Source organism: Nipponia nippon, unplaced genomic scaffold, assembly GCF_047370975.1.
Source record: "Nipponia nippon isolate SJK-2023a ecotype South Korea unplaced genomic scaffold, ASM4737097v1 scaffold_26, whole genome shotgun sequence".
Lineage (NCBI taxonomy): Eukaryota > Metazoa > Chordata > Aves > Pelecaniformes > Threskiornithidae > Nipponia > Nipponia nippon.
In genome coordinates, this window is record NW_028262343.1 from 1,333,360 (window position 1) to 1,477,538 (window position 144,179).

Here is a 144,179-nt window from a genome sequence, read left to right on the forward strand (position 1 = left end):
ACATCCTCATTAACCACCACCCCACTTAGTCTATGGACCACTCCTGTAAAATGTCCATAAACATCCACAAATGTCCACATAATGTTCACTGAGTTCATTTAGTCCATGACTTTAGGCTCCATCTGTGATGGTGGTCGCTCAGGACAGGAGAGGTGGTGTGTTGCGTGGAGTTACTGGGCACCAAAGCCAGCTCAGGTTGGGTCACTGCTGCACTTGCACTGCTTCTTGTAAGGCTTCTCCTCCATTGGTTCAGGTGGTTCCTGCTATGGTAATTCCTATAACATGCAACTCAAATCCTGGGTTACAACAATTTAAAGGTATTTCCATTACAGTCTCCACCCCTGGCCCCTTTGGACCAGACCATTGGGTTTAACACTGCAATGGACTCCTCCCCTTGCCCCTGCTCCAGCTTGGACTTATCCACAGACTGTAGTCCCTTAGGGGTTTACCTGCTCCAAGTGAAGCCTTCTCTATGAGCCACAGTGTTTCCAGGGGTATACCTTCTGCTAAATATACCTATTTATCCACAGCCACAGTCACTTAGAGGTGCACCTGTTCCAGCATGGCCTTCTCCATGGGCCACAATGCTTTCAGAGATATACCTGTTCCAGCATGGCCTTGCCTGCAGCCACAGTCTCTTCAGAAGTAAACTTGCTTCACCATGGCCTTACACATGGCCACACGCTTTGAGGTGCTCCAGCATGACCTCATGCACAGTCATCGATGCTTCAAGGTGTACCTGCTGCAGCACGGACTTATCCACAGCCACAGATGCTTTGAGGTGTACCTTCTCCAGTGTGGACTTATCCTTGGGCCACAATCCCTTCAAGAGGTATACCTGCTGCAGCACAGACATAACCATGGCCACAGACGCTTTGAGACATACCTGCTCTGGCATGGGCTTATCCACGGCCACAGATGCTTCAGGGTGTCCTGCTCCTGCATGGACTCATCCACAGGTCACACACAGCCCCTTTGACTCGAGTTCACACTGGAGTTCCAGCCTGTCCAGTACAGCACCTTGTCACCTTGTACCATCCTCTGGGAAGAAGCCTGCCTCTGAAGCTAATCTTCTCTCTGCAGTGCTCTAGGGATTTTGCAGTCAACACAAAATTTACTGCTGTTCTATCTTCACCACTGGTTTATGTTCAGTCAGCTTCTTAGTCTACTCAGGGGGACAAGAGGGGCTTTTTAGCCCCAGCTTTTATAGGTTCTTCCCCAGTTGCAGAACTCAACAGCATTCCCACTAGGACTCTTAAGCTATCTAGAAAAATGTGGTGGGTTGATCCGGCTACTTGCTCACCCCTACCGCAGCAGGATGGGGGAGAGAACTGGAAAGGTAAAAGCAAGAAAACTCATGGACCGAGATAAAGACAGTTAATAGGTAAAATAAAGCTGTGCACACAAAGAAAAATAAGGAATTTATTCACTACTTCCCATCAGCAGGCAGGGCCTCAACACACTAACAACAAAAACAAATGCCATAACCCGCCCCTTCATCGTTCTTTCCCTGAGCTTTCAGTGCTGAGCACAAGGTCATATGGTGTGATGGGTTTGACCCTGGCTGGATGCCAGGTGACCACCAAAGCTGCTCTCTCACTCCCCCTCCTCAGCTGGACAGGGGAGAGAAAATATAACAAAAGGCTCCTGGGTCAAGATAAGGACAGGGAGAGATCACTCAGCAGTTACCGTCATGGGCAAAACAGATTTGCCTCGGCGAAATTAATTTAATTTATTACCAATCAAATCAGAGTAGAATAATGAGAAATAAAAACTAAATCTTAAAACACCTTCCTTCCACCCCTCCCTTCTTCCCAGGATCAGCTTCACTCCGGATTTTCTCTGCCTCCTACCTCTGAGCAGCACAGGGGGACAGGGAATGGGGGTTGCGGTCAGTTCATTACGTTGTTTCTGCCACTCCTTCCTCCTCACATTCTTCCCCTGCTCCAGTGTGGGGTCCCTCCCACGGCAGACAGTCCTCCACAAACTTCTCCAATGTGAGTCCTTCCCATGGGCTGCAGTTCTTCACAAAATGCTCCAGCATGGGTCCTTTTCACGGGGTGCAGTCCTTCAGGAACAGACTGCTCCAGCGTGGGTCCCCCATGGGGTCACAAGTCCTGCCAGCAAACCTGCTCCAGCATGGGCTCCTCTCTCCACAGGTCCACAGGTCCTGCCAGGAGCCTGCTCCAGCACAGGCTTCCCACAGGGTCACAGCCTCCTTCAAGGCACATCCACCTGCTCTGGTGTGGGATCCTCCACAGGCTGCAGGTGGTTATCTGCTCCACCATTAACCTCCATGGGCTGCAAGGGGACAGCCTGCCTCACCATGGTCTTCACCACAGGCTGCAGGGGAATCTCTGCTCTGGCGCCTGGAGCACCTCCTCCCCCTCCTTCTTCACTGACCTTGCTGTCTGCAGAGTTGTTCCTCTCACATATTCTCACTCCTCTCTCTTCCAGCTGCTGCTGTGCAGCAGTTTTCCCCACCTTCTTAAGTATGTCATCACAGAGGTGCTACCGCCATTGATGATTGGCTCAGCTTTGGCCAGTGGCAGGTCTGTCTTGGAGCCGGCTGGCATTGGCTCTATCTGACATAGGGGAAGCTTCTAGCAGCTTCTCACAGAAGCCACCCCTTTAGTCCCCCAATACCAAAACCTTGCCAAGCCATGCAAACCCAATACATATGGTATGGAATAACCCTTTAGTCAGTCTGGGTCAGCTCTCCCAGCTGTATCCCTGCTCCTCCACCTGTATGCCCACAAGTCTATGGGGCCAGATGGGATCCACCCGAGGGTACTGAGGGAGCTGGCGGAGGAGCTTGCCAAGCCATTCTCCATCATTTATATCAGCAGTCCTGGTCAACCGGGGAGGTCCCAGATGACTGGAAGTTAGCTAATGTGACACCCATCTACAAGAAGGGCCGGAAGGAGGTTCCAGGGACCTACAGGCCTGTCAGCCTGACCTCAGTGCAAGGGAAGGTCATGGAGCAGATCATCTTGGGTGCCATTACGCGGCACGTGCAGGACAACAGGGGGATCAGGCTCAGCCAGCATGGGTTTATGAAAGGGAGGTCCTGCTTCACTAACCTGGTCTCCTTCTATGACAAGGTGACCCACTTAGTGGATGAGGGGAAGGCTGTGGATGTTGTCTACTTGGACTTTAGTAAGGCCTTTGACACAGTCTCCCACAGCATTCTCCTGGAGAAGCTGGCTGCTCACAGCTTGGATAAGTGCACTCTCTGCTGGGTTAAAAACTGGCTGGATGGCCGAGCCCAGAGAGTGGTGGTGAATGGAGTCAAATCCAGTTGGCGGTCAGTCACGAGTGGTGTTCCCCAGGGCTCAGTATTGGGGCCAGTCCTGTTCAATATCTTCATTGATGATCTGGATGAGGGGACTGAGTGCACCCTCAGTAAGTTTGCAGATGACACCAAGTTGGGTGGAAGTGTCGATCTGCTGGAGGGCAGGAAGGCCCTACAGAGGGACCTGGACAGGCTGGATCGATGGGCCAAGGCCAACTATATGAGATTCAACAAGGCTAAGTGCTGGGTCCTGCACTTGGGTCACAACAACCCCATGCAACGCTACAGGCTTGGGGAGGAGTGGCTGGAGAGCTGCCTGTCAGAAAAGGACCTGGGGGTGTTGGTTGACAGCCGCCTGAACATGAGCCAGCAGTGTGCTCAGGTGGCCAAGAAGGCCAATGGCATCCTGGCTTGTATCAAAAATAGTGTGGCCAGCAGGACCAGGGAGGTGATTGTCCCCTTGTACTCAGCACTGGTGAGGCCGCACCTCGAGTACTGTGTTCAGTTTTGGGCCCCTCACTACAAGAAGGCCATTGAGGTGCTGGAGCATGTCCAAAGAAGGGCAAGGAAGCTGGTGAAGGGTCTAGAGAAGCAGCTGAGGGAGCTGGGGGTGTTTAGTTTGGAGAAGAGGAGGCTGAGGGGAGACCTTATCGCTCTCTACAACTATGTGAAAGGAGGTTGTAGGGAGGTGGGTGTTGGTCTCTTCTCCTTAGTAACAAGTGATAGGACAAGAGGAAATGGCCTCAAGCTGCGCTAGGGGAAGTTTAGGTTGGATATTAGGAAAAACTTCTTTACCAAAAGGGTAGTCAGGCACTGGAACAGGCTGCCCAGGGAAGTGGTTGAGTCTCCATCCCTGGAGGTATTTAAAAGATGTGTAGATGTGGTGCTTGAGGACATGGTATAGTGATGGACTTGGCAGTGATAGGTTAACGGTTGGACTCGATGATCTTAAGGGTCTTTTCCAACCTTAAGAATTCTATGATTCTATTCTATGTGGGAAAAAGCACAAAAAGAAAACCTTGGTGCTACACAAACACTGCTCCAGAATAGCCAAAACACTGGTGTGTCATCAACACTGTTAGCCACAAATTCAAAACACAGCCCCATACAGATTGCTATGAAGAAAATTAAGTCCATCCCAGCCAGAGCCTGTACAAAAAAGAAAATCTAGATCTTGTCACCACTATCTGTTGAGATCCACAACAGCCAAATAAAGACCAGCTCTTCTGGAGAAATATTGTACAAGGTCAGTTCATTTTCATAAGCTATAACAAAAGGATAAAATAACCATGCCATAAAAATTATGCCAATGACCAGTCTCTCCTAGGACCACTGGGTGAAAGCCCAGACTTTGGCAAGACTAGCAAGCTCAGAGCAACACTAGTCACATAGGCCTGTAGCTTCTAGCTCCCCACCTAGCACCACAACACATTTTGCCAAATTGCTTCCCACTTACCCTGTAATGAAATACTGGTCTCCAAGAACAACTGGAAGGCAATTGCACAGTAAGTGTATGCTGTAGGCTGCATCATCAATCTAGATTCTCAGAAAAGTGTTCTTCCAAGAAGGCAGTCACCCTGCTGACAGAGATCTACATAAAGTTGCCCTGAAAACCTTCCTTCACCCTCAAAACGAGTGGGCAATGTTGCGACCCTCTTTTGCCCAGTACTGATTGCTCAATCAGTGTTTTGCCCATACCCAATCAAGCCCGCTTTATACACTGTGTACTGGTATAACTATACTGCCAAGGATAAAACTTTTTTTAAAAAGGTACTCAGACAAGCTTAGTACTGGTGTAAAAATACTTGCAGCAGCCCAGCTCGTTCTCCTTCTTTTATATGTGAGAGCCACCTTGCTCTGTATGAGCTGGCTCAGTTTAACAATAGTAAAATAGTTAAAATTAGTTCAACTTTTGGGAATATCAGCTGTAAAAGAGTGCTCCATTAGTGAAAAAAATGGGCAGGCCCATCAGGCACACTGAGAGACATCACTGCTAGCAGGGATTCTGGCTAAACAGACTTGCACTTTTTCAAGAATAATCTTGGCTTTCCCATAAGAAAATTGTTTCTGGGTAAGAACAGAATAGAATAGAACAGAATAGTTCAGTTGGAAGGGACCTATAACAATCATCTAGTCAAACTGCCTGACCACTTCAGGGATGACCAAAAGTTAAAGCATGTTATTAAGGGCATTGTCCAAATGCCTCTTAAACACCAACAGGCATGGGGCATCGACCACCTCTCTAGGAAGCCTGTTCCACTGTTTGACCACCCTCTCAGTAAAGAAATGTTTCCTAATGTCAAGTCTGAACCTCCCCTGGTGCAGCTTTGAACCATTCCCACGTGTCCTATCACTGGGTACCAGGGAGAAGACATAAGCACCTCCCTCTCCACTTACCCTCCTCAGGAAGCTGTAGAGAGCAATGAGGTTGCCCCTCAGCCTTCTTTTCTCCAAACTAGACAAACCCAGATTCCTTAGCCGCTCCTCATAGGACATTCCTTCCAGCCCTCTCACCAGCTTTGTTGCCTTCCTCTGGATGCATTCAAGGACCTTCACATCCTTCTTAAATTGTGGGGCCCGGAACTGCACACAATATTCATCTTGAGCCTGCTGTCAGCCAGCACCTCCAGATCCCTTTCTGCAGGGCTACTCTCCAGCCACTCCTCTCGCAATTTATACTTGTGCCCGGCATTATTCGCCGAGGTGAGCAGCTCCAGTGCCAGCACAATCTGCAGTGGAGCACTCTAGCACGGTGCACGGGGGGGGGGGGGTTCCTGAACCAGGGAAACCTCAGGGGGAGCTGAGAGAGCCGCCAGGAGTCTGCAGCTCGTACAACAGCGGCTGACGAGACCTGGGCGGGGCCAGGAGCAATGGCGGCCAAGACCCCACATGTATAAAAGAAGCCCCTAGGGAGTGTGGCGAACAGAGTGGGCAAACAGGGCATGGTGCATCAGCAAGAGCATGGCATGGCAGTTGGCGCAGGAAGGGCGTGCAGGAAGGGCGCTGAAGCTCTTCCAGCTCAACCAGGCAGCAATGGTATCCACCCAGCAGAAGGGCATGGCCTCTCTAAACTCTGCACCTGCCACAACTGATGTTGCTTCCCAGACAGAGCTCTGGTGGGAACATGCTGCCACGCAGGTGTCAGGCTGCAGGGTGTGCCCTACTCTTATGACAGTACCTGACAGCAGTAGTGAGCACACCTGTGGGAGGTGTGCCCAGGTAGAGGAACTCCTCAGCTTAGTAGCAGAGCTGCGGGAGGAGGTGAGTAGGCTGAGGAGTATCAGGGAGTTTGAGAGAGAGATAAACTACTGGAATCACACCCTACCTTCCCAGGGACAGGCCCGACAGGCAGACAGGACACATCATATGGAGGATTCCCTATCCTCTCTCCACCTGGCTGAACACGGTGACGTAAGGAATAGGGTGCAATGGCAACAAGTTCCTGCCAGCACAGCAGGCATGTCTCCTCTGTGACTGCCCCATCTTCCCAGGTGCCCTTACATAATAGGTATGAGGCTCTGCAAGCGGAACTGAACAATAACGAGGATGATGGTTCATCTAGGCTGGAGATGTCGCCAAGGTTAAGTCAGCCTACACCCTGCGTCAAAATTGCTTCCATAAAGAAAAAAAGATGGGTCATTGTCATAGGAGACTCTCTTCTGAGGGGAACAGAAGGCCCAATATGCCGACCGGACCCACTTCTTAGGGAAGTCTGCTGCCTCCCTGGGGCCCAGGTTAAAGATGTGAAGAGAAAACAAGCAGTAAAGACACAAGGGTTATTGATGTGTTAGAAACCACAGGAGCGCCTGAGAACGGTCACATAGGAATTAGGGCTTCTCCCCCAATAAAGGTGGCAGGAGCAATAGCCCAACTTAAGTGCATCTACATCAATGCACGCAGCATGGGCAACAAACAGGAGGAGCTGGAAGCCATCGCGCAGCAGGAAAACTATGACATAGTTGCCATCATGGAAACATGGTGGGATGACTCGCACAACTGGAGTGCTGCAATGGATGACTATAAACTCTTCAGAAGGGAAAGGCAAGGAAGGAGAGGTGGTGGAGTAGCCCTGTATGTTAGGGAATGTTTTGACTTTCTAGAGCTTGACGATGGTGATTAAAGGGTCTACTGTTTATGGGTAAGAATCAGGGGGAAGGCCAACAAGGCAGATATCATGGTGGGAGTCTCTTATAGACCACCCAACCAGGATGAAGAGGCAGATGAAATATTCTGTAAGCAGCTGGGAGAAGTCTCACGATTGCTAGCCCTTGTTCTTGTGGGGGAGTTCAACTTACCAGATGCCTGCTGGAAATACAACACAGCAGAGAGGAAACAGTCTAGGAGGTTCCTGGAGTGTGTGGAAGATGAAAACTTCCTGACACAGCTGGTGAGGGAGCCAGGTAGGGAAGGCGCCCTGCTGGACCTGTTGTTTGTGAACAGAGAAGGCCTGGTGGGTGATGTGATGGTTGGAGGCTGTCTTGGGCATAGCAGTCATGAACTGATAGTTTTCGATTCTTGGAGAAGTAAGGAGGGGGGTCAGCAGAACTGCTACCTTGGACTTTCAGAGGGCAGACTTTGTCCTGTTCAGGAGCCTGGTTGAGAGAGTCCCTTGGGAGGCAGTCCTGAAGGGCAAAGGAGTCCAGGAAGGCTGGATGTTCTTCAAGAAGGAAATCTTAAAGGCACAGGAGAAGGCCGTCCCCATGTGCCAAAAGACAAGCCGGTGGGGAAGAAGACTGGCCTGGCTGAACAGAGAGCTTTGGCTGGAACTCAGGAAAAAAAGGAGAGTTTACGACCTTTGGAAGAAGGGGCAGGCCACTCAGGAGGACTACGAAGATGTTGTGAGGCTATGCAGGGAGAAAATTAGGAGGGCCAAAGCCCAACTAGAACTTAATCTGGCTACTGCAGTTAAAGACAGTAAAAAATGTTTCTACAAATACGTTAGCAACAAGAGGAGGGCTAAGGAGAATCTCCATCCTTTATTGGATGCGGGGGGAAACATAGTGAAAAAGGATGAGGAAAAGGCTGAGGTACTTAATGCCCTCTTTGACTCAGTCTTTAATAGTCAGACCGATTGTTCTGGGGGTACCCAGCCCCCTGAGCTGGAAGACAGAGAAAGGGAGCAGAATGAAGCCCCCATAATCCAAGGGGAAATGGTTAGCGACCTGCTACACCACTTAGACCCACACAAGTCTATGGGGCCAGATGGGATCCACCCAAGGGTACCAAGGGAGCTGGCAGAAGTGCTCACCAAGCCACTTTCCATCATCTATCAGCAGTCCTGGCTAACCAGGGAGGTCCCAGTTGACTGGAAGTTAGCAAATGTGACGCCCATCTACAAGAAGGGCCGGAAGGAGGATCTGGGGAAGTACAGGCCTGTCAGCCTGACCTCGGTGCCAGGGAAGGTCATGCAGCAGATCATCCTGAGTGCCATCACAAGGCACGTAGAGGACAACCAGGGGATCAGGCCCAGTCAGCATGGGTTTATGAAAGGTGGGTCCTGCTTGACTAACCTGATCTCCTTCTATGAGAAGGTGACCTGCTTAGTGGATGAGGGAAAGGCTGTGGATGTTGTCTACCTGGACTTTAGTAAAGCCTTTGACACCATTTCCCACAGCATTCTCCTGGAGAAACTGACTGCTCATGGCTTGGACGGGCATATGCTTCGCTGGGTAAAAACTGGCTGGATGGCCAGGCCCAAAGAGTTGTGGTGAACGGAGTTAAATCCAGTTGGCGGCCGGTCACAAGTGGTGTTCCCCAGGGCTCAGTATTGGGACCGGTTCGGTTTAATATCTTTATCAATGATCTGGACGAGGGGATCGAGTGCACCCCCAATAAGTTTGCAGATGACACCAAGTTGGGCGGGAATGTTGATCTGCTGGAGGGTAGGAAGGCTCTACAGAGGGATCTGGACAGGCTGGATTGATGGGCTGAGGCCAGTTGTATGAGGTTCAACAAGGCTAAGTGCCGGGTCCTGCACTTGGATCACAACAACCCCATGCAATGCTACAGGCTTGGGGAGGAGTGGCTGGAGAGCTGCCTGGCAGAAAAGGACCTGGGGGTGGTGGTCGACAGATGGCTGAATATGAGCCAGCAGTGTGCCCAGGTGGCCAAGAAGGCCAATGGCATCCTGGCTTGTATCAAAAATAGTGTGGCCAGCAGGACCAGGGAGGTGATTGTCCCCTTGTACTCAGCACTGGTGAGGCCGCACCTCGAGTACTGTGTTCAGTTTTGGGCCCCTCACTACAAGAAGGACATCGAGGGGCTGGAACATGTCCAAAGAAGGGCAATGAAGCTGGTGAAGGGTCTAGAGAACAGGTCTTATGAGGAGTGGCTGAGGGAGCTGGGGTTGTTTAGTCTGGAGAAGAGGAGGCTGAGGGGAGACCTTATTGCTCTCTACAACTACCTGAAAGGAGGTTGTAGCGAGGTGGGTGTTGGTGTCTTTTCCCTAGTAACAAGTGATAGCACAAGAGGAAATGGCCTCAAGTTGCTCCAGGAGAGGTTTAGATTGGATATTAGGGAAAATTTCTTCACTGAAAGGGTTGTCAGGCACTGGAACAGGCTGCTCAGGGAAGGGGTTGATTCCCCGTCCCTGGAGGTATTTAAAAGATGTGTAGATGTGGCACTTAGGGACATGGTATAGTGATGGACTTGGCAGTGTTAGGTTAGCGGTTGGACTTGATGATCTTGAAGGTCTTTTCCAACCTAAATAATTCTGTGAATACTCCTTCCCAGGTGCAGAATCTGGCATTTGTTCTTTTTCCCCAAAATGAGGATTTGGACCCAAAGCCTGTGAGATTAGAAAAAAAATCTAAGTTTTAATAAAAAGGAAGAAAAAACTTTACATACCGTTTATACCTAACTGTCCCTCCCTACTGTTCATGCTATTTCAATGTGTAAACATGGCCGGATTGCACATTTCACCAGACATTTCCCTGCAGGAGCTCTGCAGGGAGGGCTCTGCTCTGTGCACTTGAAATGTTGTGATACAGAGCTGAGTTAAAGGCCTGACCCCGTGCATGCATCCAGTTTCCCTAACATAGGCAGATGTATAAGAAGGGATTTAAATAAAGTTGAACAGAACTTAGTTAGGTGGCTGGGAAGAATGTTTACCCTCCATTTCTATCTTTATTTCTCTCCATCTCCTCCATCTGTCTGACCAAATGTATTTTGTGTCTGCTGTGTCTTATCTTCAACAAGTGCAGAAAAAAGTTCTTTTTAAGATACCTTTAAGGTATGAAGGTGCACTCACTGTAGAGCCTCCAAGCCCAAGGTGCCAAGCAGCTCAGTAGCTTCAGGACTGTGTCATCGCTGCCTTTTACATGACTGGTGAGGGGATTTGGGGATGATCAGGACCGGGGGGAAGGAGGAAGTCACTTTTGCTCACCTATTTTGTCCAGTCCTACAGAGAGTTTTCCCAGTTTAGGGTAATGTTTGTTTTCTGCCTTCCACTACTGTGTAGCACCTCAGACTATGGGGCAAAACTACTTGAGGTAGCTACAACTGGGGAATTTCAAAGAATTTTCATTTCAAAACAGAAAGGTAGACACCCTCTTCTACCTTTTTTTCAAGCATCTGTAGTAATGCTACCATGCACCTCAGCTAAAAAGAAAAGATAATCTGTATCACCACAGTGGTGAAGTGAAGCCTTAGAAACTACCCCTTGTGAAATGCTAAAGTGCATTTTTGACTCATTTTTACTTTTCCTAGCTATCTTTCTCAATATATATTCTTTCATTCTAACTGCATTATGATCACGTTAACTAAAGCTGATCTGTATACAAGAAAAAAACTAATTTTTTCTCTTAGAAGCATAAGGAAGCTTTTAAAACATTACCAAAACCTTTTGTTGACTATTTTCTTCCTTTATTTCAACACAAGACTCTTCTCTACAATTGGAGAAGTATGTACAATGTGTACATACTATGGCAGCTACCTGGGGTGTGGTTCCAGCTTCAGCAACAGTCAGGCCCCTGCTGGATCATACTGTGCCCCTTAAGTCTTTCCAGTTCAACTGCATGGCTGTATTCCAAGCTAGCTCTGATATATCAGGTCTTTTAAACAAATTATTACTACGCTGGGAGAGTATGCTTATGCCATTTCTCATTTGCAGGCATTTGGCTTATACTAATATTTATATAATTTATTTGAGAGAGGCAAGGGACACCACCACTGTGTGGGGATACTGATAAAGGAAAGAAAGACATATTGTTTACTTTCCATGCAGCATGAAGGCTTGTTATAAAAACAGCTAAGGAAAAAATAAAAATAATTCCAGGTTTGGGAATTGCAATACCAAATTTAACTGGTACATACTGGACATTTCTGCCTCTTTTTCAAAACGGAGGCTTTTCCATCTAGAAATAAGGGTGCAAAACCTGCACTATTCAGATGAGAAACCTGTCAGGCTGGATTTCTGCCTTTCCAAATTGATGTCCAATTGCAATTCCCATTTCATCCCTGCTAACAACTTGTTATCCTACATAAGGAATAAACCAGGATATTCCTGACAGATTTTACACAAAATTTTACCGTTCATTGTGTAAGAAACCAGAGGGGAGGCACTGCACTGTAGATACAACTAAAGCAGTGACTGCTCCCGCCGCTCCAGCAGACCGACCGGCTCCAGTCCACAGCTCGACTAAAATAGCGGTTACTCCCACACGGCCGGTCCCGCCCGCCGGCTCCCCGCCCCGCTGCCGAGACCACTCGCGCTAAGGTGAGGCGTCCCCAACAGCTGCGCAGGGCTGCCCGCCGCCGGGACTCCACGCGGCCCTCAGCCCACCTGGGGCGGCCCCCGGCCCACCCACGACGGCACTCGGCCCACCCGTGGCGGCCCCCGACGGGAAGGCCGGCCTTCACCCCCCGCTCCCAGCCCGTCGGAGGCGCCTCGCACCTCACCGCCCCTCAGCGGGCAGGGCCCGTGCGGCACCGCCAGGCCGCAGGGTGGCGCTGCCTCCTACGGCGCGGCCGCGCCGCTCCCTCCACCGCTTGCTCTCAGCCCTCCGCTCTGGGCTGCGCGCAGCGGATCACGCTATGGAGGCGCCCCCTGTTACCATGATGCCCGTCACGGGCGGCACCATCGATAGGATGGAGTACCTGCTCCAAGGTAAGCGGCGGGTGGGCTGCGGGCCGGCAGGCAGCTCCCTCCCGCCGCCGAGGAGAGCGCCCAGCGGGCCGCAGGCCTGCCTGCCTGCCTGCCTGCCTGCCGCTGCGAGGCCGCCGCCTCGGCCACCGGCTGAAGGGCTGACCCTAGAGACCAGGGGTCTTCGGGCGACGGAAGGGAGTCGGACACAGGTGGTCTAAGCGGGGGGGGGGGGGGGGGGGGGGCGCTGTGATCGCCCGAGGGCACGCTGTGGAGAAAGCCCCAGTCACCCGGGAGGGGAGGGGGTAACTGAGGCGCTCTTTCTGCCCGCCGCAGGAAGCGTTTTGGATCAGAGCCTGGAGAGCCTGCTGCACTGGCTGCGCAGCCTGTGTGATAACATGGAGCCAGAGATCTTTCTGGACCACGAGATGGTTTTCCTCCTGAAGGGGCAGAAAGCCAGCCCCTTTGTGCTGCGGGCACAGCTGTCCATAGATAAAAGGGAAATGCCTTGGCATTTGCACTATCTGGGCCAGCCAGAAACAGGACAAGAACCATCATGCACTGGCATGCAACTGCGTAGACATCACTACTTCAGATGACTTGATGGACTTTCTGGTGGAGATGGGCTTCTGTATGGACCACTAGTATGTGGCCAAAGGGCATGTGTTCCGCAAGGGCATCACGAAGATTGTGGTGTACAAGATCTTTTGCATCCTAATACCAGGAAACACGGATAGCATTGAGCCACTCTCCCTCTCCTACCTTGTAGAGCTTAATGTGGTAGCGACAGCAGGACAGGATATAGTTTCTGATGACAAGAGGAACTTTGCTGAGCAACTAAAGCCTCTAGTGCACCTGGAAAAAATTGACCCCAAAAGGTTAATGTGATTGAAAAGCTGGGCAGTTAAGGCATTAGTTTTGTTAGTGTTTTTCTAAAATGCCTTTTGAGGGCAAATCAAAACAGGGAGAGGGGAATAAAGGACTACATATCAGTGTTTTGTCAGTTGCAATTAGTATTTTTTCCTTCACTTGTGGATGTGAATAAAAGTGGACACTTCTTTAAATTAATGCCATTTAAAACATCAATAAATGCTAATATTGGTAATTTTCCTCCTCCCGTTGGGGAAATATCTGTTAGAAAACATATTACCTAACAATCCAAAAACATCAGGCTTACTGGAATTCATTCTTCTGTGTACCCACATCTCAATACTGCTCTTTTTTTTTTTTTAAAGCACCATTCTTGTATCATACCTAGTAATCCTTTTTTCTTTTAAGTTGTACATGAAGTTAATATCCTTTACTGCAGGAGGTGTTGTTTAACACAAGCATAAAACCAGGAACTGTATACAGTATAAAAGAGCAAATATATACCTATTTACAATAGAACAGTAAAGTAATAGTATATGTAACAGGAACAACTAGGACACAAGATACCTTATAGTGGAATTGTTTGTGATATAACCAAAGTCAGAATTAGAAAACAATTTAGAATAGAATAAAATAGTTCCGTTAGAAGGGACCTACAATGATCATCTAGTCCAACTGCCTGACCACTTTAGGGCTGACCAAAAGTTAAAGCATTTTATTAAGGGCATTGTCCAAATGCCTCTTAAACACCAACAGGCATGGGGCATCGACCACCTCTCTAGGAAGCCTGTTCCACTGTTTGACCAACTTCTCACAGTAAAGAAATGCTTCCTAATGTCAAGTCTGAACCTCCCTTGATGCAGCTTTGAACTGTTCCCACGTGTCCTATCACTGGATACCAGGGAGAAGAGATCAGCACCTCCCTCTCCACTTCCCCTCCTCAGGAAGCTGTAGAGAGCAATGAGGTCTCCCCTCAGCCTCCTTTTCTCCAAACTAGACAAACCCAGATTCCTTAGCCGCTCCTCATAGGACATTCCTTCCAGCCCTCTCACCAGCTTTGTTGCCTTCCTCTGGATGCATTCAAGGACCTTCACATCTCTTAAATTGTGGGGCCCAGAACTGCACACGATACTCAAGGTGAGGCCACACGAACGCTAAATATAGCAGGATAATCATCACCTCTTTTGACCAGCTGTTTATACTGTGTTTGATGCACCCCAGGATGCGGTTTGCCCTCTTGGCTGCCAGGGCACACTGCTGACTCATCTTGAGCCTGCTGTCAACCAGCACCCCTAGGTCCCTTTCTGCAGGGCTGCTCTCCAGCCACTCCTCTCCCAATTTGTTTGACATCTGTTTGACATCAGATTTGACATCTGTTGGAGGGACAACACAGCAGGGCATAAGCAATACAGGAGGTTTCTGGAATGTTTTGATGATAACTAACTTCCTTCTCCAAGTGATAGAGGAGCCAACAAGGAAAGGTGCTATGCTGGATCTTGTTCTCACCAACAAGGAGGGGCTGGTGGGGAATGTGAAGCTCAAGGGCAGCCTTGGCTGCAGTGACCATGAAATGGTGGAGTTCAAGATCCTTAGGGCACCGAGGAGGGCGCATAGCAAGCTCACTGCCCTGAACTTCAGGAGAGCAGACTTTGGCCTCTTCAGGGATCTGCTTGGTAGAGTACCATGGGATAAAGCCCTGGAGGGAAGAGGGGCCCAAGCAAGCTGGTTAATATTCAAGGATCACCTCTTCCAAGCTCAGGAGTGATGCATCCCAACAAAGAGGAAGTCAGGTAAAAACGCCAGGAGGCCTGCGTGGATGAACAAGGAGCTCCTGGACAAACTCAAACTCAAAAAGGAAGCCTACAGAGGGTGGAAGCAAGGACAGGTAGCCTGGGAGGAATACAGAGATATTGTCTGAACAGCCAGGGATCAGGTTAGGAAAGCTAAAGTCCTGACAGAATTAAATCTGGCCAGGGATGTCAAGGGCAACAAGAAAAGCTTCTATGTCAGTGATAAAAGGAACACTAGGGAAAATGTGGGTCCTCTCCAGAAGGAAATGGGAGACCTGATTACCCGGGATATGGAGAAGGCTGAGGTACTCAGTGACTTTTTTGCCTCAGTCTTCACTGGCAAGTGCTCAAGCCACACCACCCAAGTCACAGAATGTAAAGGCAGGGACTGGGAGACTGAAGAACCACCCACTGTAGGAGAAGATCAGGTTTGAGACCATCTAAGTGTTGTAGAAGTCATTTTTTAGCTCAAATAAGGATCCAAAGGCCTGCTGAAGCCTTAAGACTGCAAGCTGTGAACTTTCACCTAGATACGCTGACCGTATGCTGAACTCTTACTTAGCTACATGAAGGAAGGCCCTGAAACCGGTGCAAACCAGGAAGATAAGGTAGCCGAAACCATCAGCAGAAGCTACAGCTAATCAAGATAAGAGAAGGAATGACCTGCCTGGAGACTGGGAAAGGATCCAATAAGGAACAAGAAGACCCCAGACCCAAATATTACTATTGGACCAAACCGTCGCATGAGGGGAGGGGAACTTAGACTGTAAGGGTATAATTGCCCAGGGATTTCTTTGTTCGGGGTCCCTCCCCAGAGGCACCCAGCTCGAGCTGCTCTTCACCGCTGTGCCACTCAATAAATTCACCTGGTGTACGTCATGTCAGAGACTCTGCTTTGGGGCAACCTAGGGTCAAGCCTGAAGGGAGAAGAAGCGCCTGAGGGTGAGTGTGTGTGTGAGCAAGGAGTTGGAAAGGGGCACCCGTCAGCTCAGTGGAGCTGCCCGCTGTGAAGGAACTCCGGTCCTAGCAGTCAAAGTCTCGGGTGGTGTGTGTGCGACTCCCTGGATGGTGTGTGAATGCTCGGGCGGTTGCTGCTCCCTTAACATAAGGAACCTGAAGGTGCACAACTCCATGGGACCTGATGAGATGCATCCGTGGGTCCTGAGGGAACTGGCGGATGAAGTTGCTAAGCCACTATCCATCATATTTGAGAAGTCGTGGCAGTTCGGTGAAGTTCCCACTGACTGGAAAAGGGAAAACATAACCCCCATTTTTAAAAAGGGAAAAAAGAAAGACCCAGGGAACTACAGGCCAGTCAGCCTCACCTCTGTGCCCAGCAAGATCATGGAGCAGATTCTCCTGGAAACTATGCTAAGGCCCATGGAAAATAAGGAGGTGATTGGTGACAGCCAACATGGCTTCACTAAGGGCAAATCGTGCCTAACAAATTTGGTGGCCTTCTATGACGGGGTTACAGTGTTGGTGGATAAGGGAAGAGCGACAGATGTCATCTACCTGGACTTGTGCAAAGCATTTGACACTGTCCCGCACAATATCCTTGTCTCTAAATTGGAGAGACATGGATTCGACGGATGGACCACTCGGTGGATAAGGAATTGGCTGGATGGTCGCACTCAGAGTGCTGCAGTCAACGGCTTGATGTCCAAGTGGAGATCAGTGCCGAGTGGCGTTCCTCAGGGGTCAGTATTGGGACTGGTACCGTTTAACATCATTGTTGGTGACATGGACAGCGGGACTGAGTGCAACCTCAGCAAGTTTGCCAATGACACCAAGCTGTGTGGTGCAGTCAACACGCTGGAGGGTAGGGATCCAGAGGGACCATGACAGGCTGGAGAGGTGGGCCCTTGCGAACCTCATGAAGTTCAACAAGGCCAAATGCAAGGTCCTGCATGTGGGTCGGGACAATCCCAAGCACAAATACAGCCTGGGCAGAGAATGGATTGAGAGCAGCCCTGAGGAGAAGGACTTGGGGGTGTTGGTTGATGAGAAACTCAACATGACCCGGCAATGTGCGCTTGCAGCCCAGAAAGCCAACCGTATCCTGGGCTGCATCAAAAGAAGCGTGACCAGCAGGTCGAAAGAGGTGATTCTCCCCCTCTACTCCTCTCTGGTGAGGCCCCACCTGGAGTACTGCGTCCAGCTCTGGGGCCCCCACATAAGAAGGACATGGACCTGTTGGAGCAAGTCCAGAGGAGGGCCACAAAGATGATCAGGGGGCTGGAACACCTCTCCTATGAGGACCGGCTGAGAGAGTTGGGGTTGTTCAGCCTGGAGAAGAGAAGGCTCCGGGGAGACCTTATAGCAGCCTTCCAGTACCTGAAGGGGGCCTACAAGAAAGCTGGAGATGGACTTTTCACAAGGGCGCATAGTGATAGGACAAGGGGGTAATGGCTTTAAACTGAAAGAGGGTAGATGTAGATTAGATATAAGGAAGAAGTTCTTCACCATGAGGGTAGTGAGTCACTGGAACAGGTTGCCCAGAGAAGTTGTGGATGCCCCATCCCTGGAAATGTTCAAGGCCAGGTTGGATGGGGCTTTGAGCAACCTGATCTAGTGGAAGGTGTCTCTGCCCACGGCAAGGGGGTTGGAACCAGATGATCTTTAAGGTCCCTTCCAACCCAAACCATTCTATGATTCTATGAATTTATATTTGTGCCTGGCATTACTCCATCCCAGGTGCAGAATCTGGCATTTGTTCTTGTTAAATTTCATCCCATTAATCATTGCCCAATGCTCCAATCTATCTATCTAGACCCCTCTTCAAGGCCTCTCGCCCCTCGAGAGAGTCAAAAGCACCTTACAGTTTGGTATCATCAGCAAATTTGCTAATTGTGGCAATTAATCACGGACTCTGTGTATGAGTTTAGGCGAAGACAAGCGAAGACAAGTGAAGAAGACACTTTATTTTTACAGTCTATCCCTTTTATAATATGATCTAGTGTTCACGAGCAAGCAAAACTTATTTCATTGGTTACTGTCTTGCGTCCACGCGTCTCTCTTCAGCATTACTTATTGGTTCTTCAAGTTGGTGCACGCGAATTCCTCTTTCAGGGATGTATCCAATCTCATCCTTATTTGTCTGCCTCTAAATTTCACAAACTTGTTTGTAACAAGCCTCAAGGCCACAGCTGTATTCCTGTGAACCTGTTTCTAACAAGCCTCAAGGGCACAGCTGCATCTCGTCAAAGTAAAACACTATCTCATTTATTTCCACAATTCCCCCTTTTTGTTTTTCTATCACAAAAGCTTGTTTAATCATATTCTATAGCATTTTCTATACCCAAGACACTAGACAAGAAACTATTATTATTATAGTGCAAAATATTAGTAACAAGAAAAAATATTTTGATTAGAGACATTATCCACCCGCCAATTCCCCATCTTGTTAGTAAGTGATTCAGCCAACCAAATCCATCACTGACTTGTAATTTGCTACCCCCCCTCCTTCAAATCTTTGATTGCTTTATGGATTAATTCGGAGTTATCTGATAAGTCATTCCCCATCAGTCTTCTCAGTGTCTTCTGCTGCTTGTTCCTGTTATCCGATGCAAGAGCCGGTCTTATGCACCTTGCAGGTACCCACTTAGGTCCTACATCTGTTGAGACACAAGCATACCCTCTGCCCCAGGTTAGTAGAGCAAAAGGACCTTCCCAATTACCTGTTTGTAGCGATTTTGTAAAAACTCAGGCCTTCTGTGGGGTGGCTGTTAAATCTTTTGATTGAAGAGACAGAAAATGAGAGATAATAACAGGAATATTATTTTCAGACATATTCAGGTAGTTTAACACATACACGGCTTTACTTAGTCTGTCTGCTGGAGTGGCTCCTGGCAGTCCCCCTTTTTGTTTTTGCAGGTTCAATTGTTTGCTTCAAGATTTTCCAGCCCGGATATTTCCAAGGCTCAGTTTTTTTGCACCTTTTCAGGGGCTATTTCAAGTCCATATCTGTTTAGAGCTCGTCGTATCTCTTTTTCTTACCTGTGGGCAATCTCTTTTTAAATGTCCAGTTTTTCCACAGAAGAAACATGATTTCTGTACTTTCACTGCGGTGGCAAAAGCTGTAGCTAATGTTTCCATATTATGGGACATTGACCCCACCTTCTGGGTAGCTTCTGTCATGTCCATTAAGGAGGGATTTTTTAGAGGCAAAAGCACTTTTTGTACAGTCCGTATTCACATTTTCAAAGGCTAATTTTAAGAGCAGGACCTCTCTTGCTTCTGCATTTTCGACTTGTTTTTCCAAAGCCTCTTTAAGGCGATCAAAGAGTGAGATATATCCCTCTCCTGTCCCTTGCTTTATTAATGTAAATGATTTTGTCACTCTTTCGACATCCGGCACTTTTAGTAATGCCTGTAAAGTAAGGTCTCTGCCTTGCGCTAATATCTCTGGTCGTAATTGTGCCTGTAACGTTGGGTGATTTAGCAGCGGATCCCCCATAAGCTGTGGGAGTCCTGCCCCTTGTAAAGGGTCGCCTTGTTGTCGCTGCATATTGATAATTGTGGCGTTTTGGCAGGCGGTACGCCAGGTGCTTTCAAAGATCACCTTTTGCGTTGGGGTCAATATAAGATTAGTAAGCGTGCATATATCAAATGGTACTATTTCATTTGTAAATATTCCCCATAGCAGAGATTGTGTAAAAGGAGAACCCAGTCCATGCGTGGCAACTGTTTGTCGTAGATCTTTTAAAACATTATAGCCAAAAGGTTCATGCTCATTGGGGACATTTGCATTGCTGCATATGATGGGACACGCTATCGCTGAACAAAAAGCTGTATCTCCCGCTTGCAACGCTTGGTGTCTAATCTTTTGCCACCTCATAGCAGCGGCTGACACCTCCCATTCCTCGGGCGGCAATTGATTATGGGTTTGTGGAGTATCGGCATTAGAAGCAGTAGAGAAAGGTGGTAAGAGTGCCGACGCAGCAGGGGCCGGGGGCGGGTGGGGAAGTGGAGGAGTACTGGTTGCCGGGATCTGAAGGTCTAGCGGAGGTGTTGAAGCCATAGGAGCAGGTGAAGGAGTAAACGGCGCAGAGGGTAGGGGCGGCGCGGGGGGGTGTGGAGGGTTGCGCAGCCTGAGCCCCCACTAACAGAGATATGTCGGAGGACGAACCCAATGTCGGTGTTTCTGGCGTGCCCTGCGGGGTTAGCTCCGGAGTGGTAGCAGAGGCTGCAGCCACCATAGCCTTTCGGTCTGACTCTAATTGTTCTAAAGAGTCTTTCAGTAAATGCCATGTCGTCAAAACACTTGTGGCATTACTGTCCCCCCTGGTGGCCGCTTCCCATAACACTTTTCCTGCCTCCTCCCAAGTCTCCACCTGGAACGCGGTCGCTGCGTTCGCTTGTTGCCCGTTTTTTCACAACCAAGTTAACAACAACCGAACCTTTCCTTCATCATAATTTATGCCCCTTTTTGCAAGGATTCGCAAAAATATACGCAAAATAGATTTTTCTTCCGAGGACATTTGCGCCCCCATTTTCCCATCCCCAGCAGCTCACCTCTTTTTCCCGAAGCGATTGATTGTCGACAAGCAGCTCTCTCTGGTCCGCTGCAGTAGAGTTCAGCTCTATGGTCCGCTGCAATAAAGTTCAGCTGGGCTTGCCACCGGCCGCTCTCTCGTCCGCGGTTCTTAGGACCGAATCACGTCATAGGACCGAATCACGTCGGGGTCACCATTTGTGGCAATTAATCACGGACTCCGCGTATGAGTTTAAGCGAAGACAAGCGAAGACGACACTTTATTTTTACAATCTATCCCTTTTATAATATGATCTAGTGTTCACAAGCAAGCAAAACTTATTTCATTGGTTACTGTCTTGCGTCCACGCGTCTCTCTTCAGCGTTACTTATTGGTTCTTCAGGTTGGTGCATGCGAATTCCTCTTTCAGGGATGTATCCAATCTCATCCTTATTTGTCTGCCTCTAAGTTTCACAAACTTGTTTGTAACAAGCCTCAAGGCCACAGCTGCATCTCGTCAAAGTAAAATACAATCATCATCTCATTTATTCCCACAGCTAATGGTGCATTCAACTCCTGCATCCAGATCATTGATAAATATATTGAACAGAACTGGCCCTAGAATTGAGCCCTGAGGAACACCGTGCTGGTGACCGGTTGCCAGCCAGCTGTAGCCTCATTCACTAGAACCCTTTGAGCTCTGCCCTTCAGCCAGTTCTTCACCCAGTGCACTGCATACCCGCTCAGCCCACAGTTGGACAACTTGTCCAGAAGGATGCTGTGAGGGACAGTATCAAAAACCTTACCAAAATCCAGAAAACCCACATCCACCACCTTCCCTTCACCCACTTTAGGCGGATGACCTCCGCTTTTTCTTCATCCCTATTAGTCAGGTGACCATCTTCAACAAGTATCAGTCCAATGTTTTCTTTAGACCTCCTCTTGCTATTAACATACTTAAAAAGCCTTTCTTGTTGTCTGACACAACACTGGCCAGTTTCAACTCTAGTTCAGCTTTGGCCTTTTGTGTCTTCTCCCTGCATATATGAACCACAGCTCTGTAATCTTCCTGCAAGGCCTGACTTTGCTTCCAGAGATCATACAATTTCTTTTTCCTCCTGAGTTCCAAGAGGAGTTCCCTATTCAGCCAAGCTGGTCTTCTGCCCCGCTTGCTTGACTTTCGACACAATGAGATTGCCTGCTCCTGCACTTTTAAAAGGTGGTTCTTAAAGACTGACCAGCACTTGTGGACTCCTAAGCCCTCAAAAGCAGATTCCCAGGGTACTCTGCTAAGTAGCTCCCTGAATAGCTTAGTTTGCGCTCTTGAAGTCCAGGGTAGCAATTTTTTTTCCTTTTTTTTGTAGTTATACAGACAGCTCCAGAAATGCTCAACCTCTCCTTACTGGAAAGTACATATTTTTAAAACAAACACAAGCATAACTTATGGGACCAAGAATGTGACTGTATCCTTTTTATTTTATTTTGGGATGATTTCTTTTTGCCAGCTAAAATAGCTGCATTCTTCAAGGGCAGGGCTTGCCTAAGGACTCTGTATTTGCTGCATTATATTTACCTGAGGCCTGATGCAGCTGAGCTTAAGGTAAGTTTTCTTTTTGTGCAAGTAATGCCTTCTGTAATTTCAAGCTGTTCCTCCAGTCTTGCGTACTTGTAAGGTTTCTACAACTTTATTGATTACTATATAAAAAGTAGAAATCCCTGCATAACAAATAAAGGTAGGATTGTTATTGATCCATTAGGCACCAGCTATTCCTGCTGTTAAGAAAGCTTGCTCTACGGAAGCTCATCTCAGTTCTTAAAAATTCTTCATAATTTAGAAAAAACAAGTTTATCCTCTGGCACACCTCAGTCCTGGATCTTCATTCTTCCCATGGAAATTTCCATAATGTTGTTAATTCTCTACAAACGGAGACAAAAGCTTAAATACAACTTTGGAAGTGCTCTGTGTTAAGACTATACTGTACGGGAACATCTTGTAACATGCCTCTGATATGCTAGCACAAAATGAGGTTTTTGATATATAAACTAATGTGGCATTCAAGTTTTCATCTCCATAACATCAGTAATACAAGCAAACTGCTTTCCTGTTAAATGTTTTCCATACATTATAGTATTGTATATAACTTTATACATGATCTAAAAGTTGGTTAAAAGGTAAATTGTTTTAAATAAGTTTCTCCAAAGCACTGAAAGTTAAAAATAACTACAAACCAGGATTTTTCTTCATAATTTTTAATAGTTTTCACTTTTCAATACTGGTTTAAGATTTGGATTGTAACATGGAAGAGCCAACTTATTTTAATTTTTTAAAACTTATCATTAGGATCATAAAGCTATTATAGAACAAACAGTTACACTCTACACACTCAAGGTACTAAAAAATATGATTCATGTTGTGAGTCTGTAGATGAACAATGGCAATTCAAATACAGAGTTATTTGTACAACTTGACAAAAATACAGGTGGTTAATCTGATTAGTTTAAGAAGAATCTGCACAACTTCAGATAAGCCAGCTCAGCCCAATTAAGTAAAAGGTAATTTTTTTTTTTCCAAAGTGCATCACATTTTTCACAGATAAATTTGTCAAAATAAGATGTTCAGGTTCTCAGACAGGATAACAATGACCATCTCTCATCCTCATTCCCAATACAAGTTCTACCAAGTCATTTCCTTCAGATCCAGTTCAGCAACATCCCAATTCTCCAAATGGACACAGATATTCCGAGAACAATATCTGATGGAGAAGATAGCTGTGTTCTCAGCCCTTCAAATTGGTTCAGCTTATAAAAACAGCCATTTTAGAGTCATGGGCTGCTTCTGCAAAGACCACAGCTGTATAAATACTACAGATCCATTGACAGGAAGAAGAGAACTCAGAATGCACAGATATGTGGCAGTGACTGGAAAGAGGGGTGGGCTCAAGAGACAGGGGAAATTTTATAAAACCATAAAAGGAAGATCCCTTCTGGAAGAAAAGACCTAATGGCTACTTGCTCACGGACAATCTGAGAGGCCGACAGAGAACTGCCTTTTTTCATTTGTTTTTAAAGAGGTCAATTAATACCCATTTCTCAATCTTGCATCTCCTTCTGTATTCTTTAAGAAGCCTCTTACAACTCTGATTGGGCAGGGCTAGCTGTAGTGAAGTACCAGTGCCTTTATCTAAAAGTAAAATATTCTTTACAAATAGTATCTGTAGTTTAATTTTATTTAAAGAATAAATTGCAAAAGTACATCACATTTAGTGCAAATGCAACTAATGATATAAGATTTATATACTGCTTTGTAAACTTTCCATACCTTTGTAAAATAAAGCCATTCAATTAAATTAATAAACAGTTACTTGCCTGTGTTCAGCAATTACCAGAAATTTATATTTTGGACTTTTTTTTTTTTTTTTACATTCCCATCAGTGGCTATGGTGGAATGAACCATTGCTTGGTTGACTGTAAAATGATGAAGTACGTTTGAGATAAGTTGGCTTTTTTTTAACATCACTATATAAAATGTTTACTAGTGATATAGTAAACATGTACAAATTTTCATCTTATTTGCCTTACTAGCATTAACATATAGGCACTTTTCTACATATTCAAATTAACAGCATAACTCTGTAATAAGGCATATTCCATGCACACCATGGAAAAAGGCAAATAAAAAGGGAAGAGTTATGGAGCATGAAATCTGCGTGCATGAGTAATCATGTGTTATGTATGATTCTCTATAGAGAAGATGAACAGATAAAGTAGTTTTTTCAACACTGTGCAGATCACATTTAATCATTCACCAAATATTCATTAAGTTACTATCTTTTATTTATTTTCAGGCACCTACCATACTATATCAAATAAAGACTTTCAGCTTTCTTTTGAAAAAAAAAATAAAATCTGAAACTTTTTTCTTGTGATACCCAGGTCAGTGAAACACCCAGCAGTCTCTGAAGATTTTCCAACTACAGGACATGGATAAAAGACCTCAAAGTCAGTACCAGTCTGCCAGAGTCCTCTCTTAATGAGCATCTCCAGAATCAAAGGCAGGCAAATATCTGACATTTAAATTCTCACAGCAACTAGAGGGAACTTTCCAATAAGAACTACACATCCTTATAGCTCTGATGGGTTTTTGATCAAGAGGCAAGTATCAGCGCAACTCATTTTCTACATGAACCTCATAGCATGGCTTTATTAAGATGAGGAAAACACGTGCAGGATCTGAAAATAATGTACTCATCCTCATTCTAGGCTGGGAATGTCCTATGTAGTCCAAACTACTTCAATAAATAAATATTATAGTGTACCTTCTCACAGCTTTGGGAAAGCCCCAGATATCATGCAAGAAAGCAGTCCACATATACCATGGACAGATGACTTCTAGCTTTCAGGCAGTCTCTTGCCCTCTCATACAGAATCTTCCTAGAAATTTCTGGATCATGTTTAATAACAAAAATTCTGTAGCACATATTACATAACTAAAAAATACAATAGAAATATAAAGATATCTGGGAAAAAATAAAGCTTTTCACACTCTTACTCCTTCAGAGCCAAAGATCTTCATAAGAGTAAGACAATAGAAAAGGCAAAGTCATAAGGATATTGACAGCCCTCAATTATTAACTGACATTTTATGTAACAAGATGATTCATTATAGAAACAAGCAGCAATGAACTATGATCATACAAAGCAAAACAAAACCTGCCAATAAGTCACTTACTTAGGCTTTACTGAACTCCCTCCCTCCCCCCCAAAATACCACATAGATTTTTGTGCATATAAAACACATAACAGTATGCTATATGTGCATTTGTCTTTTGTGCTTTTTAGACATGCACAAAAACTGCACGAATATCTTAGGAATGTTGACAGTGAAATTCTGCAAGTTGTTTAAAATTAAAGCAGTAACCCATGTTGGTGATTCAAAGTTGTACACGTTCTTTCTCTTCTAAAGCAAGCAAATAAAATAGCCATATAAATGTTATCAATACATCTATTTATAATTACACACTGATTCCGCAAGAAAATTTAGGAGAAAGCTAGTGTTAAATATTCAGCCTCATGGTGTTGCAACACTTCTTTACTTCAGTATACAAAGCCTAGAACTTCAGCCATAAAGACTGTAGATCCTTCGTTCCAGCATGGAGTGCTCTATGCATGGTCACTTCAACGTGGAATGCTCACTCAGTCTTGTTCTGATCACTGCAGGTAAGCAAAGACAAAATACAGTACTGAAAATTTTGACCACTAATAGAAAACAAGAACTTGTTAAACCCCTTAAATAGTATCAGCACTGCTATTATCACATTTGAACTGTTGGCTCATGACAGCCATGTTTTAAATGGTTCACTTACACTAGTTCTCTAACAATATACAATTAAAAATGTCAACAGGGCTACCTGTTACAGAAGGATCAAATTACTAAGACTTTTGGAGTCTGAAATAATAAATAGAACCTAAAAATAGAGGTAGCCTATGTCATGCATAGAAAAATGATAAAAACTCATTTTCAGATCATGCTCTAATAGTCAAGCTACCAAATGCTACTTTGTAGCTGGAATTCGGTGGTTTGACACTATAGTTATACGTAATGAAGTATATACGGCCAGAGTCTACACTAACAAAAATTAAGCAAAGCCTTACTTAGCACAAAGGCTTACGTCTGACAGATTCAGACATCCCCAAAAGTGATCGAGAAATTATTTTCTAATGTCACATCACCATTTAAACATTAAAATAATTTTAGATTAGCCCAATGACCTATACCATTAAAATACATCCATTAACTTCAGAAAGCATCTGTAAATCCCTTTTCTTTCTTAGGCTCATCAGAAAGAGTAAACATTTAAGTCACAGTCTTTTAAATACTCCAGTAATTGACACTGGTTTGTCAGAAAAGTTCCATTAATAAAAATCCTAGATCTAAACTATTCTGTCAATATAAAAGAATACTTTGATCTTCATAATATTCTATCAGATATGCAATTATAACTAGAATTTAAGATATCAAAATCTCATGAGGCTCTAGAGAAACTTCAGTATGTATTCTTTCCACAAGTGTAAAATGCCTGTGATAGCTGAGAAAAAAAATACTTAATCCTTTTATACTTCTACATAAATTAAACATGCATGCAAAAACTTGCAAGACGAACTAGTAAGTCTACAAAAACTAATGCTTGATAACTTGTGCAGCCCTTATTTTTCATGCTAATAATACACACGAATTACATGAATGTTCTAAAAAGTATATTGCATATATATATTAAAACTAAGCACTGAATTCATGTTAAGTATAAGACATTTCTAGATTGCATACTTCTGTTTGGCCTTAAATATTTAGAACAGTGAATCAAGAATAAAAAAATGAACGTATACCTGCTAATACTAGAATAAAATAGGCTTTCCTGCTGTTTTCTCTTGCACGTATGATGTAAAACGCTTTAAGAATTTTGGATATTCTCGTTTTGCCACTGCCCGTAACACTGATGCTGGTGCCCATCCTCCTGGGTTCACTAGAAGTAGACAGGAAGCCAGACACTGAAATACAGCAAATCTGCTAAAAGCTAGAAAAGAAAATTTAAGTTTGTATTCCTGCAACTCTTTCTGAAGTAACAGAAAAGAATAATCAGCAGAATTTACACCCTTACAGCTTGCATTTCAGCATTTTCTACTCTTAATACTCTAATTCAGTCCAGTTCTATGATGTCACTATTCAGAAAACATTAAACATGATGTGTTGTCTTTGGGGAACGCCCAAATGAAAGATTATATTCTTTAAGTACTTCCAAGAAACAACAGAAAAAGAGATTCAAGTTACTTCTTATTTCATAGAAAACAGAAGTCAGTCTTAACTTTTCAATAACTGCTGCATTTGCCTGCAGAATTGCTACATAGCCAATGTCTTACAAATTATTTTTAAAGCACTTTTTAAACAAAATTTGAACTGATTCTAAAATATGCTTAAATTCACAGGTCAAGTACTTTGCTGAAAAAGCTGCCACTTCCCATATAAGCACAGTTCAGAATTTGTCAATGAAAATGTATTTTTTAAATAATTGGGAAACTTCTAAACAGGAAACAAAGCAGCTTACCCCAGAGTTTAACATCATATAGTATTATTTGTACAGGATTTAATACAAGTTGCATCACTCCTATATGGCAAAGATTTACTGAACCCATTTATCAGACTTTAATAAGTCGCGTAATAGGTGGTCAAAAATAATAAGCACATGAGATACTCAAAGTGTTTTGTAGCTGCAGGAGAGGAGCTAATAGGTATGTGGTTCCAATACAATAATACACTGCTAAATACTGGGTACAGTAACAATACAGTTTGGCTTTGCTAACTTTGCAGTCAATACCAAACATTCTATCAGTTAAAAAAAATTAAAAATATGCAGACTAGATTATACAGCTTGCAAACATCCTCATACAAAATTTATTTGTCCCTTCTTAATACTGAGGGTAAGAACTGTATCTTTACTATCAGCAGCTTTTCAGCCTAACAAGATGAACTGGGGAAAAAAATTGACAGCAATACATGAATAAAAAATCAGACTATTACTGAAACTAATAGCTTATGCCAAGTCATCCCAGTTGCAGACATTTCTTCTGCCCACCCCCCTCCACTCCAAGGTTCTTTACTTAGGACTGAGCTACACATTACTTTCATTTATTCCTCCCAGAATGCCACACAATGAAAGATCCCATTCACTGATTGATGTAGCACATTAATTCGAGTCTTTTTGACCATGAAGACCACAAGTGTGATCCTATATATAAATTTAACAGAAAACTGCATCAACCTTTTTTTTGCCAGTATTCAGCTCCCCAGTATTAGCACATATCATGAATCTCATACTGAAAAATTTTAAGACTTACCATTAGCTACATATGTAATCTTGCACAGGATATTGTCCCTGCTTATTTCCTTGTTCCCCTCTGGTGGGCTTACTAATGTCTGACAAATCATAGCAATATTTATTTTGGCACGGACACAACGATTGTTCAGCTGCCAAAAAAAAAAAAAGAAACATTTGTAAGCTTCAAACTAAGTTTATTTCACCATACTTGACTGCTAACATTTTAATTTAGTATAAAGTCTAAGACACTCCAAAAGTTGTGTTTTGGGGAGTTTGCATTCTAGCACTACATGAATGTAACATGAATGTGAATTAAATAAAAGGTACATGGTGAATAAGGAAAGGGTTAAACTGAAATGCCTGAATCTCAGGTTTCTGTTTGCTTAATACAGTGAATTATTTCAATTATTGTGACAAGTAAGGAAATATCTAAAGAATAACTCATCAGCATTTACAAATATCAGTTAGTAACTTTTCCCTTGTAAGCAGGCAATGGCATAGCAATCAGCACAGAAATACTCCAAAGGAAACAATCATTGCTACTATCTGACAGAACCAAGGCAGAACTGTGTAAGCTGGAGGTTTAACAGATTCCATATCTACAGTTATACAAGCCTATTCCCATGTCTGACACTACTGAAGAGTTATTGATTTGATTCCATACAAAATAACCTCAATTCTTTAAAATGTTTTCACATCTCCAGAAATTTTGCTTCCATTTTTCTGCAACACCTTAGATCTGCCAACTCTTGAGATAAGGTAAGAAAGCTTTTGGCTCAGAATGCCTTCATGAGGTCGTTGTATCATCTGGTTTAAACAAACTGTATTTTTGCATACCTTCCCCCTCCTTACACTAGTATTGCAAGACCATCACCACATAATAGAAAAATGGTATCTTAAAAGCAGAACTTGATAGAATGAAAATAACACTTACAGGAGCACTGTCATGTTCCACAGAGAAATTGCACACAATCCATGTTTCAGGATCATTTTCACTGAATGCTGGTATCTTTCTGATGGCAGACAAATACAGCACATCCCTTTGAGAAGCCGGCCACACCCTCTGCAGAGAAACACCTGAATATAAGCTTTTCCAGTTTTGCAAATTAAGTACTTACTATCCTTAGATAAAGGAAAAAAAAAACAAACAAGGCAAAACAGGTCAGTCATGTTATTTAAGTAAAAAAGTTTCTTCAAGTTAGTAATTTCATGCAATTTTCAAAACTGAAACAGAACATAGGCGTTGTACAGATGTATATCAGGTTATATGGCTACACTTCATTTTAAAAAAATTAAAGCAAAAGTTTAAGGCCTTTGAAAGGCAGGGAGCCAAGCTGCAATGACTTTTTCAGTAGACAACCAGGAAGAGGCACTTCCCCTCCTGTTCTCTAAACCTCAGGTTTACATTTTAGTTAATACTTGTAAGTTACAAACTGAACTACTGGTTAAATATAAATAGATCCATCTACAGTTATTTATGTCTCCATAAATATGGAGAGAGAGAAAAAGAGAGCAAGAAATATTTATAACATTATTTCAAGAAGCTACTACTTTAGTGAGACAGATATGGTAAACTGGTATTATTTAAGAGAAAGTTTCAGAAGCAAAGTGTCTGATAAAATAAAGTAAAACTATACAGAAGCCATTTTCCTGACACTCAATAGGGGAAAAAAGTCTAGCTTTTACCACAACACTATACAGTTCACACAACTGCCTTATTCAAAAATCAGTCTGCTGTTACGGCAGTTTTAAGGTAACCACATTACTAGCAAAATTGTAAAATTCATAGATTTGTTTTAATATTTGAGTATACTAATACTTGGAATCATGCAAGGTTAAAGATGAATTTGTACACTTCATTCCCAGTTTTTTTGAACCTGTTAGGTTACAGTTATTGGGTTATAAGTCAAATGAACATTTTAGTAAAGCTACATCAGAACTGGTTGGGGTGAAAAACCATAATGAAGTTAAAAGAACAAATGTTGTACCAGCAATTATACCACCTCATAATGCAAATGCATGTCAACTAATCATGGTCAACAATAGCTTGCATTATTGCAACAAAACATATGATACAGTGGTATGGGTTTCTTCCTTGTAGTCAGTGTCAATTTATTGCTTCAGTTTGCTTTAGATGACCCTTGCCTTGCTGGCAGTAATATACTTAGAGATTAAAAACAGTCCTCATTTGTTATTACAAGCCCTATCAGACACATACACAACCAATTATACTATCAAGCCAAGTTTGAAAAATTGACAAAGTTGCAGTTTAATAGAGAACTTGTTCTGAACTGTTGTTTTGAACAGTATTTTAAGTTGTTAAGATGTTAAAGTATTTCAGAATAGATTAGAACACATATGTCCCAGACTGTCTCACTACGGTGTGTATACAGGTGAAGTGTTATTACCTTATGCATTTGGTAAATGATGATTGCATTATCAGATAAATTTTCCACAACATGGAAATTTTCAATTGTTGCTAAATAGAGGGGGGGAAAAAAAATCCATCAGTAAACAAGCACAGATATTAGGTCAATGCTATAAATAAAATGCTTGCTGATAAACATGCAAAGCTTAAGAACTGATTCCTTACTTTCCCAGTCATTACGAACATCGACATTCCAGAAGTAGTGGCAAACTTCATGCCCTGTTACCCCTTTAACGGCATGCGTTGCTTTCAAAGGATCTAAAACTATTCCATTCTCTTCCACCTCTCTTCTGTACACCTATGGCCAAATACAAAGAAATAAATGCAGAACAGAAATTGTCAAAACTGTTCATGTTTTAATTGTTTAAAGTTTCATCAGCTTTGATAAAAACTTACCTAGAAGACTAATACATGAATAAATTGCCATGTCAGTGTTCTCTGGTAACTACCAATGCAGATGTTCTTACGTGGCACTTCACATTAAAATACCAGTATTTTGAGAATCTCTACTCCAAAAATGATTAAGCTATCTTATTTATCACTATGCACAAGAATGCATACAAGCACAGTGGAGTAGCCAACAGTAACTTCCTACCATATAACATTTTCATACATTGAATTTACACACCATTTTGATACCAAGTTTTAAGTAGGAAAAAATGAGAAAGGAATCTGCAAAGACAAAGCTATTGCAAGAGTTGCATAAGATTTTGCATGAATAAATATATTAGAAGCTGCAGCTCTTGTGGACTCCAGTCCTAACTTAAACAATGCTATTCTCAGAGAGAAGTTTTAACAGCATAACTTGCTGAGTGATAGTATTCAAAGAGAATAAAAATATCTGTCTTCGCAGCATATCATCTTATATCAATTAAGCAAAAAACCAAATGCTTACCTTCATTTCTCCTTCTTCTACCACTAGCTGCCAATTGGCATCTCCTCCTACATCTTGCAAGGAATAGGTCATATGGTTTTGTACCATCTCTTCCACCTTTAAAGGAAAAAATACACATTTTAAAATCATTCCTTCCATCTTCTTGGGCAGGGGACTGTACAGTATTGGAAGCCACAAGTCAATACTTCAAATCTTGTGCAAGAGCTGAACTTGGACAACAGAGCCTTCTATCACAGGTTAACAAGAAGCAGATACTTCTGGCCTTCAGAAACAAAAGCCAAAATCTTGATTCAACTTCCAACTTCATTCTTTATGGGTACTTCCCTATCCTTCCTTTGCACCTCTAAACTGTCAAAACTCACTATTTCTACCTAAGACAGTTTTATTTCAGCATGTAGGAAATTACTTCAGGTATCTCCAAATAGAATTACAATGCATTGTAATTGAAAGCCAATATTCACTGAAGAGCATTTAAAAAGCTGAACAAAGAGGGGGAAGAGAGACACAGACAAGCTCTAAAACAGTGAATGCATATCAAAAGTCATATTGAAACAGCAGTGAAGGAAACAGTCATGAGCAAAGCATGCCTATTCTGTTTCATTGGCATCTTTGTACAGTTGTCAGCTAGAAAAACAGAACAGAAATGCTTACATTCCAAAAAAATGATGATGGAGAGACTTCACTATTATAAAATACTCATTTAAAAATTAGCTAGACAGTTGCATGCTTTTCTTAAAGGCCAAATATTTGATACATTTTTATCAAGCTATGTGAATACTTCATTTTTTTTGTTCCAAATAATGTGCATGAAAATGGGTGGTGGGACAGGAAATGGATTTTTATTTTAAATCTACAGTCTTATTCTATGTTTCTTTTGTGTCCACCCCCCCCCCCCATTTCCAAATCCCACTCTCCCCCAAATAAAAATAGAGACAAAAATATAAAGTATCCATTGCTGTGTAATGTTTACAAGTGCTGGAAACAATTTAATAACTTTTTCCACCTAAAAGGTAGGTGACTACTAAAACTCATCACAGCAAATAAGTCCATGTAATTGACACTATTTTCCTGAATTACTAGAAATACCTTTTTTAAAAAGGAAAAGCACTGCAAGCAAAGGTTAGTCAATTGACCAACATACAGATTAGTCTAAGAAGTGTACAATCACAAGATTAATAGCCTGAACCTATAAGTGGTTTTTGCACAACTTACTTACAAAAATATTTTATATGCACACTAGGCTTCATAACCTATAAAACATAACTGAGCAAGTAGTATAAGTATAAAGCAAAATTAAAGAATACTTAATGACCTTTTTCTGATATGATATAGAATTGAAAGATGTTATTTACTTTTAATTTAAAGCAATAATTTTGTTTGTACAACGTACTCTTTGGGCAATACACTTAAGACCAGGAAGAAAAAAAGTAATTGAATCAAGTCAAAATCCTCAAAGTACAACATAAAAATAAAATCCTTTCAATAGAAATTCTACTTTATCTTATTTTAACTATAGACTTCTCTACAGAAACACAAGTTATCAGTCCAATTTTGGGGGGGTTCTTTGATTATTTTTTTTTTTGTTATAATGAACTATAAACACCCACAAGATTTGTGTTTCTGCTTTTAGACAGGAAATCTTTTCCTGCCACTTACTAACAGGCTTCCTACAAAATATTCTTCTAATAATTTTTTTCCAGTGACACAATGACGGTACAATCCAAGCCAGGTAAGAATGTGGGCTATTTAAATATTCAATTTACTAGCTCTAGGTCACACTTCTTTCAGAAAGGAATCCTCGCCATGCTCCCAACCTTTACCTGCAACATCTTCAGGTCCCCATCTCTCTTCTCCCCTAGCTCCTAAACTATTAAGGACAAAGCTGGCCTTTATATGTTTGTTTTGTATTTTGCTGCTTTTTGCTTTATGCTAAATGCAGAGGGAGGAGGGGAATAGCAAAGAAAGAAGAGAATGAGGCATCCACAGGAGTGCAATCTAAACAGTTTAAGGCCTTTGGAATTGTTCAGCATTTAGCCCCCTGACTTCCTCTGAAAACTTGAAAGGCATTTTTAGTTTGGTTCTCTCCCTCTCTCTCCCAATAAAGTTTCATTCCTGCTAATACAACATCTTTCAGACAGCTTCCCCTTAATTTTGGGGAAGGAGAGGTATCATCATTGCAGCTTTCAGAGGAGAGTGAATGCTGTTTTTCGCTAACAAGCAATTACTTCTACTTGACCACGTAATTGCAGTGCCTACAACTGCCTTGTGCATGCTACCTGTCCAAACTGTGATCTACCTGCTGGTCACTGTCTGTCAGCCTGCACCTATTTCAGGTACCACATTAGTCACAGAGTCAAGATTCACAGCTTCTTTCACACTGGAAAGGCCACACTATTACCTCTGGGTTCCTGGCAGACTACAGGAATGGTCTGCAAAAATACTTGCAACCTCTATCCCATGCAACCTTGGCCTGAACATTAAGTAGGCAGTTCACTTAAAAGGCCCTCAGAACAGCTCAATCTATTTTAAAATCTGATAGTCCTTTAAAAGAGGAGAAAGTGATCTGCAAAACATCTGCAGCGTTTTAAGCCCACAACCTCCCACTCAACTGGCAGAGACAAATCAATGCCTTTCTGAAGGCACACTGAAGAACCAGCTCCTGTCAGAATACATGTTTACACTTCTCAATCTTAAAAACAAAGCTGCAAGTTTCTACTTGACCTTTTACTAATACCAAAATTCCCTTGGTATGAATGAAGTCTAGAAACAAGTCCCATTTATTCAGAATCAAGATATTAGTTTGCCTTTCCAAAAGCCAAATCCTCAGCCTGGGGAAAGAGGCCAATTTCCTATTAATAAGGTCCACAGCAGGTTGTCACCTAAAGGTGTGCTGCTTTTCTCTTCATGCTCTCAGTTGTCTTTCACCTGCTTGTTCACTAGCAATGAAGCTCCAGAGCAGGTGGACCGACTTACTGATCTGCCAAAAGTTTGTTCTAGGGAAAATATGGGGGAAGGAGGGGGCAGAGAGGAATAGGTTTCTTGTAAGTTAGCAAGATCATCCTTTCTGCAGTGAGTCAGTTAACTTGAAACCACATCCTAAGACACTGGGTAGTAGCTTCTACGTAGTATAATCCCTGCAGCTGCTGAAAAAGAGCAACACCTTGACCCCATAATCCAGTCCATTTGACCCTGATCTTTAACGTCAATTTGCATTATTGTGATAAGGACCTTGTCAACCTCAGATTTGTTTTTAAATGGTTAGGTTTTCAGCTACACTAGTGCTCTGATACTCAGGTTTACCATATGGATCCACAAATTTTATCACAGGTATAAGAGATGAAAATGAGAAGGTTCGCATATTTTAGTGACTATGAGTTTCCCTTACATTGAACTGGCCATGTACCCATAGCCTGATAGACAACCAATTCTATCTTTGGAATTAAACTTGCTTTCTATTACTTGATTTCCCCCCTCCTCCCAAACAAAACCAAACTTGAGTTACTAATGTGACTACTGGAGTACCAGTAGATGAGCCTATCAGTGTCATGCAATATGACCTGCATACTTTTTCCCCTTGCGAAAGTTCAAATTCCAGAAATTAACTGACTGCAATAGGTCGAGGCAAGTGTTGGGATTTCAGTCCAATAATTAAGTCCTTAAGTGTTAGGGTTCTGCTCACAAAGCTGGTGGTAAGGTCTGCAGGTAGTATGATTCCAGGCTCTGTTAATCAAAAGAAAATCCATTCCTTCTATTTGAAAAAGCAGGCTGTTTGCAGTGTTAGTTAATAATTAAAAAAACAAACAAACCCCAAAACAACAGATCCCAGAAGGAAGCCCCATATCCACAATCATATATGGACCACAGCAGAAGGAAACTAATGGCATGAATGCTATGTCTGAACAAATTTTTTTTGAGAATAAAGACCAAACACATGAACTCACTTATCTAATTCAACTCTAAACTACGATCTTCAGAGCAAGCACCTAGAGTAATTTTGTACATTACTGGAATATGTCGCTACGACTACATTCACATATTCAGGATGTCAGACATTTTCTGAAGGATAATTGAATATATTGGAACTCTTCAGTAAAAATTCTCATACCCACAATGTCATTTGTTAACAACATACTTTATGACCTTTCAGTAATAAAACTAGTTGTAGAGGTAAAAAATGATAATAGAGAACCTTAACATTTAGTATCTTAATGTCATTACAAGTGACAAACAAATTTTAAAGACAAAATTAAACCTTTGATTTAAAAGCAAGAAAAATTATTCAATTTGAAGCAAAGACCATCTCCAGCCCACACAAAACAGGTGTTATTTTATTATTTTTATTATAATCAGAAATGCAAAATTTTCAAGTTGTAGGCATTTTTATTAAAGCTACTGAAATCAATCCATCAGTTTCACAAGATTTGGGCCTCTGCACAAGTGATATGCATGCAAGCAGAACGTAAAAAGACAACCATTTAGTATAGGAATAGAGAACAACTTTTTTTTTTATCTCAACATACTAGTTTAAAGAAGGAAGTGATTTATGTAACAAAAAAAAACAGGTTCTAGAGAAGAGGATGAAATATGGCAAAGATATGCAACCCCCACTCTACACATTAATACAGTACCTGGGCGCTGAATCTGTGAACATCAGAGGGACTGACTAGATCAATGGAAGACATGGAGGAAGAGCGACTATAGGGCTACCAGAGACAGACAAAGAAAAAACCAAGTAATCAGAACAAAGGCACAACAGAGCATTCAGTACCAACTTGCAAGCACAAGATAATGAAGAAAAGGAAAACAAAAGCACCATAAGCAACAAGCACGGCAGTGAATGCTGATTTCATGCACATATTATGTATTATGCTCCCAGTGTAGCCCTAAGAAGAGCATTGTGTTTCCAGTAACACTAAAAAAAGTCAACTGATCCGAATACAAGAGACTGGATTTTTTAATTTTTTTTTAAATCAATTAAATGAATTTTGGTGAAGGTATCTTAAAAACACTAAGGTTAGCAAGTTGGGATTTTTTTTTCCTTTAATATCATCTCTAACTGACAAGCTTGATACAAGTCAAGAGTATTCTAAATAGATACTGAAATCAGTATTTTTTTGAGCCAAGACAGAAAACAGTCCTTCTCCAATTCCAGCTACTTCAATTGAAAATGAGTAAACCATTGAAAGTTATACTAGAAACACCTAAAAAAATAATAAAATAATAATAATAAAAAAACCAGTCTTACCTATCCATATAAAATATTATATAGAAATATAAGCCAGCCCATTATTCAGAGGAGATCATGAGAAATATCTTACCTTTTGGACAAATCTATGAGTCCCCACAGTAGAATATGCATCTCCAGAAGGTAAGGATGCTGGCCAGTGTAATCTGACCTTTTCACTTTGGGACTGCAACAAAATAGGTTTAATTATTGGTAGTCAGCTGCTACTGGGTGGACTATGAAACGGAGTGAGGCATCCTCAATCTATATAGTGGCTACAACAACTAACGCTTTCCATGACAGATATGAAGTTGTCATCCTGCTGGAGTTCTCAGGAAGTGAATGGGCCTGGAGACTGAATTACCCATTCATCTATACTTCAAGGCGCATTTCCAGGTTAAGCAAAATAGATTGGCAGCATTAAGGATGTTGCATCCATGTAGTAGTACAACAGTAACTCAAAACTTTTACTCTCCACTAAGAGACCCCAACATAGATAAACTCTGTTGGGTACTATAGTCCACTAGAAAGTCTTATAATTCTTAACCAAGTAATTGTATTCACTATATTCATAAGCCTAAACACTTTTAAGACAAAGGAGGCACCACTTTGTTATTCCCTCTCATTTTATACACTACTATATGTTCTCATATTCTATATATTTCATCACATGCATCTTATCCCTTTTTGATCCTTATCACTGAAGTGTATTCAAGAAACAAGTTAGAGAAATAGCAGAGCCTACACAATTTTTTTATAAAAACAAACACCAACAGAACTATGTCTTTCCTATTTCACATACTGCTACAGTCAAAAGAAACTTCAGAGCAATAATTAGGTTTTGAAAAATAGATGCAGTATTTGATATTCTTATTTGCACAGGGCATCAGTTACATATAAAGATAAGCTTTATACAGGACTAATACACTTATTTAGGAATTAGAAACCAGAGACATTCAATTAGCTTAACACTTATACTATCCTTTTCTATGCAAGCTGTGAAGTCACTTTCTCAAAATTAGTGTTAAGCAATGATATTTAACTGTACAAATATTAAGAAGTGAATTCCACTTATAAGTGTCAGTATAAAATATCTAGAGTTTCAGGACATGCACCCCAGGACTGAGTAAGTCACAGAAGTCTTCCATGAAGTGCCCATCATTAACACATTTTTCAAGTATCAATACCTGTTCTTCCATTTTATCCTGTCTATCGAGAGCAGCTTCAACAGCATCAAAGAATTCTTCTTCATTAATCAGACTATTAGGACCCTCCTAGAGCATAAGAAACAAAACTAGTTCAAAATTTTGGAGACACGAGAGCTCCACTTAAGTTTAATATTAGAAATAGATATTTATATATTATGCATATAACTGACAGAAGGAAATTTCTTCCATAGACCTCAAATATTTTCACCAATATTCTTAGATTACAATTAATCTGAAAACCCTACTTGTTAAAGGACGTTATTTCCTTTAACTACAATTTAGGGGTAGTTTTATAAACAAGCAAAAAAACAGGAAACTGAAGACTGAGTAACAGTGTCAATATGCTTTGACATCAGATTTAGGTTTTAATTAACATATATCTTCTCTTAAAAATGTTTACAGTGTGTCAGTAAAGTAAACATTAACATAATTGTATAGTTAGACTCCTTCCAAGTATTCCAGTGCCTTAGGGTAGATTTCAGCTATGTGCTCAAAGCACAACAAGACAAGACAAAATCCTAGGGATCACTATCGAAAATTCTTGGAAAGAACAGTTTAACAATAAACAGCAGGTAGAGTTGAGTCAACTATTAAAAACTTGTGTCCGCTAAGTAAAATGGTAATTTAAGAAAACTAGGTTTACTGCTTTTATTGTATTGTAAAACAAACTGGTCCAGCAAATTTCAAAAACCTACTTTACAACAGGGATATCTGGGAGAAGCAGCTGGGTTCATAACCAGGTAGACAAAGTCCAACTTCCTATCCATCTTTTTCTTTTACAGTGCCTCAGTCACAATGGAGAACCTAAGCTCAAGTATCTTTTAAATATTCCAACATATTTCTCAGGCTATGATTTATAAGTAGAAATCTGCTTGATTAACGTAAATGAAAGGGTCAAGTTCTTAAAAATTATCCAAACTGCATTATAGGTGCATTAGCTTACATTATTCTTCAGAAAGTAGTTTAAGAGCCTTAGAATTTGACTAAATAACCAAACAGAGGAGGAAGCTGCTAAAACATGCAATTTAACAGATGAAGCAGAACCTAAAATCATTGAATTTATCAACACATTTCAAGTGGCAGTGACAAATTAAAAAACAATTCAAGTTAAACTTCAGATTCTAGGACTGCCTTTGCAGTCAGGGTTTTCATATTTGCATTACATATCTATACAGCTGACTCATTAAAAAGTAAGAGTACAAAACTTGCATATGAACAGTATCAAATGTACAAGAAAAATAATAAAAAAGCAGAAATATCTGTAAGCAAAATGCTTTAGACAAAAGCAGAATAATCATAGAATCATAGAATCATAGAATGGCTTGGGCTGGAAGGGACCTTAAAGATCATCTAACTCCAGCCCCCCCTGCCATGGGCAGGGACATCTTTCACTAGATCAGGTTGCTCAGGGCCCCATCCAACCTGGCGTTGAACGCTGCCAGGGACGGGGCGTCCACAACCTCTCTGGGCAACCTGTTCCAGTGCCTCACCACTCTCTGAGTAAAGAATTTTTTCCTAACATCTAATCTAAATCTCCCCTCTTTCAGTTTGAAACCATTCCCCCTTGTCCTATCACTATCTGCCCTTATAAAGAGTCTCTCCCCCTCTTTTATATAAGCCCCTTTAAGTATTGGAAGGCTGCAATAAGGTCTCCCCGGAGCCTTCTCTTCTCCAGGCTGAACAAGCCCAACTCTCTCAGCCTGTCTTCATAGCAGAGGTGCTCCAGCCCTCTGATCATCTTAGTGGCCCTCCTCTGGATCCGTTCTAAAAGGTCCACATCTTTCTTATGTTGAGGGCTCCAGAGCTGGATGCAGTACTCTAGGTGGGGTCTCACGAGGGCAGAGTAGAGGGGCAGAATCACCTCCCTCGACCTGCTGGCCACACCTCTTCTGATGCAGCCCAGGATACAGTTGGCTTTCTGGGCTGCTAGTGCACATTGCTGGCTCATATCCAGCTTTTTGTCCGCCAGGACCCCCAAGTCTTCTCTGCGTGGCTGCTCTCAATGAGTTCTTCTCCCAGTCTGTACTCATGTCTGGGATTTCCTCGACCCAGGTGCAGGACCTTACACTTGGACTTGTTGAACCTCATTCAGTTCATATGGGCCCACTTCTCAAGCTTGTCCAGGTCCCCCTGCATGGCATCCCGTCCTTCAGGTGTGTCAACTGCACCGCTCAGCTCCGTGTCATCCGCAAACTTGCTGACGGTGCACTCGATGTCACTATGTCATTGATAAAGATATTGATAAGCACCGGTCCCAAGACAGAGCCCTGAGGGACACCACTCGTCACCAGTCTCCACCTGGACATAGAGCCACTGACCACAACTCTCTGAATGCGTCCATCCAGCCAATTTCTTATCCATCGAATAGTTCATCCTTCAAATCCATATCTCTCTAATTTAGAAATAAGGATGTCGTGTGGGACTGTGTCAAAGGCTTTACAGAAGTCTAGGTAGATGACATCGATCGGTCTTCTCTTATTGACTGTTGCAGTCACTCCATCATAGAAGGCCACCAGATTGGTCAGGCATGATTTGCCCTTAGTGAATCCGTGCTGGCTTACTCGGATCACCTGCTTGTCTTGCATGTGCCTTAACATTGCTTCCATGAGGATCCGTTCCATGATCTTCCCAGGCACAGAGGTGAGGCTCACCGGTCTGTAATTCCCCGGGTCCTCCTTCCTACTCTTTTTAAGAATAGAGGTGATGTTACTCTTTTTCCAGTCACTGGGGACCTCACCTGACCGCCATGACTTTTCAAATATGATGGAGAGTGGTCTTGCAACTACATCAGCCAGTTCCCTCAGGACCCTGGGATGTATGTCATCAGGTCCCATAGACTTCTGTTTGTTTAGTTTTATCAGGTGGTCTCGAACTTACAGTGGGAGGGCCTTCGCTCCCCCAGCCCTCTCCTAGAGGTTCCGGTACTTGGTAGGTGCAGGAAGCCTGGCTGCCAGTGAAGACTGAGATGAAGAACTTGTTGAGCACCTCAGCCTTCTCCATATCCGTTGTCACCAGTTCCCCATTCATGTTTATCAGAGGGGGGACACTGTCCTTGGCCTTTCTTTTCTGACTAATGTACTTATAAAACCCCTTTTTATTATTCTTCACATCCCTTGCCAATTTCTGTTCCATCTGTGCCTTGGCCTTCCTGATCCCATCCCTACATGTCCTAGCCATTTCCCTGTACTCTCCCCAGGCTACGTGTCCCTGCTTCCACTGGCTGTGCATTTCCTTCTTACGCCTTAGATTGAGGAGGAGGTCCTTGCTCAGCCACACCAGTTTCCTTCTTGCCCTGCCTGATTTCTTACATAGGGGGATGGAGAGCTCTTGCGCTCTAAGAAAAGTGTCCTTAAAGAGTTGCCAGCTCTGTTCCGTTCCTTTGTCCTTAAGGACAGTTTCCCAGGGGATCTCATCCACTAAATCTTTGAACAGCTGAAAGTTTGCTTTTCTAAGGTTCAGGGTCCTGACTTTGCTCTTTGCCAGGCCCATGTTTCTTGAGATCACGAACTGAACCAGGGCGTGGTTGCTACAGCCTAAACTACCTCCAATCTTCACCTCTTTAATGAGTTCCTCTGCATTGGTGAGTACCAGGTCCAGCAATGCTTCTTCTCTGGTTGGTTTGTCTAATGCCTGGACCAGAAAGTTATCTTCAGCAGACTCCAGGAGTCTCCTGGATTGCTTGCAGCCTGCTGTATCGCTTTCCCAGCAGATATCTGGGTGGTTGAAATTACCCATCAGGATGAGTGCCGGCAAGCACGATGCTTCCTGCATCTGAAGCAAGAAGGCCTCATCAACAGGCTCCTCTTGATCAGGCAGTCTATAGTAGACCCCAACCACAAGGTGACCTTTATTGGTCTGATCCTTAAGTTTTACCCACAAGCTCTCAACTAGCTCATGGTTGGTTCTCAGAGGCAGCTCTTCGGAGTCTATCCATACAGGGCAACACCCTCTCCCCTCCTTCCCAGTCTGTCTCTTCTGAATAGCTTGTAGTCTTCGATTGCTGTGTTCCAGTTGTGTGAATCATCCCACCATGTTTCTGTGACAGCAATCAGGTCATAGTTATCTGATTGCACCATGGTCTCCAACTCCTCTTGCTTGTTATCCATGCTGTGTGCATGTCCTGGTTTCAGCTGGGATAGAGTTAATTTTCTTCTTAGTAGCTGGTATAGGGCTGTGTTTTGGATTTAGGATGAGAATAATGTTGATAACACACTGATGTTTTAGTTGTTGCTAAGTAGTGCTTACACCAGTCAAGGACTTTTCAGCTTCCCATGCTCTGCCCGGCGCACAAGAAGTTGGGAGGGGGCACAGCCAGGACAGCTGACCCAGACTGGCCAAAGGGCTATTCCATACCGTATGATGTCATGCTCAGTATATAACTGGGGCGAGTTGGCCGGGGGGGAAGCAATCGCTGCTCGGGAACGGGCTGGGCATCAGTCAGTGGGTGGTGAGCAATTGCACAGTGTATCACTTGCTTTGTATATTATTATTGTATTATATTATTATTATTACTACTACTACTACCATTCTATTTCATTTTACTTCAATTATTAAACTGTTCTTATCTCAACCCATGAGTTTTCTGACTTTCACCCTTCCAGTTCTCTCGCTCACCCCACTGGGGGGGGAGTGAGCGAGCGGCTGTGTGGTGCATAGTTGCTGGCTGGGGTTAAACCAGGACAGTGCATTAGTGTAGAGGCACTTCAGCTGGGCTGCCAGCCTTGTCACCTTTTGGGAGGAGCCTTCACTAGTTCCTTTGGGATGATTTACAGGCGTTTCCCTGCTGCCTCCTGAGGTGTTCCCTCATTTTTCCCTGTTCCTCTGAAGTACATCCCCTCCCCCCGCTGAATCTAGTTTAAAGGAAAGGAAACCCGAGGTGAAGACAGACTTCTATTCTCAAAAAATTAAGGATTTAGATTCTTCATTCAGTTTCAGTTTCCAAGGCAGGATAAGAAAAGTGGCATGTACATGCTTGCACAGCCAAAGACCTTGATTTACACACACTCTCTCTCTCTCTCCTTTGAGAAACAAACCAATCTTTAAAAGCCTTAGCATTTTTAAAAATTTCAGAAGCAGAATTTGTACCTCGTAGTCTGGCCCTCCAAAGTGGGACTTTTTCTTCAGTTCTGTCACAGCATTTTTGTATGCTTCTTCAATTCTTCTCCTTTTCTCTGTCTCCTGTAAAATTACATGATCAATTTGATGCAGCAAGAATGAATTGGCTGATAATAGTCAGCATGCCAGTAAATGGAATGACCAGTATAGGGGTTTTTCCCAAGTAACAATTGCAAAGCTGCTGATTTTGATTTTATTTGCATGCATGCATTATATGTGCCCATATACATGCATATATAATACAAAGCTTGGGGAGCTAGCTACCTTGAGCATACCTTCTTTAAGTCATGTGGAAGAAACTAGATCAGCAAGCAAAATCTGATATCTAGTTTAAGCATAGCTATTCCTGGTTTGTTGAGGGTCAGACTTGGTATCTGACAGTTTATATAAACTCCTTGACACAGATGCTTGGGCAGTGATAACAAAGGGTGAAAAGTAAGACTGGTAGAAAGCTAACTTGTTGAATGGGGTGAGATACTAGTGAATCATAGCATGTAAGCTTGTATCTATAATTAGCTGGCATAGGATCCACGAGAATCATTTTGTGAACTCCATGCAGAGACTAACAACTCAAGATCATTCTCCCATAATAGGTGTGTGACTGTACTAGAGCCACTAATGATGTCTATGTCATTGTATATTTTGAATAAAGAAGTAGTAATGCTGGAATCAGATTAAGCCTAGTATTTCCTCTGCAAATTCTACATACTGCCAGATATTCCCAGAGAAAGCGCTATAAACACTTCTGAAATTCTTGCAGAATTCAGCTTTAGTACATAAGATGTTTCTCTGTTCCCTTTCGGCAACTGGACACCACACACTACTTCTTGCAGATATGAGTATAATTATTCAGCAACCCAATTTGAACTTTAATGATTTGGTGGAAAACCCTTAACAACACTGAAAGGCTGAGTTTACCAACTGTGAATTTGGTGGTAATGTTCACTCTGGAACACATACTTTCCAGTTTCTAAAGAAAAGTTTGAAAAGTAAAGCAACAGTTTTGATGCAAAACAACATAGCATAGTTTTCCACAGGAAAATTCTTAGGAAAAAAGCAGCACTTAGATGAAGACAGTATTGCCTTTATCTGTGAATGTAGGCTTTTCCCTTCCTGAAACTATCACAAACAGGCGATAACTGCTAACACTTAGGTTTCACAAAATTTTGCAAGTTTACCTATTTTGAAAGTAACTGGAGAGTCCTGAAGATGCATAAAGCATGACTTGAATGTAAGTCATTGAGAGAAAGCACAGAAGTTTTACCAGAACACTTGGAATGAAAAACAGAAAAAAACAAAACAAAAAAAAACCCCAAAACCAAAAAACAATTCCCCCCCCAATCCCCACACTTTCTGTACTTCAATCTGCAAATTAGTGATAATTCACATGTGTCAAAAGACAACTCTCCAAATCTGCCAGCTTCTCTTGGCAACAACATTAAATAAGGCAGAAATTGGGAAATTGTTTGATTGCACAGCAGAAAAATTACTGGTGTATTAAAACTCTGTAAAATTTAATGAGACATTTAAGTTACAATTGTGAAAGGTGAACAAAATAAACTACCCAAACATGTTGGGTATACCTGGAGGTATTTAAAAGACGGGTAGACGTGGTGCTTGAGGACATGGTTTAGTGGTGGACTTGGCAGTGATGGGTTAACAGTTGGACTCGATGATCTTAAGGGTCTTTTCCAACCTTAACGATTCTATGATTCTATGATTCTATGATTAAATTTAACATTCAGAAGATAAGTTTGCACATTAATACCAATTATTAAGACCAAATGAAACAAGAATAGAAAAATGTTGCTGCAGTCAAGACAAGAAAAGCACCATCACAAGGATTTTGTTGCAAATAAAACAATGGACCAAATACTAGAGATTAAATCCTTTCCCCGTTTATCCATTTTCTTTAAAAAAAGACTATTTTAAAAATACATTCAAGAGGCTCATACTGAAAAATATACTGCACTGGAAAAATAAAAAAGTCAAGCTCAAGATCTTAACAGCTAAGAATAAAAGGTCAAAAGCAAAGCTGTAAGTACAATTACCTTAGATAACATTACATGGTTTTGTATTAATTTTATTCTGGCTGTCTGACTGTTTTGGTAACAGAAACAAAACTAAATATAGAATTCTAAAATTACAATCACTAAGTGCACTTTTTAGCAGTCGACTCCTTCAAAATTAAAAGATGTTTTTATAATGATTTCTTGCTTTCAAAGGTTTAAAAATAAAGTTTCCAACTTTCAGAATGTAACTTAAAAACCTTTCATTTATTTAAAAAACAGGGTTTCTAGAGAAAGATATTCACTTCATAACACTGTATTCAAGTCAAATTGTAGTCAGCTGCAGATTCAACAAGTTCTGATGAACTTGAGCTTTTTAGTATTAGAAATATTTTAGGACAGCTATAATTTTGAAATATATTTGCTTCAAGTTCAGCAGACAAATCTCTCTTGCATCTTTAGGCTAAACTGGCCCTCTACAAGATGAAGGCTGCATAGTTTTGTGAAGTAGCAGGACTCTCACTAATCACATTTATGTTTTGCTGTCAAGTAAAACGTGGTTCTGAAGCTAGTGGAGTGAGGAGGCTGGAGAGGGAAGGAGAACAAGCTGGATTACAACGGTACTTACACTACTTGTAAAACACTCATTGCTTTTAGCCACTGACAGAGATCCTGTTCTTCCTGTGACAAACCTGCACAGCACAGAGCCTGCAGAGTTATTCTGCTGGTATACAAAGGACAAATTTGACACTGCACCTTTCAGTTCTTCTAGCTAGTCTTTTACAGACACTGGACAGACTTACAAGAGCTTTAAACCCCCCCCAGCTAGAGCAAACACAAATGGCTGCCCAATTTCATATAATTTTCCCCTCTAATCTCTCAAAGAAGATATTCTGAACTTTATCATCTCCCAATATTTACTTTGTTTTCAGAGCAGCGTAAGCATCTATGCAAGAAACCAAGAGTACAGAGATTAACATCATTCTCCTCCTACATCTATTTATCAGATGACAAGGCAATGGTTTTTTTGCTCAAGCCCATAGTTATAGAAGAGACTTTTACAGAGCCATGTTTAGCCACTAAAACAACAAGGTAAGAAAAACAACAAAAGAAGCCCTACAACTGAAGTGGAATAAATAGTGTTAGCAAAGGTCTGAATACAGTCAGCTACTGTCTTTAAATTCTTGTGCAGGGTGTAGGTGTCAAGGCGTTGGTTGTGGGGGGCTGCAGGAGTGGCCTCTGTGGGAGGCGGCCAGGGGCTGCCCTGTGTCAGACACAGCTGGTTCCAGCCAGCTCCAAAACAAACCCCCCACAGGACACAGCTGAGCCCATCCGCCACATGTGTGGCGCCTCTGTGAAAGGCTGCCCAGAACGGCTGTGCGGTCTCCAGCCTTGAAGACTTGAAACCAGACTTGATAAAGCCCTGAGCAACCCAGTCTGATCTCAAACTGTACTTCCTTTAAGCAGGAGGTTGGAGTAGAGACCTCTTGAGGTCTCTTCCAACCTGAATTACCCTATGATCCTATGAACAAGCTTCAAGTCTTAGGTCTGCTATAATTCCTCCAACTACCTAGATGAAACAATAATAAATTAAGTGTTGACAGAAGTTGCAATACAGTTAGATAGAACCAGGCCTTTGACATATGGACAAAGAAGAGCCAGGAGACAGGGGCAAGGATTCAAACGTGGATGCATTCTGTCTGAATGACTTCATTCTTTGAATTGTGTACCACTAACACATATGGAGTAAGACTTGAAGTGTGATATACACCATATGGAAACATGTTAAATTAAAAACAAGACAACAACGGCTAAATGACTATACAGGACACCAGCCAGTGATGGCAGGATTCTAGAAATCAAAGCCTGAAGTATAACCTAGCCATGCTTCTAGCACATCTCATCTGAAGAGAGAACACACTGACCCTTTTGAGTTGCTGTAGTGGTTGAGTACCATGAACTATCACTGCCATTAGAATAACAGATATTATAATACCACACACACCCCTAAAAAATTAACCAATTGGTATAAAACATGACTTAAATTAATCTCTTCAATCTCCTAAAGGTAAGTGAAATAATTGTATCTCAGACCTCTGAAGTTAGAACTGGTTGTTCTCCTCAGTACTGTAACCATCTCTTATAACTATTAAACATTTCAGAGATTTGCACATAATTTTGCAAGCATGGATAATTAGATCTCTTTATAGAAGGCTGCAAACAATACACTTATTACTGTAGAATACTATCAGGCTCTTTATAGATATAAAAAAAAAAAAAAAAAGTTCAGGAGCCTGGTTGAGAGAGTCCCTTGGGAGGCAGTCCTGAAGGGCAAAGGAGTCCAGGAAGGCTGGATGTTCTTCAAGAAGGAAATCTTAAAGGCACAGGACAGGCCGTCCCCATGTGCCAAAAGACAAGCCGGTGGGGAAGAAGACTGGCCTGGCTGAACAGAGAGCTTTGGCTGGAACTCAGGAAAAAAAGGAGAGTTTACGACCTTTGAAGAAGGGGCAGGCCACTCAGGAGGACTACAAGGATGTCGTGAGGTTATGCAAGGAGAAAATTAGGAGGGCCAAAGCCCAAATCGAACTTAATCTGGCTTCTGCTGTAAAAGACAATAAAAAATGTTTCTATAAATACATTAGCAACAAAAGGAGGGCTAAGGAGAATCTCCATCCTTTATTGGATGCGGGGGGAAACATAGTGAAAAAGGATGAGGAAAAGGCTGAGGTACTTAATGCCCTCTTTGACTCAGTCTTTAATAGTCAGACCGATTGTTCTGGGGGTACCCAGCCCCCTGAGCTGGAAGACAGAGAAAGGGAGCAGAATGAAGCCCCCATAATCCAAGGGGAAATGGTTAGTGACCTGCTACACCACTTAGACCCACACAAGTCTATGGGGCCAGATGGGATCCACCCAAGGGTACTGAGGGAGCTGGCAGAGGTGCTCACCAAGCCATTTTCCATCATCTATCAGCAGTCCTGGCTAACCGGGGAGGTCCCAGTTGACTGGAAATTAGCAAATGTGATGCCCATCTACAAGAAGGTTTGGAAGGAGGATCTGGGGAAGTACAGGCCTGTCAGCCTGACCTTGGTGCCAGGGAAGGTTATGGAGCAGATCATTTTGAGTGCCATCACAAGGCACGTACAGGACAACCAGAGTATCGGGCCTAGTCAGCATGGGTTTATGAAAGACAGGTCCTGCTTGACTAACCTGGTCTCCTTCTATGACAACGTGACCCACTTAGTGGATGAGGGGAAGGCTGTGGATGTTGTCTACCTGGACTTTAGTAAAGCCTTTGACACCGTTTCCCACAGCATTCTCCTGGAGAAACTGGTTGCTCATGGCCTGGACGAGTGTACTCTTCGCTGGGTAAAAATCTGGCTGGATGGCTGGGCCCAAAAAGTGGTGGTGAATGGAGTTAAATCCAGTTGGCGGCCGGTCATGAGTGGTGTTCCCCAGAGCTCAGTATTGGGGCCAGTTCTGTTTAGAATCTTTATCAATGATCTGGACGAGGGGATCAAGTGCACCCTCAGTAAGTTTGCAGATGACACCAAGTTGGGGCGAGAGTGTTGATCTGCTGGAGGGTAGGAAGGCCCTACAGAGGGATCTGGACAGGCTGGATCGATGGGCTGAGGCCAACTGTATGAGGGTATGGCTAAGTGCTGGGTCCTGCACTTGGGTCACAGCAACCCCATGCAGCACTACAGGCTTGGGGAGGAGTAGCTGGAGAGCTGCCTGGCAGAAAAGGACCTGGGGGTGTTGGTCGACAGCCGGCTGAACATGAGCCAACAGTGTGCTCAGGTGGCCAAGAGGGCCAATGGCATCCTGGCTTGTATCAGGAATAGTGTGGCCAGCAGGACCAGGGAAGTGATTGCCCCCTTGTACTCAGCACTGGTGAGGCCACACCTCGAATACTGTGTTCAGTTTTGGGCCCCTCACTACAAGAAGGACATCGAGGTGCTGGATCATGTCCAAAGAAGGGCAATGAGGCTGGTGAAGGGTCTAGAGAACAAGTCTTATGAGGAGCGGCTAAAGGAACTGGGGTTGTTTAGCCTGGAAGAGGCTGAGGGGAGATCTTATCGCTCTCTACAACTACCTGAAAGGAGGTTGTAGGGAGGTGGGGTTCAGTCTCTTCTCCGAAGTACCAAGTGAAAGGATGAGAGGAAACAGCCTCAAGTTGTGCCAGGAGAGGTTTAGATTGGATATTAGGAAAAATTTCTTCACCGAAAGAGTAGTCAGGCATTGGAACAGGCTGCCCAGGGAAGTGTTTGAGTCTCCATCCCTGGAGGTATTTAAAAGATGTGTAGATGTGGCACTTAGGGACATGGTTTAGTGGTGGACTTGGCAGTGCTAGGTTAACGGTTGGACCTGATGATCTTGAAGGTCTTTTCCAACCTAAAGGGTTCTATGATTCTAATATAGGAATACTATCTGAACAAGGGCAGGGAAAAGAAAGAATATGATGAATAATGCTACTGTATCACCAACAGTCAGGATGAGGTTTTAACATTTTATAGGAGTAATAAATAATGAAAGCACCTAAAATTAATAAATGCTGTACATAAAAATAAAAGCAATACCTGGAATTAAAAAGTTAAAACAGCTAATTTGAAATTTCAATTTCAAGCTAAAGAAACAATTTTTTCAACAAAAGTAAAAGGAAAATGATCTTACCTTATCTAGTCTTTTTTGCCAGCTTTCTTCACGTTTTACCATGAGTTCAATACAATGAGAGAGTGTAGCAAGGATTCCAGCAGTAGTTGCCTTGAAAGTTATAGCTTCTCCTTTAAAGTCTATGCCATTAATTCCTTTGGGTGTCACATGTGGAAACACTAAAAACAAATATGAATCATTCACTGATAGCTGCCTTTAACTCAAACAAGCATTTTACATGTATGCTTTATATTATAACTGTCTGAAGAAAATAGACTGGCTAGAAAGTTAATTTAAAAATAAAAATCTAAAGTGCTAATAATTTTCAGCTATCCACAGGAAAGAGATTCAAAAGGAGGAACACATTCCTTCAGCTTCATCTTGCTATACCGTATTTCAAGTCTGCTTGTAATGCTGTATTACTCTGCACTCTGCAAATCATGTGGGTGGAGGCAGTGGGAATACTTTGTAACAATAGCAGTTTGACAGCTTGAAGTGGGGCCTGATTAACACAGAGCAACCTTAAAACATATCTGATACAGCACTAAGAAAGGAACAATTTCAAAATACAATCAAACCCAAACGGTAACATTTCAAGGTTGCTTTAAGCAGGTAATTATAGATTTAAAAACCTCAACATAAAAAGGTAGGATATAAAAGTATCAAATGTGTTGAATTACCCAGTACTGTGGGGTTTTGCAGTTCCAACAACTATTTCATGCTGTCAACCAGGCCATCTGTTGCTAAGGTTGTTTAAACAAGTCACTTGAAATGTGTGACAAAAAAGTACCTATTCTATGTCAAACTCGTATGTAGGCTGACAGAATAACAAATCAAACACTACACATTAATGTCAGAAAATATTAGAAAGCAGAAGTAGCACCCATGTTGAAGCTGACTGAGCCCAGCAAGTTAAAGTAACTCCTGCTATGCCATGGGGCAAGTTAATGACTTATCACCCAGTGATTGCCCCTTTGTACTTGGCACTGGTGAGGCCACACCTCGAGTACTGTGTTCAGTTTTGGGTCCCTCACTACAAGAAGGACATCGAGGTGCTGGAGCGCGTCCAAAGAAGAGCAATGAAGCTGGTGAAGGGTCTAGAGCACAAGTCTTATGAGGAACGGCTGAGGGAGCTGGGGTTGTTTAGTCTGGAGAAGAGGAGGCTGAGAGGAGACCTTATCACTCTCTACAACTATGTGAAAGGAGGTTGTAGCAAGGTGGGGGTTGGTCTCTTCTCCCTAGTAACAAGTGATAGGACGAGAGGAAATGGCCTCAAGCTGCGCCAGGGGAAGTTTAGGTTGGATATTAGGAAAAACTTCTTCACTGAAAGGGTTGTCAAGCATTGGAACAGGCAGCCCAGGGAAGTGGTTGAGTCACCAACCCTGGAGGTATTTAAAAGATGGGTAGATGTAGTGGTTAGGGACATGGTTTAGTGGTGGACTTGGCAGTGCTAGGTTAACCGTTGCACTCAATGATCTTAAAGGTCTTTTCCAACCTAAATGATTCTATGATTCTCAGCTACAGTTAAAAAGATTGTTCCAGTCTTTCCAGGACTGGATAGAGACTTCAAGAAGGGAACTTGAGAAACCAAAGAATCTTAACAGCTCCTCTGAAGCAAAGCTTCAGGAAAGGGTAAAGTTAAATAAATCTTTCATTATCAATTAGCCGGAGTAGTTTTCTGCTCAATACACAGCATGGGTGTCTCAACCTGAGACACCTACTTCTCCCACTGCATCACTTACGACTTATGATTCCACTTTAGGGCACAGAGTCTAATTTTTCATTTCTAATCAAGCTTTGCAGCACTCAGCTACTAAATCTGTAATGAATTTAGCCTTAGAAATCAGAGGCATAGAAAAACTAAAATGAATGAAATGGTTAAAACCAAGATAGACAAAGCCACTGCATCAAAATGCCTCCTGAAAAGCCTAGGGGCAAGGAGTATATTTAAATATCTTAGTCACTTAACTAAACAAAAGAAAGGCCTTTGTGATTTAGGGAGTAGTTAGAATGGTTGTAAGATAAGGGGGCTCCGGGATAATCCCATCTCAGACAACTGGGCCTTGGGAGAACAAATGCATGGAAGATAGGAGGTCACAAAAGAATGACTATAACAGCCTTGAAGGACACCGTTTACGTGATCCTAGGACTGAGTTTGCCCAGAAGCAAAGGTCAATCAGTGAACACAGTGAAGAAGACTAGGAGCCTTCATCTGAAGACCCCCCAAAGACCACCTGAAGACCACCACGGGAGACGACTGCGCATGCGGATCGGACATTTGCATATGTTAACGAGTTCCAGGAAATCTCATGTTTATGTAAATGATTTCTCGGAAATCCTGTGAATATGTAGGATTTTATAGTATATAATCTCTGAAAGTCTACCAAATCGGTGGAGCACTTATGGTGGAGAATCCCCAGTGCTGCCCAGCGCTGCAATAAAGGATACCTGCTTAATAGTAACTTCGTTGCTATTGAGTTTCATTTCAGGGACTCTCTGAATACTCTGTTTCTCCCTTGGGGGATTCGGACTGTGAGGAGAAGCATCCGTGAATTTTTGTATCACAAGTGGCTCAGGTAAATCTGGACTGGCAACAGAACGGTGAATTATTTCTAGCTTGGTGAGCCCATGTCATCTCAGGCCATCAAGGAAGAGATGCAACATATAGATGGGCTCGTGATCGAGGGGTGGACTTGACCATGGACACTATTGCACAGGTTATCCATGAATGTGACACATGCGCTGCAATCAAGCGATCCAAGCAGTTCAAGGCTCTCTGGTATGGAGGACGATGGCTGAAATATCAATATGGGGAGGCCTGGCAGATTGATTATATCACACTCCCACAAACCCACCAAGGCAAGCGCCATGTTCTTACAATGGTGGAAGCAACCATCGGATGGCTGGAAACATATCCCGTGTCCCATGCCACCGCCCAGAACACTATCCTGGGCCTTGGAAAGCAAGTCCTATGGCAACATGGCACCCCAGAAAGAATTGAGTCAGACAACGGGACTCATTTCCAAAACAACCTCATAGACACCTGGGCCAAAGAGCATGGGATAAAGTCCTTGTAGTGCACATAAAAAATATGTTGGGGAAGACAGTCTGGGTTACTCCTGCTTCAGGCAGAGGTAAACCCATTTGTGGGATTGCTTTTGCTCAAGGACCTGGGTGCACTTGGTGGGTGATGCAGGAGGATGGGGAAGTCCGATGTGTACCTCAAGGGCATTTGATTTTGGGTGAAAATAGCCAATGAACAGAATTATCTAATGTTAGTTGCTATATAATACTGGATGTCATCACTTCTGTGATTACTATATGCCATATCAACAGTATACAGTAAGAATCACCCAAATTAATGAAGAATGAACTCTGAGGAAACCAAGCAAAGCGCAGAGGTGATAGAACTAGAACTGGCTTCAGCACGCTACAATCCAACACCACACACTACCTCTCCTGCCCTGAAAGACTGTTATGACAGATGAATCCCAAAGTCATAAACTAAATGAACTCAACAAACGTTCTAGACTAAGGGAATGATACCCGTGTATTGTATCAAAGGAAAGGAAGGGGGTGGTGGTTAATGAGGATGCATTGGATAATGTGGGACCTGGGCATGACGTAAATGTTATGGAATAAGGGGTGGATAGTGTCCTGGTTTCAGCTGGGATAGAATTAATTTTCTTCTTGATAGCCGGTATGGGGCTGTGTTTTGGGTTTAGGATGAAAACAATGTCGATGATACACTGATGTTTTGGTTCTTGCTAAGTAGTGCTAAGTAGCTGCTAATTGGCGCTCACAGTGGTCAAGGACTTTTCAGCTTCCCATGCTCTGCGGGGTGCACAAGAAGATGGGAGGGGGCAGAGCCAGGACAGATGGCCCAGACTGGCCAAGGGGCTATTCCATACCACATGACGTCATGCTCAGTATATGAGCCGGGGGAGTTGGCCGGGAGAGGGGCAATGATAGCTGCTTGGGGGACGTACTGGGCATCGGTCGGCAGGTGGTGAGCAATTGTACAATGTATCGCTTGCTTTTTATTACTACTGTATTCTTATTACTTGTTTTTATTATTATTGTTATTATTACTATTACTACTGTTCTATTTTTTTTTTACTTTAATTATTAAACTGTTCTTATCTCAACCCACGAGTTTTCCCCTTTTGCCCTTCCGATTCTCTCCCCCATCCCACCGGTGGGGGAGTGAGCGAGCGGCTGTGTGGTGCTTAGTTGCTAGCTGGGGTTAAACCACGACAGCCAGTTAAAAAGAAAACAGAAGACAGAAAAGACTTATTTTGCCCATATATTTTCCAGGTTCTTGAAGAAAGTGTCTACATTTTTAAAAATGCTTTTGGTAAGTACTTCATTTGGAGATTCCATCAGATTTGAAACTGGACTGCTTCAAAGTTTTGTGAACCAAAGTCTAACAAATACTGAATTGTCAACAACTAGAGGATGTAAATACTGAAATAATTTCAGTCAGGAAACAAGAGAAAGTATAAGAATGCAAATAGATTTTAAATGCATACACAACTTCTGGCAGGCCAGAAGTATCAGATTCCTAAAATAGCAAGACTTTCGAGAGTTCTTCACATTTACTGCATGGATGCAGTGAGTACAATGACTATAACCAGGTCATTTAAGATAAGAATAAAAATCAGAATTCTGTTCATCATAACATTGGAAAATACAGTTTTAAAAAGTGCTAAAATTATGATGAGTGAGAATCAGTAACAATGTTGACTTAACCATTACGTAGCCATAGATCTTTAGAAAAACCATAATGGAACTAACTGGAAAAGCATTGTGCTCCGCCACACTGCTAAAGCAGATAACTCAAGAAAAACTGCAATTGCCTGTTACAAATCTCAGTTCCCAATATCCGAATGATGCAGCTGTTTCAAGATAATTTTGTAGTGGAAATGGCTTTGGACACAGAATAGGAAATTCCAGTTTGACAGGCTTGCATTAATATTTGTGTGAATTAAGAATAACTCAGATTATCACTCCTTAGCTGCTTTTCATGATTATCTTAACACAAATAAGAACTTCCTGTCACATATATTGAAATGACTATTCTTGTCGTTTTCTGCTTAGAAAAGAGCATAAATACCCATCTTATATCAGGCTTATCATACTATTCATATGAATTTTCAGTGAAAATGTTGACACACTTACATTTTTCCTTACTGCTGTTACTGTTATGTAAAAAATCCCCATCAGAACGCATTGTAGGGAAATCATCTTCATCATCTTCTACCACTAAATTTGAAAGAGAGAGTGTGTGTTATGGGAGTGAGAAAGCTTTCCCAGTTCTTCAGTGTGCAAGAAAGAATCAATACCATCTTCATGGCTATGCAGCATTTAAGATTTTTTCCTATAACAACAGTCATGAAACCCCCCCCCCCCCTTTTTTTTAACCTGAGACCACTATCAACATTACTGTCAGAAACCATCAGGAGACTAACATTTGCTCAGTGTTGAAATTTAGCACTTGACTCAATGGTAAGAAGAACATTATCTCAGTGTTACAACTGGATAAGCAGAGAGCCACAATTGAGCAACTATCTACTCTTTTACACTAGAAAGTTCTCAAAGAAGTGGAATGGTACTTATCTACTGTTTTCTCACTACTAAAAGTTTCAGGCTGCCAAAACAAACATGGGGATGAATATAAATGCCTCAGGAGAGTGCATGAATATGACAACAAGCTGTGCTCTGGGAAGAACAATTCAGAGATATGTAGACATCCACATCTGAGTCTACTAGGACCTCAAGTGTGCACTCAGTGCTCTAGCTGCAGCCAATACATCTCAGGACTATTCATTATGGCAGAACCTTTGCCTTTTTTAAAGAATGTATTGTTCCTATCAAAACTAATATCCTATTGTTTTTCAAAATAAAGGTAAGAGACGCAGTGGTAAACTAACTTGAATTCATCTTATGGGGGTAAACAATTATTGTTCTATAACATCAAATGCTTAAAAGAACATTTCTTTTATACAGTTGATAGCTACAGGTTAATATTTAAGTTAAGCAGATTTTTATGGGAATACAACTTCTGAAGTGAAAATAGTTAACACTTTATGCAGAAATATCTATGATTGATCCTATTACTAAAGAGTAAATTTAAGATACATATTTTATTTATATGGTATCAAATGCTATAGTAACTATTTCAAGGGCTATTACTGTGTAAAAAGTTAAATTCTATGGACATAAGAGTTTTCAATTACAGTTTTACCTTTATCCCTCTGGAGTTCATCTTTGGAAACTGCATCTGCACAGGCATCAAAGTATTTCTGTAAAGTATCAACTTGTCTACACAAGATGTCTCTAAAGGTTTCCATTTCTGCAAGCTTCTCACGTAAACTATGGCCCTTCTGAAAATACAAGAGAAAAAAAGGCTCAAATCCTTCTACATACTCAGAAATAGTACAATGCCAAAAAAAAAAATTTCTGCAATTATGAAGAACAAATTCTTCAAGTACAATGAAATACTGTTAATGTTAGAACAACATAAGAAACTGTATAAAAGTGTTTCTTACTCATTTTGTCCACTGGTCTTAATTTTTCCTCTTGACTGCATCTGCTACTTTAGAGCATTCAATAAAAGCTTATTAAAAACACGATTTTGTATGCTACCAGTTTTACACCTATTTGCCTGAAAACAGTCAGTTCTAGTTCAAGATCTTTGTTCTAATCTTTACTCCCCCCTTTCTTGTGCTGCTCCTCTTCTGCTCTCCCAGAAGTACAGCCCACCCAAGTTCAAATGTTAAATATTTATACACATGAAACAAGGAAAGCCATAATTTGTCAATCAGTATTAATCAAATTTGTTAAGTCACAGAATCAGCATTTCCTTTCATTTAGAAGCCCTGATATTCTCAGAAGTACACTAGGAAAGGTTAATAAATCCTCCCACAGGTTTGATTTTCTTGCCATTCAAAAATGACACCATAGTTTAAGAGGGACAACTGCATAGAGGCATGAAAAAGCTTCCTGTATGATCTGTTCATCATCACATGCTGAATTACTAACACTTGTAATAAACCAAAGATTTGTGTGAATAAATCTTCACATAGCTTATTTCCTTTCCAGTTGTGTGTATTATTTACACACCAATACTAAGAAAATGTTATTCACTAACCTTGAATGAAGAGGTGGATGTTGCAGAGTATCCACTTGCTCCAGAAACAAGAGATACCATGGAGCCATGACGTCGTAAACTTGACTCTGATCCATAGCCAGATTCAGTCTAAAAACCAAACCACACACAAAACTAGAGCGCTGAGGCTTTTAATAAAAAAAGAAATCATGAAAGCAAGTTTAATGTCATCTCCTCTAAAACCAGCCCATTTGTTTCTTGTCAGGAAGCAGCAGGGGCTTAAGAACTCAGATTGTGTCTGCAAGTTTAAGATGTTGATGTAGCATTTGTAAAGTTACTATGAATCTATTTTTTGTTATCATAAAGATCTGGAAAAAGTAATCTGCAACTTATTATGTGCCCCCAAAAGAGCAAGACAACATATATTTAAGGGTTCAAAAAAGGGGTAATGTTTCCATTATTTTGGTATATGTAATCCCTACCAAGCAATTTTGACATAGCATTCAAAAAAACTACAGTACTCTACAATTAATCAAGGGATTAACACAGTTCAGTTTGAAGACAATCAATCAACAGCCTCAGTTAATCCTTCCAATCATTCAAATAGTGCCATTTTAGTTTTAAAAGCAACAAAATAAGTAGAGATCATAGAAAAATAGATAATTACTGCTATCAATTTTTTTGCTTGTTTCAGACTTCTTTAGCAATATTTTTTATACTAGACTGAAATTATTTTTGACAAAGAACAAAAGTCTACATAAAACAAGATGAGATACTGAAAGCAAGAGGGAGAAGACAATAATAGTAACTAATTAAATAATGCAAAAAATGAAAAACATCTCTTGATTAAAATAGCATGAAAAAGATCTCAAAATATTAAGTTTGACAGATGTCCTCACAAGTGAAACAGAAGCAGATACTGAGGAACTGGAAGAAAAATATTTCCCTAAAGGTTAACACAAAATGGCCCGTGCATGGCAAAGGAGAAGAAAAACCCTGAAAGAGAACATAAGACAGTGTTGGAAAATCCCATTCCCTAACTATTGTACCAATTAGTCTTTATAGTATGAAATTGTATGAACTTTCTTAGGATATATAGTTTACATTGTATACTGTATAGTCATGGTTAAGTAAGCATGACTAAAGGACCCCAGCTCATTGCAAGGAGAAGGACAGCCCCCACCCTGAAGAATAAAGGATACCCCTGGACTATCAAGATAACACTAGCATCCTAGCCCCTCTAACACCTCTGTGAAGCCCTCCCATTATCTGGCATCATAGACAAGTAACTGTAGCAAGACCCACTCCAGGGACATCTAGATCAAGAAAAAAAGCAGATGGATGATGATGCCATAGAATTATAGTTGCTTTGAAAAACAGTAGTATATGTGTGTTAAGTAGTGATTGGTCAAATCATGTTGTATCTGAACACTTGAAAGGTATAAGAATCATGTGTAAAATTGCATTCGGTGTGCCCCAATTTGAATGAGACACCTCATGAGCATGAATAAAGAATTACTCTTGTAATTCTAGACTTTGCGTCCTAGCCTCTCCTCTCTGTTGGCATGGGCCAGTTACGAAATTTTTGTGACAAAAGGAACAGATGGTTCAGAGTAATATCTGAAATACTGTTAATAGATGAACTTGATCAAGTAGACAGAGAATATTGTGAAGGATCTTTGACAGGAATAAGAAATTCTGCAGTGGCAGAGAAATTCAGATGGGGCAGGGAGAAGGGGAGACAGAACAAATGACATGGAACAAGCAAGAAGCAATGATGAAATTCTAGCTGTTGTATTTTTGTGGAAAAATTGAAAATGGCATAGGCTTTGGGAAGGCAGGAAAGTGCTGATAAATTAAGATGCAAATGAACTTAAAAAGTATTAAAAGCAAGGAGAAAGGACAAAATGTTGAAGTTGGTTGAAACAGGACAATTTGGACAATACTGCAAGTGTGCAGGACAAAGTATGTATGCTTGGGTTACAAAGGAGCAGTGGCAGAGAAACACAGTTTTGGAGAAATGAAGGTATGACTGAAAAGAAAAACGTGAGTTCCAGAGTTGTTAACATAATTCCTGAATAAACATGACTGAATGAGATTACCCAGCAAAAACAAGTAAGAAGGAGCCAAGAGTCAGTTTCTATCTGGCCCATTTAAAGAATGAGGTAGAAGACAACAAAGCATTGAGGAAATGGAAGAAAGAGAAACAGGATGAGTATCAAAAGTAGAAGCAAAGTAGAAAAATGAATATGACCAAGAAATGCAACTGTAGTTAGAAAAAGGTACTCCAAGTCTTAGTGGAAGATGGCTAAGTGATCATCAACTTAAAATTTAAAACAAACAAAAAAAAAAATGGGCACTCGTAAGTTCAAAAGATTTAATAAGGCACATCTTAAGTTCATTGCTTAATTTAGCAAAAAAAAAGAAAAATTGTAACTTATCTGAAATAGCAGAAATAGAAGGTTTTTTAATGACAGCTTAGAGTGAAATGATAGAAGTCAAGATGCATTTAGAAATTTCTGCTGTAAATCATGCATTTAAAGCTATTTTATACAGAGCAAGAGTCCTAGAAAAATAGCTACATAAGTGTAGCAACAGAAGTAAGTTAAAAAGTAAGCTAAAAGCTCATTTTTTTAAGAATTAGTCCTACTATTTGTTTTAAAGCATAGCTTTAAAATATCTATTGGAATAGGCTTTTTATTAAAAACATTCACATTGGATGCACAGGGCTCTTCCAGAATATCAGTTCAAGTGTTAAGCAGTATACCTGGCTTTGGTAACATATTTGGTATACTGGACCACGTTTTGAATTGCAATGCACTTGTGTTACAGTGCAAAGATTATACCTTAATTCACTGGATTTTAATTTTAAGTATAACAAATCAAATAATGAAGTTTTGATTAGTTTTTTTGCAAATACTCAAGTAAGGGCTTTTGGCTCTTTAAGTCTTTTTGGACTTTAAGTCCTCCAAAGGCTTGGCAAGTGAAAACAAAGCAGGTAAGGGAATAAAAGGATTTTTAAAAGAACAATTAAGAATTTTAGGCATATAATACTATAATTTAATTTCAGAAGTGTTTAATAAGCATAAACCTCAAGAAAGCATTTTATGAGTCACACAACACTTCAAAGCATCATAAAACATTTCTGTTTAGATTTCCTCTAAATGCATTTGCATTTGCAAACCAAACTTCACCGTTTTCCTGGTAACTTCAATGTTTATTAATCATATGCTACAAATATTAAGATGACTTTGAATGTGCTTTTACTACAGTCAGTTTGACAGTGGGGACTCATTCTATTTTCTGTTTAAGTTGTACACACTAGAAAGAACATAAAATTTCATTTCAACAGGATATGACTTAATGAAGAGATCAATTTTAAAATGTAGCCAAAATATCCATTAAATTGAGGTCAGAGCATTTTAACTAGGGACAGCAAATGTTTTCTGATTTTCTCCTTTAAGTGAGCAAGACATATCTAGGCAAAATCTGGATTTAAGCTTAGGAAGTGAAATTTCTGAATGTCCCTATTTGAAGATTTAATCAAAGTCACATCTTAATAGCACTACTCTAGTACTTACAAGAATAGATGTAATCTTAGAAGTAGAAAATCTCGTTACTTATATTCTGCATTTGAATTAAATCCTTTTCTTCCGACATTACCCTTATAGTCAATGCTCAGTTAATTTAGTTCACAAAATAAAAGCTGAGGGGTGAAAGAAAAAAACCTTCTTTCCATATCAATATGTAAGCTCGATTTTTTTTTAAAGGCACCTTTCAGCAGTATGTTTATTTGACTGTCATTTACAGATCATGTTCGCATGTTCAAATGTGTGCATTTACAGATCACGTTCACAAAACTGTCTCAGACAATTATGGTTTAGTAGCCAAAGGGAAAAAAATGAAAATTACATCAAGAATACTTATTTGTCAGAAGAACCAGAAAACAAGTATTGCTTTATAACTGATGCAGAGACAAGTCATCCAGCTCACAGCAGGAACATGCAAGCAGCTTAACACAAACAATGAAAGCATACATCATGCAAAGCCCCACCATTCTACTACCACAGAGAGCAGGTCACCGTCACATTTGTCTTACAAAGCATATTATCATTAATTATTCACTGCAGAAACATTCAATTACATTGAGAAGAGGAATGTTGACACAAGCTTCTTCTGTTTACGCAATTTTTCATTTCCCAAGATAAAAATTGGAAAGGCAGATAGAGTCCACATGATAGAAGCCAACAGTTTCTGCTTGAAAACAAAATAACTTGCAGAGGTTGTATCAATTCATAGCATCAAGCACTAATGCTAAATTACCATGCTCAGTATATAGATGCAGAAATTCCATACATACATCATAGCTTCAAAGCTACACTCAAAACTGGCATTTGTTAGTACGTTGCAACACCTTCAGCTTTCTAAGGCGGTGCATGAAATCCATTAATCCTTTCAAAATGCTTTTTCATTATGATACACAAGAGGAAAGAGCCACATGATCCAAAGCTTCATGTGATTCTTTACTGGAGCAGGTGCTGGTATCAACAACAAGGCAGTACATCAGAAAAACTGCTTTCAGTAAAATAGCTAAGTATTTGCAGAATCATATTGCAGACCTCCATTATGGCTCACACTGATCCGCCAGTTAAGGATTTCCTCAAGTGGGTAAATAATACTCTGGAGTAAAGTAAAGACTCACTGAAAAGCTCCCCCACTTAAAAAAAAAAAAATCAAATAAAGCAAAATATTCTTCCACATCTTAAAGGAATTATTTTGATTATGTCTCAATTTAGTGCCTGTCAAGCACTTCCATGTATGTTTGTCCACCAAAGCAGATATTTTCAGTTAGCATAATAAATTATTTATTATTTTACATAACACAAGCAGCAGGCAGCTCCTCCAAGACATGCAGCTCACCCTAGGAGGTGATGAAACAGACATTAGGATACAGTGACTCTAATCATGTTCTCTGCAGTATATCTCCCAAGCACAGTGCAGGAGACTACTTTGAAAGCAAAAAAGCTTCTAACGTGACCTTTCTTTGCAACTGCAAGAACAGGTAAAGAAATGTAGACATATTTTTCCTCCAACAGTGATAAATGTTGCAACTCCACAGTAAATAAGCATTCTACACACACAGGAGCAAACACAGGAATTCTGAGTTGAAAAATAAACATAATAAGACAACTGAAAAACAAAGACTATAGCAATACAGCACTAAGATTATCATAACTGCTATGCTCACTCGTCCAATCTAAGTAACATCATCTTTTGGGTCTTTACTTCTCAAACACCATACACTTTTCGTAAGTCACCATGTGTTGCCTGCAGATAATAAGCGCCTTTAATAGCTGCATGAGCTAGAGTGGTGCACAGGTTAATAAGCCCTGGAACCACATATTGCTTTCTAAAGAAAGGGAAAGGGCCAAGAAGTAGTACCAATAAGACAAAATATTGCAGAGAGAAGAGAACGCAGGTTGACAAAGAGGCAACCAAAGGCAAATGACCGGCCTTTGATAATCTTTATCCGCACGGTTCACACCCATGTTTAATTACATGGATGTATACTGTTTTTCCATGATTTCTCTTAACTGTTAATGTGCACAGGAAAACTATTCACCAAATATTATTCAGCATCTTTAAATGCTAAGATTCCACACAAGCTGAACAGGAAGGGTCAAGCACTCAAGGAGAATGAAGAACAGCCAGGACACTGAGCAGGAAGACACTCAAGAGCCCACAGAGAAAGTCCTGCTTCTCAGGCTCGGGAACTGCTGTGGAAAAGCGTGATTTACAGAATAAAACTCTTTCCTGAGCAAAGGTGCCAAAAACCAATCTGACAATAACCGCTTCCTTCTGTATACTGACTTAATAAATCTAAAGCAGCTTGTACCACTGGGCTACCAGACTATAGCAAGACTGGGAGAGGGCTACATTTGTCCCTCCTGTGAATCTGGGCTGTCAGGAGGGGGACAAGTAAGATCTGCGAGAGCTACACAAGAACCAGAAATCTCCATTCTGTCGTTAGACATTATCAGGAAAAGCACTGATGTTCTGGCCTCAGCTATCAATGCACTAAAGTTCACCTACTGCAGTTAACCATTATCTTGTCATTGCCACATACAGGAACAGATTTCTTTTCTCTCCACTCAATCCTCAGACATTCACTTAGCCATCAGAATAGAAATTTATTAAATGCTCGGCGTATCCTGGAGTATGCAACAGGTAGCAAGCACTGGAGCATAAAGTTGGAATTGTCAAAGATTGAAAAGTCCATATTATATCTGACAGGATTTAAGAAAAAATGATCTTACACCCAAAGGAAAATTATGAGAATACATTATTCAGTTTAAACTGCAATTTTACAACAGTAATTTGGGGAAAAAGGGGGGGGGAGAAAGGAGTTTTGCTTTCAGCAGTGCTTGTTTTGCATCTCACACCTCATCAAATCTAACACATTTTTCTTGGCTTTCAAAACCTATTCCTTATTCTTCCTACTTCCTTCTTGCTGTAGCCCTTGTTTTTATCAGGTCTCAACACCCACTTCCCTCAAAACTCCCCAAATATCAAGGAAGGCTCACTGTACCAATTACAGAGCTGAACAAAAAAGGTTATATGAACTAAGGGACTCCCCAGGACATGCATCTTTTTGTCATGTTCCTGATATAACTTCAGATTCCTGAAGTTGGCCAGGGTTGAAGTTTCATAAAAACAGTCCTTCTATTTGTGTCAAGATTATGTTTGTTTAGAAACGAAGCCCAGTCTGGTCAAACACCTGATACACAATGGATGTACCAACATTTTTAAAAAGTTAAATGAAAACATGAATTGGTTTACAAAGACTAGCCCTACCTGATTCTTTAATTCTCATATTAGTCTGTGGGTCAAGAACAAGTCTAACATGATAAAAACAAAATGCTAAAGTGATAAATTATCTTAACACTTAAGTATTTAGACATAACACCTAGTCCCAGATACAGAAAGGAAAAAGATATGCATATAGTGCAGCTCTCACCTCAAAAGGCTCAAAGCACTTTAGAAGCAAATTTAGATTATGCTAAGAGCTCTGTGCAATTGAGTTTCAAGGAAAGGGCACATTTGGATATCCAAAAGGATAAAAATTCAGATCATCTCCAAAAACTTGTTGAACCACCAACCTGAAGCATAAGAGTATGCCCTCCCATCACAGAATATCACGACACACTGCTTTCTAACAGGTCTGGACTGGACAAATTAAGTTTCCATACACCCCCATATTACTTCTGTGTTAGTTTATTTATGTACAAGTATTTGAAAAGATACCAGTTCATGTATTTAACCTCCCCAAGTCAATATCCTGTGTGACCACTAGAGGGAAATATCAAAAAGGAAACAGACATGTTGAAAGGTTACTATTGGTCAAAGCCCAACAGTAACCCTTATCCTGTTTCTGCTTCAGTCCCTGGGCGTATAAACCTCCTTTTCTTGGCAGACAATTAAAAACAGAGCAGTTTTACCTTTAGTCTTTATAATTACATTTGAGACACATAGCTAAGTGAGGATAAAGTTTTCCGCACAGTATGCAAGAAGTAACAATGACATCTATCACTGAAAGAATGACAGCAAATTACAAGTTTTAATAGAGATTAATGAAATTATTCTGAAGTCACACCTCTCAGTCAGTTCAAAACAGCGAACCAACTAACAACATGCTAATTTCCAGTTAAGATTGTCCAAAGTCATTAGCACCAAATTAAGCACTTCAACAAATGTTTAGGCACAGATTTCTTAAAACTTCATCTAACATTAAGTAGTTAGGCTCAACATAATTTAGCTTTAAAAAAGAACGCTTAACATGTGATACACAAGACTGGACACCTCTGTCTCAAGTACCATGTCCAAGTAGAAGACTTTTCTTCACATTCAACAGCTCTGCCGTTAGTCTGCAACTGTAAAACATAGAGCTCATCGTGAAAAGGAGTTTTATATACCAGACAGATGAACAGGCACAGGATTTCTTCATGTACAGAGTATGCATTAAGTAGGTTCTCACCAAAATAGTTTTCCCTGTATGCATATGCACTTTGAGAAGCATCAGAAGAAACAAAGTTCTGGTTAAACCCTTCCAAACCTGTAAGAAGTCATGCAGTAGTGATACAGAGACATTTCATTTGAAATAAGTTATTTACTCCATTTATAACACTTAAGTTTAAGCAGGCTTACTTAGGTGCTTGTAGGGCTGTTTTATGCAATGCAACTTTCAGAAATCTAATCTTTGATAATTAAAAATGTTATCTGACATTATACACAGTATCAGTAAATTTATCAGTAAAAATATTAAATTCAACTTAATCTGCCAATACAAAACACCCCACACACTATCATTACTCATTCATGCGAAAAGAAACAGACTGCTTTTATTTGCTGAAAGCCAACACTCTCTGTGCAAGACAACAGCAAAAACAACTTCAAGCACACCACAGGTCTCTACAGTAAGCTGACCTATCCTGCCCTTAAAGGAAAACCTCGGAACTGGTAGAAAAAAAAACAGCTGCTTTCTAGTGCACCAGAAGCAAGCAAACCAAAGCATTTAGGTTCTAAAATGCTCCAGACTTTGAAGATAAGCATTATCACCCATTTTATACAGGATTGTAAATACTGTTGGCCATCATTAGGTTGTGCATTAAGCTGTGGGTCACTTTTTTTGTTCTTATTGCTTTCCAGAGAGGTAAAAAGTTTGAACAAGACAAAGGATGCCAGTGCAGTGCTAGGTACCAATACAAAAACCTCCCCGCAATAAGCATAAGCTAGAGAATAGTGTACTACTGATAAAACAAACAGTTTAGTAGCCTATTCTAACTCAGTCTTCTAGTAACTAAACTGTCTTGTTTCATTACAGCACCACTGTGTTTTGTACAAACCATAGGAACACTTTCTGCAAGAACTTGCGCCTTAACTGCACACTGTACTATTAAAAGTCCAGGCAACTGCAGAAACATACTATATGTATGTCCTCAGAATAAATTATTTTGTAGACCCATATATTCTTTACATACTGCTAAAGTCCAATCCCATTGCTGATTCCCTTACAGTGGTATATCCCTGCAGAATTCATCATGAGAAAACTACCTGTGTTAAGAGCTCAGGAACTGATGCCATTGCCTGCAGACACCAGAGTGTGTGTATGGGGGGTGTGGCGTAAGACTTAAGGAGAATGGCCATATTCATGCTGTTATCTGCTTTGAATTGCAACACATTAAAAGCTGACTTCCCTTCATTGCTAAAGCGAGGGGAGGGAGACTCCAACTTGATGGTAGGCAAGCAAGGTGTTCCCTGTCCATTCTGCACAACAGTGACAAAATGCATATACTGCCACCAGATCTTCATATTCGGACAGATCTGCATATAGTCCAGTTCAGGCATGATAAAGTAACAGCTATAAAAATGGCAGAAAGGTGAAGCTATGGTATTTTCATCCAAAAGCACTCCAGACTCAAAGCTCCCCCACGGTCTAGGATAGTAAAGGAAAACTTTGCAGACTGCCTGTGTATCATAGGGATCTAAAAAGATAAGACCTTTCTTGAAGTGTTTTATAGTGAGACACTATAAATCAATGAGGCTGGCAGAAAACCTTTTCAGCCAGGTGACACAAGTTTTGCTTCTAATTGCAGCCTCAGGTCACATATTGCAGACTTCCTTTTCATGTGACCAAGCTCAAACACATAATGGAGCGTGGGTTTACTCCATGTGCATCACCTGTCTAGCACATGGATACTCCAAAAAGAGGCTATATATGACTGGTATTGCTGACTTAACATACTTGATCTATTAAAGAAATTAGTCTAGCAGCCATGATGGCCTCTTTTCAAGAATTAAAACACAAGCCAGCCCAATAAGTCTCTGAAGATCAATTAGATACACTTGTACAAACCTTAAGTCCTATGTATTGTTTGATTAGATTATGGGAAGCGCAATCTAATTAGCTGTTGTTGCTTATCTTTGCACTTTCTTTTTACATTTCAAAATGGTAGGTTTACCTAACAGATTTCCTCAAACCTACTAATACCACTAAACAACACACAAAACTGATATTTTAATTCCTGCTTAGCCTTGTTGAGCATATTTGGGGGCAGGTATAAACAAGAATGGAAATAAGTAGAAGCTGCACCTTCATAACAAGTGATAGGACAGGAGGAAATGGGCTCAAGTTGTGCCAAGGGAGATTTAGATTAGGTATTAGGAAAAATTTCTTCACAGAGAGAGTGGTTAGGCATTGGAACAGACTGCCCAGGGAAGCGGTGCAATCGCAGTCCCTGGAAGTATTCAAAAAACGTGTGGATGCAGTGTTTAGGGACATGGTTTAGAGGTGGACCAGGCAGTTAGGTTAACGGTTGGGCTCGATGATCTCAGAGGTCCTTTCCAACCTTAACAATTCTATGATTCTATGATTCGAACAGTGCAAGAATAAAGCAAAACTTCAAGGAGGCAGTTAAACCATCTCTTTTATTTACAAAGTCTGAAAACTAGCAAGTTTGAGGCAATAAAACTTCCCTATTTGTTAAAAAAAAGGATCATTTCAAGACAGGAAGGGGGAGTCCTTTTGCTGTGAAGTAGAAAATATTATGACATGAGCAAGGAAGAATTTAACTGCTATAAGCAATAGGGTTTTATCATAGAATCAGAATAACTTAGGTTGCAAAGGATCTCTAGTACCACCCTCCTGCTCAAAGCATATCCAATTAGATATCCAGGCCTCTGCTCCATAAGGATGTATTCTTCAGAGAATTATAATATCTACCTTCAAAGGCAAAGAGACTGTTATGAAACATAACTGGAACACACATGCAAAGAAACACTGGATTGATCAAAGTGAAACAACCTGCATTGTTTATAATTAATCAAGTGTGTTGGGCTAGAATTGACTGCAAGCTTGTATTGGGTTTGCATGGCAAGGTTTTAGTAGCAGGGGGGCTACAAGGGTGGCTTCTCTAAGAAGATGCAAGAAGCTTCCCCTATGTCCGATAGAGCCAATGCCAGCCGGCTCCAAGATGGACCTGCTGCTGGCCAAGGTTGAGCCAATCAGCAATGGTGGTAATGCCTCTGTGGTGACATATTTAAGAAGGGGAAAAAAAAGTTCTGTGCAACAGCAGTTGCAGCCAGAGAGAGGAGTGAGAATATGTGAGAGGAACAACCCTGCAGACAGCAAGGTCAGTCAAGAAGGAGGAGGAGGTGCTCCAGGCACCAGAGCAGAGATTCCCCTGCAGCCTGTGGTGAAGACCATGGTGAGGCAGGCTGTCCCCCTGCAGCCCATGAAGGTTAATGGTGGAGCAGATATCCACCTGCAGCCTGTGGAGGACCCCACACCAGAGCAGGTGGATGTGCCTTGAAAGAGTCTGTGACCCTGTGGGAAGCCTACAGAGGCTCTACAGAAGGATCTGGACAGGCTGGATCGATGGGCTGAGGCCAACTGTATGAGATTCAACAAGGCTAAGTGCCAGGTTCTGCACTTGGGTCACAACAATCCCATGCAACGCTACAGGCTGGGGGAGGAGTGGCTGGAGAGCTGCCTGGCAGAAAAGGACCTGGGGGTGTTGGTTGACAGCCAACTGAACATGAGCCAGCAGCGTGCTCAGGTGGCCAAGAGGGCCAATGGCATCCTGGCTTGTATCAGAAATAGTGTGGCCAGCAGGACCAGGGAAGTGATCGTCCCCTTGTACTCAGCACTGGTGAGGCCGCACCTCAAATACTGTGTTCAGTTTTGGGCCCCTCACTACAAGAAGGACATCGAGGTACTAGAGTGTGTCCAAAGAAGGGCAATGAGGCTGGTGAAGGGTCTAGAGAACAAGTCTTATGAGGAACGGCTGAGGGAGCTGGGGTTGTTTAGTTTGGAGAAGAGGAGGCTGAGGGGAGACCTTATTGATCTCTACAACTACCTGAAAGGAGGTTGTAGCAAGGTGGGGGTTGGTCTCTTCTCCCAGGTAGCAAGCAACAGGATGAGAGGAAACGGCCTCAAGTTGTGCCAAGGGAGATTTAGATTAGATATTAGGAAAAATTCTCTCTCTTCACAGAGAGAGTGGTTAGGCATTGAAACAGACTGCCCAGGGAAGTGGTGCAATTGCAGTCCCTGGAAGTATTCAAAAAACGTGTAGATGTGGTGCTTAGGGACATGGTTTAGAGGTGGACCAGGCAGTTAGGTTAACGGTTGGGCTCGATGATCTCAGAGGTCCTTTCCAACCTTAACGATTCTATTCTATGATAAGCCTGCGTTGGAGCAGGCTCCTAGTGGACCCATAGAGACAGAGGAGCCCATGCTGGAGCAGGTTTGCTAGCAGAACTTGGGACCCCATGGGGGACCCACACTGGAGCAGTCTGTTCCTGAAGGACTGCACCCCGTGAAAAGGACCCACGCTGGAGCATTTCGTGAAGAACTGCAGCCCATGGGAAGGACTCACATTGGAGAAGTTTGTGGAGGACTGTCTCCCGTGGGAGGGACCCCATGCTGGAGCAGGGGAAGAGTGTGAGGAGTCCTCCCCCTGAGGAGGAAGGAGCAGCAGAGACAACACATTATGAATTGACCGCAACCTCCATTCCCCATCCTCCTGCATCTCTCGAAGGAAGGAGGTAGAGAACTCGGGAATTAAGTTAAGCCCAGGAAGAAGGGAGGGGTGGGGGGAAGGTGTTTTAAGATTTAGTTTTTTATTTCTCATTATCCTACTCCGATTTGATCAGTAATAAATTAAACTAATTTCCCCAAATTGAGTCTGTTTTGCCCGTGATGGTAACAGGTGAATGATCTTTCCTTGTCCTTATCTCGACCCATGAGCTTTTAATTTTATTTTTCTCTCCCCTGTCCAGCTGAGGAGGGGGAGTGATAGAGTGGCTTTGGTGGGCACCTGGCATCCAGCCAGGGTCAACCCACCACAAAGCTTTAGTCCAGCTTTAAACAGTCTCAACTGTAACTACTTTTTAATAAAGCTGCAACTTACTGCTGCACTGCAGTTGGAACATGGACCCAAGAGTGGCAAAAGGGTGCCAAGAGAGACAAAAGAACTATTTTTTTCCTCTCCTGAAAGGGAAGTTTCAACAGTTTGGAAGTGACAGCATTAAGGTTTGCTGCAGCATGTGCTTATGTAGTCAACTGAAACTGCTGATTCACTGGCTTTCCCTTAAAGTCTTTTTTCAGGAAATATACAATGTCCAGCAATAAGTGCACTTAGCAAATTTAGTAACCTTAAATGACAAGCAATATCATATGTATTAAGAGTTCCTGATGATATCAGTACTAAAATAATGGACTGTGTAAGACATACCCAACCTTAGTTTTCCTCCTTGAAAGGGCATATTTGATTCAATTTTAAAAGAAAGAAACTTTTGTTATTTCCAGTAAAGTACTAATAACTTGAGCAATCCATCTAATCTTCCCCTAAAAGCACGGGTTCTCTACAACATCTACAAGTTTCATTATCAGCATCATAACATACATCAGGGCAAGTAGTACATATCAGCTAAGCAGCCCCAGCTATACTTGCTTACTCAAACCAGCAATTTTAAAGTAATACACAAATCCCCACAAGTTATTTCAGATTACTGGAGGAAGATGGACACCTCTCTCTCTATTCCCCTCCTCCCAAACCCCAACATATTCTAATGCCCATGTTCATACCAATCAATATATCTGACATTTAAATATTATAAGTTAAATATTAAACCTTTCTTCCTCCTCTCCCATTTAAAACAGATATGTTCAAGACACCAGAATTTTGATTCCTCTGCAGTAAGTCCATTCACCTAGATGACACTAAAGAGAAAGCAAATGCATATTTTCAAGCTTTATTTGTTTACACAGAGAGGAAAAAAAATCTCTTTTTATTCTTCTACAATAGAAACTGTATTAGGAGAACTACCTTCAAAGCTTCCAGCAAATGGACATTGAATTAAAGAAGCAGAAGATGTCCCAAGTCTTGTTGTTCTGTTTTGAAAAGAATTCCCCTTTTCAAAGTCTCCCTCAGCTCTTCAGAGTCATGTTAGCTCCTGCAGCTATTCTCTTTTTGGGGAGGAGCATGGAGGGGTGTGACAAAAGATCCAAAAAGCCACGAAGGACTTTGAACAACATTACCTCTGTTAAATGTAACTGAATATATCTCTCTCATTGCTACTTGTGCACCCCACCCATGTGGCTGAGCAGCATCTACTCCCTATGACTAGGGTATAACTGGTCTGTTAATATCAACTCAGTAAGTTTCACTCTAATGAAAGCTCACTGAAGAAAACCCACCCCTTACAAAGTTTTGTTTTGTTGTTGGGTTTTTTTTTCCTAAAAAGAAGACTGCATTTGGTAGATGAGGCAGAGTATCCAAGATTTTTCTATTAAACTGTTAATGCACAGTACTGTTAGAGCTGATGAGTAATACTTCTGAGCAAACAGCATGCAGATCTATTCAGCAAGTGTCAATTTTTAACTGTTTAACCACTCACTACTTCCACATTGCAGCTCTGTACTTTCCGTTCTTGATACCGAGAACAGCGCTTACCCTGATTTGAAGAGGCATTTACCACTAAAGTCAAGCTTGACACTGGTGTCTCAACAAATGATACTGTTTTCAGGGAGACTGTACAAAAACGTGCTGCCGCTCTGCCACAGAGAGCTTGACTCCTAGAGCTACCATGTATCGTTCTGCCAGTTACAAGCACTGACATTCACCTTATTTCTATGAAATGAAAGTATACACTATCAAAATGATCTACCACAGTTGTTTTCACAAAGCGAATTAATAACACCTTTGAGTTTACTACTAGAATCCCACTTGTTTATAGAAATGAGACTGATGGCCAGCTGCACGTTGAGTCTGGTAGCATAGTTCCGGTCACCTCAAGACTCAACATTAGACTTGGCACCAAGTTTACTTCAGCCATGTACATCATCTTTCATTAAACAGCATTACAAAAATATTGATCGACATACTCTTAACAGCTTAGCAGTAGTGTCACAAGCTTTCCATGCTATCTGATATTGAGTTAGCACTTAACAAAGTGGGTTTTGTTTTGGTTTTGTTTGGGTTTTTTTTCACATGGCATTGCACCCACAAGGCAATACCCTCTGCTTATATGCATTTTGGCCTGTAATTTTCAAGCATTCTTTAGACATTTCAGAACACTCTGGGTCACCAATCTATACGGTGATCAAAAAGTTACTTTAACCTTTAAATGCATTTGAATCTTCAGTCAATTCATATATTTAACTAATTCAAGGAAAAGATAAAAGTAAAGTATCTTAAGTTCACTACTGTTTGGGGGCAGGGGTTTGAAAGGAAAGTTCAAAACCTCTACTGAGATTATGAAGACTACCTATTAATGCTCTGATTAGATGAAGGAGAAAACTTTTTAATTAGGAACATATGGCAGACTGATCACAGCTTTCATGGATACAAAGATTTAAGATTACCTTAAGTCCACATTCTCCACCCCTTATTCCATTCCATTTACATCATGCTCAGGTCCCACACTATCCAATACATTCTCATTACTCACCACCACCCTTCCCATCCTTTGATACAATACACAGATATCATTGCCTCAGTCTATGGACCACCTCTGCGAAATGTCCATAAATTCCCACAAATGTCCATTGAGTTCATTTAGTCCATGACTTTGGGCTCCATCTGTGATGGTGGTCGCTCAGGACAGGAGAGGTGGTGTGTTGCATGGAGTCATTGGGCACCAAAGCCAGCTCAGGTCGGGTCACTGCTGCACTTGCACTGCTTCTTGTAAGGCCTATCCTCCATTGGTTCAGGTGGTTCCTGCTATGGTAATTCCTATAACATGCAACTCAAACAATGGGTTAAAACAATTTAAAGGTATTTCCATTACAATCTCTACTCCTGGTCCCTTTGGGCCAGGTTATAGGGTTCAACATTGCAATAAACTCCTCCCCTTTGCTCCTAGCCTGGCTAGAAGCAAGGGGTTCCTGCTATAGTAATTCCCATAATAAGTAAATCAAATTATGGATTATTTTCACCCAGGATTAAATCACCTTAAGGTACACATTGGACTCCCCCATCATTCTGCATTACCCACCAAGTGGACCCAGGTCCCTGAGCAAAAAGAATCCCACGAATACATTTACACTTTCTTGATGAAGGAATAACCCAGACTTTTTTCCCAACAAGTTCCTTATATGTACTACAGGGATCTTACCTCCTTACACAGTGCACAGCGGTTTTGACTGGGCAGGGCCAGGTCGACTGGCAAATCCTCTAGTGTTAACTAGCCAAGTGGCTTCTGCTAAATGTGTATCCCAATGCTTGAATGTCTGTGGTGGGTTGACCCTGGCTGGATGACAGGTGACCACCAAAGCTGCTCTCTCACTCCCCCTCCTCAGCTGGACAGGGGAGAGAAAACATAACAAAAGGCTCCTGGGTCAAGATAAGGACAGGGAGAGAGCATTCACCAATTACTGTCACGGGCAAAACAGACTCGACTTGGGGAAAAATTAATTTAATTTATTGCCAATCAAATCAGAGTAGAATAATGAGAAATAAAAACTAAATCTTAAAACACCTTCCCCCCACCCCTCCCTTCTTCCCAGGCTCAACTTCACTCCCAATTTTCTTTACCTCCTCCCCCTCTGAGCGGCACAGGGGGACAGGGAACAGGGATTGCGGTCAGTTCATCACACATTGTCTCTGCCACTCCTTCCTCCTCACATTCTTCCCCTGCTCCAGTGTGGGGTCCCTCCCATGGGAGACAGTCCTCCACAAACTTCTCCAATGTGAGTCCTTCCCATGGGCTGCAGTTCTTCACAAAATGCTCCAGCATGGGTCCTTTTCACGGGGTGCAGTCCTTCAGGAACAGACTGCTCCAGCGTGGGTCCCCCCATGGGGTCACAAGTCCTGCCAGAAAACCTGCTCCAGCATGGGCTCCTCTGTCTCTACGGGTTCACAGTTCCTGCCAGGAGCCTGCTCCAGCACAGGCTTCCCACAGGGTCACAGCCTCCTTCAAGGCACATCCACCTGCTCTGGTGTGGGGTCCTCCACAGGCTGCAGGTGGTTATCTGCTCCACCATTAACCTCAATGGGCTGCAGGGGGACAGCCTGCCTCACCATGGTCTTCACCACAGGCTGCAGGGGAATCTCTGCTCCAGTGCCTGGAGCACCTCCTCCCCCTCCTTCTTCACTGACCTTGCTGTCTGCAGGGTTGTTTCTCTCACATATTCTCACTCCTCTCTCTGGCTGCAACTGCTGTTGCACAGAACTTTTTTTTCCACTTCTTAAGTATGTCATCATAGAGGTGCTACCACCGTTGCTGATTGGCTCGGCCTTGGCCAGCAGCAGGTCCATCTTGGAGCCGGCTGGCGTTGGCTCTATCGGACATAGGGGAAGCTTCTTGCATCTTCTCAGAGAAGTCACCCTTGTAGCCCCCCTGCTACCAAAACCTTGCCACACAAACCCAATACAATATCCCAGCAGCCATTGCTCTCAGTGTAGTTTTTAAACAGTCCATTGTATGATTCAATTTTCCCAGAGGCTGGTGCATGATAGGGGATGTCATATACCCACTCAATGCCATGCTCTTTGGCCCAGGTGTCTATGAGGCTGTTTCGGAAATGAGTCCCTTTGATTCAATTCCTTCTGGGGTGCCATGTCACCATAGGACTTGCTTTTCAAGGCCCAGGATAGTGTTCTGGGCGGTGGCATGGGACACGGGATATGTTTCCAGCCATCCGGTGGTTGCTTCCACCATTGTAAGCACATGGCGCTTGCCTTGGCGGGTTTGTGGGAGTCTGATATAATCAATCTGCCAGGCCTCCCCATATTGATATTTCAGCCATCGTCCTCCATACCAGAGAGGCTTGAACTGATTGGCTTGTTTGGTTATGGCTCACGTTTCACATTCATGGATAATCTGTGCAATGGCATCAATAGTCAAGTCCACCCCTCGATCATGAGCCCATCTATATGTTGCATCTCTTCCTTGATGGCCTGAGGTGTCATGGGCCCACTGAGCTAGAAATAATTCACCCTTCTGTTGCCAGTCCAGATCCAGCTGAGCCACTTCAATCTTAGCAGCCTGATCCACCTGCTGGTTGTTTTGATGTTCTGCAGCGGCCCAACTCTTGGGTACATGAGCATCTACGTGACGTACTTTTACAACCAGGTTCTCTGCCCAGGCAGCAATATCTTGCCACAATGTGGCAGCCTAGATGGGTTTGCCTCTGCGCTGCCAGTTGCTCTGCTTCCGTTGCTATAACCACCCCCACAGGGCATTTGCCACCATCCATGAGTCAGTATAGAGATAGAGCATTGGCCACTTTTCTCGTTCAGCAATATCTAAAGCCAGCTGGATGGCTTTCACCTCTGCAAACTGACTCGATTCACCTTCTCCTTCAGCAGTTTCTGCGACTTGTCGTATAGGACTCCACACAGCAGCTTTCCACCTCCGATGCTTCCCCACAAGATGACAGGAGCCATCAGGGAACAGGGCATATTGATTCTCATTTTCTGGCAGTTTATTATACAGTGGGGCCTCTTCAGCACACGTCACCTCCTCTGGCGACACTCTGAAGCTTCAGCCCTGTGGCCAGTCCATGATCACTTCCAAGATTCCTGGGCAACTGGGGTTTCCTATTCGAGCCCATTGTGTGATGAGTGCGACCCACTTACTCCATGTAGCATCAGTTGCATGATGTGTACAGGGGGATCCTCCCTTTGAACATCCAGCCCAGCACCGGCAGTCAAGGTGCCAGGAGGAGCTGTGCTTCAGTACCAATCACTTCCGAAGCAGCTCGAACCCCTTTCATATGCTGCCAATATCTCTTTTTCAGCTGGAGTGTAATGGGCTTCAGATCCTCTGTATCCCTGGCTCCAAAACCCTAGGGGTCGACCTCGAGTCTCTCCTGGTGCTTTCTGCCAGAGGCTCCAGGTGGAGCCATTATCCCTGGCTGAGGTGTAAAGCACGTATTTTACATTTGTCCAGACATGCCCAAGGGCTACTGCACGAACTGTCTCCGACTTAATTTGTTCAAAGGCTTGCTGCTGCTCAGGACCCCATTCAAAGTCATTCTTCTTCCAGGTCACTTGATAGAGAGGGCTTACGATCAGACTATAATCTGGAATATGCATTCTCCAAAAACCCACAACGCCCAAGAAAGCTTGTGTTTCCTTTTTGCTGGTTGGTGGGGACATGGCTGTTATTTTGTTGATCACATCCATTGGGATGTGACGACATCCATCTTGCCATTTTATTCCTAAAAACTGGTAAAAACTGGACCTCCTGTGCAGGTCCCTTGACCTTACTTTGTTTTATAGCAAAACCAGCTTTCAAAAGAATCTGGATTATTCTCCTCCCTTTCTCAAAAGCTTCTTCTGCTGTCTTGCCCCACACAATGATGTCATCAATGTATTGCAGGTATTCCAGAGCTTCACCCTGTTCCAATGCAGTCTGGATCAGTCCATGACAAATGGTAGGACTGTGTTTCCACCCCTGGGGTAGTCAATGCCAGGTGTACTGGACTCCCCCTCCAAGTGAAAGCAAACTGTGGCCTGCACTCCACTGCCAAAGGGATTGAGAAAAATGCGTTAGCAATATCAATTGTTGCATACCATTTGGTGGCCTTTGACTCCAGTTCATGTTGGAGTTCTAGCATGTCTGGTACGGCAGCACTCAGCAGTGGTGTGACTTTGTTCAGGCCTCGATAGTCCACTGTTAGCCTCAACTTTTCATGAGACTTTTGCACTGGCCATATGGGACTGTTAAAGGGTGAGCGAGTCTTGCTGATCACTCCTTGGCTCTCCAGTCACTGGATCAGCTTATGGATGGGAATCAGGGAGTCTCTCTTGGTGCGATATTGCCTCTGGTGCACCATTGTGGTAGCAATTGGTACCTGTTGTTCTTTGACCCTCAGCAACCCCACAATAGAAGGGTCCTTTGAGAGACCAGGCAGGGTAGACAGCTGTTTAATTTCCTCCATCTCCAAGGCAGCTATACCAAAAGCCCACCGGTACCCTTTTGGGTCCTTGAAATACCCTCTCCTGAGGTAGTCTATGCCAAGGATGCACAGAGCCTCCGGACCAGTCACAATAGGATGCTTTTGCCACTCATGCCCAGTCAGGCTTACCTCAGCCTCTAACACAGACAGTTCTTGGGATCCTCCCGTCACTCCAGAAGTACAGATGGATTCTGCCCCTTTGTAATCTGATGGCATGAGGGTACACTGTGCACTGGTGTCCACTAGAGCCTTCTACTCCTGTGGGTCTGATGTGGCAGGCCATCAAACCCACACAGTCCAAGAAACCCGGTTGTCCCTTTCCTCTGCCTGGCCAAAGCAGGGCCCCTCCATTCCTGGTCGAAGTCTTCGTTACCTGATTTTTGTAACTGCAAAACAGAACTCATCAGGGTCAAAAGTACAATCAGCCCTTCTACTCTGCCCAACAGACACTGGAGCAGTAATTTTCCTGGATGGACGCTTTTTGGCTGTTTTTTTTCCTTGCAGTTCCTGTACCCAAGCTTCTAGTCTCCAGGTGGGTGGTTCACCATCCCACTTCCTCATGTCCTCCCCCTGGTCATGCAGGAAGGACCACAGGGTTGCACGTGGTGTGTGCCACCGGTACCCTTTCCCTTGAACAGAAAAAGGCTGACTCTTAATAGCTGAGGCCTTGGCTGGAGTGCATGGGGAAGACCTATCCTTCTTGGCTTGCTCGGACATTTTTTGGGTCAGTCTGTCCACAATCGAGGCACAGGCCTGTAGGGAGGAAGCGAGATTATCTTCATATTCTCAGAGTTGTCTGGCCAGTCCATCTATAGTTGGTGCCTCTGCGTCTGTCCAGTTCATTATCACCAGAGTGTTGGCATATGACATCTGTGCATTTTGTATAAACTTTTGCCACATAGACCGTGTGCACCAGATTTCATCTGGGTCTTTGGATACCTGGTCATCATCCAGGTTGTTATAGATCACCTCCACCACAGCCAATTCCCTCAGATAGTGGATACTTCCCTCAATGTTGGTCCATTTGCTTCGGGAATTTACAAGTTCTTCCTTGAAGGAATACCTGTCCTTCACACTTGACAGGAGTTGCCACCAAAGACTGAGGACGACTGCCCTTTTTCCAATCCCTTTATCAATAGCCTTAGCCCTAGCAAGGGATTCCAGCTGCCAGGCTTCCTTACCCTCTAATTCCTGGCCCCAATATCCCAGCATCGGAGTAAACAGCGGAGAATTAGCTCACCTGGTTGATGGCTAAAATCTTTTCACATATCTTGCAACTCACTTAGGGATAGGGATTGGGTGGTTTCTGTCTCATTTATGATTTCAGTCTCTTCCTCCTCCTGTTCTTGTGACTGCTCTGCTGCAGAGCAGGCTGCCTCTTCTGATTCTTTCTCCTGCTCCCTCTTAGGAAAAGCTTCTTCATCCCTAACTAAACAAGCTGACTTCTGCTTCCATTGTTTCTTTTTAGTTATAGGGGCAACTGATATAGTGTCTGGTTTAGCCATAGTGTCTGTTGGTATGTTTTCCCTCTCTTCTTCCTGAGGGTGCCGCGTAATATTGAGCAGTGTTTGGTAGATGCTGGCCAGGCCCCAGCACAGTGCGGTAAGTTGTGCCTTTCTGGCATAGCCACGGCTTCCCCCCCCCCCCAACATTCTATCACTTCATCAGGATCCTGTAGTTGTTCGGGAGTGAAGTTCCAGACCACTGAAGGTGAGAAGTTCTCTAGATACCTGCCTGTATTCTCCCACATGCTGTGCCACCCATGACTATACTCTCATGGAGCCTGGGTCATATTCCTAAATTGCCTGTTAACCTTAGACAAAACAGAAGCAATATTCCTAAGAAATACCAATAGAAGTATCTTAACTACCCAAGGATGTTCAAGATACTGAAAAGTTATTCTCATGAGGAAGAAAACATCACAGAAGGAGGTAGCGAAAGTGCCATTCTGTATTTCCTCCATAAAACACCTCTCAGAGGAAGAGGTATAATTGTTAATTGTCTCCATGAGGTGGTACCCGAAGTACAGTAATGGCTTCACTACAGAACCCAAATACCAGATAACGCTCAAGGTCAGCATTTTAATAACAAATCTCCCAGGCAAAACATCACTAATCACTGCAGAGCACAGCAAACTGCAAAACCCAACACCAATCTTTAACATGTACAGCAAAAAAAAAAAAAAAAAAGAGCATGATGCAGATCAGATAAACTAAGATCGAGAACAGACGAATCAATATTGTGACCAGCAACTGTTAACAGATATAAATCCCTTCTAATATGCTCTGGTCAATATATTATTCTCTCAAACCCTTCGAGCCCCACGTTGGGCGCCAAAAAGGACTGTCGTGGTTTAACCCCAGCCAGCAACTAAGCACCACACAGCTGCTCGCTCGCTCACTCCCCCCCACCGGTAGGATGGGGGAGAGAATCGGAAGGGTAAAAGGGAGAAAACTGGTGGGTTGAGATAAAAACAAATTAATAATTGAGATAAAATAATAATGAAAACAACAATAATAATTTGTAATTAAACGGAAAATAACAAAGAGAGAGAAGTAAAACCCAAGAAAGACAAGTAATGCAAATGAAAACAATTGCTCACCACCAACCAACTGATGTCCAGCCAGTCCCTGAGCAGCGGCCCCCCCGCCAACCTCCCCCTAGTTTTATTGCTGAGCATGATGTCATATGGTATGGAATATCCCTTTGGTCAGTTGGGGTCAGCTGTCCCATCTGTGTCCCCTCCCAACTTCTTGTGCACCCCCAGCCTACTCGCTGGCGGGGCAGTATGCAGAGCAGAAAAGGCCTTGACACTGTGTAAGCACTGCTCAGCAATAACTAAAACATCCCTGCGTTATCAACACTGTTTTCAGCACAAATCCAAAACATAGCCCCATACTAGCTACTATGAAGAAAATTAACTCTATCCCAGCGAAAACCAGCACAGTATACCACTTCAGACTCAGATAAGCAGCTCCCAACAGAATAACAAGCAAGCTCAGCTATCAACCAAGCTACCACTAAATGATCCAGCCTTTCCTCAGCCAGCGAGTCTCCATTCTGACCATTCTTTAGAAAGTACTAGGATTAACGAGCACAATCACTAAAGAAATTGAACCCAACCCAAGCAGCACAAAGAATTATTTCTGGAAAGAAACCAAAATCCAAGACAGCAGAGTTGGAAAGACTGAAGTTAATGGAAGAGAAGCAAAAGCTTAACACTTGTGTACACTGGAGAAAAATGAAGTTCAAGATTTTCTTGGTTATAGGAAATACTGTACTGCACAAGTACAGGACAAGTAACAATCTGCAGATAGTTCTAGACATGAATCAGATTTAGTGGTTCTCAAGCTGAATAATAATAAAAAAAAAAAATCATGGTGTTGCAATACAGGGTAGTCTACAAGACCCACAAAATAATCCTACGTTTTATTCAACATCCGTAAGATCCTCTGTAGGAATACTGAGTCCAACTTTGGTGCTGTACCTCAAAGAAAGATGAGGACTGAGTTTGGAGGAGAGCCATACAAGGTAGCAGTTGTAAAACATGCCCACATGAACAATAATTAAGGAATGGGGAGCTGTTCTGTCTAACAGAAAAGACAAGAAATCTTAAGTGGTGCAAAGATGAAGGGAATAATCTCTTCTCCAGACTGACTGTGAATACGACTACTCTATAAAGGAAAACTCAGATTAGATGAGGACAGCGAGAAGAAATACCTGTAACAGCAGAAACAGGCTAAAATGATTCCACATCCCCTCACTGTTACAACACTTATCAGTCTAACTTATAATAAAACATGGCATCTAATAAGAATGACTTTAGCTCACATGGTCTTTCACAAGTACAGTTATTTTAAAACCTCTTTAAACAACCAGCATTTTGTACTTGCATGCAAGATACAGTTCACTCCAGTATCTGGCATCCTGTATGAATATAAGCTATATTAGTACTAGTTGTTAAAGTCATCACAGAAACTAACAGGGTATGCGACACAATCCAAACTGTCATCATAAAAAAAAAAAAAAATTGGACTTTGTTGATGTGCTGCAGAGCCTCAGGCAACAGAACACGGCAACCCAAATCAGTCTGATAGGAAACAGTAACTGACACCAAAACTACTTAAGAAACTTGTTCCAACACTTAGGCCACCAACATCAGAGAAAAAGGAGGCCTTATCATCACTCTCTTACAATCCTCACTATGAATTTGAGAAATAAAAACAAAGTTAATCAGTATTTACCTATTCCCATAACTCCTCTGCTTTCCTCTGTCTGCACTGTTGCTTCTGCTCAGGCCAGTCTTATTTGTGAATGGTTGGGGTGAGGGTGGGGGTGGTGGAGTAGGGACAGAGGAACTGGTGTTACGATGAAATACCAAAAAAAAAAAAACCAAACAGAAAAAAAAAACCAAACAGATTAGGGGACCACATTTTTTCCCCCTCTTCAGACCTCAGCAATCACCACTGAGAAAGCAAATCATTCAAAAAAAAAAAAAATCACACATTGCTGAAACACCTGAATTCCAGGAAAAGAAGTAGAAGAGAGTAGAATAGTTCCTTTGGAAGGTACCTATGCTATACTGTGTTTAATGCACCCCAGGATGCGGTTTGCCCTCTTGGCTGCCAGGGCACACTGCTGACTCATCTTGAGCCTGCTGTCGACCAGCACCCCCAGGTCTCTTTCTGCAGGGCTGCTCTCCAGCCACTCCTCTCCCCATTTAGACTTGTGCCTGGTGTTACTCCATCCCAGGTGCAGAATCGAGCATTTGGACTTGTTAGCCTCTCGCCCCTCGAGAGAGTCAACAGCACCTCCCAGTTTGGTATCATCAGCAAACTTGCAAATGGTGCATTCAACTCCTGCATCCAGATCGTTGATAAATATATTGAACAGAACTGGCACTAGAATTGAACCCTGAGGAACACCGCACTGGTGACCGGTTGCCAGCCAGATGTAGCCCCATTCACTACAACCTCTGGCTCTTCAGCCAGTTCTTCACCCAGTGCACTGCATACCCACTCAGCCCACAGCTGGACAACTTGTCCAGAAGGATGCTATGAGGGACAGTATCAAAAGCCTTACCAAAATCCAGAAAACCCACATCCACCACCTTCCCTTCACCCACTAGGCGGGTGACCTTATGATAGAAGGATATCAAATTAGTTAAACAGAACTTTCCCTTTGTGAACCCATGTTGACTGTGCCTGATGATTGAATTGTTCTTTAAACATTTTTCAATAGCACCCAGTATGATGTCCATAATTTTTCCAGGTACTGAGGTTAGTCTAACAGGTCTGTAGTTTTCTGGGTCTTCCCTCACACCCTTCTTGTAAATTGGAATAACATTGGCTAGCTTCCAGTCAGCAGGGAAGTAGTGGAAGATAACTTCTTGTCACACTACTACATCATACTACTCCAAAGGTAGCATTTTACCTTATGTCCTTCATACTGTTTACCCAGAAGCTGATTTGTATCAACAATTGATTTAAGCAATTGACATTAGCTCAACCTTTTAGAATTGGAAGAATTAAAATGGTTTGAGGGCTCCTTTTAAGAGTATTCTGTGGTGTTTGGGGTTTGGTTTTTTTTGTTGTTGTTGTTTTTTAAATATATTTAAGATGCTTCTCTAGTGCATAACACTATGATGCTCTGTTTTTAGCCACTGGGAGTTTTACTTTTGTATAGTGTTGCACTCATGTTTGACTAGCAAAAGCCCACCTCTACCTCTTGTCCTCTCCTCAGATACCTACCTACTGCCTTTTCTGGCTTCAACATCACAATTACTGTTAGCAGTAATATTTTTTCAGCGCCTAACAGCACATTCAATACCTCCTTCAGAACAGTACTTTGACAAGAGAAAACACAACATGCAGATGACCTTAAGAGTGAAATTAATGACTTAATACTTTGTGTATAAGGTAATGGTCTTTTTTTTTTTTTCTTTTAAGATTAGGTGGAACATACATTTTACATGGTTAACAAGCATTTTGTGAAAATTTCAAGCTGATTTTCTTTTTTCACAACAATATTCTAAAGCACCCTTATTAATTGCAATCAGAATTGAGCTGTTTAAAGTTTGGTCTGCAGTTTTCTAAATGAATCTATGAGCTAGGATCCACATTCAGAAAAGAATCTTTTCAAAACTAAATGTCCCAATTCTAGTTTACTTGTTTGGAAATGTATCGGTGAACAAAGAAAGTAAATTAACTGTTTTAATACTTATGCCTAAATTTTACTTTATTAGCCTGCCAAATCCAACTTTTTGGTTGTTCACCATCTTACCTAGATCCATAGGTAAAGCAATAAAAAAAAAAAAAAATCAGGATGTAAAGTACCTTGCTGAGTTTGTTTTGACAACTGATAATTTAAAAAAAAAAAATCCAAAACATGTTATACTATATTAAGAATCTCACAAAATTAGAACTACTTACAAGCTAAATTATCTTTGACCTGCTGAGGCTACCACACCCCCCCCCCCCAAGCTATTTTGGGGAAAAAAGTTCCTAGAAGAGAGACACTAAGTTTTTCTCTTCCCGATTTTTCTGTATAACCCTTATTCTAAGTAGCTGACTCCTCTCCCAGTGTCTAATCAACAGTAAAAACAGTGAAGTAGTCGCTCTTTCAAGGTAGCCACACAAGAATGCCTTTCACAATCAGACTTTGAAATTCATGCCTCTGGCTCTAGATAAACACCTTGTATATCATCACTTCAAAATGAAAAAGGGAACCTGTCTACTCCTCACGTGCCAAAATTATTTGATATATAGATATCCCTCTGGAGAATAATCTCTTCCAATTTTACACACCAAAGACAGGAATTGTAAGAAGTTCAACAAGACATAAAACAATATTTCAGTTTGATAAACACAAGATTTTGAAAATCCAAGACTTAAAACACTGTCAATTTATTTTGCTGAAGAGTCACAAAGTCAATAATGAACACGTGCAGAATCTGTGTGGAAAAAATTAAACTAAGATGGAACAAAATAGGACAAACATAAGTTGATGCAGAGTTTCTCATGAAACATTCATTTCTAAACAAATTCTCAGCAAGTTTTCAACTCTGGTGTTAGATCAGTGTTACAAAAAAATCATTATCTGGATTTCAAGAGTTCAAAAAAACCCCATTTAAGTTAATTTGCTCAAAATAAGTTTATTTATTCAAATAGTTCTCACAGCAAACAGCAATTCACCCCCTCATCTATACCTTTGGGAAGTAATACAAGTTTGTAAGTTAACATATCAACTCTACCAGAGTGGAGGGTAAAGAATGAAAACTTTGGATAAGTTTAATGTATGTAAAGAAACACTTTCTACTTCAATGAAAAAGTAAATCTTTTATTCATACTACATAGAACACATTCATTTTATTTGTTACAAGTTACATGATGCAGGAGTCCATGTCCTCTACATTAACCCAGACATTTTCCTCACAGTTTCTCACAGCACAAAATTAACAACATTTAAGTTAGTTTCTCTAATCGTAAGTTAGAAATTCCATACTCCATTTTCAAACCACAGTAGAGACCAGGAGTCAGTCCTTGAATTTATTATTTGAGAGCAACTTTTCAAAAGCATCAATACCTTGGCGCTCATGCACCATCAATATTTTTCACCGGGGAAATAAGGAAACCAAGTCTGGTCTTGAGTTCCTCAGCAATATAATCGCCATTAGATCCATCTAAGATAAAGGTCATCAGCCATCCTAGACCTGACTATCTGTTACGGTAGGAGAACAGAGAAGCTTCCTAATGAGATACACCCTTACAACCAGATATTTTATAGATAAATATTTGCTCAGTATGTTTAATGAAACATTTAAGTAGAAGAAAGGACTCCTGGTTACACATGAACTATTTCCTCATTTGCCTCACTGATGGTCTTATCACTGTCTTAGACTTTTCCCTCTGTATTGGGTTTGCATGGCAAGGTTTTGGTAGCCGGGGGGGCTACAGGGGTGGCTTCTGTGAGAAGATGCCAGAAACTTCCCTTATGTCTGAGAGAGCCAGTGCCAGCCGGCTCCAAGACAGACCTGCCGCTGGCCAAGGCTGAGCCAATCAGCAACAATGGTAGCGCCTCTGTGATAACAAATTTAAGAAGGGGGGGGGGGAACCTGTGCAACAGCAGCTGGGGACTGAGAATATGTGAGAGGAACAACTCTGCAGACACCAAAGTCAGTGAAGGAGGAGGGGGAAAAGGTGCTCCAGGCACCAGAGCAGAGATTCCACTGCAGCCTGTGGTGAAGGCCATGGTGACACAGGTTGTCCCCCTGCAGTCCATGTAGGTCCACAGTGGAGCAGATATCTGCCTGTGGAGGACCCCACACCAGAGCAGGCAGAGGCACCCGAAGGAGGCTGCGACCCCATGGGGAAGCCTGTGCTGGAGCAGGCTCCTGGCAGGACCTGTGACCCCGTGGAGAGAGGGGAGCCCATGCTGGAGCAGGTTTGCTGGCAGGACTTGTGACCCCTTGGGGGACCCACGCTGGAGCAGTCTGTTCCTGAAGGACTGCACCCTGTGAAAAAAACCCATGTTGGAGAAGTTCATGGAGGACCGTCTCCCGTGGGAGGGACCCCACACTGGAGCAGGGGAAGAGCATGAGGAAGAAGGAGCAGCAGAGACAACACATAATGAACTGACCGCATGCCCCCATTCCCCATCCCCCTGTGCTGCTGGGGGGGGGGGGGGTGTGTGTAGAGAAAATCAGGAGTGAAGTTGAGCCTGGGAAGAAGGGAGGGGAAGGTGTTTTAAGATTTAATTTTTATTTCTCATTATCCTAGTCTGACTTTTCATTGGCAATAAATTAATTTCCCCAAGTCAAGTCTGTTTTACCCGTGATGGTAACTGTTGAGTGATCTCTCCCTGTCCTTATCTCAACCCACAAGCCTTTCGCCATATTTTCTCATTTTCTCTCCCCCTGTCTATTTGAGGAGGGGGAGTGATAGAGCAGCTTGGTGGGTACCTGGTGGCCAGCCAGGGTCAACCCACCACGCCTTCCTTCAGTTCAGGGAGATTAATAAGCATTTTAGAAGCTGTACTTGAGACACATTTAATCTGGTCAGCATTCAGGAACCTCAGTACAAGAAAAGGCTAATGCAATGTTAATAACAAAGAGCAGCAAATTCTAACAGTTTTTATGCTTGAACATTAGATGTTTTACATTTCTCAGCTACCAGCTACTCACTGGTGTTGCTAATCTGTAAGTTTTTCTAAGTCTGCTCATACTCAAACTTAATATAAAGTTCAGTTTAAAAACAGTGTTTTCTCTGTTCAGAGCACAATGAACCAGTCAAAGTTTCAGTCTGTCTTTCATACTCTAAAGATAAACCACCTTGTGACATTCTACAGTAAATCTCAAACATACTTTTGTTAGCAAACAGCTTAAGCAGCCTACCAGAACTACCTACCCACTCAGTAAGCAACAAAGAGTTTAAAAACCAAAATAAACCCAGTACTTCATATAGCAATAGACTCCAGTTAATCAAAATTACTACTTAGTACAGGAAATAGTTTCCTCTCTCAATTTTATTCAAATTATTATGTATTAGTTCAAGAACCTAGTTCTGAAACAAAATTAATTTTTATCTGACAACAAGAGCTTGTCAAGGAACTTTTGCTTGAGTTACAGTAATCTGACCAGGAAAGTTGCTTCAGAAAATTTCAGAGTAAGCAGATAAAAATCTGAACTTTTCAGTGAAACAGGATATTTTGCTTCACAGAAGTCCAACTTCTACTCTCAATCAAGTGTTTAGATATAAAGGTTCCACAAGAGCTGAAGAGAAATTAAAGGATGGGTGAAAATTTACTTAAAACTAAGGATCATTGAAGTGTTCTTCATACAAATTCAATGAAAAATGGGATGAACTTCCAGCCTCCAAGAAAATATATTTTTCAGATCCTATCAATGTTATTAAGCAGCAGCACATTTTTCCCTACAAACGTGTATAAATTATAGGAAAACATAGCACTAACCACCCAATCTGGAAAATATCTTATTGAAACAAGACATTTGGAGACACTTTTTCTAAGAAACATTAATGATAATCAGACTGAAAACTGGATTTAGACATTTCTGGTTTATGTTTAATTACATCAAACACCTATTTATGTGCATACAGCACTTCTCCAAAGCTTCTGGTGTTCAGATTCCTATGTATTTTAGCAGGAACAGTTAGTAGGAACAGATGCACCTCCAGTGGAATTATCCAAGAAACCTCTCATTGCACTCAAATGTGAAGACAGATCTGGTACAAATTATTATTATTTTTTAAGAACCACCAAATTTTTGCAAAGTATGAAAGTTTAAACTGTCCAAACAAAAATCAATATCAAAATAAGCCTTTTAAGTGGAAAAACTGCATAATTAATCAGGCTTCTCCACAAAAGGTCATTTTTGGAATGCTAGAACTCATGCTCCTCAACACTCATTAACGATTTGAAATGAAGGTTGAATAAGATGACTTAAGTTTACCAATAATACCAGAGAGAAAAACAAAAACAAACAGATATCTCATGATCGTGGCTGGGCAGTAAAGCAGGAGAAGAAAATTCAGTGGTGATGCAAGCAAGATTTTTTTTTTTTTTTGCAAGTGACACAGAAAAACAATTCCAAATTTACACGTACAATGGCAAACTCTAAACTATTACCACTCAATACTTCCATATTATGAATAGGTGGTTCCATAAAATTGCCAGCTCAGAACTCAGCAACAGTTAAGGACAGCCTTAGAAGAGGAAAAAGAACAGCATGAGGAAGACTCCCCTTTGAGGTCATGCAGAGTTCAAGAACAGGATATGGGTATTTTCCTCATTCATTCCTTCACAGTAGCATGCAATGACCCAGCCTGCATTTCTGCTTAGCCAGACTTCCGGTTAAGTTCTGCAGTTCACTAGCCAAATCATTCACCAAACCTAGTCGAATTGCAGCCCAGGGTTATCAAGTTCCACATCCCCATCACTCCATGCCTGAAGACCCCCATGCCTGTAGAACAGTTTTTGAAATGCCACCTCTACAGATGTGTAATCCAGCAACTTGTTCAGTGTATCCTCTTGAGACATTTCTGAGGTACTGCAAGAGTAACAAATTGCAGTATTTTTGTCTCAAAAACACTCCATGGTTAACTTTGTGTTTTTTCCACTAGACTACAGAAAAGAATCCTGGTTTTGAAACTTAGTTTTGTATGTTTTAATGTTACCTCTGTATCAAAGTTACTGCAAAATGCCAAGCTATAAATGGACTAATATTCTAATTGAGATGAATTTATTTTTTTAGAGGACCATTATCAAAGACAGTACTTAAACAGCATCTCCTGCTTATTATAAGGACGGTCCAATAAAAGGTGAAAATTCCTAATTACAGATAGTACTTATATAAGCAATACTTCAAGAAGCTCAAGGTAAAAATATGTACCTACTTAGATATCTATTTTACTTTGTTTTCCTGTAACACTGATGAATTATTCTACAAGGAATTAAGGGATATCTCTAGATCTGCTGCCCTTGTCCTTATGGGAGATTTTAACTTACCAGATGTCAGCTGGGAATATCATACAGCAGACACAAGCAGGTCCAGGAAATTCCTGAAGCACACTGAAGATAACTTCTTGGTGCAGGTACTAAGGGAGCCAACTAGGAAAGGTGCCCTGCTAGATTTGTTGGGCAAAGTGGTGATTGGTGGCCTGTCTTGGTCATAGTGACCGTGAAGTAGTTGAGTTTCAAATTGTTGGAGACAGGAGAAAAACTGCCAGCAAAACTTTGACCCTAGATATGGGGAGAGCAGACTTCAGGGTGCTGAAGGAGCTAGTTAGTAAGGTCCCCTGGGAATGTGCTTTTGAAAGTATTGGGGTCCATGAATGCTGGTCACTTTTTAAGAGCCATCTCTTAAGAGTGTGGGAGCAGGCAATTCCAAAGTGCTGGAAGTCAAGCAAGCAGGGCAGAAAGCCGGCTTGGATAAGCAGGGATCTCCTTCTAGAACTTAGGCGGAAAAGGAAAGTGTATGGACATTGGAAGCAAGGACAGACGACACGGGAGGACTAGAGAGATGCTGTTCACCACTGTAGGGAGAAAATTTGTGCGGCCAAAGCTCGATTACGGTTCAAGCTGGCCAGCACTGTGAAGGACAACAAAAAGGGCTTTTTAAAATATGTTAACAGCAAAAGGAGGATCAGAGATAACATTGGTCTGTTGCTTGATGAGGTCAGTCACCTCACAAATAGGGACATAGACAAAGCAGAGCCATTTAATGCCTTCTTCACCTCTATCTTTAACATGGATGATGGGCCCTGGGACCCCTGGAGCCCTGTGTTGGAAGACCGTGACTGGGGGAACTATAAACTCCCAGCTGACCCTGAACTTGTTCGAGACTTGCTGCTCTGGCTGGATGCACATAAGTCTATGGGGCCCAATGGGATTCATCCCAGGGTACTGAAAGAGCTGGCTGATGATATCACAGGACCTCTGTCCATTATTTTTCAATGGTCTTGGGAGTCTGGAGAGGTCCAAGTTGACTGGAAGCTGGCAAATGTTGTCCCAGATTTCAAGGAGGTTAAGAAGGAAGATCCTGGTAATTACAGGCCTGTCAGTCTCACTTTGGTGCCTGGTAAAATTATGGAGAAGGTTATTCTGGGAGTTATTGAGAAACACTTGAGAGACAACGCAGCCATTGGTCATAGCCAGCATGGGTTCATGAGGGAAAAGTCCTGCTTAACCAACTTAATTTCCTTTTATGACAAGGTCACCCATCTAGTTGACCAAGGGAAGCCAGTAGGTGTGGTTTCTTTTTTGATTTTAGCAATGCTTTTGATACTGTCTCTCACAGTATCCTTCTGGACAAAATGTCCAGCACACAGCTAGAAAATGCTCCCCTCTACAATGCACTGGTGCGGCCGCACCTTGATTACTGTGTGCAGTTTTGGGAGTCTCAGTATAAGAAGGACATCAAGCTATTAGAGTGTGTCCAGAGGAGGGCGACCAAGATGGTGAAAGGTCTCGAGGGCAAGACTTATGAGGAGCGGCTGAGGTCACTTGGCTTGTTCAGCTTGGAGAAGAGAAGGCTGAGGGGTGATCTCATCACAGTCTACAACTTCCTCAAGGGGGGCAGTGGAGGGGGAGGTGCTGATCTCTCTCTGGTGACCAGCGATAGGACACTGGAATGAAGCTGTGTCAAGGGAAGTTCCGATTGGACATTAGGAAAATGTTCTTCACTGAGAGGGTGGTCAGTCACTGGAACAGTCTCCCCAGGGAAGTGGTCACAGCACCAAGCCTGTCAGAGTTCAAGGAGCATCTGGACGATGCTCAGTCATATGGTTTAGTGTTAGGTAGTCCTGCAAGCAGGGAGTTAGACTCAATGATCCTTCTGGGTCCCTTCCAACTTGAGATATTCTATGATTCTACCTGTATAAAACCCAGATGCAGAAGTTGCATTGTGCTAGGTATTGTAGTTAAACTCAACACCTTGGAGCAGTGCCTATCTTGTATCTGAAAACATAACAGATGTTTTGTGTGCTACATACTTTAAAAATACCTGACCTTCAAGCCCTTTAGTTAAAATCAAAGTAATGGAGTTCATTAGAAGAGATGAGGCATAGATCAGGAAAGCTGAACCAAAATGCTGATTAACAGTAGGGCCTTAAAAGACAAGGAGACAAAAGCCAGTAATCAAATACAGTAAAAGCAGCCAAGTAATGAAAGAGATGAGCCTAAAAACCAGAATGATAACCTAGGGGAATGGACTCTAAGACTAACAAGTTTAACATCTGGGACATCTAGATAAGAACCAATTCGATAATCAGTGAGAGAGGATGGACAAAACCATTAAGAAGTCACTCAAACATAATGCAAGCTTTTTCTTTTTCAAGCTAGAGAGCTCAAGAAAGGTTCACAGTTGTTAGCTCCCAGTTCTCTAAACTCTTATATATAGGAAGGATAAGCAAATCAATTCCTTTGGAACATATTTAACACACTGCTTCAATCTTGCAGCTTTTATCTGTCATAAATACCTTAAGTACTTTAATGACTATACAGTGAAGCTTACAACTCTCCACAAGCACCATCAGCTCTAATGAGGGAGTGAGAAAGGAAAGCAGAAAAAAAACATACCTTGTGTTGTTCTATTGCATCTACCCACTGTTGTCTGTGGTCTGGGTCCTGAGCTCGGAGGTACCAAACACTGTCGTTTACACTAATATCAAATCTGCATTCGTCAAAGTCATGAGGCTGTGAAAGAAAAGAGTGTAAGAATAGCTAAAATTATCAACATGATCAACAATATCTCACACTCTGAAATACTGTAATTAGAAAAACTGATCGATATTGCCTTGAATTCATCCTAGATTCTAAACTCTGTTTTATGTAGCTGTCTCAAATAATGAGCTAGCATACAGTTCCATAATGAAAAATGCCAGTCTTCTGAAACAGAAAAGCCTGTTTAGTACATTCTTATTAAACAAAATTGTCACAAAAAAGTTCCACACAAACATTGACCAAACCTTCATACTTCCAAAGGAATCCTTTAGCAAAATAACTGGTGGACGCAGCCAGGAAAATACACCTTTTTTTAAAATTTCAAAGCAGGAAAAAGAAATTAAGGTTATTGCTATCAATAATGATTTTAGATGGAAGGAATACATACAGCATAGCAAAAAGCACCAGGATAGAACCATAAAAGCAGACTACAGCAAAGTGAGAAGGAAGGCAGGCAACTAAAAAGGAAGCTGTGGCACCCTCTGCCTCATCTCACTAAGACAGGATTATCAGATAATTGGGAGCAACATGCAATCCCTTCCCATATCACCACTCAAATGCACATAACTTTCAATTCACATGCCTCAAATACTAAAAAGCTTTTACTAGCATTACAGTGAAGCTGGTAAAGAAAGTACAAAGGAACAAAACAATGATCTAATCTGCCCTGTGCCCTGACACTGTCAGTTCAAAGTTACTCCCTAGCAAACATCCAACACAGCACAACTTTTTTTCCCCCCCCCTTCATTGAAAACTATTCTTAACAAAACATAACACAGGTATAGCTGAACACCTTTTTTTGAATTTGAATACAAAGAAAAGTTACACATACAAGTAACCACAGGAAGATAACAGGCTCTAAGGTTAAGGCAAATGATGCCATCTGAAAGACCATAAATATTGATTCCTGATGCCAAAGACAAGACTACACATGTTAATATCCTTGACAACATAAGAACTGCTCTGTGAATACATTCATTATGCAGACAACTAAAGCACTGTGGATCACTCATGAAACACTCCACAAAAGAAAACCTAAAAGCAAGTCTCATTTGTTGTGTCATGCACAACAGTTCAGTGTCAGTAAGACTTATTTTCTAATGATCTGGAAATCAGAAGCTACTTACACATAATGCACAATCTTTCTTGTTTAAATATACTAAGGAGGAAGAAAAGTACAACAGAAGCCAACTAGCAAATAAAAAATGAGCTAGGAAGAGTTTAACACAAGTACTTGAAGCTTCACTTTTTTTTTTTTTTTTTAATAGCTTCACATATTTGGTCAAGCATCTTAACCTAAGTTCAATTTAAAGAAATTTAAACTTCCCACAGAAAAAAAAATCCAGCAACTGACAAAGCTGACAATCAAGTGAATCAACTGCAGCTACTAATTCCCTTAATACCTGATCATCTCAACTTAATTCAATTCAAGCAACTTTCAGAACTGGTTATATATGCTGCTTTGCCTTCACTGAACCACAGAACATAGGGACGTAAGGGACATCAAGTCTTCTAGTCCAGGCCACTCTTTTTCAAATTACATTTGCTACATTATTATTACTATATACAAGAAAGATGTTTATTTGCTTTAGGGTAGCAAGCCTGCCACACCAATGTGTCAGGCTTATAAGCCTGTTCCCAGCCATCCCTCTGCCAGGACCTCCTTTAGCCATGTGGTGGGGGATATGCACCTACAACAATGGAAGATTCTCCCAAAAATCAAGTGTACAAGAATTGGCTATCGAAGGTTTTCCCGCCATGACAGTATTCCTCTGCTCGATCTCTCTGAGGCCCTTTGGGAATGGTTAAAAGCAATTACATGCTACGCAGTTAGAAAGACTTGCCAAAACTAATCTTAAAAGCCTGATTCCACGCTTTCATACACAACTTATTCCAGTGCACAACCATCCTTTCTGTCAGGTTTTTTTTCCTCCATCTCTAACCTAAACATCTTTTATTATGATTTAAGACCATTACTTCTCTGCCCTTTTCAAAGGCAGGTTTACATATTCCCTTTCTTTGCATAGCAACTTTTAATATATTTGAAAAACTATGCCCTGTTGCTATGACAAGGAACAGAAATGTTTTCCTTGAGGTTTAGCTAAAACTTTTCAACACCTTTCTGGGCCATTCACTGTGTGCACACTTCTGCATTACCAATAGTTAAAAGACTAGGCCACATAAAAATCAGGTCTAGGGTTATCCTCAGCTCACTGTGCAATTTCATATTACAAAAAAGCCAGCTGAACAGGTGGTCCTGTTAGACAAGTTGCTTAAATATAAGAAATCTCCACTAGCAATGCTAAATACTGCTTGAAAAGGAAGTTAGGTAGGAGATACATGATTTACTCTTGGCAAATGCATGTTATTTACCATCTTATAGTACTTATTAATTGCCTATTTTCCATATTTTTCTGGCAACTGAAGTCAGACCCTTTATTTCCCTCCTTTTCCTCTGCTTTTTTTTTTTTTTAAAGACAGGCTCCACCATACGAACCCTGAATTCACTGAATATGAAAGTCAAGTTCTCTAATATGCATTTTACCAAGAGCAAATAAAACATCTGAATCACATGACCTGTTCTTTTCTTAACCCAGAACAAGTCAAGTTGTTGCCGATTAATCATTTTCTCAACCAAGAATGAGTTCATATTTCATTTTCATTGGTAACTTGGCAGACAAATACATAATTTTTTAGTATCATATCTGTTACATTCTCCTCCCCACTGAGCTCTGGACAAACTTCCTTGGTTTCCCTCTTGCTATAAGTGCTTTTATTGTTTTCTGTAGCTGCATCTAGCAGAGACCATGAAGCATTATTCACCACTTCTCAGGTCTGTCCTTTATTCTTCTAACATCCTCCTCAGACTAGTTTGAGCTTCTCCTTATACTTGCTTCAAGTTTTTCCATTTCTCTTCCCTTTACTTTCTTCCTGTAGATCTCGTCTCATTTCAGTTATATCTCCTTTTATCTGAAGTTCACTGTTTCTAGCCTAGTGTTCACTTTCCTCCATATGCTCAGAAGGGATTATAAAACAGTATAGTTCTTAGCCAGTCACCTGACAAGACGTTGCAGGAAAAACAGCGATTTTCAAGCATAACAAGCTAAGGACCTGTGCTGAGGCCAGGATATGTCCTACTGCCTTTTCACAAGAAAAAGAGGAATGTTTTAGTCACACAGGAAAGCAGAATGCAAGTAGGAGTCACTATCTATCCTCAGGACCTAAAGCAGGTTGGAGAACTTCAGCTGCTTTTTCCTAACGCCCCCATCCCTCAGCAGTCTCAAGCAGCATACACAAATTGAGAGGGCACTGGGGAACCAACCCAAACTGACATGACACTGTGAATGGTAGCACTTGAAAACCTTTATAGAGTTTTCAAAGGTGAGTTTGGCAGACTTTGAGTCTGTGGCAGAGGCAGCCTGTATGCACGCCAAGGGCTTCTTCTAGAGCCAGCATTTCAAAGAAAAACAGCTAAATCATAATTCCATGCAAGAATACACTGCAAGAAATAGGCCTCCAGCATTGCCAAACATCCTTTCTGTATGCCTCCCAAAGCTTTCTTCCAAGGCACCTGCAGAGAATCCTGCTGAAATAAAGGCAATTGCAAGTATTCGTGTCCCAGATTTTTCTGTATAAAACCAACTGATACTAGCTCTTAAATTCTAAACAAGCAGTTTACACGAAGAAACATTTACTTGGCTAGTTACTGAGGAAGTCCGTAGCCAGCTCAGGTCTCATGAGTCATAGCTGACTGCATTGCCACAAAATCCTTCCTGCTATACAGCTCTCAAGCCTGAGGTATTCATAAAATAAGCTTCAGAGCAGTATCTGCTTGAAAAATACTGGTTCAAGTGCTTAAGGCAAATCACACAGGGAGATTTAAGTGTTTTTATAAGCTTCATAACCTTCAAGAGTACTCCATGGGGGGGGGGAACACTTGAAGAAACTTTTGCTTGCTAAACCAATCTCTCACTACTATAAAAGGTATTTCTTCTTTTCTCTACAGAAGAAAGCCAGGGCAGTTCATAGCAGGTCTGACTCAAGTCTGTACATTGCAACTATTAAGGGTGCTTGTGCTGCTATTCCCATTGCAGAACTAAAACTTATCTACAGGGAAGTTATTTTAAAATTCTGAAGGTGGTGTTTTGTTTGGTTTTTTTTATTAAGAAAATACTGAGCAGGGCACTAGGACACAAGACAAACAGTACAGGCCTACAGAAAACAAGAATCACCATTCTTTAGTTCTCTCTCAGGCAGGAACAGCACAAGCATAAATGTGACAGAGGCTGTTATCTATCCTAGCTCCACTGGTTCGCAGTTATTAATAAAACAATGATATATTGCTATGAAGATAACTGCAGCTTACAATACACCAGTGTTATACACTGTAATAACATATACAAACCAAGTGAAGACAAACATTGTGCTCACTTAATTCAGCAGTACAAAACTATTTATCCCTGAAGCTTTGACATACCAGTTTTTATTGTTTGGGTTTTTTTTGTGTGATGCCAAGAAGTCATTTTTTAAATACAAGATTAAGAAAAATTTAGTATAGCTGCATATTGATTTTGCCCCTGGCTAAGTGTGCAAACCTGTTCAGCTGCTGAATATAATTCTTGATATTTCACTATATTCTTGAATTTCTAAATTCCAGTCATATTTAAGCCATATCTCATGAAACTTCTAATGCTAATTTTCACATTCATCCTGCTAGAACACCAAATTATTTACTTTCCTGGAGACTGAATTATCACAGCCATAAGATCTCATAAGAGAGCTATATTCATAAAAGTAATTTTACAATGAAAGCAAATATTAAGTACTACCTGTTTTATTTCCTCTAATAGAACTATTGCAAAATTGTGAGAAATCATTGCTTTAGAAAAGGCATTTTGTAAAGCAATGCATTTTGGTTTACTTTGGTTCTATAAAATTCTCTTAAGGGAAAAAAAAGCTATCTGTGTTTTACCAATTAATACTATGCTTGGTAAGAATTTTACCAGACAAGATAGGTCTAAAAACATGGTCTCTCGTGCCCTATTAAATACTAAGGAGAAGTATTTAGTCAAGTTAGTGTATTTCTTTCTGAAGTCACCGCTCATTTTCAGAATACAGCCTGAACACTGCTCATCCAAATGGTCTACTCCTTGTTGTATCCTCCCTTAACATTATTTCCTCTGAATGAGCATCATCACTGTATTTTCCTTTAGAGATCTCTTCCTTCCCCAAAGTTGGAGTACATGCAGCAAAATCTTGCCTCTGCTTAGGAACAATCCTTGTCCCTTCTTATTGTTTCAAGCAAGTACATTAATCACAAGCTATATCTCTGACTACTCTCTAGATTAATGTGGTGGGTATGCCCTAGCCGGCTGCCAGACCCCCACCAAGCTGCTCTCTCACACACCCCCCCCCAACTGTACAGGGAGAGAAAATAAGATGAAAAGCTGTGGGTCAAGATAAAGACAGGTATATCACTTACCAATTGCCATCATGGGCAAAACAGACTCGACTTGGTGAAAATTAATTTAATTTATTGCCAATTAAAAATAAAGTCGGATGGTGAGAAACAAAGACAAAACTAAAAATACAGGCGCAGGGGGATGGAGAGCTGCAGTCAGTTCAGAACACTTCAACTCTGCCACTCCTTCCTCACATTTTTTCCCCTGCTCCAGCATGGTTCCTCTCCATGGCTGCAGTCCTTCACAATAAACCTACTCCAGCATTGGCTCTCCATAGGCTGCAGCTTCCTTCAGTGCTTATCCAGATGCTGCTGTGTAGGATCCTCCACAGGCTGCAGTGTGGATATCCACTCCGGCATGGTCCTCTCCACAGGCTGCAAGGAAATGCCTGCTGCGCAGTGGTCTCCTCCAGGGGCTGCAGGGGATCTCTGCTCGGCGCATGGAGCTCCTCCTCCTGCTCTCACCGCAGGGCTGTTTCTCACACTTTTTTCCTCACTCCTCTTACTCTCACACTGCTGCACAGCGTTTTTGCCCTTTATTAACTGTTTACCCCGAGGCACTACCACAGTGGCTGAGGTGCTCAGCCGTGCCCTGCAGTGGGTCCACTGGAGCCAGCTGGAACTGGCTGTGTCCAGCACACAGCAGCCCCCACCCTTGCCACATACACCCAATGCAATTATAAAAGTGCATAAAGATCCTTTTTTCTCTCTACGAATTATTTTTGAAGACACTTGGCTTTGGAAGTATAAACATTAAAGTTACTAAATAAAGTCATTAATTTTGCAAGTTTGTGTGGGGTTTTTTTTAAATATCATTAACTATCCTAGATCCAACTGTCAGAGTGGAGCAACTTAGAGAAAGCATTATACTTCATTGTTTATCATACATTTTATTCAAAATGTACTGAAAACCCAAGAGATGTGGCAAGTTCTAATTCACTTAATTTACAATACTTCCCCCCCCCAACCAAAATCCAAGTAGATTCACAAACATGGGGAATTAGGGTCAACCAAAATTCACAAAATTCTCATTTCCCTTTCTGAATTCCAAAATCCAGGCAAAACCTAGTAGAAACTTTAGACTAGGATGTCTTGTCTTTCCTTGCTGTTATTCTTAAGCAATAAGAATCCACTTTTTAGTTATATCAGCTGGCTGTATTTTTTACAGGATATAGGAAAACATTATTGCAAACAATTAAATGAGACCACTTTATGTCTACTGAAACAGTGATGATCCTTTTAGGTGGCAAAACATGGCACATCTAATCATTCTATGATTTGTTCACTACTACATTAAAAAGAAAAACTTTCTCATAATGGCACATTTACATGTACAGAAAAATCTTATCAAGAAAATAGGCTTAAAAATATAAAAGCCTGTTAAGTGTTTTTACATTCTTTGCTACTACCCAAATATTTCACTTCAGATCTTATGTTAGAATATTTGCCTTTCAAAATGCACCACACTGCTTTTTCTTTTAAACAATAATTGTTATCTTGTCTTTTCAAACCTTGGCTGAAGTAGAGGCCCACTGCACCCATGAAAGCAGAAGCACACCAAGCAGAATTTAACATTAGCTTGCTAGCACGCTATGCAAACTTTAAAATTAGCTTGGGTTTGGTTTAATCCATTGCAAAAAAACCCTCTCATCTGAGAATCACCTTTTTAAGTCTGGAACAAACATATATTGTATGTGTTACTTTTGCAGTTAAACCACATTTTAAACTTGAAACCCCCGGTTCTCAAGAATGAACCTGGTGAATCTGGTTTTCTGCACATTCAGCAGAGATGTTCAGATGCAGAAGTATAAAAGAATTTTTAGTAATTTTTGTGTGGAATCAACTATCCTATAGTCTTATAGTGCCCAATTTGTTAATGAATATTTTATCCAATTATTTTCCTGTTAATAATGTGGAATTACTATGTAGTATCAAGTCATGCTGTATTGGTTTATATGTGAACACACCTCTGACATGCTATTCCCAACTGCCTACTGAAAAACCAATGACTTGCAATAGCAAAATCTATAATATAGAAAATGTGCATTTGAAATATCAGCTAAACTTTGATCAAAGACATGGAATTGCACTGTGTTATTAGAAGAAATAAGGGCAAGACTGAAGCAGTTGTAAAACAGCATGTGCACACAGCCACCACCTGAAGTGATCTACCATTGACTGTGGATACCCTATGTAAAAGCTACATGGATTACTGAAGGGGTGTTAACAGGTTTAGATACACACTGTGCGAAATGAGGATATAACCAATGGACCTGTCATGTTTGAACACAGTCTGAAGAACCCTAAGCTTTAATAAAGTCATAACTTGTGTTTAGTGCTAACTATCAGTTAATGACTCCAGGATATAAGATACTGGAAATGGAGGCGTGCATGTTGTCACCTTGGTGGGAATTAAACCAGAGAACCAAGTCCCCTGCAGAAAAATGCAAATGATGCTTCTCAGGTATCCATTAGGAGCAAAATATTTGCAATATCTACTGAAAACATACATTAGTCATGGAAAAAAAAAAAAATCAGAATTATACCACCTGGAAAAACATCAGCTTAGAATTGATATGAAATCGCTGAGTTAAACTCATTAGGAATCCCATCATATACAGGAAGAAGTTAAGAGTTATTAATCAGGCAGGAAGCAAGGCAACTTCATATCAACTTCAGAGAATGCAGAACCCCCATGTATCACTTTTTTTAGTTTTAATAGGACAGTCAAATACAGGAACAGGAATCACATACACTGCTGCACCCCTAAAATCACTATTTGTGTATTGATTTGCTGTCTTTTTGTTATATCTCATACTATGTACTGCAGTATGCCATGGAAGATCCAAAAGCTGCACATAGACCAACAGTCCAATATGGATTTCACAAGAAAACCATGAGGCAACACCCAGACAGGATATTCTACCCTAAGAGCAAAGCCATGCTTTGCAGCAGTACTGTTGAGCTGTCAGAGAGTACAGCACCCTGGACTCGGACTCACAGTGATGGGAATGGAGAGTTCCCATCCTATGAAAGCAGGGGAGCTGCAGCTAGAGCAGAGGCCTGCCATACCCATGAAAGCAGCACACTAAGCAGACTTTAAGATTAGCTTGCTTTGAATCCAAACATAAGCAACTTAATCATAGACTCATTAAGGTTGGAAAGGACCTCTGAGACCATCAAGCCCAACCTGTTAACCTAACTGCCTGGTCCACCTCTAAACCATGTCCCTAAGCACCACATACAGTACAACTGTATAAGCATTTCTATAAATGCAGTACTACCATTACTGACAGGCCACAAGCCTTATGCTAACTATGCAAGGCCCCAGTCCTGATCTGTAAGGTTCATTATCAACTTGTTATGAAAACTGACTCAGTGAACTAGAGCTTGGTATCAGGTGTCTCTTGTTATGACATACAATTTAAGCATGAGATAACAAAGGCCTTGAAAATATGGACACAGGCTAAAAGCAGAGGCCTCAGAACCATAAACAACTCATTAATGGACAATTACTGGTCAGTGAAAAAGTGCAACCTCCAGAGCTGGGAAGACTGCTTTTGCTCTAAGCAGCAGCAGCTACACAGGGGGGGGGAGAACCACCACCACACCCAAAAACCAAAACAGCTGAGCAACAGGGCAATGCACCTGCTGCAGCCTGGGAAAGTAACACTCCTCTCCTCCCCCCCCCCCACGCCCGCCCGCCCCCGCCCGCCCCCCCCCCCCCCCAGCATTACACAGCATGTAGTCCAGGAGCAGGAGCCAAGGATTATAAAAAAAAAATCACCTAGAAACTCAATCATTTTATAAAAGATGGTTATAAGAGATCCCAAATTGGGGCAGGGTTGGCAGAAGATGCCTACTTCAATTCTGTCCCTGTCCTGTCATCCGTGTCCCATCCATTCCCCCCACCCATTAAGGAGCTCTCCAGTCAGGTCACCTTGACCTCAGCAACTAGGACCATCAAGAACAAAGATATCAAGCTAGCTATATGTCATTGGCTCCATGGTACTGCATATTTGCAGCTAATTTAGGATATAAGTGTTAAAGACTGACTGCTTTGAGTACGTAATGATAATAGTGTGTAAGAACTCATGTACAGTGATAATTATTAAGCACAAGGTATGTTGCTAACAAGCGTCAGCCTAAAAGCTTTCATTCTAAAGTTTAAAATTGACCTGATATCAGTCTAAACTCTCATCACAACTATCTCTAATTCCTTGAGATTATATATATAAAAAATTATATTTGTGTACATATATATCTATATATGCACACATATTTAGTTGTGAAACAACTTTTCTCCTGCAACTTAAAGTTTGAAGAATATATTAGACACTAGTCACAATGCAATCTGGGTTCTTAAGTGTCTGGAGACATCGGGTAGCAAATTCTGTTCAACTGGCCCTCTTAACTGGGGAATGGTAGACTTCAACTGAGTGGAAAGACATGCCAAACAGACTAAGAAGTGGCTGAAGCTTGCCAGAAGAATCAATCTAAACCACATTGATTAGAATTCATGAGGAACATGGCAAAAGCAGCAACTGAAGTTTATGTCTAAAGGAGGAGGCAAAAATATGAACTCTGAGAAGCAGAAACAACACTAAAGAAGTCATCTGTGAAGAACTACCATGTGTACGAACAGAAGTGAAAGGCTGATGAGCTAGCAATTTTAGGAGGCAGCAAAACAGGAGATGGCCTGGTGCAGCTGCATATTAATAGATATAAAAGAGTATTCTGACCCTTTTACTTTGCATTCCAGGAATGCATATCAAAGTGAGGTCTGGTATTACACAAATCCTCAGTAGAGATGTTAAAAATGTCATTAATGGCTATCACAAGACAGATCAGATAATCAACAGCAGGTTGCCTAGCAGGACTGTTGAGCAACACTACAACCCTGGAGAGGGGTGACACATGAACAAACCATATCCAATAACAATAAATCAATCTTAGGAAGATTCATAGAAATTCAGATTGAGCAAGAATAAGAATTGCAAATATCACAGAAAAATTTGCTGAGGTATATAACCATAGCTTTAACACCAAATGCAAACACTGGAATTATTTAAGGCTTGGTATAGCATCTGTGAGAAATGTTCCACAGCATGAAAACGCTCAGATATAACCCACGGGCAGGAGTTATGATCCTGAAGTAGATGTCAAATCATGAACACTGTAAAAACTTAATTCTTTTAATAAAAAAAGTCAAGTGGGGGAATGATATTCTAATTGATAATAAAAAGTTGACAGAAGTACTGTTGGATTACAGCCCTAATTTCAAGTGTGTGGTAACATACGATTACATTCAAGTACTAAAGCTGAATTCTTCAGCAATATTAAAATATCTGGTTATTTAATATACATTTTTTTTTCCACATCTTCTTCATACTATGATGAAGAATTCCATAATGATTAACAGTCTCACTTAAGCTGATCTAAACGCATATTTTTCCACTTATGACTTAATTTCCTCAATACATACTAAGGAAGAAATCTTCCATTTCTCCACCCAGCAAAATAATTGCTTTTTGCTTGCCAAGGATATTAGCACTCTATAGCACTTTGATAAATACAGGACAACATTCTGACATTTTCACTTTGAACATCAACCCATCCATTGCTAGTTCAGATAACTCAAAGACTGTAAGATTAATATACAAATTTGTACAGAGGATGCAAATGCTAAAAATAATTGTCCAGGAGAATCCCACGTTCCAAGCAACTTCTGCCTACCTCACCAACACCAGCCCCATCTCATTATCTCCTAGGCATCAACTCTTTCTCTCCCTCACTCTTCTGTTGCTCTTTGGCATTTTCCTCTCCAGAACACAATCACCTCAGGCCTTTCACATATGAGTAAGCATTCCTGACTACACTTGCCTCTGTAGGGTTTTTTGGACGCGCTGTCTAGAATCTCCATTCAGATTTCTCTCCCATTTAGCCAAGATTTTTCCACCAATCTGGATGTAACTATTTGATTATTTAAGTCACACATCAAAGCCTAAAAGTACTAATTGCCTTGTGCCCTAAATAAACCCCTATCTAGTTAGGGCTTGTGTTATGTGTCTTAGTTTACTCACGTCATCTTTTTAGTAGCAATTAAGGCTGAGGAAGCACTTTATCAAGTTACAGAAAATGAATTATTTAATTAAATGCTCATCACTTCATACTAAAAACAGATTGTTTTCCAACCTCAGACAGTTGGAAACAATATTTCACCATGCAATTAGCAATTATTACAAATTTACTGCCATGGTATTTCTGCTCAGGGCATGGATTTATAGCTTAGCTTTTTTTAATAAAAGCTTTCACCAATTAAAAGCTATCGGTTCCCATTCAACTTAACTAGCAGCTGACAGAATCAAACCTATCAGTAGATAAAAATCACGACATCATTCTTTTATCATAAGCAGGTCTGTTAGCAAGATCAAAGTTCAGAGCAGTAGCTAGGAAGAGCTAATCCAAAGTTTACCCACATTAGTTCTCCAAGTGGGTCCACTTCTATATGCTACCACTCCAACTGCTTCTGAAATTCTTTTAAATTGTATAAAATATGAAATCTAACAGACACCCATGTACTATTAATGTCATGGTAAATTTTTGAAAATCTATTTTGCAAGACATGATTCTTCATGCTAAAAGTGCAGATAAACTGGAAAGGACCTCTCGAGGTTAAGTTATTCTATGCATACCGTGTTACTTCTTGATATATCACACTGTCACTGCATGAGATAGTACAAGTCCCTCTGTACAAAAGCAGCAATGGCACTATCAGAATAGACAGTAATCAAGGCAAAGACAGTACAAGCTGAAAGGCGAGTTTCCCTGGAAGTTGGACTTCAAACTCTACAAAGCATTCCTGTGTGTTCTTTTAATGACAGACCCTAGACCTTCTAACTCCAAAGCTGAATCCCAAAGATCTACCACTACAGGACTGCCATCAACATCCGCTCCCAACCATGTACATTCAAGTCCCCATTGAAAGCTTGACTTTAGGAATGAAAGAACTACAGTTTTACAGTAATGAAGGATATCTTTAATAAACGTTATCTGTCTCTGACAATCAACTGCAGCAGTAATTTAGGATGTCCAAGCTAAAGTAATAGAACAAAGTTTAAAGCTGTGCATATATCAACTTTTTATAATACCCATAATTTCTTCTCATCCCTTGACCACATAGCAGAACTTTTAACTTGAGTTCAAGCCTCCACTCTGTTATAAACTGGTTAAACACCTTCAAGGTGTTTTTCATTATCTGGCTAAAAACAACTCAGCATCATGTATTGACTTTCACCATCCTCCTTCATAACTTAATTCACATGGCTAGTTCTCGACAGTTCATTACTTGATGTAATCCAGTGAGTATACAATAAATATTCATCGTTTAGTCCTCTATTCCAGAGAAATCAGCTTTTCTCAGTCCCAGTGGTTATTATACCAAGTAGCCCAAACAGACCCCATGTTTTCCATTCAATTAAAGACTATTGTCACAGGAACCTACCTGTTTTGGAGATATGACATTATAATTCTACATTTAAGATACCTAAAGAAGCTACTTCAATGAGGTAATTTAACAAGTCTTCCTCTCATTAAAGAGGAGAGAGACAAGTGCAATTTTATAAAATAATCCCTGTAGAATTATCTATCGATCTCTGCCCAGTGTGATAATGATAAAACAAGATCAGAAAGGACTGTGGTTTTCTGAATGCAGCATTCATGTCTCTTAATTCATACTATGACTTATCATTAGGCTTATCTTCATTGCTGGAAGTACAGTAAGACTACTCAGTGAGAGCAGCTTTCCAAATTTATGCTTATACATCAATGAAACATGGACATTTGTCCTGGTTTTGGCTGGGATAGAGTTAATTTTCTTCCTGGTAGCTGGTATAGTGCTGTGTTTTGGATTTAGGATGAGAATAATATTGATAACACCCTGATGTTTTAGTTGTTGCTGAGCAGTGCTTACACTAAGTCAAGGACTTTTCAGCTTCTCATACTGCCCTGCCAGCAAGAAGGCTGGAGGTGCACAAGAAGCTGAGAGGGGACACAACCAGGACAGCTGACCCAAACTGGCCAAAGGGATATTCCACACCATATGATGTCATGCTGAACAAAAAAACTGAGGGGAGTTGGCCCAGAGGGGCATAGCCGCTGCTCAGGGACAGGCTGGGCATCAGTCAGCAGGTGGTGAGCAACTGCATTGTGCATCACTTGTTTTGTATATTCTTTTATCATTATTATTATTTTCCCTTCCTTTTCTGTCCTATTAAATTGTCTTTATCTCAACCCACAAGTTTTATTAAAAGCGGAACAGCTAAAATATCAGATTAATTTTTAGAACTATGCCCACTTTTTATTCTTTCTCAAAAAGCTCAAGAACTGGAAAAAAAAAAAAGCAACAATTCAACTCCAAGTTACCAGATGTAACAAGTGCCAGACAGAAGAGAGGAAAAAAGCTATCTGCAAGAAGTTTCAGCATTACATACTTCCTAGTCAAAAAGATAAGAAGCTCACCAACTTCCCTTCACAAATTGTAATACACCAAAACATTCCAGAAGCAATATCAGCATCACTATAATCTCTCTGCCACCACAACTGGAATTCAAGCTGCTGAGATGTGCTCTACAGCACACTTCCAAACATCCCTTGGTCTACCTCCTTGCCACCACCTTCCTGTCTCTGCCTGGTTGGCATGTTAAGCCTCTTACTAGTGAATGAGACACCTTTTTGGAAGTCCTGATCAGAGGCTGGTACCTCTACAGACCACCAGAAGTACACTTAAATGAGCACTTCTAGATGCTGTTGCTGTGCACCATATATTCCTGAATAAGTCAAATCTTGAGCAAGTTTTAAAAGTTTAAGCAGTTTTAAAAAGAGCTTTAAAAGAAATGAGGTAATCTGTTTTAATTTTTAGATGACTGCAATACCTGTCAGACATCTAAACGTAAAAATCTGCTTTTTCTTCACAATCTTTTTTCCAAAATACATACAGTTGATGTAATCAATCCAGTCTTTTTCCAAACCAAAATGTGTTTTAAAAAAATTCTATTTGTAAGCTGAATATTAGTAAGAAAAGGAAACTTCTTATCTGTCATCCTCAATTCAGTTTGAAAGCAAAACATTTGGTGGAATAAGAACATAAATAGTAAGATTTAACACTACTCTAGGAAGTTATGTGCTACACAAGTCCAGCTTCCCCCCCCCCCCCCCCCAGTCAAATAACTGGACTGACTATTTAACAGTAACACAGAAAAGCTACAGCATGCTTTTTGGCAAGCATTAGTCATAATTAATACATATCATAGTTCTGAAAGCTACAAAAAGATTTTTTTTTCCTCTTTATCTTCTAAGGCCAATTCATCTTTATGAGATTTCACTTATATGTAGGCTCTTTATTCTTACCACCATAATACTGGATCTTTTAGCATTAGGCAAAAACAGCACCACACTTGTTTAGAGAAGGAAACGCATAGTAGAATGTTTGGGTTTTTTTCAGAAATGTTGTAGAGAGTCATGTTCAGAAAGTACAGTCAAAGAAATACTACCCTCTCTTTCTAGTGCTAAGTGTAAGGACTGTGATGGATGCTGCCTCCTTTGGGAAGTTGGTCCAGGATCTTCAGCTGACCCCTGGGAAAACTCTGCCTCCTCCAGAAACAAACTGTATCCCCTACCCACAGAAACCTCTAAGATAAGAGATGAAAAGCTGCTTACTGCAGTCTCAAATGAGAACAGCTTGTTTTCTTATTAGTAACTCCTTGCCCTGCTCCAGCATTGCACTAATATCACTAACTTTTAATATTAAACAACCTAACAGAATTTGCCATATATATACTTGCTTTCACCAGACATTAGCCTACAAATATGTAACATCCCAAAACATTAAAAGATGGCAATACTGAAATAGCACTTACCGTAATCACAGCCTTGCTCAGACAGATAGAGCCTCTGCAGCCATACTCCGTTTCATCTTCAGACTTGTAATAACTGAGTGTGTTGCTTTTCAGAACTACCCATCGATCCTGCCACCCATGAATGTAGTTGGTCCACTGTAAATAACAATAGAAATAGTTTGGCTGATATTTCTCAGGCTTTCAAGCACCAGGAGAAAAAAAAAAAAGCAACTTCTATAAAAGTTCTTCCCAATTGAGAACTTTTATTCCTCTTCTGACCAGAGCTCCTAAAATCATTTTACAAACTCCTGAAGGTACTAAAAATCAGTTGTTTCAAGTAAACATTAAGATAACATATCTTAACTGCAACTGCATTGCCAAGGCCAGTTAAAATAAAGGTAATAAAAATACTGATGAAAAATTGAGGGGGGGAATAAAACATTAATCACTAAGGTGAGTTTAGTCATTTGATTTAAAATCTGGAGTTAGACCAAAAGCCAAGCTTAAGCAGAACATGAAATAATTTATTTCATATAAAAGTTAATTTCTACAAAAATGAGTTTACTAAAGTATCTAGTTCTCTTCATATAAATAAAAACATGCCATTATCTCACCAGTACAGTATATAACTACTATAGCACCTAGAGCAATCAGTTCTTTATCAATTTAATATTATTCATAGATATTGCTTTAGGTTTTAATTCCTTATCAGCAGACATCCAATCATCCTTTTGTTATTCAGATTTTTCTAGGGACTCCACATCCACACATGGAATGAAAGTGATATTCCAGGAACAAGTTCTGGATTCATCCTACAAAGATCTAGTTAGAAGTGACTAAAAGTTCTGATCATTAATCTTATTATTTGCAACATCTTCTCAACAATACTGAACTGCACTTTGTAGAATCATGTGACACTGATCAGGACTGTTCTATAACTCTGGCTACGCATTGGTGCTTGGTATTCAATCACAGTGCAAAAATTATAAATTAGATAAAAATGGAAACAAAAACACTGAAAAATTTTATCATGCAGGCACTTCTTTGATCATGACAACCATTCTTTGACAAAAAGCTCCAAGAAATAAGTTTAAAATGTCTCTTTTTAGCATTTCATTCCAACCATTATTCACCATCTTTATAACATATAAATAGGGGGAAGAAAGTGGACTAACAGGCTCGTTTCTACATTATACTATACATATTAGTTAATACATGTCCCATAACAGCATGTTAACTCTTAATAAACAAGAGGTCATCTACAGAAAACCAATTCTATAGCTGAGAAATTCCTAATAATTTTCAAGTGTAGGTAAGACCTAGATTTACTCTCCAAAGATAAAGCCCTTTATGATCTCTTAATACATCAAATTGCTATATTTAGTATTTCTTAAAGAAAGCCTCAGCTGTGCTTAGTACATGAACTGGTAGCACAAGCTGTCATGGAGGTATATTATTTCCTGCCTTCCTTCTTCTCCCAACTCCTCCCAGATGCAAAAGGTAGAGTGCAAGGTTATCTTGGGCAAAAGAGCAAGGGACAGGGAGGAAAGCACCTTTCCTTTTTTGACACAGTTAAGTGAGGTAAACATAGCAGTCAATCGTGCATTTGCTGTTGCAATCAAAGTGTGCCATGAATTAAAAGACTACTTAAAGTATACAGGGTAGAAACAAGGTTTTGGCAATGAAAAGACCACTGGTTCAAGCATCTAGATTCTTGTGCTTCAAGACAGACACTTCCACATCTAAGTTCTTTCTTTGTATCCACCTTAAAATGGTAAGCAGGAAATACAATGGAAAAAACCTAGAGTTCTGAAACATTTAAAGAGACCAGCAGGGCATACTTTAATAAGATTCTCTTACCAAATTACTCAGTTTCCTTCAAAGCTTCTCTCTTTACCAAAGGGCAGAACAACTGAAACACTACTAAGCACACAGAGAACTACAGCCTACTTTTATTGATTTAAAATGTAATCATACACAATAAGTTATTATAAATAAATATTTCTTTAGTAGAAAGTTTGGTATGCTACCATTTCATTTTAATTAGTTTGTCTCAAGTATTGTTGAGGCATCAACTAGCAAAAGGTAAACTTATCCCTCAAGCATATTCACTGCAACAGGTTTCACCATACTTGACTATTCGGATTACATCCTGTGTTCTCACAGGAAAGGCAGTGTCAACTACACTCAGCATCCAGAAACGTTTGCACATACCTAAGCTACAGAATGTCAGAAGAAGCCATGGCTTCACCTGCTACACCAGTAAAAAACAGCACTGGGACTTAATAAAGTATTTAATTTGCCAACATAAAAATCAATTACATCCCACAAATATTAAAGTTTCTAATGACAGGAAGCATCTAATCAAAGAAAAACTTTGCAATGGGAGAAAAAAACACAGTAAAACTATACAACTAAATCAAAACCTCACATTTTAACTGCTGTAATATCTCACATCCATCTCATCTTCCCCCTCCCCCATCCACTATTACATCATAATATCTTACAGATGAGAGCCAAGGCCCTTCTTTTCTCCTAACCATTCCTCCCATCTCTGGGCTTTGAAACATTTTCAACACTGGAAGCAGTTCACAGAGTCCCTCACAAAAAGCAGAGTACTGGCCCCATTATGGCTGTTTTCTCAGCATCCAGGGCCTGTTTATGATCTCGGTATTCCATGACCTGTGCCTTCCACACTGGCCTGTGCCTGGCCTTATTATGTAGGAAAGGAAAGAAATTCAAAACAGAGCGCTTTAATTCTAAAGATATTTCAACATTATTCTGAATGTACTCTCAGTTAAAAAAATCTGCTTTCAAACTTAGTAATTCGAATATTCAACTTTAAAGCATTCCTAAAGTTTCCCGGTATCATCTAACGCATACTTGCAAGTCATCCTGTTTTCAGTGATAAAAGAGCAAAAAGTGATATGTATTTTTAAAAGGGAAAAACAAGCTTTAGTGCTATTTTCCTTCCGCTCCTCCCCACCTCCCGTATCTCTTGCTGCAGGGGTATTTTATTACGCTGTTTTGATACTTGGACTAAAGGTTGGGCCGCTCCTGTGCTGGGACCTGCTCCTGGGAAGTGACCACGGGTTGCGTGCCTTCAGGAGCTCCCGGGCAGCGGAGCGGGATACCGCGGCCCCAGGCCGCACCCGGGCCTGCCATCAGCTTCGGCCAGGAGCCTGAGAAATGGGAGAGACACCATGCCCGCGCGCACCCAGCCGCCCCCCCGCGGGCCTCACTCTCTAGAAGCTCACGCCAGGCAGCCAGCGAGCTTGGTACAGGGGCAGGGGGCGGCATGGACTCCCGGGCCGGGCGCCAACACCTCCCTCAGCCTCCCAGCCGGAACTGAAGCCGCACCCACGGCTCCTCCCCAAGGAAGTGCTTCTTCACACCGCCTCTCAGTGGTGGGGAGAGCGGGCACTTGCGCAGATGAGGGATAAGTACGCGAGCCCCACCCCCCCCCAGCCCGGCGGTGCCCCCGGCTGAGGGAGGGGGCGCGGGCGGTTCGCGCCGGGTGCCGGAGTGGCTGCCTAGCAGGCTCCCTGCAATCAGGTGGCGGCTGCCTCGGCCATGCCAGCGCCTTCTGCACCCCCACCAGGCCCCTCCACCGGCGCCGGGGGAGGCAGGAGCCGCAGCCTGATCGTTCGGAACAGTAGGGCAGGGAGGAGACAGGCGGAAAGGGCTGAGAGCACTCGGCCAGCGGGGGGGGGGGGGGGGGGGGGGGGGGGGGGCGCACGTAGTGCGACGCGGAGAGGGGAAGCAAGAGGCCACCAGGCACAGGCTGCGGGGAGGAAGAAAGGCAGCTTACCTTACTGAGCACCCCACAGAGCTCAACAGGCAGACCGAGCTCGGTCTCGGGATCCTCTTCGGAGCCGGAGGAATTCCAACTCTGATTGTCTGACATGGCTGAGCAGGGAAGAGCCAAGCAGACCCCCGCCCACAGCAGCCTCAGCTTTCTCCAGCTGAAGGGACGGGAGCAGTGGGCAGCACTGCTCTGCGCCCGCGGTGCCACTAGTGTCACCTGCCCGTGTCAGCGACTGTCCAGCGCCGAGACACACAAACTCGGGCTTCCCCCGCACCGTAGATCCACGGCTCCTACCCGTAGCAAGAGCCACAACATAGAGGTTGCGAGAAGAGGAAGCACAAGTATGCGTCTGCCTGCCGCGCGCTCCACTTAGACCGCGGCCACCACCACCATCTTACGCGAGGCGGGTGCTCTGTGCCACTATTTATCAGCTCCGCCCCTCGCCTTCCCTCCCAGCTCCGCTAGCTGGGCCGCGCGGCACCTGCCGGGAGTTGTAGTCTTCTTTCGTGCAGCGGTAAACCTAGCCACAGTTAGCTTCAGAGATGTAGTTCGCTGCAGTGGCTGTTTCCCTCTCGTCAGCAGTTAGCCGCCATCTTGGTTTCGTCATTTCTGTGGTGCTAGCGGTGGGTTTTGCCTCCATAGCCCAATGAGGTGGGGAACTCTGTGTTAGGGTGGCGTTTAGTTTTGTTTGGGTTTTTTTTGGGGGGGGCGGGGGGTGATGAGGGAGGACTATTTCTTTAGTAAGGTGAAGCGTCTCTCCGGCCCTGCTCGCTTTCTAGCGTGAGAGAAGTGGTATTGCCTTCCCTACCCCAAGCCGGCAGGACTTGGGGGTGAGCAGCAAACCTTTCCTTAACAAAAATGGTGGCCACGGCGGCCACAGGAAGGGGTGGGAAATGCTGCCGGCTCCCGGGTGAGACATGAGGAGGGGCGGGGCGGGTCGCCCTGCCGCAGGTAACGAATCTGCTGTAAGCGCGGGGCTGGCAGGCACCTGCGCTGCTTCCTGGGGTGAAGAGGCCGTTGAGGCCTTCGCTCTGCGGGCGGTGGCGATTGCAGGTTAGGTATGGCGTGCCAAATAACCGCGCTGTACGGCTGCGGTTGGGCTCAGCACCCCGCTCATTCCTGGCTGCTGGGGCGTCTCTGTGCCGCCCGCTTTCGTTCTGCTTCGCTAGCTCAGTCTGGAGGCGTGTTATGAGCAGAACGGAAAGTGGCGGTCAGCAGTCTGCCTCAGCCGTGAGGTAGCGGTGTCCTTTTATTTGCCTAATATTTTCACAGTTTAGGGAACGAAATAATAAATACTTTTTTCTTCAGAACTCCGTTTGAGATATGTATCCTTGCCGATATTTATGGGTGAAGAAATATTTGCAGAAAGGGAAGGAAAAAAAAAAGAGGCAGTTGAATGTATCACTTAACAATTTATGAACAATGTAGTGGGTTGGGAAGGACTGGTCCATCTCTTTTCTCGTGATTTATTGGAAAAAAATGTGTTGAATAGTGTTAGTTGAGGAAACTTCAGTTTTGGAACACACATGTCTGGTTATATTGTAAGAGCAATGTTATAAAATTGTATTTTCTCTGAGTTCTTCCTTGTGACAAATCGTTGTGTAATTTTTCCATGTTATGCTGCTTGAAAGTTTCCATTGAGGGATTATTATTTTTTTAATGAGCTCTTAGCATCGATATAACTATTTATATGTATTTTCCATTTATGTGGCAGCTAAAAGCTAAATGATATTAGTACCAACTAAGTCTCTGGTATAAAGATATTTAGAATTAATGCAGCACTGAGAGCGAGCGGTAAAGCAACATCATTGTCTTAAACAATTAGAAATAAAGGAGAGTCACAGACATCTTAATACTTGCGTAATCACTGGAATGCACAGAAATTTTCTTATAGAAGTCTACTGTGGGCACTATTTTTGATAACTTTCTAACATATAAAAAGTTGTTGAGAAACTATGTTCTTTGATTCACCAGCTGTTTGGAAAGCGAGGTTTTTTTTTTAAATTCCTTGTTTTGCCTTGCTGGCGCGCGGCTTTTGCTTTACCTATTAAACTGTCTTTATCTCAACCCATGAGTTTTCTCACTTTTACTTTTCTGTTTTTCTCCCCCATCCCACCGGGGGAGGAGTGAGCGAGCAGCTGTGTGGTGCTTAGTTGCCAGCTGGGGTTAAACCATGACAATCTGCCACATCCTCCTAATATGTCTTATTTTTTCTGTAATGGCACCAGCGAATGATAGAATCGTTAAGGTTGGAAGAGACCCTTAAGATCATTGAGTCCAACCGTTAACCTATCACTGCCAAGTCCACCACTAAACCATGTCCTCAAGCATCACATCTACCCGTCTTTTAAATACCTCCAGGGATGGAGACTCAACCGCTTCCCTGGGCAGCCCGTTGCAAATGTTCTTCTAATGAGTGTAGAGAACTGCTAATGTAAAACAACAAGATGTCTCAAACAGCCTGGTGCTAAAACCACAATGCAGAGCGACGGTCGCTAGGACCCAGGACCGGACAGGACCCTGGAGTGAGGGAGGGAGTCCTGTGGAGACGGGGCGGCCTTGCCTCGGCCCCATTCCCCGTGGTCTGTGAAGCGTCTTATTCCCCCCCACACCTACTGCCTGGGGGACAGTCCTGGTATTATTTCTCTTGGTTTGACTGGTCGCGCCTCTTAATTCGTCTGGTATCTCTGATGTAATTTTCCAATTAACAAAACTACTAACCACTTGTGCCTTGGAAAAGGAATTTGGGAGGGAGCTAAAAGATAATGAACTGTGGAAAACTAACGGCTCTAGCCTTGAAGAAGAGCTAACAGACCGATAAAAGGGAACATCTTGGCACCAAAGACTGGGCGGGGGCCAGAGAAGCATTGAGTTTGATAAAACTGCAGAAACTGGGTGAAAGGTAGATGCAGCAAGGGGAGATCGGGACCACCGACTCAATTCAGGACCGAAAAGACTTGCCCCTCCACACCTGAAGGGAGCATGCGTGCTAATTTACATAGCAAGCGAGGCTAATTTAAATACAGTAAACCAATAGTGTATTAAATGTTAATCACTAACCAATAAGTGTAAATTTGGGCAGGTTTATACTAATCATGTAGCCTGATAAATGTGCTGTAGTTTGTATGATGGTGTGTGCTTGATTTGTGGAATTATCATCGAGCACCCTGCGCAGAATTGACATCTCTATAAAAACCTTCACTTCTCCTCCTCGCTCTTCTCCTTTTTCCTCACCGAATACCCCTATTGGCAGGACCAACACTGGATCCAGGACTGGTGATTATCTTTTCCTTATCTCTCTCTCTCTCTCACTTTTCCTAAGATGATTAAGTTGTTAAAGTTGTTAAATTGTAGTTGAGTATTGCACAGCCTACATTGACTTTCCATAAAGCCGCATTGCTGGGGTAGATATAACCATGAGAGGGTTGGTGGGTATTGAATATTTGTACTCAATATTTGTCTCTATCAAAGCTGGTGTTCCTGTACAGACCTTGAGTGTTGGCCCACCTTAATCCACACCAAGAGGATTTGTGAATCTTAGTCACTCCTCCCCAGGTGGGATGTGATAATGAGTCTATCAAGATTGTGAATACCTAAGATAAATTAACTCTTCTTTATAATGTTCTGACCATCTTTGTCATGTATAACTCGCTGTCTATTAGATCAGGCCATGTCTGCATTAGCAAGAATGTGGTGCAGTGGAAGTAGATTTGTAAAGGAAAGATTTCGTGCTGAGGACATGAAGTTTATCCTATATATGCTTTAAGAGGTGTTTCTTCAGACTAGTATTAGTCTGGTCCCATAGAGGGAACCTCTGTTAGTAGTTGGAATGTGTCAGGTGTGCTCTGGAAGCACAGTCTTCCAGTGTAGTTGAGTTTGAAAGGAATCTGTTTTGCCTGCTCCAAGATCAATCTGGAATGCAAACCAAAGCTGTGGGAAATAGAGGTGATCAAACTGATATGCTGATGTAGACCACTCACTCCTCTCTACCTCCTTCTATGCCTTTACCACTGGACCTTTATTTTGTGCTTCATTACTGTGTTTGTTCTTTCGTCGCAAACCCCAGTACTCAATCTGCATACCTTCTAGTGTCTTAGAGATTGTGAGGAGTTTACAACTAATTGTTATAACTGGACACAGTCATCACCTTTCTTAGAATAGTAGAACAGATACTGTTGTTCTGTATTGCTGCGTGGTGGGTTGACCCTGGCTGGATGACAGGTGACCACCAAAGCTGCTCTCTCACTCCCCCTCCTCAGCTGGACAGGGGAGAGAAAATATAACAAAAGGCTCCTGGGTCAAGATAAGGACAGGGAGAGAGCATTCACCAATTACTGTCACGGGCAAAACAGACTCGACTTGGGGAAAAATTAATTTAATTTATTGCCAATCAAATCAGAGTAGAATAATGAGAAATAAAAACTAAATCTTAAAACACCTTCCCCCCACCCCTCCCTTCTTCCCAGGCTCAACTTCACTCCCAATTTTCTTTACCTCCTCCCCCTCTGAGCGGCACAGGGGGACAGGGAACAGGGATTGCGGTCAGTTCATCACACATTGTCTCTGCCACTCCTTCCTCCTCACATTCTTCCCCTGCTCCAGTGTGGGGTCCCTCCCATGGGAGACAGTCCTCCACAAACTTCTCCAATGTGAGTCCTTCCCATGGGCTGCAGTTCTTCACAAAATGCTCCAGCATGGGTCCTTTTCACGGGGTGCAGTCCTTCAGGAACAGACTGCTCCAGCGTGGGTCCCCCCATGGGGTCACAAGTCCTGCCAGCAAACCTGCTCCAGCGTGGGCTCCTCTCTCCATGGGGCCACAAGTCCTGCCAGGAGCCTGCTCTGGCGTGGGGTCCTCCAGTAATCTAGAAGTATTAGGAAACCTTGGTGAGAAACTTGAGATAAATCTTTCAGTTTAAAAGGTCTTGTAAAATGCTGAATAGAGACAGGAGAAGATATCATGGTTCTTTCCTCTGAAATAGACTTTGAAGTTTTTAAGTCATGAGTTTTTCTAGACAGAGTTACAGAGGAGCTGAAAGCAGGATTTAGAACAGAATTGTACCACATCTTGCCTGCAGAAGATTAATAGAGGATGGGTACTCCACTTGTTTCACTTACTTCGCTCTTCACATAAGCAAAGAATTATTTAAACAGTTTGATGAATGGCATAAAATATATATATTTTGATGTTTCATTTTGGGCATTGTCAGAAGCAGTCTATTATCTGTTTACTTTGCAGTGTGAATTATTTACTTTTTAAAAGGTTTGAATTGTCTGTAATTTGTTATATCTTAAAGCCAGTTATTTCAGAAAAGACATAAATCTAGGGCTTTACTTTTTGAAGGCTAATTCTAGGTACTTGGTTGGGGTCTAAGTTTTTGTAAAATGCTGGGTCAGCTGCTACTTGAAAAACAGTCCCACTCAGCTGTGTCAGCTTGGGCACTTGGAATTTTCACTTCTGTGAATCCTGGCCCAGTTTTCTGTTCAATATTAATTTATTGTGTACCTTGGCTTAGTACATTTATAAAAATACTTAAATCTTTCTTAGGAGAGTCTGTATTTTAGGGAACTAGGTTTTATTACATAGTGAGAGAGAGAGAATAGTGAAACAGTAGCAGTTTTGAATGCGCTAGTAGGTGGCTAACGCTGTGTATATTTACATGCTAATAACACTGTTGTACAGTTCCTCCTGCTAGCTCTGTTCCTGTAAATTACTACAGGATTAAAACTGACAGGAGTCCTCTTCCCCTGGGCTATTCGGAAACTAGGGCTCTAGTAAATATCACCTCCCCTGTGGCTGAGAAGAATTGAGCAGATAGTTCAGAAGGACAGTCTGATGTGCTTGCTTGCACATGTCTTTGCTGGTGGTTTATCCTGCTGAGAAGCAGAGACTTTAGAGCAGCTGATACTTAAATCATTATCGAAGGAACATGTTTTTACAAGGAAATGAGAGTTAAGGAGTTTGTTAAATTTGATCCCATCAGCCAGAATGTTTCCTTGCCAAATGAATACTCGGAAAAGACAGGTGCACTTCTTGTTGGAAAATATGTAATGTAACATTACTGTTTTGGGATAAAATCCTTAACTCATCAAAGTAATGGATAAATCGGGTAGTATAAAATCAAATGCACTACTGGACTTTATAGTGTAAGCTTTTAAATATCAGAGATGTTAAAAATATTCTAGCAGGGTTGAATTTTCCTAGTTTCTTGAATAAATGTTTGTTCTTGTCTTAAAAATTCAAGAAATAAAGCAATGCATTTGTGGGAAACCCATTGTTCAAATGGCCTGGCTCTATTGATACATTTATTTCTATACCAAGGTGTGTTAGCTGGATTTTAGTTCTTTTAACGATGATGACTCAAACAGTTGCATGCACATCCTAGAAGAAGATACTTCTGTGCAGTGAGTGGAATAAGAAGTGTAGCTGCATGGCCATCAGTTCAATCTTAATTAGCAATTGGAGTAAAAATAAAGTGATGTCTATTAAAAATGTTGATTTAGATGAGTTGTCTTATTGGGAAGGTTTGGTATACTCTGGTTTATTTATTACTTATAGTATTGCTTCAGTAGTACCCAGAGGCTTTGTTTTGAGGTGGCCTGTGATGTGGTTTCCAGCTGTAATATTTTCCAGTGCAAGGGAGACATTTGAAAGGTTGGGATTGAGAGTTACTCTTGAATCGGTCTGCTTGGCTTGTTTGTTCTGCGTTTGCTCTTCAATTCTTTAAAAAAAAAAAAAAAAAAAAAAAAAGGATTCCTTATCCTTTGATTCAGTATGTATATAACTTTCTACATGACTTCTCTGAAGTATATTTTATATTTTACATTTATATAAACTGAAAGTTTTTTGCAAATAGATGAATACGAGTTGTCTTGTCTGAGATTTAGAACAGTAACTGCTCGTTAGTTTATGGTTTCTGATAGAGGAAGCTGCTTACAACAGTAAGCTTAATTCCATCTCAATACAAAAGAAAGTGACTGCAAAGGATGGTTATCAGTGACTTTTTTTTGGTAGCATTCTCACTAGGGAGGCACACTTATCCAGCTTGCTTATTTTCATTCATGTTGCTTGTCTTGGCTTATGAGGTTTTTGGTTGGCTTATGTGTGTATTATGGTGAGGTGGTGGCCCAGCAAAGTTTTATGACAAGTGACTGAAGTAACTGAAATTGCTTCTTTTAGAGTCTTAAAATGCTGAATTACAATGTTACTGAAAATGTGTTAAAGCTGGATATTTGACTTACGATCTTATGAACACTTATGAAGTGTTCTAGGAGTTTCATACTATTCACAACCATCTTCTACACAGATGTGATTATTTTAATAATTGTTTTATGGAAGAAATTTTTCCATCCCACGCTTGCACTGAGTGCTCCGAACTTTAGTAGTATTTGATAATGGGTCACTTGTAAAGTTTTCATAAGAAAAATAAAAGACCAGGGATCTCATGTATATTTGAATATTTGATATTTGAAAGAAAGGGGGGTTTTTTTTGTCTTTTTCTTATCTTTTTGTTTTTAGTATAGTACTAACTTCAGAGGCATTTATCTTTTGAACATAGAGTGATCTGTACTATACCACACTTGATTTTAGCCAAAAGCCTGAGGAGTGATCCTTTGTGGTCAAAACTGGATTAATTAAATCCTTCATCTTTGTTATTTATTGTGCTTTCAGTGCTTTTACGCAACTCCTATTAACATCTCGACCTTGTCATTGAAATTAAGGGTAATATTTGTAGCGTTCGTTACATATCAAGGTTATACCGGCGGATCTCCAGCCGACCCGGGCTGGGGAAGGAACAGTCAGCACACGCAGTGTGGGTGTTCAACTCCCACGTTTATTGCGCAGTAGTTTACCTTTATACTCCCAGCAGTAGGCGTGTCATGTTATAAGGGGCGGAGACAAGGGAGGGTCGACCTTTCACTCTTTCCGTACAGCGCGTGATCTTCCGGTCGCCAGCCCTTATCTTTACTACATTTCCCCCTCCCTTAGCTCCAGTAGCTCTGGATCTCGCTGGGGAAGCTGCGCGTAAAATAATCGATATGTGGTAAGACTTCTTAATATACGACTCATAGAATGCATAATTAAGCGTAACAGACAGGGTAATAGCACAACAAGGTCAAGAACAGGTAACAAGACTATGAGCCTGGTTATTAAAAGTTTGGGCGTTATTAACATTCCAGTTTTGTAAGCCTGGGATAGTGGAGCTCTGGTTTGACTTGTGGCAGCAACTGTCCTCCTTATCTCTAGTGAAGTAGGGGGTGAACAATAGACAGGTAGAGGCTTGTCCAATAGCCGGCATATACAGACACGCATCCGTTACGTTCATGGATTTTGCCCAATCCAGCCAGTAGTTCGTCGCGGCTCCCTCATTGCTCCCCCACACCATCAGGATGCATAGGGAAATGGTAACCTGTCAAGATAAGACTCAATAGATTGATTAATGTCTATACGGTCGAATATTTCGACTGGGTACCCATTCTAGCGTCCCTTTCTCGGTTTGCACACACGCATACCCACGTCCCAGGCAACGGAGGGAATACGGGCCCCTCCATTCACGGGTTTGCAGGTCCCGTACTTGAACCAAAGGGTAAGGCCCTTCGTTCTCATCGAGCCGGAAATGTGCCTGGGTTGCAGTCTGGGTTTTATAGGTGTTCCCTCGAATGGTATGATTTAAGGTAATTAGTGCCATCGTCAACAGACGCTGTGCCCGAAATAAGGGAGGGTCAAGGGGAGGGGGAACCCCTGTTCCTGGGGGAACAGAAAAGATAAGTCTTTTCCCCCTCCCTAAGTCGGTCGAGTAACCCTTTTAATGTGCGGTGCGCGCGTTCTACAATGCTTTGGCCCGTACTGTTGTAGGGAATGCCATGACTCAACTGAATATCCCAGCGCGCGCAAAAGTCCTTTGTCTTCTTGCTGACATATGCCGCTCCATTATCTGTTTTAATTTTTTGTGGGGTGCCAAGTTGCGCCATACAGTCCTGCCAATGTAAAATAACTGCGAGAGCATTTTGTTTAGCATGCATAGTGGCTAAAATAACTCCACTGCAGGTATCAACTGTGACATGCAGATACTTACGTGGATTAAAGGGTTCATAAATCGTAACATCAGACTGCCATATTTGGTTGGGCTGCAACCCTCGAGGGTTTACCCCTGCCTCCCAGAGGGGACCTTTGGAACACACAGGATAAGCAGCAATCACAGAGCGAGCATCTTGCAAAGTAATACCAGTTCGCTTTCCCACTGCCCCAGGGGTAAGGGGTCCCTCTGGTGGCTCAGGTATCACTGGCAGTGCCGGGGGAGCCCTACCACCCCCCCCAGGTGTCGTCAGCCGTGACGCCGGTTCTCCTTGTTCCTCAGATCTTTTCCTGCGCTCTGCTCTCTGTGTGTCCAGCACCCGTCGATCACTGGGATGCAACGGGGCGTCCTCAGAAGGTGATGGTGTCTTGCCCTCCTTTTCTCCTTCCCGCCATCTTCCTTCACATAGTTAGCAATACCGCTGGGATCCCACATTGGCCCCTGGGACCCAATCCAGCAACCTATCAGTCAGCTCCCTTTCCACACATTGTTGCAACTCGCCCCAGGGGTATTGAGTAGGTGGCGGATCCGCCGGTGCAGAAGGTGCCGAAGGTTCCGTGGGCGGCTGCTCTAGACTCCCCACTCGTAACGGGAACAGCTTTCCCGACTCCTTTGTTCCCGCTGCGCCATAGCCTCCCTGCGCCTCCCCTTCCTCTGTTGGCTCAGTCCCCAGTAACGACGGCCCCGTCTGTGCCCCACAGGCCACTCCTTCAACTCGAGTTCACACTGGAGTTCCAGCCTGTCCAGTACAGCAGTACAGAAAAACAGCAGAGATGCCCTGGCCATCTGCCAGCCCAGGCACATAGCCATTGCTGTTATCAAAATGTTCCCAGGCACAGCGGAGTAAGATGATAAGCAGTTCAGCAGTACAGCAAGCAGCGAAAGCAAAAAGCAGCCACTAACGAGCATTAGACTCTAATATACAGTAAGGCAAGCAAGCCCCATGGCAAGCACAGAAACCTGCCGATTAACAGCTAAACAGCAATACCTGCTATAACTTCGATCTAGCACGTTCCAATTAAATCTGTCGTTATCTCGAACCCTTTGTACCCTATATTGGGCGCCAAAAAAAACTGTCGTGGTTTAACCCCAGCTAGCAACTAAGCACCACACAGCCGCTTGCTCACTCCCCCTTGGTGGGACGGGGGAGAGAATCGGAAGGGTAAAAGTGAGAAAACTCATGGGTTGAGATAAAGACAGTTTAATGGGTAAAGCAGAAGCCGCGCGCGCAAGCAAAGCAAAGCAAGGAATTCATTCACTACTTCCCATAGGCAGGCAGGTGTTCAGCCATCCTCAGGAAAGCAGGGCTCCATCATGCGTAACGGTTACTTGGGAAGACAAACGCCATCACTCCAAACGTCCCCCCCTTCCTTCTTCTTCCCCCAGCTTTATATGCTGAGCATGATGTCATATGGTATGGAATAGCCCTTTGGCCAGTCTGGGTCAGCCCCCCCTGGCTGTGCTCCCTCCCAGCCAGCCTGTGTCCCCTCCGAGACTAAACCCGTTTGCTTTTCGTTCCCAGGAACTTCATGCCCCATCAGCACGCTACGTGCGGCAAGCCAGCACCGCTTTGCCGCAAACCCCTTCTTGAGCACCCTTTCTACTGTTCCCCAGGCGCGAAGCCGGTCACTGGCTCCTCCAACATTGCTTATGATTGCTTCTGTCAGCTCGTTGCGTATTTTCCCCCAATTTGGGGTGTCCAAAAACTTCTGTGGGAGCGCCGAGCACTCCCCGGCGTAGCATCCATTGGATGCAGTCGCCCGTGGGCCTTTTCCTTATCGCCCCATCCTCGCCCACCTCCGTCGCTACCGACTTTAGTACCTTTACGAGTTCTGCGAGCTCCATCGCTGCTACCTGCAGCCGATCACGTCGGGGTCACCACTATGTAGCGCTCGTTACATATCAAGGCTATACCGGCGGATCTCCAGCCGACCCGGGCTGGGAAAGGAACAGTCAGCACACACAGTGTGGGTGTTCAACTCCCACATTTATTGCGCAGTAGTTTACCTTTATACTCCCAGCAGTAGGCATGTCATGTTATAAGGGGCGGAGACAAGGGAGGGTCGACCCTTAACTCTTTCGGTACAGCGCATGATCTTCCGGTCGCCAGCCCTTATCTTTACTACAATATTTATTTTCTTCTGATGCAGCCTACGTAATGACAGGTTTCCTGAAGTTATCCCTTCACTCATTCTCAACATTTGCATGTGAAGGTAGCTGTTATAATTTTGTTTTGTTCTTGCTAAAATAAGAATAAAATAGTTTAAATAAAGGAATGTCTAAAAGCTTTTAATTGAGGAAAAATAGGAAATTTATTTTGGGCTTATACTATAATAAATGAGGTGTCAGATTTTGATGAAATGGTATTGGAGGCTTTTATGAGTTTCACAGAAATTGCAGAAACTATTTAATTTAGGTCCTTGTTTTAACCATCCTAAAATAATAATAAAAAAATCGTATAGAAAGGAGTCTTTAATAATTGTGTTGCTATTTGCAACATTAGTTGTTTTTTTTTTTTTTACACACTATGGAGACTCACTCAGGGCTATTGAGATGTAAAAGATGGTCACTTATATCTGTAATATATGTCTTGATTCCCATGTTCAGCTTTTGAGGTATGGGGGAAGTAAGCAGTTGTGTTACTTATTTGCATCTCACTATTTCTTTTATTGGCATGAGCATCTGTGATAGCAAAGATGTCAGAATTTGTTTTTCTTTATGACTGGTACACACTTTACATGCATCAAATCATAATTCAGTATGTAAATAAATTCTTTTTCAAGCTTTTCCATACAGGTGTCATTTTCCAGTCCTAATATTTCTTCACAACAAGTTGTTACACTATCAATAAAAGGCAAACTGTTAACATACTTTGTGAGTGTTATTACCTTGCATAATAACAGTGTCCACTGAACTGAATATTCTTAGAAATATTTTTATCTTTCATTTTCTCATGTATTATTTTATTACATGAAAATAATAATATGAAGGTATTTAAGTTTTCACATAACACACAGGGTTTCTGTTGCTGGAATTGCAGGATTTTTACTGAAGACAGGCTGGGGAACTGGTACAGGATCAAATACAAGCCATTTCCTTCAGGCTAGTTCAGTCAACTGTCCAAAAAGATGCTAAATTTGAATAAAGGTAGAGGCACTTGAAATTAGATTGTTGCTCTGATTTTTTTTATTGCTGTTTCAGTCTCTTGATACTTTCATATACTATATAACTCTGATTGGTTCAGTTGAGTTTCTGTGCCTGCTCCTAGAAGAGCTTGATTGGGGTTTTGTTAGCTTGTAAGCATCCCAGGTTACTAACAAAGCTTCCTACACAGTAATGCTATTCTGTGGCTCCTCTCCACTTTTTTTGTTTTGCCATTAACTGTTGGCATCCACTGCCGAAGTCTTTCTCATTACCTTTAGAAGTCCTTTCAGTAGCAATTGGAAAACTACCTCCTCTGCTTACAGATGATTGTCCTGCTCCCTTGCCCCATTCCCAAATCACCGGAACAATAGGATAGTATTTAATTGTAGACTGCCTTCACAGAATTCTCTGATTTCACGCCCTTCTTAATCAGTATGATGCTGAGAGAGATTTAACATGCCCTGTTTAGAGGAAACAGCTTAATCTTGCAGCAGCTTCTTGAGGTGACAGCATGCCAAAAATATGTCACTCTGCCTAGATTGTTATGAGTTAGTGTTTCATTAGACTCTAAACCTTTACCCACTTTTTTCAAGTTGTTTTAGCCAAAATTTTTATAAGATTATTTCACCACAAGCTAAATGTTTTCTCTAGGTCAATTTTCCATTAAAACCATTATTACTTATCCTTACCAGTTTCTACACTGACATTTTGTTCACATTTTGTACAGTGTTTCAAACTGTGCTTCTCCTGTTTCCTTTAAATATTTCCATTTTTATTTTGTTTATGGCAGATGATCCACTGGTTTTATTCGACAATGCTATATCTGTTGTCTTATTGTAGCTTCTGTGATTCATTTCAATATGCTAAATATTTTACATATTTTTTTTTCAGGCTGGTTACTCCGAAAACAAGATAATCTTCTGATTCTGTTCATGTTAAGCAGTTGAAAAATGAATCAGTTGTTATTCATCTTTTCCCTTCTGTACACCTTTAAGCTTTGGTGGAGAACTAATGTAATGTCCTCAAATAAATGTTTTCTTCTTAATTTCAACTAAGGTATTATTTTATATTTATACACTTTATCATCTGGTACTAGCAAATGTATTTTGTTCCATGCAAGAAGCTGAAAAGATAAAACACATTAGGGGACCAGCATTTATGGGACTTTTTAAAGACTTTTTTTTTTTTTTTCATCACTGGTATCATCATGGTATTTTTATCACTGGATATATAACTGTGATAGAGAAGGCTTTTGACTGACATGAATTAGTGTTTAAAGCCCTTGCTATAAAATTGAGCCTTTAAGAGTGATCTGAACAAGGAGGGGGAAAGATTTGTATATGCTAGGGATAAAGACACTTTTTCAGGAATGTGGAACAGCTAAAAATGTTGCAGAGACTGGAATAGGAAATGGAAGCAATATCTTGTGTTCATTACAGCTTCTTGAAGGGAAAGAGTGATAAAAGAACCAGGGGGAATAGTGGAGGAGCATTTACCTTGATGAAAGTATTTATTGGGAATTGTGCCCATTACTTATCAGAGATTTCCAGTAACAATGGAATTATTGTGGAGCTAATTGACATGGGGGTGATTATGAGCTTGAGATGAAACTTGGAATGATGTGTGGGATGCAGTGCTTTTTCCTTTGGTTGAAGTCTAGCAAAGCTGTTCTGGTAAATGTGTATGTTAACTGTAGGAGATTGTCCTACTGTAAGTGGAAAATTTATGAAAATGTTCATCATCGTGGTCTTTTATTTGATAGATACACACAAGAGCTATGAAGCTGCTCCCATTCCCAGTTGCCATTATAGTAGCTCTAGTGCTACTAAAGGGTCAAGAGAAGAGTTCTGGTCTCTACGTTGCCAAGTATCTTTTCTTTGAAACGCAACAAGCTGGAGCATTACTTACCTGATCTTTCATCTTCAGAAGACATAAAAAAATCATATTTAATAATCAATAACAATAATTCATAATAATATTATAATCATAGAATCATTAAGGTTGGAAAAGACCCTTAAGATTATCGAGTCCAACCGTTAACCTATCACTGCCAAGTCCACCACTAAACCATGTCCTTAAGCATCACATCTACCCGTCTTTTAAATACCTCCAGGGATGGAGACTCAAACACTTCCCTGGGCAGCCTGTTCCAATGTCTGACTACCCTTTCAGTGAAGAAGTTTTTCCTAATATCCAACCTAAACTTCCCCTTGGCGCAGCTTGAGGCCGTTTCCTCTCGTCCTATCACTTGTTACTAGGGAGAAGAGACTGACCCCCACCTCACTAGAACCTCCTTTCAGGTAGTTGTAGAGAGCAATAAGGTCTCCCCTCAGCCTCCTCTTCTCCAGACTAAACAACCCCAGCTCCCTCAGCTGCTCCTCATAAGACTTGTGCTCTAGACCCTTCACCAGCTTCATTGCCCTCCTCTGGACACGCTCCAGCACCTCGATGTCCTTCTTGTAGTGAGGGGCCCAAAACTGAACACAGTACTCAAGGTGCGGCCTCACCAGTGCTGAGTACAGGGGCACTATCACCTCCCTGGTCCTGCTGGCCACACTATTCCTGATACAAGCCAGGATGCCATTGGCCCTCTTGGCCACCCGAGCACACTGCTGGCTCATGTTCAGTTGGCTGTCAACCAACACCCCCAGGTCCTTTTCTGACAGGCAGCTCTCCAGCCACTCCTCCCCTAGCCTGTAGCGTTGCATGGGGTTGTTGTGACCCAAGTGCAGGACCCGGCACTTAGCCTTGTTGAATCTCATACAGTTGGCCCTGGCCCATTGATCCAGCCTGTACAGGTCCCTCTGCAGGGCCTTCCTACCCTCCAGCAGATCGACACTTCCACCCAACTTGGTGTTGTCTGCAAACTTACTGAGGGTGCACTCAATCCCCTCATCCAGATCATCAATGAAGATATTGAACAATTTATAATATAATTATATACTAATATAATTGTGTTTATAATTTCTAATAATTATAGTATATTTATAATAATTTATAATAATAATGTTTAATTAATAATATTTAATGATTAATTCAGATTACTAAAATTGGGATTTTTTGTCAGAACTTTTTGTTTAAGGATGGCTTTCTTTAATATCTGACTTCAGTTGGCAAGTATGTTTCAGGAGATCTTCAGGAAAATAAGAACATTGCCACCATTCATTTTAAAGTGTCACCCATGTGGTTCTTTAATAGCAAAAATTCAGCTCTAAATGGAAAAATAGATAATTACCTTCTTCAGTTTGGTTGCTATTGAGTCCCACTTAAGTCCTGGAGTGGGAAAGTGGCATTTAAAGAAAAATTGTAACACTCTTAGATATGTGTAGTTTGTGGTTGTGTTTAATAGAGCTGCTGTATGTGCCTGAAAGGGTGTGGCTCCTCCAAACAGGAAGGGCTCCTGTCACAGGGAACAGCTCAAAGGGGAAGTTTAAGAGTGAATGTGCTTCCTGCATGAGAGTAAAGCTAAAGTTGTTTATGAATCAGCAGCTTGGGGTAAGAAGAAAGTACCTCTGTATGCTTTTCCAATAATAAATACATGTTAAGTAATTTATACCAGTATTACACTTGGATTTTGCTTGTTTTAATCTGGCAAAAGTAAGACCACAGGATCATGCTACAGAGGGTAAAATTTGCTTTGTTTAGTTTTTTAAGATCAATTTAATATCTAGACAATTTACCATATAATTAGAGCCTATTGAAGGGTTCAGCTATTTACTTTCATAAGCAATAAGGGAAGATGTCAGAAATTCACATATCAGAAGTACCTGCATGTATAAGAAATTACTGATGGCAGTAATTGAGTAGTAAAAGCTTGGTAAGTACTATTAGTTGGATGCCATGGCTCTACAAATTAATGGGGAGAAAAAAAACCCCATGAATTTTACCCTGAATAAAAAATAGGCGTTTATTCAAAGCTTTTAATTGAAGCCATCTGTTTTTAAAAGATGAGCTTTAACTCAAACAGAAGTTTTGAATTTGAGCTAGAAGTTACTGTCAAAGATTCTATGGCTTGTCTCAAGCAGGAACGAGGACTAAACTAACAACAGTCTTCTGCAATTTAAAAATCATTCCATTTCTTTTAATGTGATAGTCTAGTGAGCAGTCTTTTGTGTTTAAGGCAGTATTGTTTCATCTGACAGGATAACATACAGGCATAAATCTAATGTGCATGTGTAAGGTACTAGCCTTTACCTGAAGCTGGTGGTGTTCAATTATTTCTGTAAGGGAGCTTTTAAAAAGAGTATGTTTTTAAGTTAATAAAAAAGTAAAATTTTACTGTCTCCAAATACTGATAAAGTTACAGGTGACTTTATTTTGTGAGTGTGGACGGTCAACCACTTTACATGAATACAAATCTTCACATTTGTGATAAGTATGTTGTTTTCTGAATAAGTATAAAATACTTATTAAATAAATACAGCACATGAATTCCACAAATTATTTTTGTATTGTTCGGATGGAACTTAGAAACAAATATATGATTTAAATTCTTTTTTTCAGGTATTAAGTCCTACAAGAGATACTTGTTTTCAAGAAGTACTATGGACAACATGAAAAAAGTTGATAACAGCTCTTGTAATGATGGAGTTCTACTTAGAATGGGCCTCAATGATAACAAAGCTGGAATGCAAGTTTTGGATAAAGAGAAAGTCAATAAAATCATCGTGGAAGCTACCAAGGTTGGTTTGATTTTTTTTTTTTTTTTTTCTCCTGGTGCTCTATCTGTTGCCCGGTATCATAAGGCTCCCTTCCTCACTTCCCCAAATTTTATCCCTCACATGTGTAAATGGAGAGCAGCTTTTAAGAAGAAATATATGTGTGGGGAGGAAAGGGAGGGACTGTAGGTTAAGGTACCATAGGGTACTGTTGGATTCATCCACAGGGACATGGAGGAACCAACTGAATAGGTTCTTAGATGCACCCTTTTTGCCTGAAGCAGTACATAAATAGCACTGCATTGTTCAGAGGTAATTGTGAAGGTTTCCGTTTTCCCCCTTTGCATTCGTTTTCCTGCCCCATCTTTAATCAGCCAAGCAGAGCTACCTCTATTGGTCACCTTCCCATAACTGATGAAGTTGATGTGATCACATTTTTCTAATACTTTCAGTAGAAAGTCTCGTCTGTCTTCTCAAATGGTATTCAGGAGAGGTGGCTGGTAGTATGCAACTTTGTACCAAAGATCCACAGAGGACCCCACAAATCTACAAAGCATTGAAACATACTAGGTATAGCTTGAGAAATCTGAAAAGAAGCTTTGGTTCTTTTTCTTAAACTTTTCTTCTTTTTTTTGTCCTTTCAAAGTTACACCTACAAACACTACCCACAATTGTATTACAACAAGATCTTATAGCATTTCAACTGTGAAATATTGCACGAGATGTGCAAAACAAACAAAAAAAAACCCCCAAACCCCAACCAAACAAAAAAAACCCAACCCACCAAACTTCAAACAAAAAAAACCCTAACAAAACAAAAAAACAAACAAAAACAAACCTAGCTTAATTACAATCTTAAATATTGGGTTGCTTCCCACACCAACATTTTGGTACTTATTTCTTTCAACAAGTCTCAACAAATCATGTTTGATTGCAGAGGGGAGAAAAGATGAAATGCACGTCTGATATTGAAAGAAAACATACCCTAATTTCTTCTAATTAGATATTTCTTCTAAGAAATGAGACATGATGTTATAGTATTTACATTAATCCTTTTTATCATTATTCTAAAACTGGATATTTTTGCTTTTTATATAAATACCTGATTCTTATTTGACTATGGCTGAATTCTTGCCATCAGTGCCAGTTTGGTAGTCAGAGGCTTTGAACTAAAAATTTGTCTACTTTTGCCAATTTCTATCAGCTGGTTCAATAAAAGACATTACCTCTTTCTACAAATGTCATTTCTCTTGTAAGCTAAGCGGATGATGCAAGAAAAATATTTTATTACCTGGTTTTGAATTTTGTTCTTTTCCATTTCATTGTATGCCCTCTTTTCTTTGTTATGAGTCAGGAAGGGAAGTCACAGTACGTGTTCTCTACATCATTGTCATCTTTGTATGTTTTCATTACATCTCCTTTTATTCATTCCTTTTCTTGAAGGAGCAATTACATACTTGAGAGCAAGAGGGCTTTTTTATGCCTATTGGCTTTTCATAATCCTCTTCCAAATAGCTTCTAATTCTGCAATATCCTTCAACATTAAATGTTCAATGAAATACTCAACATTACAAGTGGATTTGACTTTCATAATGTCATTGTTTTTTTCCATGTAGATTAAACTACATGGAAGTCTGGCAAAATGCTTAAGGCTTTTTTTCTTTTTTTTTTTTTTTTTGAGTTTTATACTCTTTATCTTGGAGGTAATACAAAGAATAGTTTGACTTTTATCTACTATTTTGGAATTTTTATTGTGAAATGTTAGAATGAGTTGTTTTCTGTAAACATAGCAAGTTCTCTAAATAGTTCTCTATACTCATCTGAGTATAGGGGATCTGAGAAGGAGGAATATTATATTTGTGTCAGTTGAGGGAAGAGAGAGATGTAAAGCACCACTGGTCTCTCTTGATTATCAGTTATATGAAAATCCAAAGTATGCATTAGAAACTGTTACTGTGTTTTACATTTTCTGTATTTAAAGATCAAATGTGGTTATTTATAGGAAAAGGCAAATAAAAACCTTAGCGTTTTTGCAATTTTCTTCCAGGGTTCTAAATTTTATGAAAATGAACTTTAAAAAGATCAACAAGTTAACCAACAAAATGAAAAAATTATGCAGCTAAAAGAGAAAATTACAAGACAACATCTCTTGAAAGCACAGCTGCAGGTTCTAATCTTGGAAAGACTTTTTGGAGTAAATGGCAAATAATAAACATTTTGGTGTGTTCTAGTTTATTGTATTAAATTCTGGTAAGCATAATGTTAACTGCTGTTTTGATATTAGTCATGCAAGTAAAAGTGCACAATGTTTTGATGATGTAACCTTAATAAAAAATTGCTACAAAATTTTACAATTGTAAAATCACTCTGAAATGTTCCCTATATGAGTAAAATGAAGCAAAGTAATTCCTGTTCTTCTAAGTCTGATCAGTTTAAAGGGATGTCATTATGGTTTATGTAAAAGTTATATTAAATACCTTGTTAATAAGTATCATAGAAGTCTTGAGTTTACTTTCTGTTTTTATAATATATGTATATTCGTGTTAAACGGCCTGCAATGGGATGAGGGAGATCAGAGTTCTCAGCTCTTCTGGATATAATTTATTCCTTATTTATGCTAATTAATGAAAAAATCGTCATGGCAAGCAGTCACAAGAAATACAAGTGTCCTGAACTAGAAAGATGAAGAGACTATTTCTCTTCTCAAATGTTAACGATAGATAATAGTATCCAAAATATTACTGTGTATGAAAGGTTATTAAAAGAAAACTACAACACCAAGGTTGCACACTAAGCATTCTTAGGCACAACAGAATTAAAGTTGCTTGTAGAGGTTTAATTCGTTTCCTTTTTCATTTGTACTGTGATTCAGTCTTTAATTACATGATTTCTTGCTATTTTTCCCGAACAGGATTCCTGCTTCATTCAGTGCACAGTTCAGATGGTGTTCACTGAGTGGGCAGTTATTCAGTATTTACTGTTGTCCTCATTGTTCAATGGATGGCCCCAAGCCTTGTTATACACTAATCTAATCCAGTTTTGAATGCAGAATTACTGACTTCCTCATAGGCTTTTCTATGTCGTACACCACATAGTGAGAATTCTCTAAATTATTCTTGCAATACTCCAGCAAAGTAGAGTGATTGTTTAGTAGATGAGGAGCTGAAGAATATAAAGATTAAACACATCCATTAATTTTGAATGCTATTGTGAGGATTATAGGTCCTGAGCTTTTATGTACAATATTTTTTTTGTTCATTGCAAATTTGCAAAACACTTCTGTAAATTAGATGCCAGTGTCTCAAATTTGGGCCCAGAAAAGCTTGCAATTACTGAGTACCTTTGAAAAGTTTATTATAAGCCTGTATGCCTCAACTGTTTTTAGTTAATCTTTAACATGAATCAGTTATGTCTCTGCTTGTCAGGTTTTTTTAGTTTTCTAGGGTAGCATTTAAGTCATTTAATTATGAAAACATACTTCCAATTTCATCCTTCTTCACCACAGAACTTCTCGTTTACAGAAAAGTCTTTCTTATAAAATGAATGACACATTCATATAAAATTAGTGTATGGGTTATGTAATTAAAGACTACATCATGCGTACAGTGAAAGCCACCAAATTTGAATGGCTTTGACTACCTTCATGCTGTCTTTTTCTGAACTTGATTCTTTGATCTTGCAACATTGTTGTTTTCTTTTAATGTTTTGTATGAAAACTGCTTTCTATAAAAGAAAAAAGCAGCTTAAAAAGAGAGATAAATTCTTTCATGTGGGTCTTACTAAGACCTGCATTTCAAACGCCATGTCTGAAATCTTTATGCTGATACAAAAATTCACGGATGCTTCTCCTCACAGTCCGAATCCCCCAAGGGAGAAACGGAGTATTCATGGAGTCCCTGAAATGAAACTCAATAGCAACGAAGTCACTATTAAGCAGGTATCCTTTATTGCAGCGCTGGGCAGCACTGGGGATTCTCCACCATAAGTGCTCCACCGATTTGGTAGACTTTCAGAGATTATATACTATAAAGTCCTACATATTCACAGGATTTCCGCGAAATCATTTACATAAACATGAGATTTCCTGGCATAGTCTTCTTCACTGTGTTCGCTGATTGACCTTTGCTTCTGCGCAAACCTGCGCAAACTCAGTCCTAGGATCACATAAACGGTGTCCTTCAAGGCTGTCATCATTCTGTTGTGACTTCCTATCTTCCATGCATTTGTTCTCCCAAGGCCCAGTTGTCTGGGATGGGATTATCCTGGAGCCCCCTTATCTTACAACCATTCTAACTACTCCCTAAATCACAAAGGCCTTTCTTTTGTTTAGTTAAGTGACTAAGATATTTAAATATACTCCTTGCCCCTAGGCTTTTCAGGAGGCATTTTGATGCAGTGGCTTTGTCTATCTTGGCTTTAACCCTTTCATTCCCCCCTTTTCTTTAAACTTTGTAAATTTCTTTACAAAGGTCTTAAGTTTTCAAGGCCCAAACTCTCATAGCCAATTTCTTCAGCTTATACCACAAAAGGCAATTGACAACTGTTAGTATAATAACAAACACCAATAATATCAAGAGTGGGTGGACTAGAACATTCAAATATCCCAAAAAGATATCCCACCAATGATGGGCGGTATCATCTTTAATTTGACTAGACAGTCCAATAAGTTTGTCCTTAGTCAAAATTGTTTAATTTTTCCAGAGATATGTTTGCACGACTTATATTTAAGCCAAAACATTGCCACTTGTTCTTCTTTATATGCGAAGACATGAAGGGAGTGATTAGGTGATATTCTTCAACTACCGATGAGTTATTAGTCACTAAACACACACGTCTGGCATTAATTTCTACAAACATTTCAAACGCATCAGGAGACAGGATCATCCATTTGCAATTGTTAACAGAATGTTCTAATAAGCATGGTTCATATAATTGAGACTGTTGTCCACATAAGATACCGTCAGAGGTGGTTTCACAAAGATCTAAATCATATGTTTGTCTCAGGTAGTGGCAAAGATTTTTCAGGAATTATACTTAATACCTCACCTTGTTCCGCAGCTCATCTTGCCTCGTGATCAGCCAATTTATTTCCCACTTCCCTGTCAGTGTTACCTTTCTGATGCCCTTTGCAGTGCATAATCGCCACTGCTGACGGAAGTTGTACAGCATCTAAAAGTCGCAAAATTATATCAGCATGTTTTATACCTTTCCCTTGAGCAGTTAAGAGTCCTCGTTCCTTCCAAATTGCTCCATGGGCACGGACTACACCAAAGGCATATTTTGAATCCGTCCAAATATTTACTCGCAGCCCTTCGGCCAGCTCCAACGCTCTCACTAGGGCAATTATTTCAGCTTGTTGTGCAGATGTGCCCTTAGGGAGTGATTTTGCTTCCACCAGTTGGTCTGTGGTGGTTCCAGCATATCCTGCCATTCGAACTCCATTCTTTACAAAACTGCTCCCATCAGTGTACCAGGTTCGGTAGGCTTCCTCCCGCGGCTCCTTCAAGTCTGGTCTGCTTGCATATACAGTTTCAATAGTTTCTATACAATCATGCCTGTTTATCGCTTAAAAAGGAAGCAGGGTTGATAATTGTAGATGTGACGATTTCTATATCATCCTGTTCCATCAAAACTGCAAGAATCTTGATAGTGAAAGCCAGTGTCCCCCTTTTTGTTCTAAAACGGAGGTTACAGTGTGGGAAGTGTGCACAATCATCTTTTGTCCCAAAGTAAATTTTCCAGCTTCTTGGATAATCAAAACAATGGCGGCCACTGCCCGGAGGCATCCTGGCCATCCTTTGCTTACTTCATCCAATTGTTTAGAGAAGTATGCTACAGCTCGTTTATAAGGACCCAGCTTCTGGGCCAGAATTCCCAGAGCCACTCCTTGCCTTTCATACGAGAACAGCCAGAAAGGTTTCGTTACATCTGGTAGGCCCAAAGCTGGAGCCTTCATTAGCTCCAATTTCAGTTCCCTGAATGCCCTCTTAGCTTCATCAGTCCATATTAATTGTGTCTGGCTATTTTCCATAATCGGCACCAACCTGTCATTTCCCAAAAGGTTCAAAGCTCTTTTACCGTGGTCGGTTCTGGAGTTCTGCAGATAGCTTCCTTTCGGTCATTCCCAAGCTGTCTTTGTCCCTTAGAAATCACGAATCCCAGGTATATTACTTCCTTCTTCAAGATTTGGGCTTTCTGTAATGAGACTCGATAACCACTTAATCCCAGAAAATTCAACAAGCTCACAGTCCATTCCTTGCACTCTTCATCCTTTCCTGTGGCTATTAAGATATCATCCACATATTGCAAAAGAATCCCATTTCCTGGGGGCCTCTCCCAGGTCTCTAATTCCTTAGCTAATTGATTTCCAAAAATGGTAGGGCTGTTTTTAAATCCTTGGGGTAACACTGTCCAGGTCAGTTGGGTTTTTTGTCCTGTGTCAGGGTTTTCCCATTCAAAGGCAAATAAATTGTGGCTTTCTGGAGCCAAGGTAAGGCAAAAGAATGCATCCTTTAAATCTAATATAGTAAACCATTCAGAGTATATGGGTTTGCCACTACTGGATACAAATCATCAACTATTTGATTTATTGCCCGCAAATCTTGCACCAATCGATAAGTTTTGCCATCAGGCTTTTTGACAGGCAGAATGGGAGTGTTATATTCTGAAGAGCATTCAATTAATAGTCCAAATTTTATAAACTCTTCTATAATACTTTTTACCCCTTGCCTATCTTCCAATTTCAAGGGATATTGCTTTATCTTAACAGGTCGTGCCCCTTCTCTGAGTTTAACAACAACCAATTCAGCATTTTTAGCCTTTCCAGGTATTCCTGAGGCCCACGCTCCTGGGTATACCTGGTCTTTTATTTCTTGTATAATTTCTTCTTCTCTAATTTGGGGTTCAGTAAGAACCAAGCTTAAAATTCCAATGTGATTTTTGTCTGGTATTTTAAACTCAATTTCCCCATTTCTAAATTTTATTTTGGGATTTAGTTGTTCTAATAGGTCCCTTCCCAGTAATAGTCTAGGAGCCTCAGGCAGGTAGAGAAATTTGTGAATCCCCACACTCTTCCCAATTCTAAATTTTAATGGTTTCAAGAAAAAAGCTTTTTCAACCTGCCCAGTGGCTCCCACAACATTAACATTTTGTTTACTTATAGGTAACAAGGTTTGATTCAATACAGAGAATGTGGCTAACGCAGCCACTCTCTCCTTTCCCAGTTTCCTTCTGTCCTCCCCATTCCGATACACTCTCCACGCTTCCTCCAGCAATTTTTCTAAATTCCTTATATCTGGTGCTGCTTCTCAGTTTCAGTCATAGCATCTAGCATAAGATCCACATCTTTCCAATCCAGGTCCAAAGAAGTAATCCACTCAAACCTTTTCACAACCCCACTTGGGTCCTCCCTGTACCCGTTAACTGCATCCTTCCACTTATCCACATCATCCATCTGGAAAGGCACTTTTCTTCCGCCTTTCTGGGTTTCTCTTTCACCTTCAAACACCTCTGTCCAATACTACATGCTGAACAACACTGCTTCAACTTCCCTAACTCTTTCTGATTTTCTTTTTCCAAAAAGGAAAAATTGAATTTTGGTTCCATCCTCTGTATGCAGATGAGCTCTGGTCTGTGATTGTTGTTGCTCTCATTTCTTCATCACAAGTTCTGACCCTTTTGCTCTTTCCCATCTTTCTTTCAAATTATCCTATCCTGAATTTTCTTCTTCTTGTCTTATATCCCCAGATTATCATCAGTCCTCTTTCCAAAGCAGTCCTTGTCTATGCCCCCAGGGTCCCCGTTGAAGTCCCCAGTCTCCTGGCCCAGCCAGTCTTTATCTATGTCTGATATCCTAAATGCCTCCCCCATTTCCTGTCACTTACCCACCAGCTACTCTTCCCCAGGCAATTATCTCCACCTTTAACATTGTAAGTCGTTTGTCCTATTTGGTTTTCTTAATATGTGCTGTGTATTGTTTAATCAGCTTCTCCTGATACCCTAGTTAGGGTATCATGTACATAGATGTAGAGTGCTCACAGACACTGCGTGCACCCACACATAGCGCACACATGGTGCATGCATATGCAGAATGTACCACGCAAACCATATGCTGTTGTAAATAGTTTCTAAAGCTAAGCAGAAACAGTAATTTTCCAATTAGCAAAACTACTAACCACTTGTGCCTTGGGAAAGGAATTTGGGAGGGAGCTAAAAGATATGAAGGTGTTTGTATAAGTAACGAACTGTGGAAAACTAATGGCTCTAGCCTTGAAGAAGAGCTAACAGACCGATAAAAGGGAACATCTTGGCACCAAAGACTGGGCGGGGGCCAGAGAAGCATTGAGTTTGATAAAACTGCAGAAACTGGGTGAAATGTAAATGCGGTGAGGGGAGATCGGGACCACCGACTCAGTTCAGGACCGAAAAGACTTGCCCCCCCACACCTGAAAGGAGCATGCGTGCTAATTTACATAGCAAGCGAGGCTACTTTAAATACAGTAAACCAGTAGTGTATGCAATGTTAATCACTAACCAATAAGTGTAAATTTAGGCGGGTTTATACTAATCATGTAACCTGATAAATGTGCTGTAGTTTTGTATGACGGTATGCACGTTAGGTGGAGATATCCCCCATGCATCCAGTGCTGCAATAAAGAATGCCTATTTTCTAAATGCCAAATTGGTGTTAGAAAGTTTTATGGACTGGTTTGTGGTAACACTCTAGGTCTTCACATATGGATATAGTCAGCTCTCATTATCTTTTCTTCTTTGTTGTTGTTGTCTATCGAGTTCTTTAACTCTTCCTCTTGTTAGTACTACATTCTGATATACCATGAGATAATTTATTCTCCTAAAATTTGTAAGTAAGTGGGAGGTACTCCGGAATTATAAAGGTATCCATATTTATTTGCTTCCGTGAATGCTGCAAGTTCTCATTTTAAGATCAAGTCTTGTTTGTAGGATAGTTAGAGGCTGAAATACGGCTTCGTAAGCTGACAGTCGATACAAGTGCTGTAATGTAAAAACAAACCAACAAAAAAAATCCCCACTTACTGGATTTGTTGGACAAAATCGTGGTTACATGATGGAAACAATAATATAAATAAAACATAGAATCTGCAATGTAATGCTGTCTTTCTTGCCACTAGAGTGTGTGTACGCCAAGAAATTTGTGAGGGTATTTCTCATATTTTTACAGTTTTCCTTAGAAGGCCTTCTTTGCAGAAGGGCACTTACCACAATTGATTTTGTGAATGCTGGAGATAAGATGATTCACAAGTACTTTCTAAAAACTGCCATTTCCATGTAAAAATGTATTTATTTATTTTTAAAATAATCATCTGAAATGTCAAAGGTAGTTTGAAGTTTTCCTAATGAATGCCATTGTTGTCTTATATGGGAAATTATATGTTGTACACTATCATGTAATTCTTAATTTTTTAAAACTTGTCTGTAATAAAGTTAGATTATCCTAGCAACCTAGAGTGGAATTGCTTGAAGTTCAGCAGTAATTAAGGATACTTTAAAAAGTATCCAACTGCTACCAGATTTGCAAACTGTTCTACTGATGTTTGGTTTTTTTATTCATGTGAGTTTTATCCCAGATGTTTATTCTGTAAATGGTTACTATTGTCTTAAAAAGTGGTATCACTGTTTATTATCTCTTCACCTTGTCAGATGCTTTTACAAATATAAAAGAGATTTTTGAATAATTTTTTCATATCTTACTTTGACAAAGCAATTTAAGATAGAAAACTTGTATTTTGCATCATGGGATAAGAAAGAATGAGAGGTTATTCTTTACATTGTCTAAAAGTCAGTATAAGCAAAATTAAACTTCTGATTACAATCTGTACTTTTTACGTTCTTTCATCTAGCTTAGAAATAAAAAAACTTGGTATCTCTTTTTATCTTCAAAGGAAAATTGAAAGCAGCTTTTAAAAACTTCTCAACCTGGCTTGCCTCTATGAAACTATTCTGTAACTTTCCTTATCTTACTAAGGAATCATTTGTAGGTGCACGTCTGGGTGTGTTTTGTTTTGGCATATTATTTGTATCAGTTGCTTTTGCTAAAGAGTTATCTTTTTATATTTCTGATTAGTTTAATTTAATTTTACTTCATTCTTTAGATGTTTATGTTAGGTGATCAGTAAGTATCGTGTTAAAAATACATTTGAGGAGGAAAAGCAAAAAGAAGTTTTTTATAAATATGATAATGACGTGCGGAAACAGACTCCAGAACCTGTAAGGTTGTAAAGTAGGTATGTTTATTCAGCGCTGGGCAGCACGGGGGGGGGGGTCATCCCGCCAAAATCGTGCACGCCCACGTGGTAGCTCATCCTGGATTTATACGACAAAGTGTTACATATACATAAGGTTTCCCAATACGCCTATACAGATGCATGACCTGTCCCCGCTTCGTATTAAAATTAGCCCCAAGAGGTCGTTTCCATAAACTCCTCCCAACTGCGCTTGCGCAGTGCTTCCTGGTGGTGGTCACGGGGGTCGTGGGGATGAAGGCTGATGACTCCTCTTCGTCACCGCTAGTAACCCCTTGTTCTTGCGCAGACTCAGTTGCTCCTTGGCTCTTGTCCAAATCGCAGGGTCGGTTTCGGCTGGTTCTTGAGACAAGTTTCTGTTCTTATCAGGAACTGTCCTTTGTTGTGAGACTACCAGGCTCCTCACTTTAATCACCTTGCACAATAGTTGTTAGATAAGCGTAGTTATGCCCTAAAGCCCCTTTTCAATAAATTGAACTACAGAAGTTATGTAACTAGAGGAGCAATTGATAGTATTCGTTAAAGTTATTAAGCAATTTGAATTTGAGTAACCTTAAAATGATTTGTAAAATATAGTTCTTTAAAAAAAAGGATGCTTTTCATGATGATAGAGTGACTTGAACCCTTGCTGAATTAGTAGTGTAATGAAAATAAGCTTAGTTCAGAGGGATTTAAATGAAACTGTCTGTCTGTCTTCCATACGTTGCATCATGTAAATTCCCTGCTACTTTTGGGTGTGGTTGTTTGAATGGCTTGCCTGCAACACTTTCCCCTCATGCTCTTAATTTGTCTAAACCAGTTTGCTCGGCTTCAGGGAGCATACTGTGCTCTTCTATATGGAATAGCCTAGTTGGAGGCCCCATTCTAATCTTTCATCCCTCAAATGAACTCGGAACAAACCAGAGAAGAGGCTTTGTAAATCAGTACTTAGCAATTCAGTTGGAACGTTCATAGCCACCTGCATTTGTTCAAGTATCTTCACCTTCAAGGATGGGTTTTTGAATAAGGTTTTGATGGCTTTTATTAAGCAGCTCTGTTGAGGGGAAAAAGAGAGAAACTGTCTTCAAATTTTATTTATTATGTGCAGGTTGCACATAAATACTCCTCATCAGGACCATTGTCCTGGTTTCAGCTGGGATAGAGTTTATTTTCTTCTTAGTAGCTGGTATAGTGCTGTGTTTTGGGTTTAGGATGAGAATAATGTTGATAACACACTGATGTTTTGGTTCTTGCTAAGTAGTGCTTACACTGGTCAAGGACTTTTCAGCTTCCCATGCTCTGCCAGGTACACAAGAAGCTGGGAGGGAGCGCAGACAGGACAGCTGACCCAGACTGGCCAAAGGGCTATTCCATACCATATGACATCATGCTCAGTATATAAGCTGGGGGAGGAAGAAGGAAGGGGGGGGACGTTCAGCGCAATGGTGTTTGTCTTCCCAAGTAACCGTTATGCGTGATGGAGCCCTGCTTTCCTGGGGATGGCTGAACACCTGCCTGCCGATGGGAAGTAGTGAATGAATTCCTTGTTTTGCTTGGTTTGCGTGCGCAGCTTTTGCTTTACCTATTTAACTGTTCTTTTTTTATTTTACTTCAATTATTAAACTGTTCTTATCTCAACCCACGAGCTTTCTCCCTTTTACCTTTGCGATTCTCTCCCCCATCCCACCGGGGGGGGGGGGGGGAGTGAGCAAGCGGCTGTATGGTGCTTAGTTGCCGCCTGGGGTTAAACCATGACAGTCCTTTTTGGCGCCCAACATGGGGCTCGAAAGGTTCGAGATAACGACAGATTTGATTGGAATGTGCTAGATTGAATTTATAGCTGTTATTGCTGTTTAGGTATTAATCGGCAGGCTTCTGTACTTGCCATGGGGCTTGCTTGTCTTACTGTACATTAGAGTCTAGTGCTCGTTAGTGGCTGCTTTTTGCTTTTGCTGCTTGCTGAACTACTCATCATCTGACTCTGCTGTGCCTGGGAACATTTTGATAACAGCAATGGCTATGTGCCTGGGCTGGCAGAGGGCCAGGGCATCGCTGCTGTTTCTGTGCTGCTGTACTGGACAGGCTGGAACTCCAGTGTGAACTCAAATCAAAGGGACTGTGAAATGTGGATGAGTCCACGTGGGAGCAGGACACGCCAAAGCGTCTGTGGACATGGATAATCCCATGCCAGAGCAGCCCATGGAAGTTAAGGGTGGAGCAGAGATCCAACTGCAGTCCGTGGAGGACCTCATGCTGGAGCAGGTGGATTCCCAAAGGAGGCTGTGACCCCGTGGGAAGACCACGCTGGAGCAGGCTCCTGGCAGGACCTGTGGACCCGTGGAGAGAGGAGCCCACGCTGGAGCAGGTTTGCTGGCAGGACTTGTGACCCCGTGGAAGGGACCCACGCTGGAGCAGTTCGTGAAGAACTGCAGCCCGTGGGAAGGACTCACATTACAGAAGTTCATGGAGGACTGTCTGCCGTGGGAGGGACCCCACAATGGAGCAGGGGCAAGGGGAGGAGCCCATTGCAGTGTTAAATCCGATGGTCTGGTCCAAAGGGGCCAGGGGTGGAGACTGTAATGGAAATACCTTTAAATTGTTGTGACCCGGGATTTGAGTTGCATGTTATGGGAATTACTATAGCAGGAACCCCTTGTTGCTAGCCAGGCTAAGGAGCAAGGGGAGGAGTTCATTGCAACATTAAACCCTCTAACCTGGCCCAAAGGGGCCGGAGGTGGAGACTGCAATGGAAATACCTTTAAATTATTGTAACCCATGATCTGAGTTGCATGTTATAGGAATTACCATAGCAGGAACCACCTGAACCAATGGAGAAGAAGCCTTACAAGCAGCAGTGCAAGTGCAGCAGCGACCCGACCTGAGCTGGCTTTGGTGCCCAATAACTCCACGCAACACACCACCTCTCCTGTCCTGAGCGACCACCATCACAGATGGAGCCCAAAGTCATGGACTAAATGAACTCAGTGGACATTATGTGGACATTTGTGGATGTTTATGGACATTTTACAGACATTTCACAGGGGTGGTGCATAGACTGAGGGAATGATACCTGTGTATTGTATCAAAGGATGGGAAGGGGGGTGGTGGTTAAAGAGGATGTATTGGATACTGTGGGACCTGAGCATGAAGTAAATGGTATGGAATAAGGGGTGGATACTGTCCTGGTTTCAGCTGGGATAGAGTTAATTTTCTTCTTAGTAGCTGGTAGAGTGCTGTGTTTTGGGTTTAGGATGAGAATAATGTTGATAACACACTGATGTTTTGGTTTTTGCTAAGTAGTGCTAAGCTGTTGCTAAATAGTTGCTAAGTAGTGCTTACACTAGTCAAGGACTTTTCAGCTTCCCATGCTCTGCCGGGTGCACGGGGGGGGGGGGCTGGGAGGGGGCACAGCCAGGACGGGTGATCCAGACTGGCCAAAGGGTTATTCCATACCATATGGCATCATGCTCAGTATATAAGCTGGGGGAAGAAGAAGGAAGGGGGGGGACGTCCAGAGTGATGGAGTTGGTCTTCCCAAGTAACCATTATGTGTGATGGAGCCCTGCTTTCCTGGGGATGGCTGAACACCTGCCTGCCTATGGGAAGTAGTGAATGAATTCCTTGTTTTGCTTGGTTTGCGTGCACAGCTTTTGCTTTACCTATTTAACTGTTCTATTTTTATTTTACTTTCATTATTAAACTGTCTTTATGTCAACCCACGAGTTTTCTCCCTTTTACCCTTCTGATTCTCTCCCCCATCCCACCAAGGGGGGAGTGAGCAAGTGGCTGCATGGTGCTTAGTTGCTAGCTGGGGTTAAACCACAACAACCATAAACCTATTGCAATCAAGCCAGAGACATTTCTTTAATGGCACCTTGATGTCATGAATGTGTGTGAGTGTCCTTATGCTTGCAAGCAAAGTGAAACTTACATTCCTTTTCACTACTTGTATTTGTGCTCTATTATTCCTGAAGCTCATTGTTGGTTGTTTTTTCTTTTTTCCTAGAAGTAGTAACCTTTTATTGTGTAAATAGAGGTTAGTGTAGTCATTAGTGTGGTTAGATAATCATATTTTGATAGCACGTCCTTCCTTATCTCTCTCTCTTTTTTTTTTTTTTTAAAATATTTTCTCTTTTGCTTCTAGAATGATGTGTGGTACTGACAACATAGCCTTAAATATCGCCTGTCAAGTAATGCACTTGTGCTTGCTGGTGACACTCATAGTTCATACTTCATTCATAGTTGAAAGGTATTTCAGAAACAAACACATGATCTGGAAGTCTTCTAGTAAAAGAATGCAAGCAAATTAAGAAACACAATTCAAGTATTTTATGGAGAGATCTGTGTGCTTGGCCTCTGCCTCAGAACACCATGGAGCTGATGAAGCAGGAGTACTGCTCACAGTCTACGAGTAGATGAACTCTTGGAGTGAAACGCACTATTTTCTATGTATGGGCTTTTCTTAAAAAGTCACCTTGCAGTGTCGCTAGCAATCCAGCCTTATATGACTCCTGTAACAAAAGCTGAGGAATTTTATGAAGGGATTAACGTTAGCTTACTTAGCTGTATTGGGTTTGCAGGGCAAGGTTTGGGGGGGGGGGGGGCTGGGGGGTACAGGGGAGGCTTCTGTGAGAAACTGCTAGAAACTTCCCCCATGTCCGATAGAGCTAATGCCAGCTGGCTCCAAGATGGACCCACCACTGGCCAAGGCTGAGCCAATCAGCAATGGTGGTAACGCCTCTGTGGTGACATATTTAAGAAGGGGGAAATGTTGCTGTGCAACAGCAGCTGCAGCCAGAGAGAGGAGTGAGAATATGTGAGAGGAACAACTCTGCAGACAGCAAGGTCAGTGAAGAAGGAGGGGGAGGAGGTGCTCCAGGCACCAGAGCAGAGATTCCCCTGCAGCCTGTGGTGAAGACCATGGTGAGGCAGGCTGTCCCCCTGCAGCCCATGGAGGTTAATGGTGGAGCAGATAACCACCTGCAGCCTGTGGAGGATCCCACACCAGAGCAGGTGGATGTGCCTTGAAGGAGGCTGTGACCCTGTGGGAAGCCTGTGCTGGAGCAGGCTCCTAGCAGGACTGGTGGACCCGTAGAGACAGAGGAGCCCATTCTGGAGCAGGTTTGCTGGCAGGACTTGTGACCCCACAGGGGACCCGTGCTGGAGCAGTCTGCTTCTGGAGGACTGCACCCCATGGAAGGCACCCATGCTGGAGCAGTTCATGAAGAACTGCAGCCCATGGGAAGGACTCACATTGGAGAAGTTCATGGGGGACTGTCTCCTGTGGGAGGAACCCCATGCTGGAGCAGGGGAAGAGTGTGAGGAGTCCTCCCCCTGAGGAGGAAGCAGCAGCAGAGACAACTGACCCACTGACCCCAACCCCCATTCCCCATTCCACTGTGCTGCTCAGGGGGAGGTAAAGAAAATTGGGAGTGAAGTTGAGCCTGGGAAGAAGGGAGGAGTGAGGGGAAGGTGTTTTAAGATTTAGTTCAATTTCTCATTATCTTACTTTTGATTTGATTAGTAATAAATTAAATTTTCCCTGAGTCAAGTCTGGTTTGCCTGTGACAGTAATTGCTGAGTGATCTCTCCCTGCCCTTATCTCGACCCATGAGCCTTTTGTTATATTTTCTCTCCCCTGTCCAGCTGAGGAGGGGGAGTGGTAGAGTGGCTTTGGTGGGCACCTGGTGTCCAGCCAGGGTCAACCCACCACATGAGCAGGAAATTAACCTGTTTGTTTGAGACCTTATTTCTGACAAGAACAAGATAAATGGATCTGCCCTTTGAGCTGCTGGTCTTCTCTTAACCTGTCTGAGCCAATTTTCTGAAGTGTGATAGCTTCAGTTAAGAGTGCTGGAAACACACTCTAATAGCATGTTTTCAGTTTTGTTGTTGTTTTTTTTTTAAATTTTTTTTTTTTAAATAACCTGTATCACAGTAGCTAAGGCTGCATCTTCAATGATGTTGTAGTTTAACCCCAGCCAGCAACAAAGCACCACACAGCCGCTCGCTCACTCCCCCCCACTGGTGGGATGGGGGAGAGAATCAGAAAAGTAAAAGGGAGAAAGCTCATGGGTTGAGATAAGAACAGTTTAATAATTGAAGCAAAATAAAATAGAATAGTAGTAATAGTAGTAATAATAAAAAAATAATAATACAATAATAATATACAAAGCAAGTGATACACTATGCGATTGCTCACCATCCGCCGATCAATGCCCAGCACGTCCCTGAGCAGCAATAACTGCCCCCCAGCCAACTCCCCCAGTTTATATACTGGGCATGATGTCATATGGTATGGAATAGCCCTTTGGCCAGTCTGGGTCAGCTGTCCTGGCTGTGCCCCCTCCCAGCTTCTTGTGCACCTGGCAGAGCATGGGAAGCTGAAAAGTCCTTGACTAGTGTAAGCACTACTTAGGAACTACTTAGCAACAACTTAGCACTACTTAGCAACAACTAAAACATCAGGGTGTTATCAACATTATTCTCATCCTAAATCCAGAACACAGCACTATACCAGCTGCTAGGAAGAAAATTAACTCTATCCCAGCTGAAACCAGGACAGTATCCACCCCTTATTCCATACCATATACGTCATGCCCAGGTCTTACACCTTCCAATACATTCCAGTTAATCTCCACCACTTT

The 144,179-nt window shown here is 41.6% G+C and overlaps 1 protein-coding gene and 1 pseudogene across 12 annotated transcripts; one reads left to right on the forward strand and one right to left on the reverse strand.

Moving 5' to 3' along the window:
• Positions 1-12,271: 12,271 nt before the first annotated feature.
• Positions 12,272-15,911, forward strand: LOC104016611 (mediator of RNA polymerase II transcription subunit 18-like; annotated as a pseudogene). Its single transcript, XR_015705819.1, has 2 exons — positions 12,272-12,401; positions 12,714-15,911. The product of XR_015705819.1 is annotated as a mediator of RNA polymerase II transcription subunit 18-like (transcript).
• A 6,835-nt stretch (positions 15,912-22,746) lies between these two features.
• Positions 22,747-111,028, reverse strand: LOC148055139 (ceramide transfer protein). Of its 11 annotated transcripts, none has more exons than XM_087762509.1 (18): positions 110,401-111,028; positions 106,611-106,745; positions 91,089-91,205; positions 57,071-57,178; positions 56,165-56,303; positions 55,099-55,182; positions 49,939-50,096; positions 43,226-43,318; positions 38,120-38,206; positions 37,027-37,119; positions 36,337-36,411; positions 31,709-31,804; positions 30,979-31,111; positions 30,794-30,864; positions 29,320-29,448; positions 28,405-28,534; positions 26,899-27,060; positions 22,747-25,725 (listed from the first exon to the last, which is right to left on the reverse strand). In XM_087762509.1, exons 1-18 carry the CDS (start codon positions 110,494-110,496, stop codon positions 25,685-25,687), a joined length of 1,947 nt encoding a protein of 648 aa, XP_087618635.1. In that variant the 5' UTR covers positions 110,497-111,028; the 3' UTR covers positions 22,747-25,684. The 11 variants fall into 11 exon arrangements, with proteins under 11 accessions (XP_087618635.1, XP_087618624.1, XP_087618625.1 ...); XM_087762498.1 differs by having other exon boundaries at positions 26,899-27,086; positions 110,401-111,023; XM_087762499.1 differs by having other exon boundaries at positions 26,899-27,035; positions 110,401-111,017.
• Between the last annotated feature and the right edge of the window lie 33,151 nt (positions 111,029-144,179).

Coding starts and splice junctions, on each gene's coding strand:
- LOC148055139 (XM_087762509.1), bottom strand. CDS start 110,496: ATGTCAGACAATCAGAGTTGGAATTCCTCCGGCTCCGAAGAGGATCCC. Junction 30,865..30,978: donor TGTTCGTAATGACTGGGAAA/GTAAGGAATCAG, acceptor CCCTCTATTTAG/CAACAATTGAAAATTTCCAT. Junction 27,061..28,404: donor GATTACATATGTAGCTAATG/GTAAGTCTTAAA, acceptor GCTGTATTTCAG/TGTCTGGCTTCCTGTCTACT.